Here is a 111303-nt window from a genome sequence, read left to right on the forward strand (position 1 = left end):
AAACCAGGAGGCTGAGAGTTCTAGTTGAGCCTTAGACATGAAAGCCGGCTGGGTGACTTTGGGCAAGTCACTCTCTTTTAGCCCTAGGAAGAAGGCAATGGCAACTCCACTTCTGAAAAATCTTTCCAAGAAAACTGCAGGGACTTGGCCAGGCAGTCGCCAAGAATCGGACATGATTGAACGGATTTAAAAAAAAAAAATTGGCCGCTAGGAGGCGGGCACTACACGACCAGTTTCATTCTGTTTGGGACTCATCAGATATGGGTAGCCAGATGGTAGATGTAGGTAGAATAACAGAATAAGGTCTGGCTACCTACACATGATGAGTACCAAATAGGATGAAACCAGTCACGTAGTGCCTGCCTTCTGGTGATCAATGTAATTAATCCCAAACATCCACTAAATTTCAACTTATGTCAGTTTTGTCAATAATACTTCGTACTGATCATATTACAGTACAGTATTACATTTATTAGTAAACAGTGACTATTGGTGTATAATATATAAGGTAGATTTTTCCCCTTTTTTCTCATTTTTTGTTTAGGTTTTTTTTTTCTATTCCGTTTTGTTTTGGTTTCTATTTTTTTTTCCTTAAGTTCAAAAATTGTTTTGCTAATTGTGTATTTTAGTGTATTTAGTGTATTTAAATAATTTTTCTAAATATAATTTGTATTAAGAATTTTAAGTACAATAGTAAAAACTTATACAAACTAAACTTTGAGAAAGAGGACAATGGAAAAAAGAATAAAAAGTGCAAAAAAGAAGAAAAAGAAAAGAAAGAATAATAAATAAAAAGAAAAGAAATATATAAAGAAGTGACTTCCAAAATTCATCACAACCAGCATAAACAAATTTAATAACTCTTCACCCCATAAGGTTAAACAGATATTTCTTTATCCCATATCCCATCCCTTATCTATAAGCAAATCCATAAAACATCAACTTTTCTGGTGTCACTAAAAAGTCCATAAAGAGTTGCTATAACATTGCAAAAAATGTCCTATTTTTAACCTTGATCAGATAAACCAACTTTATATTCCTTCCTTTTACTTCTAACAGTCTTACTTTAATTCAATCGAATACTGTCATAGGATGTGATTTCTCTTAAATTCTTTATCCCATCACACAGATTTCTTCAAGGCTTTAACAAGCCTCTTTTTGTAGATGCAATAAGAAAACATTTTCCAGGTCATTCTCTTAGTTTATCATTTGTATTTCCCGTTTAATTTTTAAAACTTCAGCCAGTTTCTTTTGTGTATCCAGGAAAGTGTCTTTTCTCATTCTCTTGGCCTGTCATTTGTAGTTCATTTTCTATACTTTCTCTCTTGTCAGATAAAATTTGTTCCACATCTGTCATTCCTTCATTAACATCTTTAGACACAATCTATCCATAGAAGCAGACATCATTACTGACAGAGTTGATATTGTAGTTACTAATTTCTGGCTCCCTTCTTCAAAAATATCCTTTAATATTTCCGATGTTACAACATTTTGTGTCATTTTGGCCCAGTATTAACTGACATCAAGAACAGGTTGTATTTTTTTATTTTGCTCTGCTTAAAATCTTTAGTCCCCTCTAGTGTCCAGTTTCTAAAATCATCACTTATCTTTTTTTTTATGACCTGGCAATAGCTAGGATAGCCAAAATAAGTCTGTTTCCCATGAGAAGCTGTTTATTTTTTATAGCTAATTCCAAAGTCTTGTAGTAACAGTCAATATTCCAAATCTATCTGGACCCTTAATCTGTTTCTAACTTTCTTAGATCAAAATCTTACTTAGCTTTTTGCTGTTCATTTCAAATTAAGTTCTTAAGCTTATAATTAATTTTTCTTTTGTTCAGAGTTGAAGATAAACTCACCCGATGAAGACTTTTCAAACTTCTTGTTCCAAAGGTCTCTAATAGCTTTCAGATGGTTAATAGGCAATTTCTAAAAGTGACTAGAAACTGTGGTTTGCGTACTTAATGTCCTTTAGAAGACTCACAGTGGTTGCAAGCAAGATGGCTGATCCTGTCATCTCCCAGCACTCAAACTTGCAGAAAACCGCTGTCCTCTGGTCTCCTCACGAGGAGCATCTGTCCAGAGCACATGTGGGTGATCTCCCATCCTCTCCTCATCCAGAGAGTTTGCAAGAAACCAGTCTACTGACCAATTCCTTGGTTTTTGCCATGGTCGTCGGCTCCGTTTTTGCAGAGCCATCTTCAGTTTGCCAAAGCTCCCTCAGAAGTCCTCTTAAATAATTTTTTTAAAAGAAATAAAAAAGAAATAGTACCATGCAAGAGAAGTTTAGTTGTTATTTTGCATATCAAGAGATAGATAAATACCCTGTCTGAAAATGTCTTGGGCATAAAAAGTGATATACAAAAAAATGAATTAAATAAAATAATAAAATGATGCAGGCAAAAAGCAGTCTTTCTTAATGAAACTGAAGTAAATGGCTCTAGCAACTTTCATAATTGTGTAAAATGAGACATATAATAAAATGTAATGCTGATATTAAACATCCATGCTTTATTTAGCAATCATGTTGTAAATTGGAAACCTCTGTACATGTACCTGGGATTCTGCATCAACTGTAGGCATATGAAGGGGTTTCAATAATCTTTGCACTCTAGTTTTCTTTAAAAAAAACCTTGATTGGCAATCCTACGTATTACAATTCCAAGCTAGTCACCAAATGTAACATAGATAATTATAGGATAACTTTACTAAATCCAAAAATGAAGACTACTTTATATGTAAATGTGGCATGTATAGTCATACAATTAGACATTTATTAGTGCATTTTTCTTTAAATAGACAGCTAGATCAAAAGACATTGTAAGTAGTCATTATAAGCAGTGGCTGTTCTTGAATTTTAATGAGGAAACAGCACCTTTATTTTGAAGAGAGGATGAAAAAGAAAGCTCAGAAACTGTCCTCTGGTCTGAGAACAATTAGCGATCATGGTGTGGGGAGTCCAGCTTCATATCTACCCTCAGCCATGGAAGCTTACTGGATATCTTTGGGTAATCATGTTTCCCAGCCCAGCAATCTCACATGATTGTTCTGAGGAAAAGTTAGAGAAGATAATGTTATGCGCACTAACTATTGAGACCATTGTCATATGGCAATCGTGTGCTACCTACTAAAAGACCCTGATTGGGAAGTCTCTAGAATTGTACCTAAATTTTGTACCATCACTATGACAATTAGAAGGTTTTGGACCTGATTGTTTCCCCAGGTGTATCTAGTGCAGGCATGAATGGATTTCTATTAGATACTGGTTGACGACCGACAGGAAGCTCTGGCGTGGGCTGGTCCATGAAGTCATGAAGAGTCGGAAGCGACTAAACGAATAAACAACAAACTGGGTAATGTATTTTTCAACTAGGCAGCCTGCCTCTTTAAATGTTTTGGTGGATGGCTCCCACAATCTCTTGCCACTGGTTATGCTGAGTGGGATTGATGAGCGCTGAAGACTCAAACATCAGAGGACACCCAGTTCAAGGAAACTGAAGTGTTAGGAAGCACTTAACTCTGAAGCCTTTCACTCATCAAAAGAGGGGTGTATGCATGCAACATGTATAAATAAAGTGTCCAAGTCAAGCTGGATTGCTGGTGATTTCATGAATGTGTTTACAGCAGTGTTTCTCCATGTTGGCCATTTTAAGATGTGTGGACTTCAACTCCCAGAATTCCCCAGCCAGCATGGCTGGCTGGGGAATTCTGGGAGTTGAAGTCCACTCATCTTAAAATAGCCAATGCTGAGAAACACTGTATGTAGGTTTTTGGCAGCAGTATGTTCTGCTCCCACTATCTTTAATAAGAGAACACTTCCAACCCTCATTTCTTAAATAGTTTTTTAAATACCTTTCAAGAGAAAGCTTCTAAACCCTTTCCAATGAGTATTTTAATGAATGTAGTAAAGAGATTTTAACATTTTTGTATTGAGTAACTATGACTACAATGGGAAGGGATGGGAGTAGAAGGGGAAGTGTACGCACTAAGAAATTTTCCACTCTTGGTGTGTGGAATTTTCACTCAAAGAATTAAAGCTAATATACCTTTTTGTTTCATCCTCGTGTTGCTGAAAGGCCTACAAAAATTGCACACACACACACACGTATATGTGCAGACTGACATTTATTCCAAAGAACAGTTGCCTGAGAAATAATGGGAGCAAATGTCACCAGTTCTTCAGGACCTAGCTCAAAGACCTTAAAGAAGGATTATAAATCCATTTGTATTCTACCTCTCACTTAGATAACCGCCTTGTGTCTTCTTATAATTATTTCCTAGGTAGTAAAGTGTGCTGGAGAAGGATTCCAGTCTATTGTCCTGCAGGGAGGAAAGGCCTTCATGAAAATCAAACAAAGGTCTTGTCAGCTTATTCAGTGTGCAAAATTTTAACAAGACAAAACTGTGGCATAAGGAATTGTGCTAATGCTGCCAAGCCATATTTTAAGAGAAAAAAAAAACTGGAAAAGTCAAATCTTACTACCCTAATAGGCCATTGTAATATCTCTAGATTAATTTCGGCATTAAAGTGAGGTAATTGCAGCACTTAGAAATTTATCAAAACCCTGAGGCAGATCAATGGGGAGGCTTTGAAAATGCTAATTGTACCTGCATGGGAAAGATTATAGTTGTAATAGTATTAACAACCCTATTAAGAAACAGGGAATTGAGAAGCAATTTATAATATTGTAATCATTCTCTGAACAAGTGGTTAAATAAAAATGTAATATATATTTTGTTTTTATTGCTGTTATAGCATGATTATTTATTGATGTAATCTGCCCTGACTTGAAATATACCTGATTTGTAAAACATACTTGTAATTATACATTTTTTAAAATCCTATAAAATAGTAGACAATACAAAGAAATCTCTTTATAGTATTTCAATGCCATTTTTTAACAGTTGTCACCAATGTATTGTGTGATGAAAATTAAAAAGGGAAAATATCCACAATAATAAAACTGTGTTTAAAAACTGATTGCTAACTATTTGCAAGAGGAAATTAAAGTTGCATGTCTTAGCTCCTTGGGGAAATCCTGGAACTGATGCGGAAGCCCTCAACAGATGTTTCAGAATTGGAATAATACAGTCATGATACTGTGTACCACGCTAAGTGAAGCTGCCATATGCTTTTAAAAAATAGCCCTATGTGGACAGGTTAATATAATAGCCTAAATGTGATATAGCCAATAGATGGTTAACTGTACATTTGTACAAGCATGCACTTCTTGTCATCGTTGTCACCTGAAGATCCAGACACAGCATAGTATCCGGGACTATTCCAGAGTGTTCTTTCAAATGTGCTTAACATCTACTTCCAACATCAGCTTGGAAAAGTACTTTTTAGTCTGTTACCTCCAACAACTTTTGAAGCCTGTAATACTTTTCTTTTTTGAGCACTTTACTTCCAAAAATTCTCCTACTCCTTTGGGTCTATGGTAGTCATTTTCTGGAGGAGCTAAATTGCCTTTTTGAGGTAGTTGGCATCCTCTGACGTAGGATTGCACCACTTCCTAGACCTGTTCATTCCTTCCCTTTCAGCTAGGGAATGAGCCAACACATGATGAAACACTGATTCAAATTTCTCATTCACTTCTTAAGGTTACAGTAACTAAAAACAACTCCTCAATACCACCTTTTGCTGGGACCCAAAAGCCACAGGTTCCTCAACCCTGGCATAGAATTTGTTAAAGTATTGTTATTGCTGTGCCTTTTCTTTGGATTGAGAATGACATATGGCCAGAGATATTCTATGCGTTCCTTGCTGCAATTAATCTTTCTGTTCCTTTGATTAATTACTGACATATAAAGTACTGTATCCCTCCCCATTTATGACCTCAGAGCTTTCTCTGTCCCTTAGCAACAAACACCATTGCTTCTTGATGGTACACATAGAAATACCAGAGCCTATCCATTTTCAGATGAGGTTAACTAATTACAGAAAATTCGATATAACTTGTAAAATGCACAGCTTGTCCTACTTTCATTGTCTCCTAGCCTTTCCTGTCCCACACTTCTTCCTTACGCTTTATCAGTATTTTTCTGTTTTTCTTTTGTATTACAGTTGTAATTAATCACATTTATCTTCCTCATTATCTGTTGAATCTTTCAATTTTCTTCTGTCATTATACATTGCATTCATCAAAACGCAAGCAACCTAGAACATTCCAGTTTTGTTTCATTGAAACACAGTCTGCTCAAAACATTGATGGAATTGTCCAAATGATTTGAGTTACGTTTGAACAAAATGTATTTTTGTTTACACTTTACCTGAGAATAATTCCCACTGAGCTCAGGAGAACTCATTTGAAAAAGTGGTTAAGAATATAAGAACCTGAGAAGAGTACATCTGGATGAGATGAAAAGCTTATTTTTATTTAATAACAAAATCTTGCCAAGTGTCCTGTTTCTCACAGCAGCCAGATATATCTGTAGACCCCAGAAACAAACAGTCCTGACCTATTGTTCCATATCAGTGGTTTTAAGAGCATGTTCCTCTGACCCCAGAGGTAGTATAAAACCATAATTACTAGTAACCTTGGTAGCATAATTTTCTGTGAGTTGCTAATTATTTCAGCATCCCCATCTTTATTTGCATTTAATGAGTTAGTCCAATATATGGAAAACCGTATGTTTTGTGTTGCGTGTTTTATTTAAAATAAGGAAAGGAAATTTCCACTAAGGAAAATTTTGACATTAGTCATGTCTCACTTGATGTATGTGTCTTGCAAATCACAATGCATAGCTTAGTGTATGGAGATGTTTAACTAATAAACAGCATATTGTGATATGTTTGATTCTGGCTTAGCTCATTGCATGGATGAGGGCAGGGAGGCACGTGACATAGCTTAATGTTTGGAGATGTTTAAACAGATTGCGCACTGGTTTGGCCAGAACTAAAGATTATATGGAAAAATGGGGGTTTCTCCCTGAGGGCAAGGATATTTGCTGCAAATGAGGCAATATTCAAACAACTACCCATCTTTTACAGTGCCCTTTGGGACCAACATGCACACAGAGCGACTTACTGATTGGAAACACCTCTGCCATCAGTGTGGCCCGGCATTGGGCTAGAGTTATATAAATTTTATATTTTTATTCAATCTTTTTAACTTTTTAACTTTTAATTAATACTTTCCCCCTTTCTATTTCCTGGACTTCTGACATGAAACAAGACAAGATGTATTGTGCAAACACAATTGCTAAGCTGGTATAAATCACGATGGCTAGTGCCATAATAATCTCAATAAACCATGGTTTACAACTACAGTAACTGCATGAATACAACATGTTAAGTGATAAACTATCATTTATAATCTACATTTGCTAGGTTGATACAACATACCATAAGCATCTGATATAAACAATAATGATGTCACTTGCATCATATGACACAAATGAGATCAGTAATGTAATGTGCATCATTTGTATAATGATGTCATGGCATGTACGATGTCACATGCCTCCCTGCCCTCACCCATGCAATGAGCTAAGCCAGAGTCAAACATATCACAATATGGCTTAATGTGACAGATTGTCCAGCCAGGAGAAGATGACTATTTTACACTAAGGCAGGAGTAGCACTTTGGTTTTTTTTACTGAAGATTTTATTCTGCCTATATTGTGTTATATTGGTTGTTAACTAAAGGGCTGGCCTTAAAGATTGGATATTGCATATTGAGCACTAAGCCTAGCATTGAACTACAGGGAGCACCAGATAAAACAGTGGATCAGTATTTGTAGACAGGATCTGTCTGCAGTGAAACAAATATGAGTTCAGAAATGGTAAACATCCTTCCCTTTTTTCAATGTTATATAGGTTGTTTTCAGTGGTGCTCAGGTTATTTATAGATTGCTAATTATAGAAATGAATTTCCATTAACAAGTATGTTTCTTTTTCAATACATAGTTTTATGTTGTTTGAAATAAAAATAAATGGACAGCATTGCTAGTTCTTACGTCTTGGCAGCGTTACAAAACTAAGAGGGAGTGCATTATTTATTTAAAGGATTGCCTTGGTTAACTAGAAACAGCAAACCACATGTCATGTCCTAAATGCTCAGCTGAATCATTTTTGGCTGTTAAACAGCAGAAATGGGGGAGGGAGTGGGGTTTTCCACAACTAAGTTACATGGAAACTGCTACTTACAAGCATTCATTGCATAATGCTGAGTTTCCCTTAGAGCTGCACTAGCTTACTATGAAATGGTGTTACCACCAGATGGAAACTGATGATGCCATAGTAGTGACTGGCAGTGGCAGAATTAGATCATCCACTTTAGAGTAGTCTAAACAATTTACATACCACCATCCGACAGAGTACTAGAGAATGCAACCTTACAGCAGAAATTCAGCAAGCACTCCAAAGCTTATCCATACAATAAAACCTAGAGGAGCAACAGTCAGTTTATGAGGAACCTGTCTCCTTCCACTATTGCTGAACTGCAACTTCCAGCAGCCTCAGCTAGCATGGCCAATGGTGAGGGACACTGGGGATTGTAGTTCAGCAAGATCTGTAGGGCCCATATTCTCCACCACTGATCTATGCTAAGGTAAGTTCATCATCACAGCATTAACAGCAATTTAAAGTTAAGAAAATTTATTTCAAGGAACCATCATGTTACATGCAGATCTATTCCATTAGAAAGCTATGCTGGCATTACTTTACAAAAGTAGAATTCTTTCAGTTTTAGGTCTGGTACAGAAGCAAACATTTTCAGCCAATTAAACTCATAAAATAAAAGTGCAACACATTCAACAACAGAAAGCCAATCTTGGATGTACAGATAAGTCCTGTATATATGTGTTTAAGAGACACAGAAAAAAAATATTTTAATATACACTTAAAAACAGGTATAGAAACAGAGTTCAGATAAATTAAGCTAACTGTGTAGCTATGAAACAACATTGTGTTTTTTAAAAAACACTATGAAACTGGAACAATTCTGGAATAGGTTATAACATAGGATTTTTTTTTCTCTGAAACATCAGATATATATTATAATCAAGCTGTATCAGTTTTCCATTCTGCGATTGGGGAAGATTCCACAAAGCTGCTGTTTTTATTTTTTTAAGAAGGAAAAATTAATACCTCCTTCCCTTCAAACAACATGGGATAATCTTGTTATCTGTCTTTCATTTCCTCAGTGTCAAAATCTTAATTCTGCCTTCAAATTACAACATCTATGAAATCTGATTTATTTGCATTTCTCCCATCTCCTTAATCTCAACCTTCTCATATTTTCCCGTCCTCCATCTCCTAATAATCACAAGCACAGTAATCCCAGTTATAATGGCCAAGAGAACCACCACTACCACTGCAATAACACCAACTGTCAGGTGTTGCATAGAGAATTCTGGGGGGATTTCATCAACATAGTAAATTAGGATTTCTTCAATATCTAATGGTTCTCCATTGACAGTGATATTAAATATATTATCAGAGGTAAAATGGGAGTCACGTTTGATGTCTTTTTCAAAGTAATAGGCTACATCTGCAATATCCACATCTCTGTCAGATTTCTGTGAAATGTTCTGTTTCAAGTTAATATGGATGAATGGGTTATCATACTTAATAGATGGGACGAATCTTGGATGGAGCATGTACCGGTTCTGAATGAGTCGCAGGAGGCTGCTTGCCACTTCAGACTTGGAGAAGGCAGATTCACGCTCTTTGTGCTTCAGCTCAATGAAAATCCAGTTTGTTCTAACACGCTCGATGCACGGTATGTTTTTATCACTCTTATCCGTTCTCCTGACCCCAGCGCTGTTCACACACCAACAGGTATCTGTATGGTTGCATTGCCTGGCTTTGAAGATGCCACTGTTGTCACAGTCTGGGTCATACAGTCCATCATTGTCCAAAAAACCAGTTTCAGGCTTTGAAAACCGCCTGCCTTTTGGGGCACCCACCTCTGCCTTCATAAGCAGACATTTAGACGTCAGCGTTGAACAGTCCACTTTCTGATTTGAAGCCAGAGCCTTGCAGATGCAGCTATCACGCTCCATGACACAATTTGTCCGTCTGTTGGTTGGACACGTGCAATAATCCTGTGCTGCTGATGCAGCCATGGCCATCAAAACCAGTATGATTCTGAAAGGAGACTCCATAAGTTGGGGAGGATGAGCAGAAGATGGCTTTAGAAAAGGGCAGGTGAATACAGCAGCCTGAAGACAAGACCCATCCACAGCGAGAGCCTCCCAGTTTCTGTGTGACTGGGTGCACCTCCTGCTTCCTCTCTTTGAAAATGAATGTCAGACCCACCCAATCAATTAAGTTGGTGACTCACAAACAAAACAGGTCAAAACAGAGGTCCAAGAACACTGCACCTTCTTCCATTAGGGTGTGGTAGCAACTCTCATTTCTTTCCTCCTACTGAATGAGGAAGCACAAGATGCCAAAAACACTGAAACCAATATAACACTACTGTAACTCTTTTGTGAATAGAAACACTCCTCCCTCGTGGGCTGAGATTTAAGTGCCAGGCTACATATTAATGGAAGACCATACTGCATACTCATTCTGTTGGTTATAGGGTGTGCACCTTAGACTAATGTTGGCTTCAGGGGTCAGTAAGCACAATGGACAGAACTGAGGGATGCAGAGAAAATTGAGTAGCTCTCTTCAAAGTTTTTGAGGATTCAGTGGTTCTTGACGGTCAACTCTTCAGTGATTTAAGATGAACTGCTGAGACATCTCTTTAGTTCTTCCACAGAACTGTGATGAGCATGCAAATAAGTGATAGTTTGGACCAATTCTAAGAGGAATACTTGATATCTCTTGAGATGACCCAAATGTTCAAGCCTGTCTCAATTATAGTCACATCTTCCTCTAATATGGAATGGACTTTTGAGGCCCCTGACAGGGGAATTTCACACAATCTATCCTTATTCACTTAAACAGTGTACCTCTGGCAAACACTGACATCTGCAAGTATGAACCATGATTGACCAGTGCTCTACGGCAAATTGGGTTTTGCTTCGGTGGGATGTGAGAAATGGCCTTTATAGCTAAATGGTATTTGGGGAAAGTTGCTCCCAGTCACACTGACCTTTAGCACCTTGCTCTTCTCTGAATCACAGACGTGCAGCCAGTGGGAACAAGGACTTTTAAAAAAATCTATCGTTATCAGGGGAAGGATATTTCACACAGTGAGGAAACATCCATTTCAATTTCCTATACAGAATCACACTTCAAAGGTCTGTTCCTCCATTTTATAGCCTTTGTACTGTGAGACGGTTCTTCTCTGGTGCATGTTGCCCGAATTAGTTATTTTGGATAGGTTTTTAAACATTGCGTCCCTATGCTTTTTCAAAACAGTTGCTATTGCAAGTCATAGGAACACCTACATATTCTTAAAAGCTGCAGTACTACGCCCTGGGTCCAAGCCACATGGGCTTTGGTGGGAATTACTTTTTTTGGTGCACATGTCTAGAGTTGCAGTACAAGAAACCAGTCTTCTTTTTTTTTTGTCTCATATCCAAGACTTTACTTTGCTCAGTCTCTGCTGCACTTGAGATGTGTGCTAAAATTTTGCTCTGCTAGCCTGTGAGATACTTGCTCTTACATATCGAGAATTATCTAATAAATGAACCTTGTCCCTGCACTTTTAACACACAGTGAATGGTTAACTAAAGCACTTGAATGACTCAGTTTCAGGTGTGTGTGCCCATGTTACTCATTTTCAGTATCAATAATGAAGACACTTGTAGTACAAGACGCTTTATTTTAATTATCCAGCTAGTCCCTAGTATTATCTCTGCCAACTGATTTGGGATAACTCTGAAACCAGTGTTCTTCCTTTCTGTTCAATTCTTCTCCTGTGCTACTCATCAACTACTCTTTTTTGAGCCCTTTCTTCCGCAGGTGTTAACTTCCTTCCACTTTTTTATTACTGCCCAAACATTCCTCAGTGCATCACTAGTAGTACTGGCTAGAAAAGTGTGTGTCAATCTGAAAGCATCAGGGAAATAACAGGCAAAATTTGAAAGCATGTTTCCCAAGCTCTTGATGCATTGGGACTGGATGGCAAGCTGGACGTCCTCTGTCTTAAAAATTCCATGCAAACAGAATCCTAATATAGAAAGGAGGAAAAATTCTGCCTAACCATTTTAATTGCCATGTTATATTGTGGGGTAATTGTTTTTCCTGTGTACATTGCTGTATACATGGGAGAGCTCTGGAAGTCATGTCTCCCACCCAGGGTCACATGAATGACTTTTGTAGGGCCATCCACTTGTGCCTTTGTGGGCCCCTCCCACCATAAAAATAATAGTATGGAAAATTTTATTTTTATATGATTTTCGTTATTTTCCTCATATTTTTATAGAGAAATAGGGGACAGCATATAATAGATGCATTATTTTGTAATAATAATCAGTTGTTGCCAATTAATTATGATGTCTGTCATGTCTCATTAAAGTTACTAAATTTTAGTATGCACACTATGCTTATAAGTTATAAATAAGATCGTTGGTTGGGTGTTCACACTTCTGTGCACAAAATGTGAACGTTTCTTGCCTGTCTTTTATTAAAAGGCATGAAAATAAGTAAATAAAAGGCATGAAAATACGTAACTTCATTTTTATCCTTTCTGGTTTAAAAAAAAGTAGTAAAACATTTTTGTGGGCCCTAGGCGTGGTGCCTATTGTGCCTAATAGAGACGTCAGTCCTATTCCCACCTGCAGTCTGGAAATGTGCTGACTTGTCTGTCACTTCAGCTATAGTGCTGTAGAAGCTAAGTTTTTAAACAAGGGGCTGGTTTGAATCTGACCTCTTCCATCTACTACAGATGACTGTAACCTTTTCTTTTCCTCAGTCTCAGCTCCTCAACACCATCTGAATATAAAGAACATTACCTTTCATTCCATAATTAATGCAAGGATTTAAAATATACAATTTTATTACATTGGTTACCTCCCTATTCCCATAGTTTTCCAGGCCACCTACAACTGAAATCAATAAGACTAAAACACAAACCAAATCATACAATTAAACTACCAAGTTAAATCCAACATTGGCCCAGAAAAACAAAATGCTTAGAAAGAATTACTGTATATTAATCTAAGGAATAAGAACAGAATGATCCATCACTGTCAGAAGAAGCTAACATAATAGTCCTGATCAGCCTTGAGATAGTGAGTCACTTTATGTTTTTTAAAAAATGCATGCACTTCAAAGCACAATACAAAAGTGTTATAATTAGTATTATTCATTCTCCCACCTATGCAGAGCTAGGGACACTACTCAAGCAGTATGTCATCAATAGAGAAGATACTGTTCTACAAATGTTGAGGGAGACAAGGGGATCACAGAAGCTTGTTGCCCGTTCACTTAATTTCCCTTATAAAATATCAATTACTTTGTATTTTTAAGACAATATGTGGACTGTACAGTCTGTAAAGCTTTCCAGGGTGCATCTGCAGCTGAATCAGGTCGTCACATTTTTCTGTAAATGGTATCCACATTGTTTTAATGTGATACCATGCTGATTTCCCACAGCTGTTCAATTTGCATGAGCCTATCCAAGAAAGTCCCTCTATCAAGTTCTCATTGCCTGTTTTTCAGGGCAATGGGTAGGGTCTAGAGCTGAGACTGATGGCTTGGCATCTATTCATCTTGTTTTTCACAAGTTATCCAGTAATGAGTGAGAATCAATAATGAGTGTGAACCATCCTTCATTAGAAAAGACAACTGGTTAAGTAAGTCCTTATTTCCATTCATTTACATGGATCAAGGATTGCACCATTTATTTAATTATGTGATTTATCCCTGCCTCAATCCAGAGGGACTCTAGGACTTGACAGATAATTTTAAAAAAAACTAATTAAAAACAATAATAGCAAATCATATTAAAGTACAACTACAGCAGTCATAATACATTACAGCAGTGTTTCTCAACCTTAGCGACTTTAGACTATATGGACTTCAACTCCCAGAATCCCCCAACCAGCCTACTGGCTGGGGAATTCTGGGAGTTGAAGTCCACATAGTTTAAAGTTGCTAAATTTGAGAAACACTGCATTACAGTATTACCTTACCTAATCTAGCACTGATTGCTAATCCCAAAAGACCCTCCAGAAAAGCCAAATATTTACTAGCCTCTGGAAGTGGGGGCCAGCGTCACCTCAGGGGGCTGGTCCATGGAATGGGAATTCCCACAAAAAATGCTTGCTGCTTCATCCATATTCATAACATATCAAGTCATTTCAGTTTTTAGGAACTGTTTTTATTAAATAATGTTGCAGGAGAGGCACACGTGAGAGGAACACAAACTGGAATCCAGTGCCTCAGATCTCAGCTTGGATGCATAAATATAAGTATTGAAAAATTTGGAATATATGTGTTTCATGGTGTCTCCTAGAAACAATTTATAGGACTAATGCAGTAAATTTATTCTGCAAAACAGCTTCCTAGTGTTTTCATTCTTCTCTCCAGAACTTCTTAATCAAAATGAAGATCCATTTTCAAACGAAGACTTTGCTCCATTATTTCTCCCATGGTAGAACACAAAGCTAGATGACAAGCTGTTCAATAGTCGAGCCCCTCCCCTCAGAAGAAGGCGTAACTGAAGTTGCTTGCTTTCGCATTGGTGGATCTAAGTTTACAGCCCAAACAACTTGAAAACATCAATCACAACCATAGTTGTTCTAGACCACTAATTCCTATCATGCAGGTTGGAAATGAATACCAGTTTCAAATTCAAATTCAGAATTTTTGCACAGCTCTGACCAATATTTGCCTAGAATTCAGTCTCTTTGCTTTTTCTCTCCTGCTTTAGTGTTATCTTGCAATGCTAAACTTAAAACTATTTAAAGTTTAAAGCTGCTCCTCTTCTGTACTGCTGGGCTAACAAGGTCTAGACCATGTGGGCAGTTCCCATTGGCCTTAGTGTATACTCACATCAGGTTTCTGGAAATTAACAACACCGACACTTAGAAGAACTTTTTGCATGGGGTGTTCCTATGCACTACCAGTTTAATTATTTACCCAGTAATTCCAGGATGAATCAGCAGAACTTTGCCTTCCCCTTTGGCCAAAAGTAACTTTCAAATCTGCAATCAACATCTGTATTTGATTCGTTCTTTTATAAAGCCAAATGTCATTTCCCGGATCTTCTTTAGCAAATGGCACCATATCATGTTCTACTAATATATCCCTGTCCTACTGTGCCCTTCTCCTCCGTTTTCTAGTTTCTCATCTACCTTAGGTCAGAGCCTTTTCGGTGCGTCACAACAGTTTGCTTAATACTCACATTTACATCCTACGTTTCATCCAAACTTAACTTTTACTCATGGTAACTGAAGTATCTGAACTGAATCTTTATCCTATCCCTTGAGTTAAAAGACAAAACTGGGTCATTATCTGGATAGAAATTTTTTAATGTTTTCTACTACAGATTAAGGTTACTATGGTAACTAATCATTTTGGCCGGGTGAAGAGGTTGAATTTAATTGTCTCCTTTTCGGATGTTAATTTTTGCATCTGGGGGGAAGAACTTGCCTGGACTTGTTTTAGTGTCAGTTTCCCTTCTGTGTAGGCATGTAGAGAGTTAAGCAGCTCTCACTGAGAGCCTGTAAGAATGCAGAAGCTTTTAAATATGTTTTGCTTTCTGAAATTTACTTTTATAGAAATGCCTGGTGTGTGACTTTTCTGATCTCTCCTGGGCCAAAGGCTTTCCTAGCAATCTGCCAACAAAATTGTGGTGATTGTGTGAAAGAACTGGATAAAAAGCTGGCCACTTTAAGAATTATGAACTGCAGGGACAGAAACCTGCGTCCTTCAGACATTATAGATGACAGCTCCAACAATCTGTTGCTGGTAGTCCAACTGGTCAGGAGGAGGCCAGTTTGTCTCTCCCTGATAGTGTTCCCTTTCTGTGCAAGCAAATTGTCTTGGAGAGACAAAAAGAAGGCTTTGCCCAGCTTTTCAGTGGTGGCACCATGCATTTAATGCATGTATGGACAATTTCCCTCATCCAACTTCTCTTGCTTCTTCGATTCATTAAAAGCAGTCATGGGAAATCTCTTGACAACGGTTTCCTATTCAGTCCACTATGCTTTTCCATAGACTCCAGCCTCTGTTCCAAAATCCAAGAGATGGATAAGGACTTCAATTTCCAGCAGATTGCAGATAAACCCTTCATTTTATCTCTTCCCTTCCACCCCACAAAAGTATTTTTATGTAAGAAAAGGGCTATCTCCATGCTGCTACAGTCTCTGCATGAAAATGTGAGAAAAGGCACATACTGAGGCCCTTTGATACCACACCAGCGTTTACCTCTGTCAGACAAGCTGCTGGGCTACTGAGTGGGGAGCGTACCAACAGCATTCCCAGTTTGACCAACTCCAGCAGGGGGGCACTTTCTAGCGATCAGGGTGCTATTCCTATGGATGATAGCAAACCCCCAACCTCAACCCTGGGGCTGCTGCTAAACTGACAAGCCAGAGGGGAGAACTAGCAATATGATCATGTTCATCAATGTTCCATCACTGAAGCACTTCTCAGTGCAGTGTGTGAACAAAGCATTTGATTAGAAATCACTTGTGGAGCTTTAGACTCTATGTACAAGTGGGAATGTTGAGAACATTATAGACATATTCACAAAACAGCTGCCACAGAAGGGCTTTCCAAGTCACTAAGTCATAGTATGGGATGTGCAAAATATTTCCCATTCAAAAAATTCAATTTCCAGTGCAAAAAGCTCCATCTCAAAGTGTAAAGCAATAGCTTCACGTATGAAACAAGGTATTTCAGTCATTTTTAATACTTGTTTCAAGCTGAAAACACCCCAAGAATAATTGAATCGAGCCATTTTGTTTTCTATGTGGATGAAAAAAAACCAGCTGGTTAAACTAGAAAAAAACCAAACAAAAACCAGCTTTTGCAGGAAGCTAAGTACAAGGCAGAAAGGTGAAGTCTAAGTTCCAGACAAACAATTTAAGACTTTTTCTGACCCAACATCCATTTCACAAAAAGTAAGATGATGAGGTTCAGTTACAATTGTCAAGTCAGCTACTTCTCACAAGGAAAAAAAAACCACTTACAAGAAAATGCCAATTTCACTAGAGCAAACTGAAGACATTTGGAGAAATATAGCACACCGTTTTTTAAATCAGTGTTGCATCCAGGTTTATGCTTTCATTACTGTAAAAAGTTTTTCTGCTGACAATATAGATTGTTCCCTGACATATCCTCGAACTATTGTGATGCATCCTCCAAACATCCAGAGCAGATTTTGACAGCTATGGGAAAGGGGAAAAAAATAAATTTCACTAGAAGTCTGCTACAGCAAGATGACTTCCACACCACATAAAACACACACCAAACATGTACACACAGCCTATAGTAATCTCTTTCCAGAAAACTCTTTGCCCACCTCCATTTAGCCCATCAACATGCTCTTAGCTTCTCTCTCTTTTGTAGGGCATGCTTTAAAACGAAATGCTGGCTGCAGCCATTCACCTTAAAAAAAAACCCAACAACTTCTACAGGCCTGAAGACATTTTTTCAAACATAGATTGCAATGAAGACCAGCTGACACTTCACCTGTATGTCCTAACTCTCCTGTTCTTGATTTTGCTTTAAATAAGAGGCAGCAGCAGCCCAATGATTCAAGCTTTAAGCTTTTTCTCAGAATGAATTGTGGGAATAGTGAAATCCCAAACCCATTATTCAAATTTCTGTGATGTGAAAAAGTGAGTTTTCTGAAGCTGGTTCCTCCCAGCTATATGATTTTATAAAATAGTGTTTTTGTTTAGTTAAATTCCTGGTAATTAGAAAGAGTGCAATACTATTTTCTAGGACCCAAGGGAGTTTATTAAGGATCAGTTATTGCATAGCTCCCTCTAGTGGCTCTATCGAAGTTTGAACCAAAGCTAATTACTGCCTTTATGAGCAATAACTATTCTGCAGCAAGTTGCAGGTTCTCCATGGAGTCATTATAAACAAGTTGTTTCCAGTTACAGCACAAGTTTACTCAGGCACCCATTTTTTTAATGTCCAGAGTGGTAAATTCTTTATGCAATATTTGCACATGATGAATAGCCAACAAATTTTTTTTAATCCCAACTTCGTAGCATGTGCAGCTAGAGATCTACAATGTGCCTTAACAGTAAGTTTGGAATTGACAGAGTTACCCTGTGCTTATGGCACAGGTCTGCCCCATAGCTCTGAAATGCAATCCTACGAGTCAAACACAAAGAAACCTACCATGTATTACGTTTCTTTTATATGAAAAGTTCCTTCTGGGTGTATGGAAAGACTAATTCGAAACAAGAGAACATTTTAAACATCTTCACATAGTTATGGAGATACAACATTGCCAGGAAAAGCTCTTTCCATTATTTTAGTGGTTAATTCCTTTCACTTCCTCATAAAAATGCATATGTAGCGAGCAAATATATTTGTACTGTGCTTTCACATGAAGGTCAAGTCATTCAGTCATTCTTTCTGTACAAAGGCAAACTATTTACAACATTTGTTACACACAATATAAATGTAAACATTTTTCAATAAATGTATGTTGCAATGACTGCAAATTCAATACACATTTTGGGATTTTTTTTTCCTAGAAAGCAGTGGCTTCAGTGCCATGCTAGGACCTCAAAAGGACATACAAACCATTGCATCACATGCAATTTGATTGACATAATAGCCTGGAGACTGAACAAATGTATAGATTAGACTTCATATCAATGCAACTATATATGGCACAGTATGATCTAAGGGCCCTTACATGCAAATAACTGAATGAAATATATGCTGACTTTCAGTGAGAAAGCATTATAAATTCACTATTCAGCAGTACTTGCACACCTTGCACACCAGCATTATCACAATTGAAGGAACTTGGTTTTACAATGGAACAAGAAAGGCTAGAGTGGAAGATATAGCACATTAGCCTGCAGATGAAGCTCAGGTTAAAAAAAAAGATAAATCTGCAGCTTTCTATGCTTTTAGATATAGTCTTTCTCCCTTGTATTGTATTTTATAGTCAGGTATATATTCCGGCTTGTGGACCCAAAAGATTAGAAGAACTTGGACAAGAATTCTTTCTATCTTTCCTCAGATCTATACCACTGAGTAAGAACATCCTGTCCTACAGGCATACTAAATTCCACAAATCTGTCCTGTTCAATTCAGTTCAGATAACATAATGTGGTATGGTCAGCTCAATCTTAATTTCCCCTTCAAATACTGTTAGCATACATCAACAACCGAGAAGCTAAAGGCTGAAATTATCCATAATTCTGGTATCTCTCTTTTTAAACTGATGGCTCCCTTTTCAGAAGTATACAGTATAGCTTATTTTATAAAATAGGAGAAGTGCATGTGACAGTATCTAGACAGCATACATTAAACATAACATGGTGGTGTTTCCTAAACAGAATGGCAATATAATTATTTCAACATCAAGCTAATAGCGCTTGTTCCAAGTAGAACATTATCACTTCAATTTTTTAGAGTGATGAACAGCTTCTACCTAAGTGGTGGGCAGGCAAATACTGTAGTCCATTTTCCTGCAGTATGACTATAATTTTAGAAGATCAGAAGTTATGCCAGAGGTCAGATAGTTCACCATGATTGTTTCATACTGTCTTTCATTAACAGTAATTTTCTTCAGCCACACTGGATACTGTTACTCTCAACGATGGCCACTTCATTACAGTATAAAGTGAGCAATTATTCTTTCCAATACTATCACGTTGGCAGGTCATTTGGACACAGGCTATTTTCCTCAGTAGTATCATTCCATTCCTCATTCTGGTAGGTTGAAAGGAACAAATTTTCTAACTGTGCCAGGAATTCTTCAGCAATGAAACTATTGGCCACATTGTCCAGAGTCTTCCTCATGCACTCCAAAAGCTAATTTAAAATTGAAGAATAAAAACAAGACCAAAAATCAGAATTGCCATAATGACATTTGGGAGCGGGAGAGCAACTACACATTTGTTATGACTCTTTAACCGAAACCTATTCAGAACTTATGTGCATGTTTATCTGCACGCACGCACAAATGAATATCACACACACTACCTACTAATAGCTATCACACATTCAATAAATTGCTTCTCTACACCGAACAGTCTTTATGACAAATGCCCAGTTTGTTAACGTAGTTGTACTTCAAATTCTGCTACAGATGGGTTGTAATGTGGTTATATCTGTAATATGTCAAACATTACATGATACAAATGTTCCATATGTAGGAAGCCATATCAAATGTCAATGGCTTTGCAAACACCTCTGCCTTCAGTCCAGGAATGTGTCCCATGGTGCTCTGCCCTTTTTTCCACTGAACAGAGGCAATTGTTGCAAGGCCTCCTGAAATGAGAGCTGCCGCAATGGTGCTTATTATTCCGTCGTTTGTCCATCAAAACCACACAAGGATTTCTTGGGATAACGATTGCCCAAGTTCATTGGATTCAGCATTTTATAGCCTGTGTGGAATCTGAATCTGGGGGAGGGGGTTAGTGATTGGAAGCTTCTTGGGAAGTGCTGCTCGATTGATGGTTGGAAACAGCGCCAACCCTCCTTTGATCGGTCCACCTTGTCTATCTACTGTGTATGGCCTGAATCAGTCACCTGACTCAGTGGTAGAGAGTATCTAGTTCCGTCGATCCAAATAAAGGAGCCACCAACAGATACACTCTACCACCGTCCCCTCTTTTCAACTGTTGCACAGAGGAAGCCTTGCTGGAACGCAAGGTGAAATATCTGCAAAAAACACAACCTCCCCAAGCCCGTAGAACCTCAACTAAAGGTACGTAAAGTTCGTATAATGATCAACAGATCGTTGTAAATAAACTCATGAAGACTACAACTGATGAGAAAAGACAAAAGGGAGAAGGCTCGGTGTGGGGCCATTAGTTTCTGAAGGGTCATCTGTGGGGGCAGAATTCTGGCCACTTTAAGCTATGTAAGGCTTCCACACCTTGATGAAAAGCAAGAAAGCCAGGCCATAGATTTCTGAAGACAACTTCAATCGGCCGAAGAGAATTCTGCTTAATTTTGTTGAACATTCATTTATTTCAGCATTTGTCTTGGGAGCCTCAGCAAAGAAATGGTAAATACATGCAATAAGCACTACATGAGTAGACTTCACTGGGATTTTTTAGCACAATGTTTAATAGGCTGGATCCAGAGTTAGATACACTTAGCACAGCTTACCGAAACCAGTGACATGAGTTGTCATACTTAGAATAGACCTATTGAAATCATAATTAAAACTGGATCGAGCTCAATATTTTCATCGTAATTAGGCATAATTAAGCTTCAGGTGAGAAACAAAGAATTTTATAATGATTACCTTTTGCAAACACGTTAGATCTGAATCTCTGTGGAAGATTTTATCCATGGGCACACAGCTATTGAATGAAATATGGCAAGACAATGTCAGAGGATGGATAAAAATACTCTTTATTGAAATACACACTAATTTGGACTGTTTTGAAAGATTCCAAAATGCAAGCAGCTACACACCTATGAGACATTCTGTATTTTTCAATTATCCACTGTGTTTTTTCCAATACTAGCTCCCACTGAGGTTCTTCCAACATTTGTTGCACTTCAAACTTGTATGGCAGGCCTGTAAGCCATTAAAACATATAATACTTTATACAGAATCATTATATACAAAAAATGCTGCCTCTCTTAGATGTAAAATGTATTATTCACCTCCCTATATTTGTATTGACAAAAATGCACAACACTGGCTTATACCACCAAGACCTTGATCTAATTATCTTAATTACAGCCCAAATTAGCTTAAGTTCTAAAATCAGGTTCAAATCTGTGTCGAATTGCTCATTTAATTGCTTGTCCATAGTATAATTGAGCAGAAAATGCATGCCTTGTTAATTTCAAAAATGAGATGTATTATACAAACTATAAAGCCATTTGATTATAATTGGAAACATTCAACATCTTGGATATTCAAATAATTATTGAAATTGATATTGGTTTTCTTTTCCTCCCTTCTTTCTATCCCAGATAATCCTATACTCCAATTTATACAAACTTCAATTGTCTTCATGCCTGGATATCAATTTACAAAGGATGATTGATCATATCAAGAGATTAAAGGCTAGATAGATTTTACAAATCCACGGAATAAGTTTTCTAATGCTTAGCTTTTCCAATTTAACCAGGCTGCTCTGTTGTTAATATTTTCTAAGATCTGGATTTAACTAAATTATTCAAACTCAGAAAAAAAAAATCTACTTCCTATAATTTTCCTGTACATAGGCATTTCATACACTTAGACAACCATATGTTCATTTACCCAGACCATTAAAGACTAAAAGGTAATTTATATACTAGTTACTGAAAGTAGTCAAGCAGATGCTAGCAACCATCTGACAGGGATACTTTAAACTGAATTTGAGTTCCAACATTCTAATACAAACAAGAAACAAAAACTGTTCAGGTGTCAGGCACAACTGTAATAATGCAGATGCCCCCCCCAAAAATAAATACACTTAAAAAAAAATACCCAAATCAAACAAGATAATATAATCTTGCACACTTCTGCCTCCCATAAATATTATGGGGAAATGTTCAATTCTAGTTAAGTGCTGGATCATTTTTTAAATATGTAATTTAAGTTTGGGGTCTGTGAGTGGCTCCTAGGAATGTTATGACCTATAAGCTGTGGTGCCTATAAGCATTGCATTGCTAATCACAAGGCTAAACAACTGGGACCTCGTATAACTGTAACATGATCCAGGTTTTCGTAAGTACCCTAAATTTTGTATCCACCTCCACCTTCACTGTCTGTATATGAATTTTCTCTACTACCTGATCTCTCTAGCCATGTTTGCAATAACTTTGTTCACCCCCTTTGAGAACCTAGACAGAGGCGAAAAGAAAAGACAGAAGTTGGAAATTCATACACTCCCATAATTTATTCCAATCTCTCCAACATTTATCAGAATTCAATATTTTCCCATAAGATTTATGGGAGGCCAAAATGTGCAAGGTTCCAGTATTCCTGAGCCAGCATGGCCATCTCTGAGAATTTGGGGAGCTGGCCCACAATACTGGATGGTATCCAGGTAGAGGAAGGCTTACCTATTCCAACCCACAAATGCTTGCTCTGTTGTAAAAGCAAAAGCAGGTCACCGATTCCTATGACACTAGCAGTTATTACCTTGGTGCTTTCATTCAAATTAATTAATTCAATTAATATTTAGCTTCTAAAAACTAGCTTGTATTTTCCTTCCCCACCCCCCAAGTTTCTAATTAAGCTTTGCTTAATTATACTGACTCTCTTATCTTTCCAGAGCCTGCTTTTAAAACAAATTTAAATATAACCTGTAACAGACAGAATTAGGCTTAAAAACACTTACGGTAGGATCCATCTGAACTAGTCTCATCACTTATCACAAGACAAGTGATCTGAGAATATGGAAGAGGATTATTTCGATTATAAGGACTTATGATCATTCCAACAAACATTGAGCCACCTCTGGAGAAATAGCTCTGTTTGGGGAAAAATAAGAATGTAATAAACAAAATATATACTTTTCTTTCTGCGTATATAATCAAGAATGCAATGCAAAGATATCAATCAATAACAGTGGTATGTTGTGCTTTTTATTATTCAAAGTTGTACATGGCCAATAAACAATGGCATTAGGTTTTCAACAGTTATGAGTTATATCCTTTTTATTCAACACAGGGAGATGTTACCTGGTATTTTGCCTGGGTATCAATATCACGAATGGAAGGATTAGGATCAAAAGCAGGATGAGAGTGATACCATCCAATGATACTGTAACCTCTAGCAGCAAGTGTCTCTGATGCTTGAGTTTGAGACACTGGATCCATTTCACACTGCAATCCTGTACTAAGGCTATTGCATGGTTCTGCTGCACAGACCTGTAGTTGACCAATATGGAGGGTTTAACGGGGACAGTACAATTGAATATTTTTTTAGATTCTGAAGAACATGCTCGATTTCAAAATACATGTCTGAATTCCATAAGTACAGTGCTCAAGCTCTTAAACAGATGCTTATAAACGGATATTGTAAGATACTCTGGTTCAATCCAGTCCACGATAGCTCAGCTCCTGTGCTCAAAGTTGTGCTGCAAATTATTCCTTGAAGTAGTAACAGAACTGCTTCCCTTTTTCTCTACTTCCCTAGAGGGGAACAAGTAGGGAAGTAGAGGAAACATAGGTAGGCATCCCCATAGTGATTTAGCATGATGTCTATAATTCACAACAAACTGGTAAAAGCCCTTTTAAAATTAAAAATAAATACGGTACTTACTTCAACTATTCCATCAGTTTCAGAATATCTTCCACCTAGCAAGCCAATTACTTCTGCCATTGAAACATGGGCATGCTAAACATACAGGAAAATATAATTCAAGTATCATTTGTAAAATGTTGTTAATCTTTGCCCACTTCCATTCTCTCCCCAAAATTCAGATAGAAAAATTCAGATAGAATTATGAAGTTGGGATACCTTATCTCAAGTATTTACATAAATGTTGTGTTTAGATACAATACAATCCTACGTGAAAAAGCTCTATGAACTAAGTACTATCTCTTGAATTGTTACAGATAGGAAAATTAGTAGATGAGAAGTTACTGTCTTAACTAAGCACATCAAAAAGGGAAAGGTGTACTGAGATGGAGTTTTATTTATTGTCCCCCAAATGATAAACAAGTAAAACAAGCAGGAAAATGTGTTAGAAGATGAAGTTTACATTTACTGAATACAACTTATGAGATGTAATATTATGTCATATAATGCACATGTTTGAGACAACTTATTTGCAGCAATAATTCAGATATTCTCTCAGAGGCATCATGATGTTAATATTTTTTTAGATAACTGCCAATAAAAACAAAAAAATTAGTTGATTTCCACTACAAACCTGTACTAATACTCTTAGATCATTCATGTATTATTTACCCATGATAACAGAATCAGTTTCAGTAACACCAATCATTGGTTAATTAATGTATATTTATAATGCACCAATAAGATTACAATTTTATTTAATGACTTAAATCTTTCTTTCAATTAATTTGAACCAATTTTATAAGGTACTTCAATAGAACAGATAGGCCTTACCAAATCCATAATCAGAAGTGCTTCTGCAGCTACTGTTACTTTGAATGGCTCCTAAAAAGATAAAAATTATAAGGAAAGCTTGCTTAAGTAAACGAAAACATGTTCTTCTTTCTTAAATCATACTTACTGGTTTTTCCTCTGTGTAGGAACAGCAAGGGATCAGCTGAAAGGGATCAAATGAACTATAGAATGAAAAAAAAATCTCTGAAATTGCAGAATTAATGGAGGAAACATTTAAATGTTGCATAATTTCTTCACAATTTTAGTTTTAATATACTGAGTGTTCATGATTAGTTCAAATAAGTACTTTTATGTGACAAGGTAAAAAAGTCTCATAGACATGTTTCAATGTTTCAACTGCAGCTTGGACTTCATACTATGAATTTAACTCAGTTAATACTAAGCTTAAATTCTTCTGACTGGCAACTTTCAAATCTGAAATCTCACAAGACATTTTTTTTTACAAAGAGATTTTACAGATAAATAAAAAAAATAAACCTTTTGGTGTGCCTTTGTCCTTTAAATGCTTTTGGTAGTTTATACTTCTCATCTTCTCTCCTCTTTGCTAGCTCCTCAGCAGAGAGATGCTAAAAACAAAACACGTACATTAGGTAAACCACGTAATACTGAGGGTCAAACATGCTTAGGCACAAGGAAATCAGAGAACTAAAGAATGCTTAATTCAGTTGTCCTGCTTGCAAGGCACTGGCCAATCTAACAGCTGCCATCACAGTTAAACTAGCATTATGCCAAATGCACTTAAACGTCAGGAGTGCACAAATCCCCTATACAGAAGATCAGAACAATTTCTCTTTTCACACAGTGAACAGGATGAACATCCTGCACTTTCCCATTGATATATTGCATAAGCACATTTTTAAATATAAAATTATACCACTCTGCCAAGAATGTCTAGCTTATTTGAGTTTTATCCTGCTTTTATTTTTGGTCAGCTCAAGAGAGCATACATAGCTAAGACTCCCACTTCCTATTTTCTCCACAACAACAAACCTGTGACGTGAGTTGGGCTAAAAGTGACTGACCAGTCCAAAGTCATCCAGATGGCTTTCATGCCTGAGGGAGGTGTAGAATTCAAAAGGTTCTGGTTTGTAGCTCAGCACCATAGCCACACTGGCACCTTGATCTGTTTCTCCATATGCTATCTAATCCTTGGCTAAGAAAACTGGATAGTCATAATGCAATAAGATCAAAGCATTCAACTAGCTCAGTAACAACAGGATGCTTAAAGGAAGCTTACAAATATGATAAGAACCCTCTCTAATTTCTTATGAGGTATATGATCTCAAAACACAGAAATCTGAACTTCCAGTTGAGAGCCATGGCGAGCTGAACGTCCCTTTTTGCAGCGGGATGGCGTTACAACGAAGATCAGCACGGGATGCAGGATCCTGGTCGCCAAACACTCTCCGGATTAAGGAGAGTTCTTTGCCCATGTGACTCTGCACAGCCGCTCCTTGTGAATGAACCGCAGGAATTGTTGTTTTGCAGTTTGCCTATGGGTTGAGTGGCTGGGAATCGAGGGAGGAACCATCTTTGCTCACAGTCATTAACACAGCCTTTTTAAGGACAATAAACTCGACTGAGCCTCACTTCTTAATCACTTTGGGTATTTTTTTTTCTGCTGCCTTATAAGATTAAGACCCTTTGGAATGGCAAGTTATCCTTTTCACTTTATCCTTTTCACTTATAATCCTTAATAAAATTATTTGGGGAAAAAATTAAAACACAGAAGTCCCATACCTGATTTTAATAGTTAAATGTCATATTCAATATTTTAATGGTTAAATGAAAATATTTCTTTTCTGAATTCTAACTTTTAAGGTCTACAAGTATATGGCACCTAAGCATTATTCTAAACCATGCTTGCCCAATCCCCAAAGTAGGAGTGATATTCCAACTATCAAGAGGGAAATCCAACATCCCTTCCATCAACCTCTGGACAATAGAAAGACCCACCTGGAGGCATGGCTGCAACTGGGCAAAGTGTGTTCCAGGAAGGGGTACCTGAGATATACTGAACTAAGTTCAGGGGTTTAAAATATTACCTCAAACGTCTGTCCTTCCAAATCTCTTGCATCACACCAGTTTCCCCATGGGTCTCTCACTCGTCGCCTCCTTGTACGCTGTACCAAATAGAGATGCACTCACATGTCTATTCAAGTGTAAAAGACCAGCAAGCTCTCTTAAACTGAGAAGGGCAGTCACAAAAATATTGCAAAGTACAGTGATCTGGACTGCCACTCTCCTTACAAACTGATGAATATAGATCACACATGAACTTTAGTTGACCCATTTGATATTCTTTCCAGCCTCCCTCTGCTTCCCATATGCACACACTGATGCATCACAGAAGAAGATACAGACATCTCCTACACCCACTGCAGGTAAAAGGGCTGGAAATAATTCCAGAAGCCATGCTTGGTACGTACATGGGCTTAAATCGGTTTGCCTCTCTGCTAGTTAATTTTTAAGATCTGTACCAAATGTGATGACAAGAGAGAAGCCAGCAAAAGAAAGAACAGCTTTGAAAATGGGCTGGATTCTGCAGGAGACTGCAGAGAAAACAATTCCGGAAAAGCAAATTGGCGACAACTCAGAAGGTTGCTAACTGTTTCATTCTAAGCTCTCCCTCCAGTCATCTGATTAAAAATTGAGCTGCTCTTAAAGGGTGGGAAAAAATTCCAGAAGCCATGCTTGGCAGGCTTCCCCTAACTTGTTTTAACTTGTATCTTTATAACTCACAATTCACCATTTTGCATACTAAAGCATCACTTCCTGGCTTGGCAAGCTCCATAAACATCAGACTACAAATTCCAACATCCTTAGCCAGCATGGTGAATAGCACTTTGTTTGTGATTATGGGAACTCCACTCCAACACATTTAGCAGGTTCATCTCAAGGAATGCTGCGCTAAAAAAATTGTGGAATTATTTGAAATGGATAATAGAGCCCATTGGAACTGGGAGGCCAATACATTTAAATTAATAATAAGAGTAACCTCCTGCCATATTAATGACCTAGTATTGCAAATTGGGCAGTCCACAATCTGCATTTTCATTTTTATTACTTCACATTTTAAAGTTTTAATTACAGGTAGACCTCGGTTAATGACCATTTGTTCAGTGACTGTACAAAGTTACGACAGTGCTGAATGAGTGGTACTTATGACCAGCCCTGGAAGTTGCAGCCATCCCAGCACCCCTGCAGTCACATGATCGTGATTTGGGCACTTGACAACCGGCTCACATTTATGACAGCTGCAGCATCCCACAGTCATGTGACTGCCATTTGCAACCTTCTCTTTATGACGGCATCACTTAGCGATGGAAATTCCAGTCCCAATTACCATCATTAAGCGAGGACTACCTGTATAGTGTATTGCCTTGTGGCTTCAGTTTTTGAGAAAGATAGTCAATTCTTTTTCCTCAGCCTCCAAACTTAAATACATTGATTTGAAAATGAGATCTCCCTAATATTCTTGCTCAGAGCAATATATAATTTAACAAGACCACTGCAAAAATAATATCATGTACAGAACTCCAATATATAATTTATTAAGCCAAAGAAATCTAAGCAGTGTGCGAGATAATGTATTCAAGCTCGTTTTCCTAGAGATATTATTCATAAACTAACACAATGTAAGAAAATGAGAAAAAACAAACCCACAGAATCATGAAGGAGAGACAAGACATGTTTTCCACCTCACCATAGATTGTAGACGTTGCACAAGCTGATATGCATCTACAGCATCCTTGCCTTCCCTGGGCCGTATTTTGTCAACTGTCTGTGGTCTGTTATACACAGCTTGCTCTGTAAAAGTGAAGAGATGTTGCAATTCAGTCCACACTTTAGACCAGGGTTTCTCAACCTTAGCAACTTTAAGATGTGTGGACTTCAACATACCTGGCTGGGGAATTCTGGAAGCTGAAGTCCACACGTCTTAAAGTTGCTAAGGTTGAGAAACCCTGCTTTAGACAGATACTCAAAAAACAACTAACACCGATGCCCAAACTTCCATCCAATGACAATGTTACCTTTGCATGTATTTAAATTCTATCATTCGAGTTAAAGATAAATATTAAAAACTTTCCATACAATAAAGAGGTTATGTGACTAAAGTACCACTTAACAACAAAAAAAAATCAATTGCCTGTTCAAATGGTCCTTCGAATCAGCAAAGCCTTGTAAAGAATGAATGGCTATGAATTGTTAGAATTACATAAACAATGCTACCTACTTAACAACATTCAAAAGAGGGGGAAGGAATCATGACAAACAGGATATAGAGATATTACAATGCGGCTAGGTATACACAATATTAAGCAAAATACTAAAATACTTTTGGAGCTGTCTCTAACCTCCTATACAGTAATAATAAGGTCTAATTATAATTATTAATAATTATATTATAAAATAATAAAATATAATAATTATTATCCAGTTATAATCGTAAGATCCAATTGGGTCCCCAAACCTAATTGAAGGAAAGAAAAACAGCAACCAATTGTGTTCTTTTGAGTGTAAAGAAATCAGACTGCAAATTCCAGCCAGACACATTAAAAAAAAAATCTGCAAGACTTATCATAAGATCTTTTGCACAGCTTAAAGAATTAAATCAAGCATTCTATAGATTAAGCACCCAATACCAATTAAGCGAGGAAAAAACAACTATTTAAAAGAGCCAGAGTGGTACGCTATCTTCTACTACGGAACAGACCAAGAACAGAAAAGAACACCACTTCCAAATATATATATAAAAAACTTATCATAATCTAGTGTCCGCTATCACACACTGTGGATGATCATCTGGTACTTGTTTAGATACATAGCCACCTAACCTAAAACAATGATAAACCAGCAATAAGACTAATTACCCCACAACAGCCCAAAACAGGTACCAACCAAAGCTGCTGTGTAATAGATATAGGGACCAAGTTCTGCAATGACCAAGATACTGACTCTACTCTTACTTTTTCTGGTGACACTATTACAAGATGTAATAATATAACCCAGAACATTTAGGATTCATATATTTCTTATGAAGCAATCATTTCTTAACAATTAACTCATTTGTAGGACAAAAAGACCTACATCTTGCATCTGAAGTGGCAGTCTTTAAAAAAAGCACTGAAAAGCCTTGACTGCCTTTGTTGCTTGACCACAAAGAAAATTCAGTGATTAATGAGAAACAAGAGAGCTATAATTTATCAAGAGATACTAGTCTGTTTCCAATATCTTACACACAAAGGTGTTTTGTTTCATTTTCTAGTACACTCTTCACAGATGCAAAGAATATTTGTTACCAGCCAGCCCACCTGACCTCCTCATTTAGAATCCAAGTCAATCGTCCATATCCTCAGAACTCCTGATGAAACTTCACTCATTTTGTTAAGTAGCCTTCAACCCACAAAAGCTTCTGCCATAATTAAACAGGATAGGCTATCAAAAGCCTTGATGTTGCTTTACCACCAAACTAACATAGTGCCTCTACTGGATAGTGCAGGCAGCCAAAGGAAGCTAGCTGGCCATGTTACCTGGACACAACCTACCATTTCCAATCATTCAGCACCACTCTCTATCAATATAACTTACTGGAGAGGCAAAATAACACCCTGTAAAATTTGAAAGGGATTTTTGACATGCATGTAGTTTTATTTCTGGTTTATACTAATTGAAGTATATTGGCCACAGTGTAACAGAAAAATACAAATTTGAGGTAATAAAAGGTGTGAGAAAAAGAAAGATCATATATGAGGTCTTGATTCTCTAGGACTTACATCTGACCCCCAACCACAATAATCACATTTAAAAAATTCTGTTTCTAAGCCTAATCCTCCTTCCACCTGTATTGGTGCTTTCTGAAAATAAGCTTTCAGCGGAATTTTCTATATTTGTGGCAGTTGTAGGCTGCTTTGGAGACTCTTGTAAAGAAAACAGAGGATACAAATGTAAAGCTAATGAAACAGTGTTCTTTATACCACAGCCGAAGTTAATTGCTCCTATTAATTCCAGGTATGTATGTATTCGTCCAATGCAGTTGACATCACCGCAATTCTTCAGCCCTGGACGCACTGATGTCTTGTTCAGGTATTTTGGTTTGATTCTTTCCCTAAAATCAAGTGGAATCACAATTTAAAAATAAAATATTGATTTTATTTTGACATACCTAAATGTATCTCATAATTTGGGGTTTGTCAATCATGGAGGGCCTATGGGACGCATTGCAGCTTGCCATTCTTCCACAGAATTTCTACTAAAGCAATAACACCCACCCCTAGAACAGATGGGGACAATTTTTTGGACCACTTTTTTCCCTTAAGTTTCTAAATTGTGGGAATATAGGAGCAAGATGCTACTAGGAAGAAAGCTACCCTCATTTGTATCCTTTCAAAAGATTACAGAAACTTTTCAAGCACGCTAAAATTCTGCTGCCAAAATTTGATAAAAAAGGCCAAATTTTAGCAGCACAATTTCAGGCCGGTTCTGGAGAGTTTAAAGCTGGAAATGGGAATGGTTTGCCTCCCAGAAGCCTCTCACTCTAATTTGCACCTTATTTAAACGTGCCACTGAAAATTGGCTGTTTCGCTGCCACATTTTGGATGAAAGACCTGGGGTGCTGGAAATGAGTCAACTGTAATTAATACAGGCAGCTCGAGCCTATTTATGTATTTGAATCATTGTATTCATAATGTTATAACCCAGAAGCAATAAATTATTGTATCAACTAATTATACAATCTTGGGCCGGCCACTCTCTCTCAGCCCTAGGAAGGACGCAATGGGAAACCACTTCCAAAATCTTGCCATGAAAACTGCAGGGACTTGTCCAGGTAGTTGCACATAGACTCGAAGATGTGCACACATACATACACATATGCACACAATTACATAATCTTAATAATTTCTATTAATATTTATATTAAAATACTTGACATATCTTACTAATATGAAAGTAATCATTGTCAAGAGGATGTTATTCTATTTGAAAATCGATTGTTCAGTGAATTAACTTTATATAATTCTTCTGAATTTTTTGTTGCTTTATGTAATACTTCTAAATTATTTTTTACTAAAGAGTCATTATTTAGAATTGTATGTTCTGACAGGAGGTGGAGAAGCTCAGTTATAACATCAAAGACATGGCCAGGTGCTGACTGCAGAACAGATGACAAGCTGCTCGTGTGCAAGGTCCACGTTAAACTAAAGAAGGCCAACCAGTTACCACAATATGGTCATGAATATATACCCACCATTTTCAAGGAGAACAGCAGGAACTGCTTTAAATCCCGAATCTCATTGATAGAGAATGAGAGGAATTGTGGAATGAACTTAAATTAGTCATTAAGAAGGAATATGACGAAAGACTGCCAAAGACAAAGAAACAGAAGAAAGCAAACTGGATAGCAGAACAAACTGCGGAAACTACCAAGAAGAGAAGCCAAAGCCAAGACAGACAAAAATCTCAGGAAGGAACTTGATGAAGAGTTTCAGGGAGCTGCTAGAAGAGACAAAAAGCAGTATTACAACATCTGTAAAGACACTGAAGATGGAAACAGGCATGGAAAAATGAGTCTTCCAAAAGATCTCTGAACTCAGAAGCTGGTTCCAACCTCTAATTAGTATGCTAAAGGATGCCAATGGACCAACAATAACTGATTCAAAGAAAATCAAACAAAAATGAAAGAAGTATACTGAAATACTGTACAGTAGAAATATCAACATCCAAAATACCTTAGAAGATATTCCCTACTTAAAAGAACCTCTGGTACTAGGAAATGAAATTAGATCAGCACTCTGGTCATAAGAAGTTGGAAGGCTACAGGAACTGATAGAATACACACAGAAATATGGCAGGCAACAGAAGAACAATCAATAAAAGTTCTAAGTAAAAGTTCTAACCAAGCTAAGGCAGCAAATCTATAAAACAACACAGTGGCCAATAGATTGGAATATGCCAATCTACATTCCAATCCCAAAATGGAGATTTAACAGAATGTGCAAACTATTTTACAATATCCTTAATTGCACATGCTAGCAAAATAATGCTTAGAATCATCCAATGCATATTAGAGCCCTACATGGAAAAGAAGATGCCAGGGGTTTAAGCTGACTTTAGAAGAGGCCAGGGAAAAACGAGACATTATTGCTGATGCACGCTGAAAGCCAAAGAGTACCAAAAAGGTCAGTATGTGTTTCATGCTTATCAAAAGGCCTTTGATGGTATCAATCATGTCACGCTGTGGAATGTGCTTATAAAAATGGAAATCCCAGAACATCTCACTGTCCTCATGTAAAATCTATATACTGGTCAGGAAGCCACAGTATGGACAGAACATGAAGAAGTAGACTGACTCCAGCTTGGCAAAGGAGTGAGACAAGGCTGTACTCTCCCCTTATTTATTCAGCCTATATGACTAATATATATTAAGGGAAGCTGGAATAGAAGAGTCTAGTTTTAAAACTGGAGGAACGACATCAATAACCTGTGATACGCTGATGACAGTACTCTGATAGCCAAAAACAAAGGATCTGAAAGCTGTAGAAACAAAAGCCAAGAAGCACAGTGGGGAAAAAATGGACTAAAACTGAACAAAAAGGAGACCAAACTAATACAAAAACCAGTCTTAGAACTGACAATGAAGATATCAGAGTGGTAGATAGCTTCTGCCTTTTAGGATCAGCCATCAACAGTAAAGGAACAAGCAGTCAGTCAAGAGATATGTCACAACACTTGGCAGAGCAGCCATGAACACCTTGGAAAAGATATTCGAATGCTGTGATTTGATCTACAAAAATCAAAATAGTGCAAGCCATGTCATTTCCTATGACACTCTATGGAAACTAAAACTGGACTTTGAAGAAGCAAGATAGAAAAAGTATTGGAGCTTTTGAACTGTGGTTTTGGAGAAGACTCCTAAGAATGCCATGGATAGCCAAGAAAACAAACAAATGGATCATTGAAAAATCAATTCAAAGTTCTCACTTGAGGCACAAATGACCAGCCTCAAATTATCCTACTTCAGACACATTAGGCAAAGACCTAGCTCTCTGGAGAAGGCTCTAATGCTGGGAAAGTCGAAGGAAAAAGAGGACCACAAGCAGCAAGGTGGGTGGACTCATTTACAGTGGTAGTGGGTGCACTGTTAGAAGACTTGAAGTACCAAGTTAGGGAAAGATTGTCATGAAGAAAATCTATGTGGTTGCTAAGAATCGACACCGACTTGATGGCATATAATCAATCAATCCAATGTTGCAAGGGTGGCAATAACTAATACACAAGCTCCATCAATTTATATATTGCAATTCTAGATAAATGTTTACTTGAAGAGAAGTCTCAGCCCAAATTTATTCTTCAGTAAGTGTTTATATTATTTCCTTTTGTTCTTTTTCGTAGATGTTTACCTATCCTGGGATGGAGGGGTGCCTCCTTTTCCCACACTGAGAACCAGTTTGCTGTAGTGGTTAAGGTGCTGGCCTAGAAAACAGGAGACTGAGTTTTAGGTCTCCCTTAGGCATGGAAGCCTGCTGGTGACTTTGGGATGGTCGTTCTCTCAGCCCAACCCACCTCACAGGGTTGTTGATGTCGGGAAAATAGGAGAAAGGAATATTTTTTAAAAAAAAATTATTTTTATTTATCAAATTTTGTCACCGCCCATCTCCCTCAAAAGTATTAGGTATGTTCACTGCCTTGAGTTACAAATAAAAAGGCAGGATAAAATATAGTAATACTAATACTACTATTAATAATAATCTCCATAGCAACCAATATGAGATAGGTTGGGCAACAAGAGAATGATCGGCCTAAAGTCTGCCAGTAACCTCCCCGTTAAAATTCTATGACTGCTCTAAAGTTTTGTAAATAACTGGAAGTTATCAAGGTGCATAAAAAGGGGGCATAGCTGGCTACCAAGGCATGTATTTTAAAAGGACACTATATAACTCTGCAAGGTTATCAGAAATACATTAACTTTTAGAATTACATGAAACGTATTTGTTGTATATCCTATCGCTGATGGCGTTCTTTTCACCAGCATTATGCATGCATTGACTATATCCCCTTAAAAATAGAAGTCTTTTGACCACATTTATTGTCAAAAGGAGTCAGATGAACCTGAAGTGAGCTCTCAGTCTATCAATAATGCTTACCATTGATCCAAAATGTAATTTCTAATTTTCAAATAGCGCTCAGGTGTTTTGGCTTGACGTCCGACAAAAAATTCTGGAATTGCTTGCTTTTCTTCCTCTAATATAGTACCTCTATCCATTGCTATTTCTTGATCAGGTGGCTTAAGCTCCTCTGCATCTACCCGATTTTCCTCTCCAAGCTGTTCAGAAGAAAGGAAATGAATGCTGCCATCGAAGTCTTTTTGTTCTCCGCAAAGCTCTGGACTGGAAAACCAGTCATGACTTTCAGAAGTTCCTGTTCTGTCACACTTCTGATTCTCTATTTTCATAGACCGATGGTCCTTATTCTCAGAGCATGACACTGCAATTTCATCTGTGTTTTGCTCTGGCTTTGTAATGTACTGTGCTGTTAAGAGAACAGGAGACATTTGTCGAGCAGAATCCAAAACCGGTTCTGTCCAACTGCTTTGCTCAGATGGGCTTTTTGGAATATTGAGTATCTCAGACTTTCCAGGTTCTCGCTGATGTGCACATGATAAAAGTTCATCCATTTCATCTGTAATGTCTACTTCCTCATCATCTGATAATTTTTCGATTTTCACTGCATTTAAGTTAGGGTCTGCTCGACCTCTTAAGTGCTCTGGTGCCCATGTCCTCTGCTTCCCCTCATCATCCTCATTGCTTTGTGGAAGAGAAACACTGATGTGCTGTTGCTGCTGTTTCACTTTTTCCAGTCCATCACTTTTTGCCTGATTACATTAAGAAGAGTTAAGCATGGCACAAAATAAAAAAATCTAAATGAAAAAGAAAACTAGTTAAGACAAATAAATAGAACTAGTTACTTCTAAATTTTGTCCCATTCTCCAGTTAAAAAACAGTTCCAGTTAAGAGTAGTAATAGAGATGAAAGTGTTTTCATATGAATGTAATTAATTATGTGTAAGATTATAGAATGCTCTTATATGCAGTAGGGGGAAAAATGGGATGCACGCACACACAAACTCAACCATATGCTCTCAAAATTTCAACAGAGAATTATGGGCATTTGGAAGAATTTCAAACTGCATGAGTGGTAGTCCACTTGTGTAATGATAGATTTCCCTCAGTAGCTCAATTAATATTCATTAAAAGGGAAGCTGGATAGAGAAGCTGGAAGCTGGATAAATTTGATGAATTTATTTCTTATAGCTAAAAGTTTTCTATTTGTCATCCTGTCAAGTAAAACTCATTTCGAATTTACCTTGTTCTTGAAGTACTGTCTAGCATAGCTCTTTACTTGAAGAACATTGCGACTTTCAATCATCATGGCAATTTTTGTCCATCTTCTGCCAAATTTAGCCTAATAGAAAAATAAATATAAATTCAGTTGTAGGAATATAGAAAAGATAGTAATTTAGCTAAAACATGGATACTGTAAGGCAGCCTAATGGTATATGGCAATGACCTTGGGAGACAGGAGGAAGAGCCACAGCCTAGACAACAGTCTAATAAACAAAATTTGAGTTCAGAGGAGGGGGGATGAATAAAGCATCTCAGAAGGGACCCTCCCTAGTTTTTGGGAGGGTCCCTTCTGAGATGCAAGATTCTGTTAATGCAACCTTACAATAAAGGTAGAGCTAGTACTCCTGGTTGTGCTTCTTGTCTGGACTACCTTGCAAGGCTAACAGGTGAAGGTAGTCCTCCTTTAGGGACTGTCTCATGTAGTGACCATTCACAATTACAACAGTGATGAAAAGTCACTTTTGGCTAGTCCTCACATTTACGACCTTTGCAGGTCTGCAAAGCAAAGGAAAGCTGAAGTAAGATCATAGGCACAGTCAGTTTCACTTAATAACTGAGTTGCCAGTCCCAATTGTGGTCGCTAAACAAGGACTACCTGTACTGCCAACAAGTACTACGCTTACACTCTGAAAAACTAGAGATCCAAAGTGAACCACTACACTTCCTTGTCAATTAACTTATTAGAATTTAATTTTTGAATACACCCCCTTTGCCAATCCCCAGAATGGCAGCTTTTTACCATGATAAGTTTGCTAAGACAGCAGACTAAGTGTCTTAGAAGAATTATTTTTAAAAAAAGTAGTTTTCAAGCCCAGATGCATAAAAACATATTAGGAAGATAAACACAGATTATATCTTATTCTCAGAAGATACTTAGATCCATAAGATGCTTCCATCCTTCCTCACAAATCTGCTGTAAACGATTGGGGATCTTTTGTAATAGTGTGAGAATTAGTGCAAGGAACTGCATTTCCCTGGCAATACATCTTAGAATTCCTACTGGCTTGCACAAGTATCTCATTCAACACAGAATATTTTAATACTAAGATTGAGGGGTGGCTGACCGTCACCAAAACTGCACTACATGGGTTTTTAAAAATTATTTTCTTGTTCCTTTTTAAACAATTATGTGATAAGGCTGTATTTTAACACTTTTTATGTTAAATTTAAGTGTTAGTAATATTTACTAGTCCTTCTTCAAACTTTTCCTTTTCTTCTGTTGTCCACTTCAGTGAACCAGTGGCTGATTTTGTAGGTGAACGAAGCCTATCAGAAAGCAAAATACTTTAGTAAATGCAAAGATTCAAAGAGAGGTTTAAAGAAACACCTCTAATTGCCAATGAACTCAATTTCACACATATGCCCATAAATAATAGGACATAAAAGAAAACTGCTGTAATCACCTGCCTTTTAAAAAAAAGATCTGAGAGCATGTTACTTATGTTTAAAAGATACTTTTTTTTTTAACAAGGGTTTGGGTTCAAGATAAAGGATGCTGCCACTTGCACATAAGATTGCCTATCACTCCCCATGCACTCCATTCTATTTTGGGGAGTTGTCAATGAGTGGATGATATTAAAAATCTTTTCCCTTGGCAGAAGGGTCTCACCAGCAAGATATAATCTTGGATCCAACCCAATACCAATGCAACAAATTCAATTACTTCAGAGGGTTCATAAATGTCACTACCAGTTCTACATGCATAAAACAACAATCTTAAACTTAGATTTAGCATCAGAAATACATACATGACTTTTGTTTCTTTCTTGTGTGGGCTATGAAGTAAAAACAAGAAAAATAAATGTTACTTAATACATTTAACAGACATTTCTAAAATTATTTTTATAATATATACATTTTTAAAAATATTTGCATTATTCTGATCACTTCTGGCTACCATTTCAGGTTTTAATTCTTATACCTTGTAGCGTGAAAGTATGTTTTAAAGTATTAAATTATTGCTTTAAAAAATTAACAGCATGGTCAGAAAGAGCATTAAAGAACCACAGTTCTTTATAGCAGATCTATATCAGCCCACCACAGTTCTACATAGCAGATTTTACCTTTTTGTACATTTTTTATCATTTTCCTTCAGCTCATGCCAATTTTTTTCTGGAAGTGACTTGCTGGACAAATAGTATCTGAAATATGTTAAGGACTTCAGGAAGTACAGTATTGTTAGTGGAAAATTTTCTACCGGAAGGTTTGGGCAGTTAATTATTTATTAAAAATAGTGTCACTGAAACCCAATGAATGTGCGTAAGTTATACACACATGGACTATTGTAATGCCACCACATATGCTTGCAAAACACTTGGTTAATGAAGAAAAATAATTTCACATGTGTTTAATCAGACTTAACTGAAAGGTTAATGTGCTTATGATTATAATTTAAATCCAAGAAAATATAGATAAAAGATATAAGACTTCTCTATACCACCACCCACATTCAAAGAACTTAGGATAATTTTCTTTTCAGACATATTTCCTGCAGAGCAAGTAGCCAAATTCATTTGCTGTAAAATAAGCTGCAGTAAATAAATTTTCAAGCCTTCAAATATCTAGTGTTCACCCCTATACTTATTTTTATAATTTAGTTTCAGGACATGGAAAAAACAAAGAGATACTCAGGAAGCACAAAAGCTGGTAGCAGACAAAACTATCATAGTACATAACTCAATTCCTCCCCCTCCACACAGGACCACTGGGCTTACTCACGTATGTATGTCATATTAATCTATGAAAAGCATTAGGGTTTTATGTCCTTGTGGGTCTAATCAACAAGGACATAAACAATAATGCTTTTTTCACAGAGAATTAGGACACTGTTGACAAAAGAATGTATCTTGGCAAATAAGTATTATCAACAAATTGCCAGAAAACCAGTCATAATCCTTAATATCTGCCTGTTGACTACAAATCTGCATTATAGCTCTTTTTTTCACTTTTTACTAAGAAAAGGATACTCTTCTTCCAAGAGCATCTTCTCAATGGCAGCTTTGTTTTCTTCACTAATTGTACTATCAAGACTCCATGGCTAGGAGAAAGACATAGCAGTTATACAACATTCCTATGTATTAATTCTCACACTAACAGTGAAGAGGAAGGTGAATTCTCTGAGATGCAGAGTTAAAAAATAGACATATTTTTAGGATAACTCAGAAAATGTGAGGTAAAACTTGGATTTGAAAAGTAAAATTTCATCCTTTCCTTAGAAACCCAAATAAAAAATAAGGGTAACAATGATAATAAGCATGCTTCAAAAAGAAACAAACAGAGATGTATACATAAACATACTGCACACAATTAACTATGTCACAGCTTGTTCTAAGGCTTGAATATTTTTCATGAACAGTGTATGTAACATTTTCTTTCTGCCTATGGTAGTCTATATCCCAATATACTTGAAAATTGAAACATATCATAAAATATTTGCCAAAAAAATACAAAGAATGAGAACTTATCCTTCCATTATATTCTGTAGCTTACTTACAAGAACCATATCTGTTCTCCAAGTTGAATCAAGGTAGTGATCTTGGAGTAAGCTGGATGATGGATATTCATAACTTCTGAAACAAAAAGCCGTAGAATAAATATTATCACATACTTTAGGAATAGGTGTGGTATTTTAATACTTTTTAAATGTCATATAATATTGCACAGGCCCAGAGCCCTGTACCTGATGCTATCCATTTATTGCCTTTACAAGAAAATATGGATTAACAAATACATAAATACTGAGAAAATTATTACATTATTTTATAGTAAATATCTATAATTCCTTATCCTGTGAGATAAACAGTAAAACATTCAGTTACTATTGTAGTGCTATGCCACATCTAAAGTCATCTGATCTGAAGAACCAGTGGTGGGAAAAGGTCATCTATAAAAATATCGCAGTCCTTTGCAAAATTGTGTATCAAAATGAAATGTTAATTGTACTACTGAATAGTTTAAAAGAATTTTAAAGAGTAGAAAAGATTCAAATGATTGTTGGGAAAGAACAGAGGAAGAACAGAGTACGGAAAGGTAAATTATTTCACAGAGATGAAAAGTAGTCTATGATCCATGAAATTCTGATGAACAACTGAAAAAGAAGCGAGATGAGATTTCGTCAATTATTCCTGAATTTATCAGCCCTTCTGCTACTGTGTTCCCTCTCCTAAACAATTTTTGAATTTGTACAAGTAAAGCATTTTTATCCTACACTCCTTCCAAAGAAATCTATGGATACTCAGCTTCCATCATCATGGTTATCTCTGTCACACTGAAAGATTACTGCGGAGAACATAAGCAGCAGGCACAGGAACCAGATGCTGTCTCCCAAAAGTTTTGGCTTATAATCTTACGGAGCCCATCAAACACAGCTAATAGTGTAATGGTATGTGGGAATGATCTTGGGAGACAGGAGGAAGAGCTGCAGCCTAGACAACTGTCCAATAAACAAAATTTGAGTCTGAAGGAGGAGGGGTGGTGAAAGCATCTCTGAAAAGACCCACCCTAGTTTTTGGGAGAGTAAAAGTGAAGGAAGAGAGGGGTACTTTCAGAATGGCAAGATAGTGTTTCTGTAACTTCACAATAAAGACAAAGCAAATACTCCTGGTTGTGCTTCTTGTCTGGACTACCTTGCAAGGCCGACAAATAGTTAAAGATATCAAGAGCTGTAACTGAAACATCTGAAGGCACTAGGCTACCATGATGCTAATATGCTAATCACTGCTTGTGCAAATAAACGCCCCCTCAAGAAAAGCTTTATTTTGTAAATATAACAGTGTCGCTCAGGAGTGCAAGGGAGGGATGGTCTCCCCTCCCCCCATTAATTTTAATCCTCTGTAAGGAAGGATTAAGAAATCCTTCCTTACAGAAAGAAAACAGAAGAATAGATAAATTACCTCGTGCGGGCACGAGTATAATGACTCTGGGAGATAGACTGAGGAAACATCCACCCCGCAGACGAGCCAGAAGCCCATGACCAGTGTTTCTCAACCTTGGCCATTTTACGATGTGTGGATTTGGATTTAAACTGCCAGAATTCCCCGGCCAGTTGAAATCCACACATCTTAAAATGGCCAAGGTTGAGAAACACCGCCCTAGACCTTGGGCAGTGGCACGACCGACCTCAACCAGCCACCGCGATGGAAAAGGGTCTGGACGAACGGTACTGCACGAGGCCTCTCCTCGGAAAACAGAACCATCAACCCGAGCCCCAGGTGGCAGCCCGAAGCTCGCCCCCACTCACCCCGGCTGCGCTTCCGCAGCAGCTCCCGCCGTCGCGTCTCCCTCGACATCGACATCTAACTCCTCCACAGCCTCCATTCTGGCACCTCCGCCGGATCTCGCAGTAACGACACAGGAAGGGAGTCAAAAGTCCCGCCCCTAGGCCGGCGCGTCTTCCTCCCTGGACCTCGGGCGTCAATGACGCTACAGGAGCCGCCCTCGAGACCTGTGCATGCGCAAAGGGAGATGGGCTGCCCTTGTTTCCGCCTTTAGTTGGTTGTGGTGGGGAGAGCTTGACGGGGCTGGAGGGATGGTGAGGAAGTACCACTGTAGTGGGAGAAGTAAGAGGGGGAAACAGAATGCATACATACTCACCCTAAAAGTGATTTAAAATTTTCCCCATCGTCGTAGCTCCCCAAACAGCATGTAGTCAAAACAGAAGACACACTGGCATTTCTGAAAGGTCAAGTTTATAGGAGTCTGAGGTTTGCCAGTCACTTATTTGTGTGTTTGTGGACGCTTTTATGGCACTCAGTTGGGCTGGGGCGGCAAGATGGCTCTGTAGAAGACAACGTTGCTTTAAGGTAGGGTTGCCAGACCCGCGTTGAGAAGAGCTGTACATTTTCTGCATTTCCGCTTCCACCTAGAGGTCGTTCCGATTTTTGTACTCTTCCTTTAATAAACAGCATTCCTGGCTCACCAGTTGAGAATGTTTAAAGGCGTATCTTCCAAACTGGGAAGTCAGCCGGGTCATGACGCCCGTGAGAGGTTCATCCGCAGCGGATGAAGAGGAGATGAGGGAGTCCAGAGACAAAGGCCAGCAGTATCGTTGGGGAAGAGCTGCAGCAAAGATCCTGTCAGAGTTCGTCCAAGCAATCTCCAAGTTCATGAGAACAGCAGGGGGTGGAAAACCAGACAGCTGAAAGCTGCAGGAGAGAGGGACTACCGGAAAAGTGTCCGGGATAAATAAACGGGAATCAGTTGTTCCTGAATAGACAGGCAGTCTGAATTGGATCAGTGCCACCAATTAATTTATAAAGCTTGGCAGTTTGAAAAGATCTAGCGTGCTATTAACAATGTCCATGCCTTCTCTGTTCCAGTGATCAGTTGTTAGAATCCTTGTGTCATTTCCAGGACTGATTACTTGGACCTAGACCTGATTTGTACCCTGATTTTGCTCTCGTCTTAAACTCTGTTTTGGTAACTCTTATTACTGAAACCCTTTCCCAGTGCTGAGTTGAGGTGCTACCCACCTATTCTTAAATTTTCAGAAAAAAATATATTAATGGGAAAGTGTTGTCCTTGTGAATCCTTCTCTTACCTCTGTTTAAATCACAGCAGACACCTGAATTTCCTCCAAGGTTATGGGTGACAAAACCTAGAAGATTTTAAACACCATGAGGCTGCCCTTGGATGCTGCAAGAATAAGGCGGAGGCAGCAGGGGAAGGGGGGAAATACTCTGTACACTGTTACAGCAAAGGACAATTTAAGTCTTTCTCACAGGTAGAGGACGAACTGTAGGCAACATCATGGGGACACAGCAGGAAAAAAAAATGTTGCCAAGCCATGTAGCTCCCCTCACTCCAATGTCATTTGTATTACAGTCTGGCATTTTAAACCAGGGCCTCTGACTGTGCCTCCCAGCTGATCTTCAGAACTGGCTTTGAAAGAAGATCAGCTCAGCTGAAAACTGACTGGTGTGGTGTGGCCAGATCCCTCTTGCTGTTTTACCACACACGCACTTCCTCCACTTCTGGACTCCTTTTGAACACATTCAGCATTTTTTCAGAAGAGTGCTGAGCCTGTGTTCAAAAGGAGGCCAATTAATATTGCACAACCCCACCCCACCCCCCACCACTTAAGCATGCAAAAGCCCAGGTCTGCTGGGTGAAATGGCTCTTTCAAAGGCTGCAGGTTGCCCACTGTAATAGGTCAGTGGATTTATGGATTTGGAGACCTGGCAGATAAAAAGATGGATTTCTCCTTTCACCTGTTGCCTCTCCCAATCCATGGGATTAGAGGCCTCAGTGAGAGAGCTACCTTATTCCTCTGGCCTCACAAGCAAAGGGGAAGTAAGTTCTGACATGGTTAAACTCATGTTCACCCAAGCAGAGGGCAGTGTGACATAGCCCATGCAATTTCCACCCACCTTTGCCTGGGCAGTGCTGTGATTGGCAGACATCTGAGAAGCGGTGGAGGCAGCAGATCAAAAGGACTCTCCAATCTCTTTACTTAGCAGGGCCAACAGATTATGAGGATTGGTTGGAAGGTAGTTTCGTTAGCTTCAGTGAAAGTACTTACAAGCATGATTGTAGTAATAAACATGCTCTCTTGTTACTGAGAAAGCTTTTAAAAATGTTGGTAGGCCTGCAATAGTCAATCATATGCATAAAATTGTTCTGTTAAACTAAAGTTCTCACATTTTGACATAGCTCAAGTAATGACTACTGAATCCTGAACTAAGAATTTGTGCTTTAACTGAGTAACAGTTTAGGCTGATAGTATGTTTCATTAAAGGCTCAGAGACTACAATAATAGAGAGCAATGGCATCTTCTTTGAAGATTTTTACCAGCAGTCTTCTGACAATTACTTAGAAGAGTATACAAGGTTTTATTTCCAAGTAAAACATGCACAAAAGTCAGGCTGTAACATAAGAGGCATACTTATTCTAAAGAGAAGAAAAATTAAATAATATTTGCTCAGTTTCATTAATGGCATGATGTAATTAGGGTATGTCTCAAAATCCATCCTTCTAGTGATCAGTACTTGTATTTCCTTATATTTTTATTTTATAATCATAATGATCATGTGCTATCAAGTTGGAATTGACTCTTAGTGACCACATGGATAGGTTTTCTCCAGGATGATCTGTCTGCAACCTGATCCCTCAGGTCTTCAGGGGTGAAGCCATGGCTGCTATAATTACATTTATCAAATATAGGAGTATTGTATTGTTTATCGTTAGTATATCATATGCATGTTCTAGGTGCACAAATGATTCTTAATATTTAAACAACTGAAGGATGAAAATATTAACTTCTTTTGGGGAAATGTTTTTGTAGATCACTTCTTATAAAGTTGTTAAGAAAATGTTGATTTAAACCCTGAGAAGAATGTGAGAGTGCCCAGAGCTATTAACTACCTTTTATAGGATATGTACAAGCTATTTAGTCATGTTCAGTCCTGCATGAGAGATTGCCTGAGAACCTGATGTAAGGCTCCTTGTGTTTGTCAATGATAAAGCTGGAGAAATGTGTAATAAATTATAATACAGAGGGAGTAGGAGGCACAATCAGTACAATTTGGCTTTATTAAGAACAAGTTTCAAAACACCCACTATAATAATGTTTCCATTATATAAAATGTATGGCAATACTCTGTGTTCAAACTATCAAATGCATTCCGTTACAGTTTCTGGACTCTAAACCAAAGCGTATTGATCTAATACAATAATATGGTAACTAGCTTTGCTCCTAAGTTCACTTTGGGTCATATCCATTTATGTGTTAATATGTTTGGTACAAACCCCCTACCTTATGCTGTATTTTGTGCTAACATCAGCACATTTTATAGGAATACAGCCAGGTAATAACTATATTTCATTGCTGAATATAGTGTAGTTACAAGCTCTATAGTGTAAGCAGTCTTATTTATTTATACTAAAGCCAATAACCCCCTTTCACCTCTCTGAAAATTGGATGCCTGAAGCAGCTATTGTCCATTTAAAAACAACAACGTATTAACAGAAATAAAATGTGCATTCATGTCAGTGGGTATAAATGAAGAGAAATGAAACTAATAATTATAATAATTCTGGAGCTAGACCAAAACTACATGCAAGTAGTAAGCCAAATCAAGCCTTGCTGAAGAAGAACACTGGCTAGGACAAGGAAGAAAATGTCTTAAACTTATATAGTGAAGCATTTTGCAGGTTTGGTGCTACTATCAAAAATAAGTTGCCTTTAACTGCCCCACGGAAGGCAACACAGTCTATAGTATGATGCATATATACACTATAGAGAGTAGCCTCAGTATTTGAAAGTAATCTGCTTAGAACACAGTTGCTTTTATAGAAATATGTGGTATCTTTAACATAATTTTAACTGTGTCTGGAGTTGTGAGTCAGATTGTACAAATAGATGGTTCAGAAGGTAGGGCTTTCTATAGGGTTGCTCCTGAGATCAAATTTACAGCCCTCTTTCCACTGCAATCTTGGCTTATTTGTTTTTTCTCAAAAGATCCAGTTAAAGATAAATCAGGTGTGCTTCATCCCTGCAGTGAAAAGCCAAATGCAGATTCACTGAGAAGATGTGGTATTCTGATTTTGTGAGCCCAAACATCTGGAGGATACCAGGTTGGGGCAAACTATATGCATTAGTTAGATCTTTAACTGGATCTCTTAAGTTAGATATACAAGATGTATTATATAGTTCCCTCTTTGCAAATCTACCTTATCAGTAACATTGTCTTCTTCAAAAGATTAACAATTCGAGCTTGGTGTTCGGTGGCACTGGATTCTGCTACTTGCAGTGGTGTCTTCTTCAAGCTATTAGTAGCCTGTAGATTTGCTTTATCTCGTGCAGACCAGTTGAGCAGTGCGCTTACAGAATCAAAATGACCAGCTTTGCAAGCACAATGCAATGGGGTATCTTTATTGTTGTCTAAGGCATTAATAGCTGAGCCATTGCTCAACAAAAAATCTATTAAATTACTGTGTCCATGTTCTGCTGCAAGATGCAATAGTGTCTTTCTCCAAATATTTTTGTCATTGATATTTTTATTATCTCCAGCAATCAAAAGTTCTTTTAGTATCTCCATATTTCCACTGATGGCTGCATAATGCATTGGTGTACAGCCATCCATGTCTTTGCTTCCGACTCTAGACTTCTTAACTAACAGTGATTTCACTGCATAAAAATGGCCTCCCATAGATGCAAAATGAAGTGGAGTCTTTTTCTCTTTATCTGTTGCATTTGGATCTGCCTTGGAATTCAGAAGCAGCTCCACCATAGCAGGATTCCCCATTTCAGCTGCAAGATGAAGAGGTGTCTTTGATCGCTTATTCTTGAGGTTGACATTGGCTCTATGTTGCAACAGCTTTAGAGCTACATCAATGTGACCTTTATCACTTGCCATGTGCAATGGAGTGAATAGTTCTGTGGTGGCTGCATCAATCTTAGCTCCTCCTTCAATCAGCAGGTCAACTAATGCTCCTCGGTTGTATATTGCAGCAACATGGAGGGGAGTTTGAGCTCCTTGAGCTGTGATGTTAGGATCTATTCCCTTGTGCAGAAGCATCTTTGCAATGGAAAAGGACCCAGCTTGAACTGCTAGGTGTAAGGGGCTACTTGAGTTAGGGGCCTTGTCCTTCAAGTTGGCTCCCTTCTCAATGAGAACTTCTGCTGACTTAATCTTCCCCATTTCACATGCCACAAGCAATGGTGTGTACTGCTCTTCATTACGGACATTAACATCCATACCTCTTTCAATTAAAGCAGCTACAATGCCATGCAGATCTTTTTCTATGGCTTTAAACAAAGTTGATACCATAGTTTCAGATGACAGTCCTCTGGCATATTCCAGCAATAATTTGAAGAGAGATTGGTTGTTGCTATTAAAGGCTGCATCAATTATGTTGGAATCGACTTTGGCACCACCTTCCAACAGTACCTTGACAGTCTTCTTATGTCCCTGAGATACAGCATAGCTCAAGGCAGTCTGGCCTCTCTCATCCTTGGCATCTATCAAAGCGCCATTTTTTAAAAGCATTTGAACCAGGTCACTATCATCCTTGAGAGCAGCCATGTGCAGGAAGTTGTGCTGATTCCTGTGTCGTCTTGTCTCTTCTTTCAAGATGTTCTTTAGAACATGAATATGCTGGTTCTGATTAGCCAAGTGAAGTGGAGTTTTGCCTTCTTGATCAAAACTGTACATGTTGGCACCAGCTTGGAGCAGCATTTTCACTGCTTTATCATGACCTCTCCCAGCAGCTCTGTGTAGTGGGGTTCTTCCTTTGTTATCCTTGACCTCCAGTTTGGCACCTTTGCTGATTAAATAATCAATTATTTCAGTGTGTCCATGGGCTGCTGCAATGTGTAAGAGAGTTTCATCTGCAGAGTTTGTTGCATTCACATTACTCCCATTTAAAGCTTTTTCCAAATCAGAAAGAATTCCTTTCCTTACCAAATCAAAGACAGTAGGAACATTAAAGTTACTGTCTACAGATTGTCCTGCTGCCAGAGTGGTTTTTATTTTAGGTTTATCACAAATCAGCTTTTTTGGCTTAATAGGTCTAGGGCTATCTTTTTCCTCTTGATATGGAGCCTTATCCTTTTGAAACCATCCTTTATCTTTTTCAAGGAGATACCCTATCAGTTGTCTTCTGGCATCTCCAATTTTCCCATTCACATCACTCACATAATTCCTCATATTGCTATATAAGTGTGGCTCAATCTGTTTCAAGCATGGATAAAAAAAAAGTCTGCAAGCTCGCTCACCTTGAGAAGCCAAGATATCCAAAATGCGAGAATTCTTTGCCATTCGTGTTCTATAGTAGGATAAAATAATTTTTTTCTCAGATGTAAGGACACCATTTTCTATCAGCCAGTCCAGAAGGTGATCGGGATTTTTTATTCCCTCCACAAGTTCATTCTTTTTAGTTTTCAGTACTTCTGTGGCATATGGATTTGTGAATATGCTAGAATACATTCTGTTTTTAGATGACTTGAGTACAACACACTGTATCCTTTGAAGTTCAGCATTTACTGTAATTGTAGCTCCCTGAGGTTTCTGCCAACAAATATTGTGGTGGCTCAACTGGAAAAATCAGGAACAAACTTTCCCTCCTGCAAAAAGCATAAACTCCTCACCTTTTATTGTTCAATTCCACTGATGTCTGATCCTTTTCTGTTGCTTAATAACAGAGTTGACAAAGGTTTAAAAAAATACAGTGAAATTAAAAAGTATTCCAATATACTGGTAGCCCAAAACGTTGTAACAAGAATCCGTGTCTCAGAATTGGTATCTAAGTTCTTGATGAAATAAAAACTTTTTTCATTATTTGCTGTGGAAGCCATCTGTCAAATATGTCAACAACCAACCAGTGGGCTGTTTACTGTTGCTATGTAACTGGCCTTTGTGTAATGTTAAGATAAAATAGTAAGCCTTGAGTTAATTAAACAAAGGTGTTTCATACAGTATTCAAGAACTGCACTGCTGTATTATTAACAAAAGTAAGCCAAGTAAGATTTTTAGCAAGAAGTGTTCTTGTTGTGAAAGTCATAATGATAAATAGCAACTTACCACGTGTGTGTGTGTATGTGTATGTGTCTATGTGTATATATATATACATATAAAGACTTTTTGCACATTTTAATAAAGATCATATAGTTTTGGTAAAGTTAAGTTTCAAGTTTAGAAGATAAAATATTTTAACAATGTAGGCATTTTCATTAAAATGATTTGGGAATAATGTAATGATGGCATCTAATAAATAGCAAATTATAAAACAATCCTATCAATAACTACAGCAGGAGAGAAGATAGATTGAACATGATACTACAATAGTTGAACAGCTGCTATATCCTATATATGCTCGGCTTCTTGGGGTGGGGGGACACAAAATGATGTAGAAATTCAGAAATACCTAATGCTGCATTGTATACATCTAGAGCTGTCTTGGTGAGGATTGATGCCTACCTATCATTTGCACCCACAGAGAACTGATAAACTTGTAGTTAGTACATTCCACTAACAATATTCCCTGTACATCAATCATACAAAAAGATGCTATAGCATCCCCAGTCCATCACCCCCATTGACTGTGGGAGCAATGATTCCGTCACTGACAGGTCACTGTTATTTGTCTAGGCAGCAAATTTTCACAAACACCATTTTGGAGCCCAAGACACACACACACACACACACACACACACATACAAATACGAAGGAAGAATTTCCATAATGCCAGGAACAGCAAGTAATTTACAACTGGGTTGGCTAAGGGAATCACTTAGACTGATCAAACATTTTCAGGGGCAGCTCACTAGTCAATATACCATGTGCACGTGGTTGAAAAAAGTAGCTGTGTGTCCATAAGGAAGCAGAATATTTGTTGGGTTTTGTTTTTTGTTTTTTGAAGTATTACACAGTCGTGGTGAATCGGGTGGTTGAAACGATGCTAGAATTGAAGCATTTTCCATTATTGGTCTGTATGAGGCTAATGGGAGGAAAATGGGTGTGAATATGAATATTTTGAAAATGTTTTGAAAAGCCATATACTGAGTTATTTGGCTCTGTTTCTGAGTGAAATGTACCCATTAAACACATCAAGACATTTTGTTTGTTTAAACTAGTAATGCTGGGACAGCAAGTTAATCACTGCAGTACTTGAAAGAAGAAGATGAGTGTTTTAAGTTAATTGTTTAGTCTTCCTATCTGGCTTTGAAGGTCTGTGTGCTTTGAAGCTTTAAGGGCTTTGGATTCTCCAAGATGACTATATTTCTTAATATAACAGTCTGCTTTCAAAAACAGCGTACTTAGGCAATGTAACATTTGTTTAACATGATTTTTTTCTACATCTGGGAGAACAAAAAATGAATTATCTTTTTTAGGCAAATATTACATCAGCTTCTTGCCATTTATGGCTTGATATTTTTCCTAAACCCAGAAGAGGTCACTGTTTCTCTTTTGAGCATATTCAACAGCCACGCTTGGAAGTAGCTTTAAAGTATTTAGAGACCTGGAACCTGTTAAAATGGCATGCCATGCAACTGAATGATTTCCAATATCTTCATTATATTCTCTAGGGAATGTGGCTTGACATAACAGCTGGAATGGATGAACATAAATATATCAGTAGTGAGTGAAGTTGTGTTATTAATGTTTCCCAGCATGCATTTTAATTTGAGATTTAGCCATTGAAGCACAACATGTATCTAGATTGTTGCCTGGTCTTTATTGAAAACATTCAGCATCTTTGTTACAAGCTAAGCAGCGACCTAGACTGGAATTGAGATGTTAAATGTTTTCATTTTACTTTGGACATTTTGGAGAATGTCTTGCTTCAGTGACTCTGGACCTCTCCTGTTATTAAAATGCTATAAATAGGCTTACTGCACATCCCAGTTTGACTGGGCTTGTCCCAGTATTGAACTTCAATTGAGGTGTCCCAGCTGGATTACAAAAAAAGTTCCAGAAATTAGGGCTGCACAAGCAAACTGAGTGAGATTTGAAAAAATGCTGAAGTTCAGCTTTGTCTGTGCAAATCTGCTAATCATGAGCATTGTGCCCCATTAACTGACTGAAAATATGATATGCCTAGCTGTAAGCACCTGAGTTATGAACACATATTTATTTTGTCAAACTGAGAAGCATGATTTTTCTTGGCATAATGGAGACCATTCTCCTGGTCTGAGAGATTGCCTACTACCTCTGTTCAATCTGCCTCTTTATTATTTAGAGATAATTTTGGTTATTAAAATGCATTTTGCACATAGAGGGAGCAACATGATGTTCAGTGACTGAAAGGAGACTTCTGGCATTGACCTCCTTCCGGCATCCATGTGTCACTTGCTGGCCAGAGGTTAGGCCTGCCTCAGGGCATAGGTACTTTTATCATTGTTAAGGTCATTAAAAATCTAGACCAGTGTTTCTCAACCTTGGCAACTTTAAGATGTGTGGACTTCAACTCCCAGCATGGCTGGCTGGGGAATTCTGGGAGTTGAAGTCCACGTATCTTAAAGTAGTCAATGTTGAGAAACACTGGTCTAGACAAAAGTGAGTTCCCTGATGATCAAACAATGTCATGACTGGGGTTTGCCATTACATAAACTATAAAATATCCCAGTTGTTTCTATGGATGGGGAACTTCCATTTCAAGGCAGTTGCTGGGTTCAAAACTGATAGGCCACAAAAAAGAAACCAAGGAGCTAGAACTTTGCATGGCTGCTTATACCCTGCTGAACAGAAAACAGAACTCTCTCCAGCCTGATCAAAAGAAAACTCAGTTCCCCATGATCTGTTGCTAATTAACAGCTTTTCTTGTCTCGCACAGACTATTGTACAGATAGTCCTTGTTTAGTGACTGCCTCATTTAGCAACATTTGCAGTTACAATGGTGATGAAAATGTAACTTTATGACCAATCCTCACATTTACTACCTTCGCAGGACTGTAAAGCAAAGGAAATCTGAAGTAAGATCATAAGCAAAGTTGCAGTTTTACTTAGCAGCTACTTCGCTTAATGACCAAATTGCCAGTCCCAATTGTGGTCGCTAAATGAGGAGTTGCAAAGAAGATCCCTGTCTGGGTTCTGGATCATAGTCTGTTCAGGGCCTCTCCTCCAGGAATTTGTCTACTCCCTTTTTGAAGCCATCTGAATTAGTGGCTAACATCACATCTTGTGGCAGTACATTCCACTGGCTGATTACAGGCTGCATGAAGAAATATTGCTTGTCATCAATTTAAAACTTCTATAGTCAATTACATTGGGTGGCCTCTCATTCTAGTATCATGGGAGATGGAGAAAAACTCCCTCTTCAGCTTTCCTTTACCACACATAATTTTATAAACCCCAGTCTTCATTAGCGTCTTTTCTCTAAATTAAGCATCCGAATCATTGCATCCAGTCCACACAGAGCAGATATTCAGTTCCTCTGGCCATCTTGGTTTTACAGAGTTCTCAGTAACATTCAACTGGATGCTACTCAGAACTACACATGTAAGGGCTGGTGAGTAGGAAACAATGATTTTCAGCCCAGATGTGGTTATGTAGGAGGTGCATGTGGTTGACAAATTCATTCAAGAAGGCCTAAGGTCATATAAGAGTTCCTTATCTGGCCACTGACAATTCAGTCCTCATCATTTTATAAACTTAGAAGAATGGATTCTTACCTCCAATGTGTGTCAACTGAATGTCACTGAGAACTCTATACAAAGTACTGTAAACTTTCTCAAAGACAACCAGGATATAAACATAAATTATAATAAACATGAATACCATTTACATCAGGGAGTGATATATGCTTGTGTATTCGCTGCGGGTTAAACCGCTGAGCTGTCGATCGGAAGGTCGGCGGTTCGAAACCGCGCGGCGGGCTTAGCTCCCGTTGCTCGTCCCAGCTTCTGCACACCAAGCAGTTCGAAAACATGCAAATGTGAGTAGATTAATTGGTACCGCTTCGGCGGGAAGGTAACGGCGTTCCGTGAGTCATACTGGCCACATGACCCGGAAGTGTCCTATGGACAACGCCGGCTCCAAGGCTTTGAAACGGAGATGAGCACCGCCCCCTAGAGTCGGACACGACTGGACTTTACGTCAAGGGAAACCTTTACCTTTTTATTCATATACTGGAGCTTGGATAATCTAATCTAGAAGTAAACTTTAAGAGATCCTAAAGGACATTACTTCCAATGAATACTACAAACCCACACAAGTATGAATCTTCAAGCCTATACTATTAACAGTTTCAAATAAGTGTAAATTCTCCTTCAAGGAGAACTCTGTTCCTGGTGATTTTATGAACCCATGAAATGTTAAGAAAACGTTTCCCATTGCCTTTATCAAATTCTAGTTTACAGCCATGATATTGTCTGATTGTTTCTTTCCAAATACTAGGTTTCCCCCTGCTTAGTTTTTTGAAATCAGCAAAGTGTGGCTAGAAGGTGCCATGTGGTCAGGGCCAAGTAAACAGTCTCCCATGCCATTTTTAATAATCAGAAAGCAGTTCTAGGTAGAAATTGCAGTAAGTGTTTGTATCTTTGACTGTATAATGCAGTGTTTTTCAACCTTGACAACTTTAAGACATGTGGACTTCAATTCCCAGAATCCCTCAGACAGCATGCTGGCTGAGGAATTCTGGGAGTTGAAGTCCACACATCTTAAATCTGCCAAGGTTGAGAAACACTGGTATAATGGTTCAACAAAACAAATTACAGTAGAGTACTGGAATCTAAAACTGTTGCTGCATTTTAAATAATTAGAATGTCACTACATGTATAGACATTGTTCTTAAATTATTTATTTGAAAATAAAGCCCACTAGATTATGATTAACCAAGACTAGTAAGAGGTTCAAGCAGATACCTTTTATTTACTGCTTTGTTTTCTTCACCACCAATGCTGTGTCAAAGTATCCCTGTGTAATTATCTCTCTCCTAATTTCATACATCCTTCACAATGTTATACTTAGCTTCATTTCACATTTAATGTTTACTGATTTGGAAGAAAACTCCTTAATCGTAGCATTCATTTGCACAAACATTTTTAAGACTGCATGTTAGAATTTAAAACAAATTTGGGGAGGAATTTTAGAGCTTTCTTCCAAATAAATGTATTAAAATTGCTACTTAAAATTGTATTATGCTGACATCAGTATATTACTTAAGGAACACAGTAACCTTTTGCAGGTACAGTATATCCAGAAATAATTCACTCAGTGTCTTCAGATGACATACTAGGCCAAGTCTGGCACTAACTATAGGTAAGCAGATCAATCATTTGGTGACTGACAGTATGGTAAATCAAGGCCAGTCATGGTTTACATGTCATCTTCCATACAGGACACTATCACAATAATTTTTATGATGCCTGTTTGGGTGATACCTCGTATTGCTTAAAAATCCATTTTTGGAATTTTTTTTAAACTAGGTCACTTGATTTTAGATAGTTCCACTGTGGACAAAAGTAGGGGAAAGCTAAATCTCCTTCATTGATATCCTCATTCTATCCCCCACATACCTGGATGGATGAAAAAAGAGATGAGCCAATGCTATATCTACAAAGGTCCCACTCTGAAGCTACTTCTCCCTTCCATGTCTCTATCTAGGTCGAAAGGGGAAGTTCACTCCTCTCTCCCATCTAGGTTCAAACAACATGTTGGATCATTTAGATGAGTGTACCCAAAACAAGCCACAGTTACAAACTTTAATTAAGGCACTCTTCCTTAACCACAGTTTAACTCATGGTCTTAGTCTGGAAATTACATCCACTGTAACTCCACATTATAACTTACTATGTCATGCAAACCATGATTCCATAAGATCAGATGGCTCCCACCCTGTTGGCATTTCAAAGGGCCATCAAGCCATGGCTATTCTCCCAGGCCTTGGGCTAGCATGACTTGAGCCCGCTCTACTGAATGTTAGATGTTGGTGAGATGTTTTGAGCTCTGCCAGGTTCATCACCTTGCTCTTCTTCCTTTTTCTTTTGTTCTAGTTTGGTTTTGTCATCTGTTGTTTCTATTACATGGTTTCATACTGTCTGGTGTATTGTGAGCTACCCAGAATAATTTGGAGTCAGGCAGCATCAAATTGAATTAAAAATAATAAAACAGGGCATTGAGTCCAATGAGGCCAATTTCCTGATAAATATGGAATTGCAGTTCAAGACATGAGGTGGCAACTTCTTCTACCCCCTCTTCTATCCATCAATCAGAGGTTGCACACATGTGCATGTTGATGTGTTCATGTCTGCCCCCATTCACAATATCTCACATGCTTACTCTCATAGATGCCCATGCTCTTCCCAAACAAGGACAGACTTAAGAGATGGGTCTAGCATTGGGAAAAATGCTGTCTCATAGTTCTCTATTAGGCAGTTAGCTGGTCATAAATAATTTAAACCATTTTTCTATCATTGCCGCCAGCACTCTAATTATATTATTAGTTTGAAGTTATTTTTATTTGTAAGAAAATGTATAAATGTCAGTATCCATCGCACCAACCATCTCCATATAGGTGAGTGCAATCAGATCTGTGCATGAATATGTATTGCCTTATATTAAAAAGATAACATCAGCTTCAAGTCAGCCTTCACTGCTGGTGACTTCATGGATACATCTAGTAGCTTTCCTGACAACAGTATGAAAGCATTTGTCATGGCTTCTTCTGGGAAGATCTTTCAACTTGCCAGTCATATTATTCATCAAAATAAGGAGATGGACTACAAATGGAATTTTAAAAAGATTCAAGATATTCAAGACTTAACAAATGGAAGAGTACTGTGGAAAGACCCTTCACATGGGTCATTCTTTGGCCTAGGGGCCCTCCCCTTAATTAACAATCTTCCGAACAAAAGATAAACTATGTGTACAGTCACTTACTGAAGTCTACAATAACAGACTTTCTAATTCTGATATTATGTATGTGACATATTTGTATTAAATTTATCTCCAGTTACAGAACAATAAATACAAAGACACAACGTTCTGCTCAGAACTTAAAAGCATAAACTGAAATGTTATTCTTCTGATTATACACAGTGATTTCAAAATGGTTTAGAAGTGAATTAAACAACTCAAATTGAAAGCCATTTACTATAGGCCAAAATACAGGTGGCAATCTCTTCACGGCTAGGATCACTCAAAAGGTTGATTGTCTCTTATATCCTGTCTGTCTAATAACAATTTGCTAATGATTTGCAAGTTGAACTATGAATAGTTTCAAAAGCAAAGATTCAGTAGCAATCAGATTTTAAAATATTGATAGTGGCCCCCTGTATTATAAGCTTGAAATTACAGAATAGAGAATTATGGGAATTATAAGTGTACTCTAAGTTTATTATTGAATTTTATCAGTTAAAATGTTATTTGTTTATTTATTTAACCCATTTTTAATAAGGTCTGTCTTTCTACATTAAAAAGTACTCAGAATCAGGTTTAAAGAAATCGCAAATAATACAGTAAAATTGAAAGGAAAAAGAAAGTCAGAGACAACTTATAAAACTTTAAATGCAGCTTTAGAACAATCCTGACATGGGTGGATAAAGAGAACCAAATCTGTGAGTGGGGGATCAACAATATCCAAGAGTCTACCAAACTTATATCAGTAGGAAAGATGGAAGTGATGTGTTTGAAAGTCTTCCTTCCTCGCCTTCTCACACCCCCACCCCTGTAGCTCTTCTTTTCCCCTATCAAATTCCCTTCTGTGGATTGTACTTGGATAGAATAAAGAAACAAGAATCTCAAAAAGATGTACATTAGTTGCTTGGTAAAGAGCCAGTGTGGTGAAGTGGTTAAGGCATCAGGCTAGAAAACAGGAGACCGGGAATTCTAGTCTTGCCTTAGGCATGGAGCCAGCTGGGTGACTTTGGGCCGGTCATTTTCTCTCAGCCCTAGGAAGAGGCAATGGCAAACCACTTTGGAAAAACCTTGCCAAGATAACTGCAGGGACCAGTCCAGGAGTGAAAAACTAACTCAAAGTCACACACATACATACACACACAAGTTGCTTGGCAAAGGCCTTGCCCAGGAGAAGGAGCGCTTTGGCTGTGCAGATCCAAGCTTTCCCATGATTTCCCTCATACTCATGAATCGCTGCTTCCATTTTGCCTCTATCAAGACAGATCATTGATGCTGAGAAAGAAAGGACAGCAGAGTTGTGGGATGATTATGAAAAAAAATTGATATCAGAAGGCAGACTTCTCTTTCTATTGTTGGAAAAGGAGGTACAGAACATCTCATGTCTCCTAGGATGCCTCCTATCGGCCACAGAACTCCAGCCAAATTCATCGTACATATCCTTGCTGAAATAGCCTCATTTACAATATTTCTCAAAAATGAATTATACAAAATGTATTTCTCCTTTGGAAACCATTGCATAATTTGGCTGCTGCAACCTAAAAGGCCTTCATTTGTCCCCAGCCACCAAACTTTCAGTAAGAAGAAGAAAGTTTCCAGAAGGTACAGCCAGGTTGCTAGGCAAATTCATGTGAAATGAGGTTATTTACGTGATGTCCTAGGCCAAGACCATTTAGGTTTTAAAGATTAATATCTGTATTTTGGATTGAAGCAAACAAACTTAAGTCAGTTGATTCAGATGTGGCAGATATGATCTGAACTGCTGGTCCTAGACAGAATTCTAGCAGCAGAATTTGGGACCAAATGAAGTGTTTAGACTGCCTTCAAGGACAGTACCACCAGTCCCTTAAAATAATGTAGCCTGAAAATGTTTTCAAAATAAATGATTGCGGCCAGATATGAATTCTCCAAGAAAAGGCACAACTGTGTTATATTCTCTGGATCCCATTACCATTTGAGCAGAAGAGTAAGGCTGGATCATTGTACTTCCCAAACTGCAAATCTGCTGTTGAAGAAAAAGCAAGAAGATGAATGCAGCTTAAAAAAAATAAACAATAAAAATCCTGGGTTAAACAGTTGTGTCAATACCAAAATGATGCTTTGCCAGTGTCTTTGATCTGTTGGCAAATCTGGAGCAGGTGCTGTATAAGCTACAGGGAAGAAGAATAAGAGGGAATATTGCAGAAGGAATTATACATGTCCTTCTGAACTCTAATATTGACAGAGAAGAGCATCTACAGAATGGAGACAGAGCAGACTGGGCTGCTGGATAAGTAGGAGAGAAATTGAAGTTCTCGGGATTTGAAATAACCATCTGGAAATCAAATAGCCAGATCAACCAATGAGGGCCATGCTCCATTCAGGCTCCCCAGACTCAGCTGTAAATCTCCAACCCCCTACTTTACACAGCTTGATTAAGCTGCTAGGTTTGACCATGTTCAACACAGGGCTAGATAAAAACAGACAGAAGCCATCTAAAATGACTGATTGCCATCTGTCTGAATAAGAGTGTAGTTGAGCACTTGCTGCTGCTTCCTACTTTCCTGTATTTCAGCAGGCACTGTGCCCTGTGCTTCTTGGTTTTGAAGCCAAGCAGTTGTTGGTTGTTGACATTACTAACATCTCTACCATAAGTACTGCTGGTTCTTGGTTTATCTTTCATAGTACTGAACACAAAGAATAGAAAATAGAAAGGGGATTCTGGAAAGCTGATGGACAAGCATCAACCTCTTGAGATTATTCTGTCATCCCCTGGATATTCAGAAGTGAGAAGCTCCACAGTGATGAGGATAGAATTGCAATCACTCAGTCACCCTCATATTCTTAGACCAAAGGAAGGAACAGCCATTCTCTTAATGATTGGAAAACACTGTGGCAGTTTTCAAGCAGCCATGCAGATCCACTGTGTGAACCCTCCACTGGCAGCCTTTGTCAATCTGACCCCCAGCCCGCCTGGCCAAGAACAGTCACGCGCAGCTAGCAAACACATTGGCATTTTCCTTTTGGCTGCTGTCTCCATCTTTTCTCCCTGCAAGGGAGAAGTTTGAGTTTGAGGAAAACTGAGGTGACTTACGCACAAATAACCCCTACCATCCACTTAAAAAAAGAAAAATGCCAGTGATAATCTCCACCTTTATGTTGGGTGATTTCAAGAGTTGCACAAAAAGCTTTTCACTGGCAGAAAGTAAAGCCGGAGGATTCAAGTACTAAAGGCTGAATCAGCTTCAAGAATCCGAAAATGGAGAGAGATCATAACACTCCTTGGCAAAAGGGTCAGAATCTCTCCTCTCCAGTTTCAGCTGAAGAGCTTTCTGTGTTTTCAGTCACAATTAAACTTTCCATGAATACATCTTTTTCTTTCCCAGAGGGGTGGGTAAAAAGAAAAAAAAATGACTCCTTTAATCCCTTTAGAATCAAATTCTTCTTGGGATTTTTGCAGGGGGGATATCAGAGAGATATTAACTGCTCACATTTGGTCACAGAAGGCACATCAGAACTTATCTTGACACAACTACAACTTTCCTCTGTACTACTTCTAAACTCCATTAAGCACCAGAAAGAAGGTGTATAGAGCAACCAAGAATGGGGAGGGCAGGAGGACATCCTGTTTAAGTCCTCCTCAACTCTGGAATTACTCCAGCTGGAATGTATGCAGCAGGTGTCTTTTTAGATATTCCATCTGTATCCCACACTGGCTGTGAGTACTAGGATTTGCAGACTCAGCACATTTGGATGGGGCCAGGTTGGGATAAACAAGAGTTGAATGATGCCATAGTACACATCTATTTGGTGTTGGTTATGTAGGCAGGTCAAATAGGAGTGAGTATTAGGGCTATGAAACATTCTGAATGCAAATCAAATGCATCTTTTCCCAGAATGGGAAAAATAATAGGAGCTGTTTCTGAGTACATATGCATAAGATTGCACTGTAAAATAGTGACCAGAATAGGATGGATGGATGGATGGACAGATGGATTTCAGTTATAAAAATAATGTGTTGTGTTCCTTCAGGATTTGTATTAAGCATGATCTGTCTTTGCACTATCTGTCCTTTATCTCTTGAGTTCTACCATGTTCTGTTCTCAGATACTTAATACAATATTATTTAAAAATAATTCCTTAATGATAAAGATAATACAATATATGCTTTCCCTTCCTATTGATCTGTGATCTTGAATTGTGGCGGTGTATAGCGTTAGTTATTCAGATCATGTACTACTTCTGGTGTTAATTCTATCTGTATATCTTCATGAGTACCAAGTATATAAGAGAAAATGGGTTTGCAAAATGTTCTAGTTTAAAGACCTCCTGAACTTGTACTACCATTCTATTGCTCATAGCGGACTTAGGTAATTCTTTTACTAATAAGTGTCCTAGTCACACAGGATACAAGGCAAATATACATTATTCAGAAAGAGGCTCTGAGGCCAGGCCTGGTATAAGGAATAAGAAGCACAGCTGTTTCTGCTAATGAACTCCAAGAATTTGAATCCAGTTAATGGTACTGCTGGCCAAACCTATTTGATTAATTCATACCTTCAGGATTAGGACCAGACACAGAAGATAGTAATTGTTGAGAGCGGTCCAATTTTACTTTCTATATTGGCATTAGGATGTGTGTTGTCCTCATAAAAACAATGAAGTCCTGTTGGTAAACCTCTGAACATGACACCTGAGGATCCATCTTCCCATCCACAGAGCGATGTGAGACTCTTAATAAAAGAGACTCATCTTAATAGATAATACTTCTGGTTTGTATGTGTTGGGGCATGCAAATGAGGAAAGATGACACCATGTTGAGAACTGGAGTGAAAAGTAAAATGGAGAGAAATTCCCCAGAGAAGCCATATTTACAGGGTTGCTTTAGGAACTGGGCTATGAACCAGCAGGAGGAAGAGAGGATTAACCCTCTCTTCTGTATTTGGAAAACAGCTGTGCTGGAGAAGATTAGTTTAACTAAAAAAAAAAAAACCACCCACCCTCGGGCTGTTTCAAGCTTAAACTGACCTCCCATAACCCAGTATTGTCTGGATTATGGTGAGTGATAGAACATGCATCCAGGATGTAATAGTCCACATTTCCATCCCTAGAATCAATAAATAAGAGTCAAAAGACCTCTGACTGAAACCCTACTTTTCTCCAATCAAAATTAATAATACTGAATTAGGTGGACAAATTGTCTAACTTGGTATAAAGCAGCTTTTTAGAAGGAAGGATGGGGCAGAAGAATATTGTGAACATGAAAACATCAGGATTCCATACATCCAAAGGGCATAATAATGTGTGTGTACATCTTTCATAACGTGACTTCTGTGCAATACAACATAGGAAGTGAGGCACAAACACTATAATTGAATAATGAAAGCAACAGAGAGTCTTGTGGCATCTTAAAGATGAAGCGATTTATTATAGCATAAACTTTGATGGACTGGAGCCCATTCATCAACTGTAGTCAACAAAAGCTATAGTCAAGATTTCCTGTTACTTTAGCTGCCACAGACAGCTATTCCCCTGGAAAGGATATAATGATTACAAGATGGAACTGCATAAATTTCTTCTGCCATTTTTAATTTTTTAATTTTAATTTTATTTATATATATATATATATATATATATATATTTCAGCCATTAAAGACTGCATTTTAACTCCAGAAATATTCAGCTTTACCTCAGAGTTTCCCATGCCTTCCTCTTATGCAGTTCACTCAGTAACTAATTGCAATCTTTCTTCTTCATATTTTAAGTCATAAGTGCCTCTGAGTTTCCCTCATGTACTGAAAGCAATCCAGAAAGGAAAAAAAACCTTTGTCCTAATCTCTTTGTAACATCCCTCCTGGAACATTTTCTTCTTCTGTAGGATCATTATTGCAACCAAACCAATCTTTCAAAGAAAACTTCTTAATGCAGAATCATCCTATATTTCTCAGTCTTCTCAGTATTACTACTGTATCTTTTATGGCTATCAGATCTGGGCTGCAGAAATCCAAATGGCCACTAGATGGTGGCAAATAAACACAAACCCCCTCCATTTTCAACATTATGGAAGCTCTCACAAAATGGATACAATAATAGATGTGTCCAGTTACCAACAACCATTTACTAGAAGGAAATTGATGAGGTTGCTCCCTGACATCTTCTCTTGCCCTTCACATGTATTACTATCACAATTTGCTTCATTCTACCCCTTACCCCCAAGTTTGATAGTCATGCTTTCAGATGAAGGCTGGGTTGAAGGAGCTACCCACTATTCTTTATTTCTTGTGGGACTTATATAAGGCTCAGAGGCATTTTTGTAAGAAAGGATGGTGCTAGAAACTAGAGTTTTGCTCTGAAGCACGCCAGTTTCCAAAGTCCTTTTTTTAAATAGGATCTTTTAAAAAAATTTAAAGATCATATTAAAAAAAATTTCTAATAGGATCTTTAAAAAAAAATCAGATGGGACAAGAGACTTAGTGGTCATTCCCAACCTATCCAAAGAGGTCAGGGAATGAACATCTTCCAGAACTTTTTGCATGCAGTACATATATTCCACCTAGGAAGTACTGCCTTTTCATTCAAGCTACATTATCGCACTTTTTCATTACATCACTTTTTGGTTGCCCAGTCCCCAGAGTGAGCTCCACTAAAATTTAAGATAATACAAATCATAGTTTGAAAGGACCTCAGAGATCATTTATCCCATCAACTTTCTCAGTTCAGGATCTCCTAAAGTATTTTGGTCATATGGCTATCCAACCTCTGTTTGAAGACCTCCAGTGAAGAGGAACATGCCACTTCATGGGGCAATGTATTCTACTGCTTGACAGCTCTTACTGTCAGGAAATTCCTTCTAATGTGTAACCTGAATCTACTTCCTTTTAATTGCTATTCACTAGTTCTGGAATTGGTCTCCAGGGCAAGATCTTTTTGAATCTTCTCTTGGTTGTCGTCTTCTTTTTTTTTAATAATAATTTTATTAAATTTTAAAACAAAGAAAATCTAACAGAAACTAACAAAGAAGGAGAAAGAGAACAGAAGTGCAGGAAAAAGAAAAGAAAAAGAAGAGAACAGAAATAGAAAAAGGAATAACTCCCAACTTCTTTTACAACAGCGATAAGTAAAACTTACATTAAACTATTATTCTAAGGTTATAACATAACATTTATTTTTTCTATTGTCAACTAATATTATTAATCATCAAATCTGTATACCATAATTTCATTATTTTCTATTTTGCGCAAAAAGTCCAAAAGGGGCTTCCAATTCACCATAAAATTAGTGGATGTTCTCTTGGTCTTCTAAAGTGTTAGCCACTCTTCCTAGCTTCATGTCATCTACAGATGTGACAATCATTTCTCAACCCCTCCATCACAGTCTTTAATAAAAATGTTATATAGTACAGAGCCCAGGACACAATCCCGTGACACTCCAGTTGAACCTACTCTCCAAGCAGATATGGAACTCTCTGAGTGCAGTCATCCAGTCAATTATGAATTCACCTAACATTTGTATCATTTAGCCTGTATTTCATCATTTTATTAAAAAATATATCATGAGAGACTTCCTTGAATGCTTAACTGAGGTCAGGATACAGAACTTCAATGGCATTCCCCCAGTGCATTAATCTAGTAACTCTGTCAAAAAAGGAGATAAGGTTAGCACAACTTGTTTGTGACAAACCCATGCTGGCTCTTGTTAATTGTTGCATTCCAATCCAAGGACTTAAAACATACTGTTTAATAATCCACTGTAGGACCTTGCCCAGTACAGACATGAACCTGACAGGTCTGTAATTTCCTGGATCTTCTGTCTTCCCTTTTTTGAATATAGGGACATTTGCTTTCCATCCGCTCTTCTGGGACCTCAACAGTCTTCCTTCAGGAGTTTTCAGAGATTAGAGTTAGTAGTTCTTCAATCACTTCCTCTGGTTCTTTCAATACTCAGGAAGTGATTTATCTGGCCTTGGAGACTTGAATTCATTTAAATTCACTCAGCATTCTTTTACCTCCTTCTTGTCTATCCCAAGATGCAAATCTCTCCTTCCCATAGAACCATAATGATGACCAACTACTGTAGAGCTTCATTTCCCTTCTGAGAGAAGATAGACATAAAGTAAGTCATTCTGCCTTCTTGCTGTCATCTGTTACCAATTAACCCCTTTCTCCTCATAATACCTATGGCCTCTTTGGGTTTTGTTTGTTTGTTTGTTTCTGGTATACCTGAAAAAGATTCTTTTTGTTGTTTTGGGCATTTATCACAAGACTTGACTGTTTCTGAGGTTTAGTCTTTGATACACAAGCCCTACAATTTCTGGAGACTGTCTTCTATCTTTCTTGATTATACAATTCCTTCCATGTTCTATATATGTCCTTTTTTCTTTTTGGCATTTTGTAAAGCTGCTATTTAGAAGCCTCCCATTTTTCCTTCTAGTAGGAAGTGTCTGTGATTGCACTTTCAGTATCTCATTTCAGAGGATTTCTCATCCTTTTCAGACACTTATTTTCTTCCCAATTACAAGCCATTAGATCAGCACTTAGTGCAGCAACTAATTTTGTTGCAGCACTAATTCCTCGAAGTTCCCACACAGTGGAGCACAGTCTCCTGAAAGCAGAACTTGCCTTTGCTATTCTGCGCTTGACTTCTGTATCAGTGGTCACTATTCCGGAGAGGGTGCTGCCAAGGTAATTGAACTGGTCCACTGCCTGTAGTTTCTGCCTTTTGATCTTTGCCTTTTGACTGAACTGTTAAAAAGCTTGTGGAGGGATGGAGTTTTGAAAGAGTGCTAAACCCATGCTTTCCTGAAAATGCAATAAGACAGGAAAGCGCAGTCAAACCACAAGTCAAAATTTGCTACTCCCAAACCCCATCTTTGCTGCTCCCTAGCCACATCCTTGCACCACTGCTTTCGTCTGGTCCCTTTTGTACATCTTCCCAAGTGTTTATACTTCATCAAACACTTTCAGGACTTGAGTACACACTCACCCATTCTGAGTGCAGCAAACCAGCAAACAATAAACAACTCACCATCTTTTATTGGAGTGACTGTGATGCCATGAGCTCTTCCTCATGGCTATATTAATGCGCATTTCTGAGTTGGCAGAAAATTATGCCAGCCTAATTTGCACTGCCCCAGCAGGTGAGTTCTGATCTTTCTCATTAACAAAGCTTGTGAGTGGTCCAGTCCTTACAGCTTTATTGTGAGACAACTTACGGACAGCAATTAATAGATTCCTCTAGTTTCCTCTCCTTCCCAGTGCCATCACCAGGCAAAGAAAACACCATCAATGAACCTTCTTAAAGGGTGGCAAGGTAGATTTGGGAGAGCATGGGCAAGTGCCTGGAATGGAGGCTTTAGCCATTTTTCAAGTTGCCGATTAATAGGCTGCTGGTGCAGAGATGCTACACGCTGGTAGTCTGTCAAGCTATTTCTGAACATGGATCTACAAGTCTGCTGAAAGATCAGTAGACCGGTCTTCAAAATTAGTCCAACTCTTCATGGGCCAGGGGAGGGCTGCAGAGTAAGGCAGGAGGCAGCTTGTTTAATGCACTGAGGGTGCTCCCTGCTGTTTCATCTTGGCCATCCTCCACCCTACCAATTTGCCAGCAGAACTATTTTTGGACAGGTATATACTAGTCTTCTAGAAGACTGCTATATCTGTGTCCAAAAATACCTTGACGGCAAGTCATTGGGGAGGGGGAAGAGCACGAGGTGAAGTGGAAAGGAGCTCCCTCCTACTTCATCCCAGCTCATCTTCAGCCCCACTGATCTGCCAGCTGGGTAGCTTTTGGACATAGGTTTACCCATCTTCCTTTCTCTTGAGCCAGAAGGGGAAATAGTTTGAACTCTTGTCAATTCCACCCAGCTCCTAAACATCCCAAATCAGTTAAGTGCTGCAAGGGAATTGGAGTATTGGCAATGAGTGGCTGCAGCTGGCAACCCCTGGAAGTGTCCCATGGAACATGGCATTGGACTTGACAGAATGGCACTGTCTTCTTCCCAAAATAATAATAATAAAAAAAGTAGAAAGCATGACCATGAAAAACCCCTTTACAACAGAAACAGCACAAATCATATGATGCACTTATTTGGAACAGAACCAACAATGCCTTTTTTTCCCCATTTAAGTTGACAGACAGCCTTTCTTTTTTTTAGACAGAGCTACCCATTTTTGAAATGCCATCGAACACTTGTTTGATAACAGGCTTAGCTGTCTTCTAGAAGACCAATATTTAAGAAGTCCACGAAATACCTGAGCACTACTTTGTAAATCATGGGTCAGGTATTACATGGGTAGTTGCCTCCTCCAGCCCAAACTGGAAGATCCATGGAGGATAGTACCCAGTGACTGGAGGGGAAGGGACATAGCTGCAGCTGCTTCAACCAACCAATAGAAGCTTCATAAGTACCAGCCCCTGGCTACATCATCACCAAGCTCATGCATAAGGTATGATGTCAAGGCTTGTGTTGGGAGAGGACAGAAAACACTACTTTAACACTGGAACAGCTAAGGACAAATTTAATCTGCCTTCATGGTGGATTGGGGATGAGACAAAAGCTAAATCAGAGGATGTCTTTTCTAAAACCCTTAGTGGGACATCTTCATGCTGAGAAGAGCAAGATGTGAAGATGTGCTGTATCATGTGCTACATCATGGAAATAGAAAGAAGGGTCTGTCTTGAGAACTGTCCAGACAGGAAAATTCTATGGCACAATGTCACCTATGGTACAAAAATATTTCCTAGCCTTTTCCAAGTGTTGCTTGTTGTTTAACCCAACAGGATCTAAGGAATCTCAGCTGCCTTGAGGTTGTTGTACAAAAAAAATTAAAGGTGGGCTTTATATTCAGTCTAAAGAACTGTGTTATTTCCATAACTATAAATAGACATGATCTTTGAAAAATGAAAGGAAGACTTAAAGTGGGAGGAAATGTCCACAATTTTTTTTTTCCAAGAAAACTGCAGATTCATTCTCATAATTTCTTGCCTCTCTGGCATGCTATACTTCTCACCTCTTGCCACAGCAGATTCATCCCATGTTGAAACCTGTAAGATTCAAAAGCATGATGCATCAGATTCTCCTGACTGAAATCTTTGGTGGCGACCCAACCATCTGTTCCCATTCTGCCTACATATCTAGGAAACTGAAGTCGGACGCTTTCCACCAAAATAGTAAGTAGCTTAGCATAATTCTTATGCCAGGCTTGGATGATATTCGTATTGGTGCCTGTGACATATTTTGCTCAACAGGATTTTCTCCAGCTTGTCCTAATTGGGTTTTTTTCCCCCCTATAGAACTAAAGAAGACAGTTCTCCTGCCTCTCTAATAGTTGTGTGGAAAAGGCATTTTCAGTATGGCTACAGATGCTGAAATTCTCTTCTCTACATTTGACCAAAGATGCTTCAGCAGTTACTGTTATGGCCACCTTTATCTTACTCAATAGTACCTGTTATGGCCAACTTCATCATCAAGTGGAAGTATTTATATTCTCTTACTGAGCTGGGCTGCTGTTTTAGCCAATCTGAAACAGCAGCAAGTTTTAACTTGTTTTCTTCCTCTAATGTTTCCACAACAGAACTAAACTCTACTTTCTTTAGGACTCCTACATTAGATTACGAAAGATTCAGAAATGGATGCCCTTCTCCAAACAGTGCTGTGGAATTTTTAATCTGCACCTGGGCAGCCACCAGAAGAGAGGTCAATCTAATAACTCATGTGAAGGTCATCACCTTAACAGTTGATGCTATCCAGCATACATTCCTTCACTGCTGCACTATGTGTAGCATGTGGGAAGTGGAAGATTGGTTGTACAGCTGGAATGTCAGTCAGTTTCTTCGAGGGCCACAGGTGCTGTGTACATTCATTTAGCCCAGGGGTGCAGTGCAATACTGGGGGGAGAAGGGCTGCACTTGGCCTTTGAGTAAGGACACTTTGCAAAACAGGCAGGGCTAGGACAAGATGGACAGAGCCAGGACAAAAAAAAACTTGAACAAAACTAGTTATACTTGGAATTGAATATGGTTCATCTGATAACTCTCCATGTATTTAATAATTGTCATATTCAGTCATATTAAAAATGACCAGGAACAATTTTTGGAGAGACTCAGGCCCTGCTATGGTTATGAAGATGTATGAGGTTCTTTATATCAGACTAAGCATCTCAGATTTTGTCTCATGTGCTTCTTTCTTCACATGGAGATCTTTCTGATATATTTTGAACATTCAAAGTGATCCTGGCACCACATACAGTATTCTCCTTATTTCATTTTCATATAGTCACTAAGATTGGAAATATTGGAAGCTGCTTTATATCAGGTAAAACTAGTTGTCCTTCTACCTCAATATTATCTGCTGTGATTGGCAACACTTCAGAATTTCAAGCAAATATTTTTCTCATCACTTGTTACCTGACCCTTCTAAATGCAGAGGCTAGAGAACGATCCTGGGAATTTATGTGTGCAAAGTATGTGCTCTACCATTGAGCTACAATAGCTTTTATTATGAACAGTTATTGAATGCTTCCCTTCTCCTGGAGCTGATTTGAACAGCATCATCATTGTTTGATAGTGGCATGATCTACATGTAGGGATCAATCATCTCAGGTTTAAAATCACTGTACAATATTCACTCAACCCCATTGATTTTCAGTGGGATCAGTGCACATATTGAGTACAGGAAGAATAAATCAAAGCTATAAAAACGTTCAGATCATACATCTGCAAATAAAAACCAGTTTGGAAGTATCACTTGATCAGTCAAAATTCCTCAGTACTTGTGAGATGTTGCAGATGATATGCAATATGCATATCCTCAAAATACATTGTTATTCAGCCTGCACCAATTCTTTGACTTTCTGGAGCCAGTACAATAGGGGAGAGCTTCATGCTGAAAGTATGATTCAGATATAGAAATATTCTGTGGAATTATTTTTCAAACATCTGTTTTAAAAACAAGATTATAAGAGATTTCCTAGTAATCTCACTAAGTATATCCCTACTTGGAACTTCTGTTTATTACCTGAAATTTCTTGCTGAGTTAATAAGTATAGCATATTGTAGATTATTATAAGCTTGACCATTACTCATTTAAAAAGTAGAACAACTGACCAGGGCAAGGTAACGGCTTTAGACATTACAGTTTCAAAGCAGAGCAAAGTATAGATTTTTCTGTTGGAGCAGAGGCAAAGTTTGCTACGGCTGATTTCATAACTTCCAAAAACATCAATGGGGAAGGATTCATTTGCTAGGACATGCAGCATCTATATAACCACTTGGGACAGGAAGCAAGTGACACTCTTCTTTCATATAGCCAAGTTTGATTCCAAGATTTTGAGATGAAAGGAACTCCAAAGCAGTTTTGTTATGAGACATCCTCAAGCAATGTATCTGGGACACCATTAAAGGACGGCAGATAGATGGTTGTTTGATTTTATTTTGGATTTCAGTTTTATTTATTTACTTTTTAGATAAGATTGTTTTGATTTTCCTACTTAGCCAACAAAGCTCTTTGTAAAAGGTCCTATGATGTTTTTCAAATGGGAGGATATGATCCTTGAACTAAATAGCTAATTCTATGCAGCTTCCTCCTTATTTAGGTGACATGTTCCCCTGTAATTCCAAATGTTTTAGAAAGAACATCTAATTTCTGTAAAAACTCAAAAACTGGAAGACTGGGGAAACATGAGACAAGTTGGTATCTTCTTGTTGCTTTTTATAAACTTATAAACATTCTGGTTTCCTGAGTGTGACTTCTTCATGGCAACAAAGGGTTACAATGAGGAGTAGACAATAGCTCAATCAAGAGGGGAACAGCCTCTTACATTTTAATTCTAAAAGTGTCAAATTGTTGCTGATGAAAACACACTGGAGTAATGTAAAGATGTGGAGAAAGAGGCAGAGGAAGACAATGTCATGACTGAAACACCCTGGGACAATAAAGAATAAGAGGCACACAAAATCCAGTCCATAGGTTGTAAGTATGTAAACACTGGGTTGGAATGTGGATTTATTCTACACTCTTTTTACAGAAATCCTTATTTATTTGCAGTTATGCCCACTTCTATTTCTTTTCAGCCAAAGCAAAGACTTTCTGTTGCACAATGACACCATGTCACCTGCACCCTGATGTCACGTACAGCCATTGTTCTTTGAATGAACTAAAGGAGTGGTTTGACTTAGAGATCTGCATTTCTGCACTCTGGAATGACAAGGCCGGAGATAAAAAGTACCAAAAAGAGCTCTTGAGAGCAATTAAGGGTGTGCTAGGCATACCTTGAAAATATATTTAACAGGCCTTCATGCCAACGATCAGTGCTATTTTTATAGGTGGAAGCCTCTGCTTCAGTTCTTTTCTTCTCTTTTTTTTAATAGGGCAGGCAACTCAGAAATGTAGGTGTGCCTCAAGTCAGCCACAACTTAAATGAGGCCTTTTTACAAGAGCTGAGCTGTCTTCAAAACAATGCCACCTTTTAAGGTGCTGAATCTGGAGCTCAGCACATTCTTCTTGTGGAACTAAATTTCCCCAAAGGCGGAGGGGGGGGATCCAAGTCAGCTCACCCAATTTGGCACTCTCCAGATGGACTTTGAAAGAAAGTGAACACTAAGTTCAGGAAGACTTTCCAGCCAACAAGGAAGTTAGATGGCACCCAAGTAGCAAAGGAGTTCAGTTGGGTTTTGTCATGAGTGCCGTTGAGCTAAAGTAATCAGCGCAATGGCACTCATGACAATGACAAGGAAATAGGTGAAGGGGTACAAGTTAAGTAGCCATCAACCCACAACGACTAACGGCTAACAAACAATAGATAAACGGATCACGGAGCCACCCAAGCCATCAGCAGCAATACCACGGGGATCGCCCAGCTGAAAGCAATCAGCAGAAGAATGAAAACCTGAGGATGGGCGATCCTAGAAACCCTCAACCAATGGCAGGGCAACGCATGGGACAAAGGGGGGTGACGTGACCGAGAGCGAGGGGGCGCTGACCGGCGCGGGGTATTTAAACCCCGCACCGGCGCGCTCCTGTCACTCTCAGCTTTTTCTAACAACGTTGTACCTATCCTGAAATAAACCAGAGCCTGCTTTGCAACCCAGTGTCTGAACGTTATTCAGAGGTAGGCAGCGCATGACATAAAGCTGAGAGTCATAAACTCAGCCTCGCCGAGCCCCACCGGACGACAACGAGCCGCGGGAGGAGTAGACGGCGAGAAGACCAGCAAGATGAGGCCGGAACGGCGCGGGCAAGGAGGGCGAGCCGCGCGGCAAGAGACAGAGGAGGACCGACCGAGGCCAGAGGCACCGCGGACTCCCGGAGCCATGGACGCCCGCCCCACCCGACCCGAGCCTCAGCTCCAACCCCAAGGGGAGATGGCGACGGAGGCAACCCGACCGCGGGAGGGAGCAGCACGACTTCCGAAACCAGCGGAGGACCCCGCGCCCCACATCGCACCCCAGCAACGGGCGTGGAGCGACAGCCCCACGGTGCTCGACACGGAGGAGGACGACGGAGACACCCATCAGACGGAGGAGGAAGCGGACCCGCGGCGGAGGGACGATGAACCCCCCCCCCCCGAGGACGCGCCAACGGAACCGGCCCCAGCGGCGGTGCGGGCTGTGGACGAGGAGGCACGAGCTGAACTCGCGGCCATGCGGGCTCAGCTGACGGAACTCCGGACCATGCTCCAGGCGCTTATGCCCCCCGCGCCACCCAATGACGTCCCCGCACAAGCCCACACCCCGAGCGAAGCACCGAACCCACACGAGCCAGCGGAAAGCCAGCAGACGGCACAGGCGGCCGACACCACATCCCGGGAAGCGAGAGGCGGGGCCGCGCAAAACGCCCGGGCCCCAAAGGACTTCCCCATCTTCTTCGATGGGACCCCCTCAAAACTCTCGTTTTTCGTCACCAACGCTAGGGAGTTCATGGGGAAGCACGGACACTCCTATGACTCCGAGGCCGACAAGATCGGCGCCGTGGCAATCAAACTCCAAGACAGGGCGGCGGACTGGTACGTCCAACTGTACGAGTCCAGCTCCCCCGCCCTCGCCACCTTCCCTGCTTTCATCAACGAGATGAAAAACTATTTCGAAGACCCCCTAGCCAAAGTACGGGCGAAAAGCGCACTCCAGAGACTTAAACAGGGCGCACGCACGGTCCCTGACTACGCCCTGGAGTTCAAAGCCCTCGCGGGAAAGGTCTGCGACTGGTCTGAGACCACCCTGCTGGAAATCTTCAAAAAGGGGCTCAACCGCGACGTTCTCCAATGGGCCCTCTACCGCGACGACCCAGAAACGTTACACGGGTGGATCCACCTCGCGGGGAAAGCCGAACACGCGCACCGCACCTTCCTTATGACAACCACGGAAGACACAAACTACGTCGGGAAAAAGGTACCCGCACCACACGGGGGGATGGCCGGCCCCATATACCCTAAAAAGAAGTTCAACCGGGAGCCCTGCGGGAGGTGTGGCAAATTAGGGCACAAGACGGCGGACTGCTTCGCCAACCGACCGCCGACCAGCACGCCCAAGCCCGCCCCGAAAATTAGCCCCAAACCACCCAACCCGGGGCCGCCCCCTCACCGCCGAATGACCGTGGCCACAGCGACACCGGAAGAGGGCTGGGACGCTTACTGGGGAGAAGAGGACAATACCGACCCCGACCAGCCGGCGGGAAATGCTCCCCGCTTGCCCTGAAACGCGTGGCGAGGCAGGCGGCGGGACAGCAACGCGAACCACCTCAACGAAACGACAAAAGCTCCGTAATATTGGCAGCAATTCAACTCTCTGCCGGCAACGGAGCCACCACGGCCGCGGCACTAGTGGACTCGGGGTGCTCAAAAAACCTTATCCACCCCGACCTAGTCGCCAAACTCGAACTCCGCTGCTTCCCCCTCCCCACGCCGCTGGCATTCCACCAGCTGGACGGCTCCACAGCGGGGGGGAAACCAGCCACGCTACAAACCGAGCCGGTCACCCTGCAAATGGGCACTCACACCGAGCGCACATCGTTCGTAGTCACGCCCATCGGACGGCCCATTGCAGTCCTGGGGATGCCATGGCTCGCGAAAAACAACCCGCGGATCAACTGGGCGACCCGCACCTTCACATTCGGCGACGGCGAGTATCGAGCACCAGTACCAGCTGGCAAAAGCAACCCCACGGTAGGACGAGCGGAGGCGACCACACAAGACAACGCCGCTACCACTGCAGACCTACCGGAACAATACGCCGACTTCTCCGAGGTCTTCGGAGAAGCAGAGGCAGACCAACTACCCCCCCACCGCAAGACGGATTGCCGAATCGACCTACTGCCCGACGTCCCCCTACCTAGACCAAAGATCTATTCGATGACCCCGAAGGAGATGGCAACCCTCCGGGAGTTCATCGATAAAAACCTAGACAGGGGATTTATAGAGCCAGCATGCTCACCGGTCGGAGCCCCCGTCCTATTCCGGGAGAAGAAAGACGGGACCCTACGGCTCTGTACCGACTACCGGGGCCTAAACGCGGCTTCCCTGTCCAACAAATACCCCTTACCCCTGGTGAAGGACATGCTCGCCCACCTGTCCACGGGCAAAGTCTTTTCCAAATTGGACCTGCGCGAGGCGTACTATCGCATCCGAATCAGGGAGGGGGACGAATGGAAGACGGCGTTCAACTGCCCCCTAGGCGCTTTCCAGTACAAGGTACTGCCCTTCGGACTCGCGGGGGCCCCTGGGGTGTTCATGCAGCTCATCAATGAGGTACTGCATGAACATCTGTTTAAAGGGGTCCTGGTCTACATCGACGACGTCCTTATTTACACAAAAACATACGAGGAACACGTAACCTTAGTCAGGCAAGTCCTCGACAAGCTCAGAAGGGCGCAGCTCTATGCAAAGCCCACAAAGTGCGAGTTTCACAAAGACCGCCTAGACTATTTGGGGTATCGAATCTCCGGGGACGGCATCGAGATGGACCCCGCAAAAGTCGAAGCGGTACTAAACTGGGAGCGGCCCCGCAACAGACGGCAACTACAGAGCTTCCTGGGATTCGCGAATTTCTACAGGTCCTTCGCCCGGGGGTTCGCTGAGATAGCCCTACCCTTAACGGACCTCCTCAAAACCAAAGGGGTGGGGGACACCAGACGCGCCAAGAACCCAGGCACAGTGCTGAATTGGACTCCCGCGTGCCAGACCGCATTCGACAAGCTGAAAGCGCTGTTCACGACGGAGCCAATCCTCGCGCACCCGGACCCAGAACGGCCGTTCGTGGTCCAAGCCGACGCCTCAGACTTCTCCCTGGGAGCCATCCTCCTACAAAAAGACTCCACGGGGCTCCTGAAACCATGCGCCTACCTGTCAAGGAAGTTCTCCGAGACAGAGAGGCGATGGCACGTCTGGGAGAAAGAAGCCTTTGCGGTGAAATCGGCACTAGAAACATGGCGTCACCTACTCGAGGGAGCCACCCAACCATTCGAGGTCTGGACGGACCACCGGAACCTCGAGGCCCTACGAACGCCTAGACGCCTTAGCCCAAAACAGGTCCGATGGGCACAATTCTTCAGCCGCTTTGATTTCCAGTTGAAGTTCATGCCGGGCAAGAAGAACTTCCTGGCCGACGCCCTCTCCCGGCTGCCCCAAGACGAAGAGCCTGCCCCAGACACCATTGGGACGGTCCTATCCGCCTCGCAACTGGGGATGGCCGTGACCACCCGAAGCGGCGCACGGAGGCAGCTCGACGCTACGGCGCAGCCGACGGCGGGACAACCGGCGACGGAAAGAAGGCAACCGCAACTACCAGGGGGAATGCGCACGGACCTCGCCGCCGCCCTCAAAACCGACCCCTGGTTCCTGGCAAACCCCGACAAGGTAACGATGGCGCAAGACCTAGCATGGGGGGAAGGCAGAATCTACGTCCCGGACTCGCAACGCCAGGCGATCTTGCATAGGTCACACGACGCCAAGCAAGCGGGACACTTTGGGTTCCTCAAGACCCTACACCTAACACGGCGGCAATTCTGGTGGCCCGCGCTCAGGCGAGACGTAAAAACCTACGTGGCGTCCTGCCCAACGTGCGCTCGGGCCAAACGGGCACCAGGCAAACCCGCGGGGCTATTGCAACGGGTGGCAGAACCCTCCCGCCCATGGGAGGAAATCTCTATGGATTTTATAGTGGACCTCCCACCCAGCCAGAAGAAAACGGCCATTTGGGTGGTGAAGGACTACTTCTCAAAGCAGGCCCACTTCATCCCCTGCACGTCAGTCCCATCCTCACAACAACTAGCCAAACTCTTCCTCATCCACGTGTACAGGCTACACGGATGTCCCGCACGTGTGGTGACCGACAGGGGCACACAGTTCACCTCCAAATTCTGGCGGGCCTTCTTGAAGCTGACGGGGACCCAACAGGCCCTGTCTACGGCTTGGCATCCGCAGACGGACGGAGCCACTGAGGTTCTTAATGCCACCTTAGAGCAATTTATACGATCCTATACGAACTACCACCAGGACGACTGGGCTGAACTGCTCCCGTTCGCCGAAGTCGCATACAACAACGCCGTCCACACGAGCACGGGAAAAACCCCGTTCGAAGTAGTCTCGGGGCGCGACTTCGTCCCCATACCGGAGCTACCTCAACCCCCGGAACCCCAGGTGGACGCCAGCGACTGGGGACGGAAGATCGCGGAAGCATGGCCAGTAATCACGGCGGCGCTGAAGGAGGCACAGGCTGCTTACAAAGAGCAGGCCGACAAGCACCGGCGCCAACAACCGACGTTCCAGGCGGGGGACATGGCCTATCTCTCCACCAAGTTCCTAAAGTCAACCCAACCCTCGAAAAAACTGGGGCCTAAGTACATCGGGCCGTTCCGAGTCACGCAAATAGTGAACCCGGTAGCAATACGCCTGGACCTGCCACACAACCTCCGGAGGCTCCACCCGGTGTTCCACACCAGCCTCCTAAAACCGGCAACCACCTCCCGATGGCACCCAAGCACGCCTCAGCCCGCACCGCTTATGATCGACGGGCAACACCACTTCGAGATAAGGGACATCCTCGACTCACGCAAGCAACGAGGAACCCTACACTATCTGGTCAGGTGGAAACACTTCCCCCACCCGGAATGGGTGGCGGCGCACAACGTTAAAGCGCCTGACCTGACCAGAGCATTCCACCGGGCATACCCCGACAAACCGCAATCAAGGTCAGCAAAACCAACCCCCCCCCCCGCAGGCCTCCCCCCGCCTCCCGTGCCCCAAGGGAAGGGGCCCCCCCCCAAGCCCGCGACTTGGGTGGACCTTCCCCCCCCCGGGACTCACTCCCCCCGCCCCGGGCCCACGGGGTGGTGACAAACGATCGCCAGCACCCTCCCCCCGCCCCCTGGCCGCGGGGGAGTGGCAAGCAAGTCAACAGGGCAACCTGGGGGCAACGCCCAGGAGACACAACAAAGGCGACGCACTCCAAATAAGCAAAAAAGGGCCCTACCTGGAGCTGAGCAGCACCCGACCAGCCACGCCTCTCGCCTCGCCGAACTGAGCCAAACAAACAGGGTGTGGTTGGAGCATGCGCACGCCAGGTCAGAACCCGAGCATGCGCACCATGGACACACCCTGGGAAGGCACGTGGTAGAGGGAGGAGCAAAGGGAGGGGCGACAACTACTCCGGCGGGAACTTTGAAAAAAAAAAAAAAAAAAAAAAAAAAATGGCGTTTTGACAGCTCCATGGGGGAAACCCAGAAACCCGGGGGAGAACACTATTCGGAAAGGGGGCAGTATGTCATGAGTGCCGTTGAGCTAAAGTAATCAGCGCAATGGCACTCATGACAATGACAAGGAAATAGGTGAAGGGGTACAAGTTAAGTAGCCATCAACCCACAACGACTAACGGCTAACAAACAATAGATAAACGGATCACGGAGCCACCCAAGCCATCAGCAGCAATACCACGGGGATCGCCCAGCTGAAAGCAATCAGCAGAAGAATGAAAACCTGAGGATGGGCGATCCTAGAAACCCTCAACCAATGGCAGGGCAACGCATGGGACAAAGGGGGGTGACGTGACCGAGAGCGAGGGGGCGCTGACCGGCGCGGGGTATTTAAACCCCGCACCGGCGCGCTCCTGTCACTCTCAGCTTTTTCTAACAACGTTGTACCTATCCTGAAATAAACCAGAGCCTGCTTTGCAACCCAGTGTCTGAACGTTATTCAGAGGTAGGCAGCGCATGACAGGTTTATAGGTTTAGATAAAGCTGTCACTTATTGCCAAAAAATGGGTTCCAAATAAGTAATTGTACAATCATATGTTTTTCTCAGGAAAAGAAGCAGATAACATTTATACAGTAATGGGATTTTGTATTCAGTGTTTTGTTTTATAGTATGAAGAGTAGTGGCCTGTTCTTTAAAACATCTGGGAAAGCTCTTGAGACTTATAAATACAGAGGTGCCAATACTACAGAGCATAATCTAGGGTTAAGTCCCAATGATTTCAGGAGATATGTTGTTGTTCAATAAATCCTTTGCATGTTCTTGTCCCATGAGATCACTATCACCTTTGATGCAGTGAGCTCAAGGCAAAATTAATAAGGTTCTCACATTTCATCTACACAGCAACCCCAAGAAATAGACTTCTATTCTCCACCCTCCCCCCCCCCCAAAAAAAAGATTGAACTATACTGGTACTGCTCTGGGGAAGCAGGCAAATTTTGTCCCAGTCATAAACTTAAGGTGGCCAAGTTTCTCTCTGCCCTGCTCTGCCCCTGGAGTGTGGCCATAGTAATATTGACCAGAACTTATAGAGTATATAAAGTTGTTGCTTTTATGAATATACAGTAAACTGTTGGCCCATCAGTCTAGTCTTATCTTAACTCTGACAGCAAGGGGGCTCTCCATAGTTTGAGGTGGTGGATTTTCCCAGCTTTTTTAAAAGTCTTTGAAGAAGAAATGCCACTAATAGATTTCCTGGGATCTCCTGCCTACAGAGCATGTGCTTGATCAGTGAACTATGCATTGTTCCTTCAGGCAAAGATACAGCATTTATGATAGGTCAAGCTTCTAGATTTAACCACTGAGTTTTACTAAATTTTATGGACAAATTATAATTGAATACCCTTATATTAATGACAAATGCAGTATTTTATATCTGTCTACCATCAAAGGTACCCCGCATGGGGTTTTGGTACAATCTCTCAGGTATACTCTTGCTGGTAGGGCTGGATGGGAGAATGTGACAGAAGGCTTTTTTCTGTTGCTGAAGAGCAGTTAGTTTGGCATAAGCAGCTGTTTCACAGCAAATCTCTGAAGCAGCTAAACAGCTGATCAAGAGTAACAGCCAGAGTACTACCCTCCTTCATTCCTCTGCTTAAAAGAGAGCAGAGACGTAAGGTTGAAGGCCAACCACTTGTTCTGAAGCCCAGGGTTCTCCTGCTTATATATGGCCACAAATCCAGAGTCTCACCACTACTGCGTATGAGTGCAATGCTTTCTGCCTGGGTGATTCTGTGTGTCCTGTCCCATTCAAATGCTTTCTTTCTTTTGATATCTCTTCTGACTGCAATGATAACCAACAAAGTATATATTCACAATGTTCTATTTCCCTCATATCAACAAGGATGGAGCAACAGCTCCTAGACATAGGTCTGTTAAATTTCTTCCCAAACCTTTAAAGGGTGGGGGGAGATGTCATGTGCCAGATGTGCTTGAAGTATACCTTTCAGAATTCTAAGAGCTATAATCCCAGAACATCTGGAGGGTATCAGGTTGGAGAAGGCTGGCATCGAAGCCTTCAGAAATATTGCTTGGGACATTCTATGGCAGCCTTTCTCAACCTTTTGACCCTGAAGGAACCCTTGAAATATTTTTCAGGCCTGGGGGAACTCCTGTACATTCAGGCTCAAATATAAGCCAGAAGTTATAAAATTATTATATTTGTTTCATAGGTAGGCCTGCATATATGCATTAACAGTGTTCTTAAACTAAAAATAAAGAATGAAACTTACCTCTTTAATGTGAAGTTGCCCAAACTTGAAATAATTTTTTAAATAAATCATGATCTCCCAGGGAACCCTTAGTGACCTCTCGCAGAACCCTAGGGTTCCACGCAACCCTGGTTGAGAAACCCTGTTCTACAGGGATAAAATGCCTGTATTTTACTTTAAAAAATAAGTTATGACTCCTGTTGGTTATCCTTCTGTTACTGACTGCTGACTGCCGTTGTAGACATCTGATTACTTAATATAATTACAGTTAGTTAATCAATGTAAAGATAAGCAAAAAGCATTGGTTTCTGAAGAACAAAACAACAAGGACGGGGAGAACAGTTCTGTCTAGACAGCCCTGCCCTTATTGTGGAGATTTTCAGAGTCACATTAAGTACATGCCAGACACGTCACTGTTCTACAAAGTTGGGGGAGGCAGAGATTAAACGCTGCCAATATATCCAAGGATTTCACTCTCTCTCAAATGCACTTCTTCCCCTCCCCCTTCCCCCCACACCCATTTAGTTCAAAACTAGTTCAACTCTTTTCATTTTTATCTCCACTGTATCACGATTGGATTGCCATGACTGCTGCTGAAACTACTATCACAATGGGAAGTGGATAGAAGCTGATAGAGCAGGAGTCTAAGCATAACACTCCAAGTATCCTTTATACTTTAGGGCTGGCCTTCACAGAATGCCCAGATGGTAGCTGCCTATGTCCCAGTTTGAAATGAAAGCTAAAAACAAAGTAAGTTTTTATATTATAACAATCCATTTTTTTTCCTCTTCTACAGCTGACAATGCTGGAGCTGATTAAAAGTCTGCAGTTCCCAGTTCTTTACTGATGCGAAAGTTTGAAAAAGAGCTCAGTGGTACAAGATTTGATGTGTCCTAAAAGTAACTCTGCAGTGCAGAGCATTTATTTGTAATTGCTATCCAGGGCTCTCTTGCATTAATGTGTTTTGTGAAAAATAATTATTAGATCTATTATTCAGTCAGAAGAGATGTTTCCATCATAGAGCTGGTTTCAGTCTTTAACCAAAGGATCTTGTGGCGTTTTAAAGACCGACACAGAGTATTTAGTATAGAACAAGCTTTTATGTCTCATAGTCTACTTTAGCAGACATGGAATTGTTCACTTAAGATTGGGAATAAGAGTCATAGTCTTCAAGTCTTGCTGAACTGCAACTCCCAGCATGCCATTGCACTGTGCTGCATTGCACACTGCACTGTGTTAGCAAGGTTTTCTGGGTGTTGTATTTGAAGAGTCTTATCTGTGTTAGATCTGTCTACTCAGTTCATTAGCTGAGCTTTGTTTCGATCTTTCACCCAAATAAGGAACTGGGAGCTAATACTAACTCTGCATTGTCTGCACTTGTCTGTTCTGATGGACAATAATTCTCCCAGTGCAGAGATCCATGTACAGAGTCAATGCCAGACTCAGCCCTGAAGCAGATTGGACTTGTTTTATATCCTATCATAGAGTTGATAACAGAATAAAACAGAATAACCCTTTAAGTTCTTGGATGAATGGATGGGATACCTTTTACATCCCTCCCATCTAACATGCACTTCCTGAGAATTGTCACAAACTGAACATGGGAGATTTTGAAAAGCATGATTCCCAATTAAGTTTTGGAGAATTATCAATTCTTTTCCCCTTAAAACTGACCACTTTTACCAGAAAGCCAGTTTGGTCTAGTGGTTAAGGCACCAGGCTAGAAACCAGGAGTCTGTGAGTTCTAGTCCTGCCTTAGGCATGAAAGCTGGCTGGGTGACCTTGGGCCAGTCCCTCTCTCTCAGCCCAACTCCCCTCGCAGGGTCGTTGTTGTTGTGGGGAAAATAGGAGGAGGAAGGAGTATTAAGTATGTTCCCCAGCTTGAGTTATTTATAAAAATAATAAAGGTGGGATGGTAAGTAAGTAAGTAAGTAAGTAAATAGTGTGAACTTCACCGTGACTTCCCTCGTTGGAATTTATTTGGCTTTGCGGCTCAAAGAGAAGCCATTTTCCAGGTATGTAGGGTTAATGAGAGGATTTGTTTCTGTTTGGTAGAAACTCCCTTCAGGGCACGAATACTCTCCCTAGAAAGCTTCTCTTGTTGTGGGGGATGATTAAAGAAACTCCCTTTAGCCAGAATGTTCTCAAAAGATAAATCAGATCTCCCTGAGGACCTAATCTGTTACTGGAGAAGACAGAAACCCATATCTGATCTTTCCAAGCCAGTTTTTGTGCATTGATTGGTTTGGAAGCAGAAAATATACTTGCTGGATCCCAGCCTGTTGATGGTATTCATCAGGAAAATGTTGATTACAAAAATATATTTGTTTACCACATGTTTCATTCTCAGGAAATAGCCACCTTTTTAGACATTTTTAATTCAGGCTTGCCTCGTGGTAAGTCCACGCAGGCAACTTGAATATATGTATTTATCAGCTGTTTTTGTGTGGCTGGGTGGGGGAAATTCTTCATTTGCTGTTTATCAGACAGCTTCAGTTGTCGGGACTATCAAGACAATGAAAATGTCTAAATATTGATAACTTATGGTATATCAATATTCCCAGTCTGGGAAGTTGCATATCTGCTTCAATCTCATCCGAAAACAGTCTGGTAAAGGGGCTAAGCCAATTTATAATCAGAAAGATTATTAATGGCTAATACTCATGATTGCTTCATATTACCCCCTGTATCTGAGGGAGGCGGCCTCTCAAGGAACATGAAGAAGAGATGCTTTCCTGGTCTAACATATAGAGGGTGCCGGACTGGGGAAGGCTGAACTAGATCTTCAGTCTGATCCACCAAGGTTCTTTTTACTTTTCACCATTTTATTTGGTTGTCTTCTATCCTCCTACTCCTTAGTTTATCTTCCTTCCTGGGGAACTGGAATGTATTTATGAAGCCATTATTTGTTTAATAGACCATAATGGCTGAATAAACCATAATGCCTGGATTCAATATCATGCTAAACCATAAACCATGGTTTATAACCACTTGTCTGGGTTCACACTATCCCCCAAACTAACTGCATTATAACTTAGCTTGATCTAGCCATGAATTAGTCTCTTCATTAAGCTTACAACTTTTTTATAGTCAGAGAAATAATTATATTTAAAATACCAAGTTAGCTTGCAAAGATTTGTGATTTCATACAACAAATGCTGATTTAATGGCAGAGTCTTGGGATTTTGAAAAACTATTTCAGGCTTACTGAGCTCTGGTGGGAGCAGCCAGAAGAACCTTAACTTGTTTAATGAAGAATTCATAGTGCTAGAGGACCAGGCAGTAGAAATAAATGTTACACTATGAGCATATTGTATCAACAGGGCTCAGGGCCTGGTTATCTTCAAGATCTCACGCTCCAAAATGAATCTGCTCATCCCATGACATCTGAGAGAGAGGCCTTGCTGAGGGTCCTGTCCCCAAAGAGTTCCATCTGCATGGATCCCATGGTAGGGCCTTCTCAGTGGTGGCACCTCTCCTTAGAACAGCCTGCCCTCATATATAAGAACTATAAGAACTCCCTAATGAAGTTCTGTAAAGTGGTGGAAACTTGGCTCTGGGGGTGAGGGTTTGTGGGAAGGTAGGATTTAGCATCTTCCCCTTTTGACTAGTGCCATTTTACTGCTGTTTTTAACATTTGGCCCTTGCTTAGAACTGGTTGGAGCACAGCAGCAAAGAATGCCAGGAATAAAAATAATAAACAAAGAACCCCTGCTCCAGAGGGCTGCCTTTTTCAAAAGTGAAATGTAACAATACATAGGACAATATGTCCTGCACGTGGTAAAGTGAACCTTAGTCCATAAAAACAAGCGCTAAAGTAAATGTGTTAGTCTTTCAAGTGCTACTCACTTCTGCAGTTGATTTCTGTTTTGCATCTTTACAATCTAAAGAGATTCTCTCCATTAAAAATAAACACAACTCTCCTACTTTTACTTTTACATTTCTTCTGAAGTTGTCAATAGCCATGAGGGTTTCTGTAACATTAGCAGTTCTGTGATTAACTGAAATCAGCCTGTTAACATTTTTCAGTTGCTGTAATTCAAGTATCGGGATTTTTTTTTTATTGATTTCATTGCCATCCTTCATAGTAAGGTGCATTCACACAAGCTAAACCATAGATAATTGACCTGACACAGATTTGTTCCACTCACTCAATCACAAACTAAGCACATCAACTTCATTTGCACAATTCATGGGCTGTGTTCACACAATACAATTGCCCATGGTTAACTGAGTCATAGATTACTTAATCCAATTTCCTGGGTAAGCACAACACATGGAACCATAAAGTAACCACATGGGCTGGATTTGAACAGAGCAAACATGTGATTGGCTAATTGCTGGTTCACTGTCTCACACCCAGCCACTGGGATGCAATTAGCCAACTCTATTTTAACTTACTGTGTTTTGTGAATATAGGCTCACATGGTTAGTTTATGATTCGTTATGCAAATCTAGTCATAAAGATACAAGAGTAATGCCAAAAAACAAAATCCAGGACCAAGCATCCTCCAAAATGGTCCAAATGTCCTGGGACCCCAAGCGCATTGGCAAACGGTTGGCATCTGCTGTATTTGGAAAAATTCAAGCAGTCTTTTTCTTGGCTTAAAAATGCTCTCTGGAATCCTTAAGAATCCCTCCTTTTAATTTGCACTGAACTTCTCCAGTATTTTATTTTTTTATGGGTACTGCTCTTTGGAAACCAACTAAAAAAAGGTGAATCAGTGGACAGCCTTAAAAAGGGGGTAGAATGAGAAGACATTCCTGGAAATGTCAAGGGAGTTTAGAAACACTGAGATTAAATCAGGGCAGTCTGCTCCCATTCAGAATGACATGGGATTTTTAGAACTATAAAATCTCTTGCACAACACAAGTATGCTTGAAAGTTAGAACTTTACCTTTCCAGGTAGGCTGTTTGTTTTGCTAGTTGGCACTTGTTGAGGAGCAGCAAAGCCACACCCAGCTGAGCTTTATGCTTGTTCTGCCCTTTGATTGCCTGTTCCTACAGATGGTCAGAATCAACTTGCTTTCCAGCTTGCTGTGTCAGCACTAGGGACACCCAACAAAGTACACAGTGATCCTGGTTAACCCCTTTTTTGACAACTTTTCATATAATTAACTACAATTAAATACAGGGTACAGCCAATTGCCACTATTATTTCAGCCTATTTTACAGAAAGATGCAATTGTAAAGACTGAACAAAACCACTCCTTTGGAGAAAAGTAAAAATAGCTGCATTGTGCTACTTAGGTACACTGCATTTCAAATGGTCTGAAAATATTTCTTAGCTGCACCTGCTTATTTTTAACAGCTGCACAACAAGCAGAAGTTTAGCAGGGAAAACCTGCATGAAATAAGAGTCACCTGTGTTTTTGAACATACAATAAATCTGAAGACTGGTTTCCAAAACCACAAAGGATAGAGGCAGAATCTATTTCTAAATTCATGCTAACTTATTGCTCAGTGAGGAAATTTTTTCAGAGAAGTAACACCACCACTGCCAAAACATCTTCTGCAGCTTGGCAGCAGGAATCAAACTGCTGAAATGTTTCCTTTCTGCAGCCATAGAAAAGATGAACTTGTCATGAGGTAAAGGAACAAATACTGCAAATCTCATTCCACTCTAAAATATAGTGACCAGGGAAGCCCACTTATTTCTCTTTCATCTTCAAATTTACAATTGAATGCTTTAAACAATTTTCCAGAGACAAATGGAAGTAACTGATTGAACTCAGTAGCCAACTAAACTTTCTTATAAAAGTAAAATCACTCTGTAGTGGAGGTCAGCTCCTGGTGACATGGCCACGTCTATATTTTCTTGGCATTAATGCAGGATTGGTTGACTTTTTAAAAAAATTCCTGATGTAGTCTACAACCCAGAGATTTTCTGGCGGCCTGCCATCCAAATACTGAGTAGGTCCAGCTCAAGGTCATATGCTTTTAGGTCCTGCTGAACTCAAGGAGGCTTGTATCTCAAAATGTGCAGTTTTATCCCACTGTTAAGGACGTATGCCCTATTGCAACTGATGAGGCCTGATTCTAAGGAAATCTGGCAAGAATGACTGTAATCCTAGGTGTAATTGAGACTCTCCCATTGAATATACTGCATTTAAATATAATGCATTTAGAAACAAGGATTATAGCATTTACTCTCTAACAAATGCACTTAGGGTTACATCTTTGACAAGACTAATTTTCTCATAAACATAGATATCATCAGTCTTTCCAATGAAATTTATAAGGCAATTGATCAAGCACTGTTAGTCAATTTGGCACATTTTATTTTAGGATTAGCCCTGGACATACATGTTGGTATGTTCTGCTGTGAGTAAGGTTTGTTTCAGGGGAATTAAGATCATGGCATTTTATTATTACTTCATACTATAAAACCTGCTACTATAAAAGCAATCTCTCCTTTACTATTTGTGAATTTTTCTTCCCAAATTCCAAGGCACATAATCCAGTTTAAATTACATTTTTCCCTCTCATCTGTTGTGAAATAATTTATTGTTTTAAAGAACCACCACCAAAAGAGGGAAAAGGAATTCAAATTTGTTGAAAGATTAATAGAATGATTTTATTGGACAACAGGCATAGTCCTAAATACTCATGAACAGAGACCATTTTTATAAAAGAGATAACAAAACAGAAAGGTGACAAATGCCCAATTGAAGGCTCTGTTTTTAAAAAGTCATTTCTTCCAAATGCCATCAATAATATTCCCTTAACAAAAGAACATGTAATTGGGAAATGGCCAGTTATACTTAATAAAGCTTATTCTACAAGTTTGTAGATACAGAATAACTTTACCAACTCTTCTTCACTTCTGTTAAAATGGTATCAATAGCTCTTTGTGGAGCAGACCATACAAGTTTAAAGTCAGATTAGATAGCAGCTCTTTTTTCCTACCACAGGGGGTCACTGAGATGTCCTCTTGTATTCCAGTTAAAAGCAGGGGTAGGCAAAAAGTAGATCAGAATCTACCAGTAGATCTCTGAATTATTTGCAATAGATTGTCAAGCATTTCTGGTGCCCAGTTTTTTTTTAGTAATACAACAACTTCCCTAAATTATGCCCTTAAGATGAAGACAGTTCTCTTACTTGAAACAAATCTCTGAATATGGAAGTCTGTGTGTCTTTTCCACCTAACATTTGTTAGTAAACTAGGAATGTAAATTTGATTCTTAAAAATATGCCCACCTGGGAATTAGAACACAAGGAATCTTATGGCACCCCAAAGACCAATAGCTTTATTTTAACAGGAGTACCACAAGACTTTTAAAATGGTTGTTACAGTATGTGAAAATCAAAGAAGAGTTTGTTTCTCACCCCTCTCTTCAGTAGAGTTTTAACATTTAACCAAAACTTCATCCTGTATATGCCTGACTTACAAGTATCCTTTTATGCATGTTTACTCAGCAGTAAGCCCCACTGAATTTAATAAGACTTGCTCCTAGGTAAGTGTGTGCAGAATTGAAATCTAAACAATACTAATCAAAGAAAGTGGATAAAGTATACCTGGTGCTTTCTTAAATAAGATCAACCCTTTCTTCTGTTTCAGAAATAAACATTAAAAAAATTATATACTTTATTACAAATGGAAAAAACTCAAAAGTTGCTAAAAAATCTCTTATTTACAAACAATACTGGGTGGAACCCAAATGAACATAAAAAATAACTTACAAAGTCATGAAGTAGTTTTACTTGACATTAATCAGTTTCATAAAATAAAAATATATATGTACATACACAACTCAGACAGGCAGTATAGCTCAGTTTCTGTTGTTAGCCTCCCAAAAACTCCCTCCCCATTTTTGTTTTTTAAAAAAAGGAGTACTAAGAGAAAGCCATCTACAGTATCTACTGCAGTTTAACCTTTAATACTGAATGATCATTTAATGTTAGGTCCATGCAAGTCTTGGTCAATGTTAAAAAAAAAAAAAAGAGAGAGAGAAAAAGAAAAACACAAGGCATCCATGCCTTATCTGAGCTGGAGCAGCTCAGCTATTTTGCTGAGCTGTTCTGTCAACTGATATGCCACCACCTCATCCAGAAGGCACACCAGTCTCTCCACACATGCATTTGACTCGGGGGAGGCAGTCTTCAGGATCAATGCCTTTCAGCCTCTTCTTTCCACCCACAAGTGAGTGTTCTGCCTCCCAAACTCTTTCCTCTCCTTAATTTCTCCCCATCATAAAGTTATGTTTCAGTCTTTTCAAAAAGTTTGCAACTGCTGTGTGAGCATTAGCTGGCATCCACTATTGACGTGATTCATGACCTTCTGCTTCAGCTGTGCAACCTGCTCTCGCAGCATGTTGGCAGTAGACGCTAGTTCTGAGTTCTGGGCTTTCAAAGTTTTTACCTTTTCTTCCAACCTGGCAATTCGCTCCAACTTCCTTTTCCGGCACTTGGAGGCTGCAATTCGGTTTCTCATGCGCTTCCTCTCTGCCTTGATCCTTTCCTGGGATTCCATGTCAATAGGGGACAGGGGAGGAGTCTCTCCAGGCATTTCTGGGACAGTCTGAGGCTCTTCCTTCAGAGCTTGGAGGCGTGGATGCTGCACTGGCATCTGGGGGTTCAGATGATGTTGCGAAGGAAAGCCCAGGTTATTTGCATTGTAGGAAGGCACTGTATTGAGTGCACCAGGATTGAAATTACTGAGGTTAGCATAGACGGGTGGCTCACTGTGCAAGCTGGCACTGAAGCCACTGTTTCCAGCCATGGAAGAGACAGGGGCCATGCCTGAGTTCGTAGGTTGAGCAGCAGAGGTAACACTTGGCATGGTGTTTTGATTGTGTAGCTCTGCTAGTGCCCTGACAAAGCCTTCAGCAAAGCCTTCTTGCTCATCGGTAACATTTTTGGGACAGAGGAACTGGGTTGGGGTTGGAGTGGTGGTGATCAGTCCATTGCCTGACTGAATGATCAGCCTTTCTAGTTCAGGAGAAGCCAGCTTGAGGAGGCCTACATCTGGAGAGGTCAGGATATCAGCATTCTTGTTCCTCAAGTGGGGCTTGAGGTTACTGGAAGGGTCAGCCAGATTGAGCGTCATGTTCTGCTTCAGAACCTTGGGGTTATTATATCCATAAGTACCACTTTCTGGCTGCACAAAGGTAGCATTTATGGCATCATCATAGAATGTAGGTTCCATCTTTGCAGTCATAGAATACAGTCCACAAGTTTGTTCACCTATAGCCCAAAAAACAGACCTAGGAAAGGAAGCTGGCTTGTTATGTCTTAAAGAAGTTCACAGCTGTAACAGTTATTAAATAGGAACAATTCTTATAACACTAATACTCTTTCAACAATGAAAACACAGTTCAAAAGTGATCAATTAAAGTCTTACTTTTTTGCAACAAGGCATTGGCTTGGGTCCCCAGTTTTCTCCCCCAGCTTGGCTAGAAAAAAATCAGGTTCAACACGGTTTCACCTCAAAGACCCAGCATGCACACCAGTTCCCAACTGTGAGTCTTGGGAGGGGATGGGGGAAGACCCAAATAAAACTTGTTTTTCAAATGCAGAATCCCTTCTCAGCCCAAGGAATCCACGAGGTTATGCTGTTGACACCTTCAGGGGCCTCTTTATCGCTCCGAGCAAGGATGGAGTCCAGAAACTTTCTGAGTCCTTTTTCTGTTCTCCCTCCTTCGCGCTCCCCGTGGGAGTGTCCTGGGTCGGTCTGGAGCGTTTCCGAGTTTCAAACCCACTTGTCTGAGTCCTCTCCTTTCCGCAGCGGCTGTCAAAAGCGGGTCACCTCAGTCCCAGCCAGAAAAGCAAAGAAAAAAAAGTTGCCACAAGTAGATCACCCCGCTTCTTGCTTCAGTGTGGCTGGGGGGTGGGGTGGAGGAGGAGGAGATTCCCACGCTCGGCAACTTCAGGATACAGAAGAGAAGAGCTGAAGCGGTCCAGGAGGCAGGCGCTCGGCGCTCCAAGGGAGGGGACGCCCGGGCAAGTTCAGCCTTCGCGCTCCGGCAGCGGGACCGCAGCAGCAACCCCGACCCGACTTTGTAACAAGGGAGAGCCGGCTCTGCCTCTGAGCGTCAGTTCTCAGCAACAGCCCCCCGGGCCCTGCTTGCGTCTGGAGCTGAAACTGGCCCTGCTGTTGCCACTGGGGTTCTTCTCTTGCCGGACGGGAGCGCTGCCGCCGTCGCTTCTCCTGCCGCCACTCAATCCCACTCTGAGCTCTTTCCCAGCGTGGAGCCCAACACTTATCAGCGAGCAGTAACCCACTAAAAATAGCCCATGATGTCACCCCGGGGCCTTCCCATTGGCTGCCGCCGCCTCTCAGGGGGAGGAGGGCGGTTGGGCCAGCCTGTTGCAACGGCGCCCATCTCCATGGCCACCCCACCCCAAGAAGTTTCTCAGCCTCTTTTCGCAAGGCATTGTGGGATGAGGTAATGCCTGGGCTCCGTGCAGGGCATTGTGGGCTGACGTATTGTTTTTGAATATCTGGTTACCCGCTTAAGCGCTCTGGCGGGGTTGGAGGAACCGGGCAAAGAGGAGGGGAAGGTGTCCTGCATCGGGAGATACCAAGACTGAATAGGAAAGGGGGGGGTCGCGGTACTCCGAAGGGCCAACTTTAAGACAAGGCGCGTTGAGGGAGAGGCGACCTTTCCCTCCCGCGAAGAAAGGGGGTGATGTTTTGTTCTTGCTTTTCCCGGAAGAATGTCGCCTGATTCCAGGGGACGCGGCCAATCAGGAGTCGAAGACTCGAAGTAGCGTTCTAACCTCCCCCCCTCCATCTCACCTCTTTCATGCGCGGGAATAGAGTCCTCAGTGTGGACTCTTGGGTGGCTGCTGCCTCCTGGCACCTGGCTCTAGAGGAGGCGGGGGAGGGGTGTGATGGGCTGACGCTCACGTGGCCCTCCTTCCTCCGCCTCTCGCGCCTCCGCCCTCGAGAATCCTGTTGCTCAGCAAAGAGTTTCCCGGGAGGGGGAAACGCGGGGGCGGGAGGAAACGCGGGGGCGGGAGGGAGAGGCTGCCGCAGCCTGCTGGTGTTCCTGTTACTGGGAAGCAAGTCCTGCTGACATCAAAGGAGGACTCTTCCGAGTCCAGCGCTGCAGGATCGAGCGGCGGTGCCCGGGCTTTGCGAGTCGGAGGGACTCCCCTTGGAATCCGCGGCTTGGGGAGCTTGGGACCCTAGCGAGGGCTGAGCGGAAAGCCTTTCATCTCCGCGCGCGCCCTCCCGCCCACGCCGCCTCCTTCGCGGTTTTTCTGTGGCAAACTTGCTGCAGCCCCCGGCTGAGGGACGCCGAACTTGAAAACAAGAGGCACTTCTTTGGGCTCGTGGGTCTTGTCTTGCTGCTTTCTGATCTGTCCGCGGGGAGAGGGGCGGGCGGTGGTCTGCATTTCTTTAAAAACGCTTCCTCAGGCGCGGCGCGGAGGCCGCTTTGGTGTCCGCTGCAACCACAGCGCACCTTTCCAAGAGAGAACTATTAAAAAAAAACCCATAAAAACTCCTGCTCTTCCGCTCCAGCCTTCAAAAAGAGTCACGCTGCGGCCAGTTCCCGCCAAGGAACTCCTAAAGTTTACCCTGCCTGCTCTTCCTGGTCGATGGGGGTTTTCCATCTCGTTTTTGGTCATCTGGGATGGGGAGTCAAACTCTCAAATGGACTCTTAGGATCCGAGGCGGGGGTGGGAGAAGGGGCAGGTTTCCTGAATTATCGGCGGTATCTCTAGGGGCAAACGGCGACTTCTACCAAACGGACTCTGAGCGCCAAGAGTCACACTCTTGACAGCCGTCCAGCTATTTTAACTCTTTCGCTTCCAGTTTAAGGGGCTGATTTAATCCGAGACTCGCTGGGGCCGAAAGCTCTCAACAGGCGACCCTAAAGCACACTTCTTGAAAAACAACTTCCAACTGCTTTAGGAGGTCACACTTTTGTTTAAGTAACTCAAAGGTTAGCGCGGGAAAAACGCTAAGAAGAAGAAGAAAGGTTACAAAAAAGTGAGAGCTGCTGTGACCTCTCCAGGAGTGGAGGTTGGGGAAAGAACAGCGCGGAAGTCCTAAAATCTTTGCTCCCAGAATTCCAGAATGGAATGTGGGAGGGCTGTAGGCATTCAAGTAAGGCTCTACCTGGTGCTGAGATGGTTTCAAGTTGCGCTTACAGCTGCAGGGATAAACCAACAAGCAATAGTTGCTTCCCCACTTTTGAAAATAGGGAATTCTGATGTTAAAACCCACCTCTGAACATACGGTTGAGGATTAAGTGGAAAATAGATAACTGAATATACTACAAAAACAGTATAGTTAGTGTACCAAATTGGGTGGCTTTGATTGAGTTGATTTAATAAAGGGATATTTTTAGTGATACATTTTGGATTTTTTTTTAAGGGCTAACAGTTAATTTTGCTTCCACCCCCAAACAGAGGGTAACCGTTTTGAACATCATGAGACTTACTGAAGTATACTTAGAATTGCTCTGCTTCTCTGGGGTCAGCAGTCTTTTCAGGTATCAGGTGCCATTAAAAACACATACACATTTAAAAAGGGTGAAATGTGAGATTAGGGTGAAATATCATGAGGTTACCAATTAAGGCATGCTTGCAGCATTGTTGCTTTAACTTTCACTAGCCTCCAGTGCCAGATCAGGAAAGTTCAGCAGTGGTTCAGAAATGAACAATGGGATATCACTGTGTCTCTTCTCCTGGAGAACACACTCATTCAGGACAATGATGTGTGATAAACTGCATGCTACCAGGTAACCACTGCCAAAACTAGCCAAATCTAAGAAAAACAGAAGCAGGCCTGTCTTGTCTGTGGTAGCACATAACTATTAGAACCATCAAATTGCCTGTTTTCTTTTGATACGCCTGCTGTTGCGAAGGAGAGTGCACCAGAGCCCTTAATTGCTATTTCTGCTGTTATTGGTGGAGATGTTTGGGTTCAACAATCTGTTCCTCTCCTTGCTTAGACGTACAATCCCTAAGCTACCACTCCATCTTAGGAAATCACCATTGCTTTCAATAGTCCCTTCACCCTTGAACTCAATGGGCTAGCCAACACATACATGATATCCTCAACTCATCCTGAAGATTACCCAGGGACTTACCAGAAAAGGGACCAAGTTGTTCCCAGATTGGCTTCAAGAGTTTTGTGGCTAAGATCATGAATACAGATGCATTATACTTTGAACTGTTGATGAATCTCTGTTCTCAGTGGTCACCTGTTCCTCAGGCAGCCATTAAGCAATAGGTAAGTGGATTCCCCATGTCATTGTCAGGGATCAAGACAGGCTGAGCTTGATGTGCCTCTGCTCAGATGCTTGTATTTCCTTCATACTAAGGTGAAGTATCCTGCATTCTTATGACAAGACTGCAGGTGGCCATGTCAGTTCCTGGCAAGATATCTGATGCTGGACTTTTCAATATCAAGAGCATCCCATACAATGAAATGTCAATTTGTCAGAGCTAGAGTAGATTATCACTAACTGCACCTGATTGGCTGCCTTTTGCAGGTTAGCTCAACTCTCAGTAACTGTGAGCCCATGACTGAGATTTTGTAGCCAGCTGTCAATGAAAATCACAACCCTCTGTATTACATCTGCTGTATAGGCAATGTCCGTGAACTCTGCATGAAGCAAACAACCTACTCCTGGGTCCTAAAGCCTAGAAGAAGCTGGCAATAACAGAAAACGTCCTCTTTTCTCCTTCACCAGTGTGTGGAAGGGGTTAATAGGCTATGTGCCCAAATGTGTTAAGAGACCTGAATGTTACTATCAGGTCCTGTTACTGGCAGCAATCCCAGCATTTCTTCCCTGTATACCTATTACAGGGTGGGCACCACCTAGCTTCTGAATGTGGTACATGTAGGGATTCTATAGTTCAGGGCAAGCAGTGGGAGAATGCTGAAATCTAATATCTTCACAATGCTGAATAGCTTGTCCAGAGCTGCCCTCTGCGTAATAACAGGTGTGACCTCTAATGGCTTTTGGCCACCCTACCTTCTGAATTCTGACTACTGCTTGACTCAGCCATGGGGCACTATGTTCTGCATTGAAGCAAATGTCTTGCTGTTGTTGACAGCACAGATTTTCTACCACTACTAGCAGTCGCAAAAATGCTTGGATGTTACTTATATTAAGCATCCCCAATGTCACAAGACTTTTGGAGTCCTTGTTCTTGCTAATCTGTATTTTGAAGTGGATGTAGGCAGTGGGCCACCGAAAGCAAGCTTGAAATATTCCTATATGACAATGTCTCAGACCCACAACATCCCACTTCAGTGGTGGCCCAGTGCCTGTTGATGCTTCACCCAGAACTTCACCATCACAGAGCCAGTGTGTTCCAAACTCAAAATATTTGAAATGAAGGCTTTGAGGCTGGAGTATTTTGCACATCCCTATTTACAAATAGCCCAGCTGGATAGCACCATGTTTCCAGCAAGAGGTATCTACAGGTATAGGGAAAAAAAAAAATTAATATGACAGCCATTACAGTATGATTGATGCACATAAAAACAGCTGGAACTTTGCACCATTGTGGCTACTCTGTTGACCTTTTTTTACCACACCTTGCAGACACCTCTGTTGTCAACCTTGGCTGATCTCAAAAAATCCTAAGCAGATTTAGACCTGGTTAATACTTAGATGAGAGACAGGAACTCACCTTCATAGGATGTGCCTGCCCCCATGGCTCCTAGTAAAAATTCCATGGTGTGACTCAGCACTGAACTTCAAGTGGGGAATTTCCGGAATAGCTTGAAGTAAGTTTTGCATTTTCTGGATCTAAAAATACATCATTCCCCAGCCCCACTCTAAAAGAGCCCAAAACGCAACCTATACAATTCTGGAGTCGTTAGGGTTAATTTCTTCCCCATTGAAACCAGTGGGAGAAAGTAGCAGGGAGAAGAATCTCTGGAGACTTATCCAAGAAAAACTGGTGCCATCCTGTGCTCTGGCCAGGATGAGCCAACAATGCTGGGAAAATGATGGATTATTTGCCATATCACTAGAAATCCATCTTTATTTCCAAACATACTGAAGTGGCTTCAAAAACTTGATTTGTTTTTATATAAGAATTTCATTCATGCATGATAAAGGACCTTTCCCCGCTTGTATCTAACCATGGCATGAAGAAGCTCTGGCAACCTCTTTTTTTTTTTGCCATGTCTTAATGACACAGTCTTCAGCCCACACTAAGGCAGCTTAAACCTATTGTTGGCTGTTCTGGTGTTAAAGCAGTATTTCCCTTCTAAGCAGGCAACATGCCACAGCAATTTTTTCCAGAGTTCAGTATGATATCCATACTGACCATTGCTTGGTGTCACAGTCAGGGGACTACTTTAAGATGGTGCAGGTATGCCCCCTCCACTCCCGACCTTGGGCACTATCTTCTAGGGCCATTCTGCCTTGGGTAGTGGGAGAGTCCAGTACTTTGAAACTGCTATCTCCCCCTATACCTGGCAGATCTCTGAACTGCTCCCCACATAGAGCCCTGGATTAGCCAGAACAATAGTTCACCGATACTGACAGCAGAAAAACTTAGCAAAGAGAGAGAGGGATCCATTTCTCTGCTGCTTGATGATGCAGCTCTCTCTGAATCTGCTTTGGTGGTGTTTGGGCTGCTTTGGAACACAGATTTGGTGTTCTTCTGGAATAGTGCTAAAGCAATATCCAAAAGAAGCCCTACAATCAGCTCTGGTTTGGTAAAAGTGTTTTGCAGGATTGAGTTCATGCCTGGGGTGGAGCTCTGATAGTTGGAGTGTCACCAGACTAGGGTGACCCAGGTTCAAATCTGCATTTGACACAAAACTCACTAAGTAACCTTTGGTCAATCACTGTCACCTTTCTCAAAGAGTCATTATAAAACTAAAATAGCAAAAGGTCTATGTAAAGTATCTTGAGCCGCTTGGAGGAAAAAATGTGTTATCAGTGCAGTAAACACTAATCCAGCTGTTGAATAAGTAGCACTAGAGACCCAAAGTGCACAGTATTGGGAGGTGGTATAGAAGATGGATGTGTTAGCGATTTGGGTTTGATGTTTCTTGGCTACTTGTATTTCAACTTTTGTAATGTTTGTAATTGTTTTTATTTTATTTTAATTCTGTTCACTACCCAGTCACTTGTTGAGATGGGTGGCCATATAAATTGGATGGATGGATGGATGGATGAACATTTGACTCTACAAGCTTTAAAAAAAAATGGTAGGGTAGCTTAACTCTGGTACTGCTCTCAGGAACAAATACAATATTCTTACAAGTGCTTTCCCCAGTTGATAAACATACAGTATAGCATCAGGCTTTCAAGGGTGAGATGTTCTTTTTCAGTATGGTGGATTGGTGGATGGGAAACAGATTTGGACAAAGTAGGGGTACTGGCTGGAATGCTGCTGCTTAGTCTTTTCATGTTATTTCTAAAAGGGTGGGAAAGCTTATTAGTTAATTCCTCTATTAGTTTAGCAATAGGAAATTGTTGAGCACGTATTCTTTTAACATCTATGTGTTTTATTCTATGTATGATGACAATAGTCTTAAGAAACATTTATGTTATGAATTGCAATCTTTAACTTGCCCCCTGCCACCAGCTTCCCAATGATTATTACAGAGGGTCAAGCACAAAGTATCAGAATGCTGAACTACTTAATCTGCACACAGTTGAGATGCTCACTAGTTTTTCAGTCAAACCAAACCTCTTTCTTGTTGATGACAACGTATCTTTGGGGTTTGTTATATTTAGAGCGTGTCATTCATCATTCACCTTTCCTCTTTTTTCTTCTTTCATAAGCATTTCTGTAATAAGAGGACCTAGACTTCCTCTCTTTCACAAATGTACTGTTGCAGGATAGCTGTGGTCATAGCAGGTAATTCGTTTTTCTTGGGACAAGAGATAGGCCTTTAGCTAAGGCACATATCTTTCAGACTATTAATCATACTCCTGACTGGTACCTGTTTGGAAGGTCTGCTAAAACCCCTTGCTTTCTGATCCCAACTTTCACATGGCTGCCAGTGTTGCCAAAAAGCTCCAATCTTGGTATGACTGTATTTCATATAGTCAGTGTTATGTCAACATAAAAGTCTTTCCAATGGCTCCACAGTAACTTTATAGATTTAAAAACATAAACTTGGAATGAATGCCTCAGAAATCAACCTTTTAGAGAGCTCATAAAAACTTAAATTCTTAATCAAGTATTCATTAGTGATTCCTGGCTTTTGCTGATGCCTTCAAGTAAATATTGCATGTACATATGGATATATAAAATATAACAGCACAATCATCAAATTCAATGTTATGTCACGCTTTTGCTATATTCTTTTACTGTCTGCTACATATTAGCTGAAAACTGTAATTGGGAAATGCCATAGAGGAGAATGGGTAAATCATAGAAAGTCAGCAAAAAGTACAATTACTCTGGGTGAAAAAGGAGCATTTGAAGCAGTAGAAAAAAATAGCCGCTATATGTCATTAGTTGAAAGAGAACCCAAGAGGCACCCAATCAAGGTACAGAACGATATTGTGAGGAGGTAACTATGTATGTGATCAAAGAGAAAGAAAAAGAAGTGATTCAAATAACAAACCTATGTAGATCTTGGAACCTGAGAGCTATTTAGGACCCTCCCAAAGTTTAAGGCCTCCTAAATGATACAGATTTTCCCAGATCTCCCTTCTGATCATGTGCTGGGGATAGATACTCCCCCTGGAATTGGTTTTATTGTAAGGTTGGTCATGGTAGGATAATTGTTCGCCACATTCAAACCTTGATTCCAGAGCAGAGAGGAGTAAAGAAAGATTATACTCAAGGGACATCAATGGGGGGAGGAAGGGAGGAGCAAATGATGGCTCATGTATGATGACATCATCATGCAAATACCAATACTTATGTACTTGTGTTTATCAGCCTTACCAGGTAGACCAGACAGGAAACATGACCAGATAAGCTAATTCTACTTTATTTTAAAGCTACATTAACAGAATCTTACAAGTCTGAAAGTACAATTCTCCCACCCAAGAAACTAGGGAGGGTCCCTTCTGAGCCTCTTGCCCTGCCCACTATCCAGCTGTGGGCTATGCTGTCTCTGATCTGACTGTTCCCTTGGCAGCACCTCTTTGCCCCTTCTCCCAAGGTCTTTCCCACATACCATTACACGTTGGACATCGTGATATAAGCATTTAACCACGGCATTTACATGATTATGTCACTGACATCATCTTGGTGTCATTGTGGTTTGTTATGAACACTGCTGAGCATATTGTAATTATTGAGAAAATAATGTATCTTTCTTTTATAGCAAAAAATGATATCATCAGTTGATGCTCTGTGGTTGTTTTTTAACTGTTCAAGGTTAGGCTTGCTGAACTACAAATAAATATTTTTGTGAAACGTCCTTTCAGTCTCAAAACAGGGAGGGAGGGAGGGGAAGAAAAAGAGAGAGAGGGAGAGAGAGAGATGCTGTTCAAGTTGACATTTCATACTGTGGCAGCAGCTGTCAGAGCAATAGGATTTTTGACAATCGGGAAGGAAGAAGAGTGTGAAGCCAAAAAAAGAGACGGAAGTAAAGCTCTGCCAATTCAGGGAATGCATTGTAATTTGCAACCAGAGGAAATCCTAATAGCACTGTGAACCTCCTGACTCCGGTGAACACAGGAAGCTGCTTTATGCAGTGTGAGAGCATTGGGCCATCTCATTTCATACTGTTTACACTGACTGGTAGTGGCTTAGTTTTGCAGGGGACTTCCCCTTCTCGATCTGGAAATGCTAGGGCTTGAACCTCAAGCCTCCTGCATCCTATTGCTTGTTTATATCATTTTCCTGTTTGTAGTGTGCACCACCATCTACTTAGTGAGGAAAAGCAGGGCATAAATTATTTAGAATACATTTTTGTTCAGCAGCAGCAGCTGAAGCACTACAGTTTCCTTGTAGGTCCTGGGTTTTTCAGTGTACTAGTTTGGTTTTCATAAAAAATCTGGTCATATACAATAACGGTCATAATAGAAAAGAGCTTTTGGTTATACCTCCCCTCTATGCTTTGAATTTATACAAGGGTACAGTGGTATAGATTCTCAGGATCTACGTTCAAGATTATGGGCAATTGATTAGTAACTTCTTAAAACTATTAAGCATCCTGTGTTTACCCATAATGGAAAGAATGATGGGGTGTTCTCTCATTTTGAACGCTTTAGATAAAGTGCATTTTAATTAGTCACGTTTGTAATTAAAATCCAGGAAACTTCAATTATTCTAGATCAACCAACCAACAACTATGTCCTCCCAGACTAATTAATGGTTGTCTTTTCTGGGTTATGTAGCACTTTCTAAGTGAGGATTGCTAGCCACCATATTGGCTTTTTTTTGTTTTGTCTTGAAGATTTGTTAAATACAATCACTTCCCTTCCCTCCTGACCTCTGCGTGTGATGCAGAAATGCATGTACATGTATTAAAAATAGTTATCTTCTAACAAATGCTGAATAATGATGCACATCTCCAAATAATACAAACCAAAACTACTTATTCCATGACTAAATTTAATGACTTTGGTTAACAAGAAGCGCCTGGCACTCCAAATGAGAACTGTATTCCACTTTTTATTTATTTTATATATCAAATTTATTCCCTGACCATCTCTCTCAGAGAGCGAGTCTGGGCAGGTTTTTCCAAATGATGTGGCAACAAGTTACCTCCTTATTGCATAGTGGCTCTACTTCATTGGCTTGTAGAAGCAATGCAGACTTCCCTAACCTGGCTTCTTGCAGTTGTATTAGGATTGTAATTCCCAAATGCATCACAAGACAGTAAATTAGAAAAGATTTGCATGTGCTGTTCATTTCCCTCCTTTCATCATCCAATGCAGCTGTACTTGGCTGAAGATGCTTAAGGTGGAGCTACTGATTTTGCTTTTGTCCCAAAATTATATCAACAATTGTTCATTCACTTTTCTGATACATTAAACATTTTGGAAAATATAGTAACTTTAACTAAGCAAAAGATTCTAAATTCCTAGTGAATGCCCAGTTTTATCTTATACATTCAAAGGTGTGTGAGACTAGGAAAAAATAGCCTGGAAAATTAATGATGTACAGAATTCAGAGTTCTGGGTATCTGCAAGGTTCCACTTTTTTCTTAATTCTTTAATTCAGCTTTTTTTTTTCTGAAAGTTTTAAAAACAAGAGTAAAAATTAATACGAACTAAAATAGAATAAGAAAGAAAAAAGGAAGAAATAAAAGAGAAAGCTAAAGTGGAAAAAGGAAAAAAAAAAGGAAGAAGAAAAATAGAAAAGAAAAAAGATGTAAAGAAGTGGCTTTCAAACTTCTTTACAGCAGTTGTAAGTACAATTGTAAATTTACCTCTTTCTTTAAAGTTACATCATGACTCTCTTCTTTCTATAATGTATCCTATCTAATTGTCAAAACCATAGATCTTAAGTCCATTTTCTTCTGTTTTATGTTAAAAAGTCCATAAGGGGTTTCCAGCAGTACACATAGTCTTTTCTCTAATCAAACAGGTCAATTTGGCCATCTCAGCAAGTTCTGTCATCTTTACCAACCATTCCTCCATTGTAGATAGGTAGGTATTTATTTATTTATCAAATTTCTATCACCACCCATCTCTCCCAAAAAGGGGACTCTGGGCGGTTTACAATAAAATCACAATTAAAACATATAAATTACAATACAAATAGATCAGTAAAACATAAAATAGATATAAAATATAAAATCCAAGCAGCGCAGATCTTGTTTGTTGGGGAGAGATCTATGATACTAGCCACCCCCAAGATGAAGTGGTGCCCCTCCCACCCGAAGTGAGGCGGCAGAACCAGGTTTTTAGGTTCTTCCGGAAGTCCAGGAGTGAATTGGCCTGTCTCACCTCCGGGGGCAGAATATTCCAGAGGGCGGGTGCCACTGCAGAGAATTGCCAAATCTTTCCATCTTTGTGCGTACAGTAATCTCGCTGTGGTCATCATATATAAAAACAAAGTTCAGTTACTTTTTTCCAACTGTTTATCCATAAGTTCAAAGAGGAAAAGTTCTGATTTCAGTTGTATATTAATTTTTAAAATCCTCTGAATCAGTATATGCATTTGAACCCAAAATCTTCTAGCTTTTTTGCATGTCCACCAAGCATGATAAAATGACCCTTCTTGTTCACATTTCCAACATAAATTTCAAGTACCTTTATACATTCTAGATAATTTTTCTGGTGTTATCTACCAACGGTACATCACTTTATAAAAGTGCTCTTTAAGATTATAACAGTATAAATTTCAATCCTTTCAACCACATATTTTCCCATTGTTCCATCTGTATAAATTTTTAGCCCACTTTATCATACATTCTTTCACTTCTTCTGTTTCAAATTTCAGTAAAAGTTTATATATTTTAGCAATCACATGTTCAACATTTGTACACAATTCTGTTTCAAAGTCAGTCTTAGAATATTCAATACCATAATTTTTTTTGTCTACTCTGAATCTTTCTGATAACTGTAAATAGGAAAACCATTGACAACTATGTCCCTCGGCCATCTTGATTTTGTTTTACATTCCCCTTGACAGAATTCTAGTATCTCATGGTATGATAACCATTTGTAATTGCCTATTATTTCTTGTCTATAAAATGCTTCTTGTGCTGAGAGTCACAGAGATGTTTTTGGGCACAGAATGGATTTGTATCTATCCCATATTCTCAATACGGCATGTCTAACATAATGATTTTTAAAATCTACGTTAACCTTGACTTTATTGTACCACAAATAGCCATGCCACCCAAATCTCAGGTCATGTTCTTCTAACTCTAAAGGTCTTCTATTACTCAGCAACACCCACTCTTTCATCCAAACCAAACAGCACGCTGCAAAATACAATTTCAAATCAGGTAAACCCAATCCTCCTCTTTCCTTTGCATCTTGTAACACCTTATACTTAACTTGTGGGGTTTTTTCCCCCTTGCCATACTTAGATATATCCTTTTGCCACTGTTTAAATGGTGCTTCAGTTGTCAAAGCCAGTATTGTCTGAAACAAGAACCTCATTCTAGGCAAAACATTCATTTTTATCACAGAAATTCTCTCCAACAATGACAGCTGTAATTTATTCCATCTTACCATATCTTTTTAAACTTCATTCCATGTCTTAACATAATTTATTCTGCAATAATATACAATTCATATTTGGTCAAGGTGATACCCAGATACTTTACTTTTTTCTCAATCTTAAAACATGTTTTCTTCAATTCTGTTTCATCTTCTATTTTCATGTTTTTTGTTAACATCTTCATCTGATTAATTTAAAAACCTGCTAGTGTACCAAATTCTTTCAATTTTTCCATTAATATTTCTATTCCCTTTAGTAGATCCTCCAAACCCAACACCAAGTCATCAGCAAATGCCCTTAACTTGTATGTTTTTTAATCTTTACTCCCACAATTCTCTCATCTTGTCTTATATCTCTATTCAATATTTCAAGAGCTAAAATAAACAGGAGAGGAGACAATGGGCATCCCTGTCTTGTCCCTTTTTGTATCTCACAGGGTTTTGTTAGACCTCTATTGACAATTATTTGAGCTTTTTCTGAAGTGTAAATCAATCTTACCCATTTAATAAAATTCTCTCCAAAATTCATATCTTCCAAAACTTTAAATAGGAAGGCCCAGTTCAAATTGTCAATTCTTTAATTCAGCTTTTGACTAGCTTAAACTAGCTAAGCTGTTGAGAAGGTTAAATATCTGTGGGAAAACATAATAACAGGGCTTATCCTGGTTTCATTTTGAGATGGTGGATATTTTTGTTTTCCCTTTTCTGGATCTCTTGCATAAAGTGCAAGAAAGAAAGTGTTCAGTCAGCAAATCAAGCATAAATGTTCAGGATGTGTATGTATATATGTTTGCAAGTTATTGCCAGGTGTTTCAACTAAACATCTAGATCAAAGAAAATCATAAAATCAGTTTAATGATTAGTCAATAACATAAATGCTGCATTCAAACATAAATTTTAGACAAGATTTATTTGATTAAAACATAATTCTATGCCAAAATCATACTTCATGTGAAGGAAAAACAAAACAACCACATTATGGTTTTGCATGTGGGAACTTAATCCCTGGCTAGATAGTAAACATAGAAGTTCCTTTTTATCTATTCATTCATCTACTCCTTTATTGACTACTCTGATAGACAGCGGATCTCAGATATTGCTTTTCCTTTTTTTTTTTTGTTAAATAGTAGACACCAGGACTATCTTGCAATGTTCGGCATTAAAGATACATTGTACACTGGGCTAGATAAACTAATAACCCTTCTCCAGGTGTTTTAAATTGTGCAAGCTCTACATACGAGGCAAAGAAACAGATAATTTTGCTCTATCCCACTGCATTGACCTCCACCTCTATTGATGTAGACTTTCCATGTGGTTTTGAATGCTAGTATAGAGTTGCAGTACTGACCCAGGAGTAAAGACATGAAGATGCAAATGCTCACTTCACCCTTAATTTCACTGACAGAGTTTGGTCAAGCATTATCTTTCAGATAAAGCTACCTTGTGAAGATAAAATTTGGAGTTGAGAGAAGCTTCTGGAGGAGAAGGGGAATGTAAATGTAATAAATGAGGTATTAAATGCTAGAAATTCAAGATTATAAGTTGTGTGGAGATTCTGCATGAGTACTATTTTTCCACTGCAGACAAATGCAGAAGACAATTTAGTAGGCAGAACTAGCACATTAATCCCTGTTCCCACTTCTCACATGTAGATCTGACATGCTTTAAAAATGTCTGAAATGGGCTATATTCTAACTTAGCATAAGGCAGCAACTTTAAGATGTGTGGACTTCAACTCCCAGAATTCCCCAGCCAGCCATGAAGTCCACACATCTTAAAGTTGATAAGGTTGAGAAACACTGGCATAAGGTTATAATGACTGGGTTCACACATCACATTAAGTCTATTTCTTTTTAAAAAATTGTTAAGGTTATTTTAACTTTGCATCCTGGTTTAGATAACTAGCAACCAAACCTCAGGACTGGAAAAGTTGATTAACTGAGTGAGGTGTGATTAATCACTAAGGAGCCCATTCTCCAATTTTCTTGAACCCTTACAGAGCTCTGCATAGCTTCTCTCTCCCCTGCCTAATCCCCCACTCCAGCAAAACCTCTGCCTCTCTTGAGAATCAGAGATTGCCGGAGGCTGTTGTGATTGAGAGCATTAGCATTAATGCTGGTATTGAAAATTGACTATTCCTGGCCTGGAGGCTGTTGTGGCCATAAAATTAGCCACAAGACTGGGTGCTGCTCAGACCAGTTATTCTGGTTTAAGTAGCGCTTCTAGGAACATTTGAAATTGGTCCCCAGAAGTATGACCCATGCTGAAATTTGGAGTGATAGTTGCAAATGTCAGCGATCAGTAATATACTGCAACCTTCCCTAGACAAAGTATCTCTGTGGATGGTGTCTGTATATATCAGAAATAGTAAGCAGTGCAGAAATATATTATTTACAGATGTCATAATCACTTTAAAACAGAGGTGTACCTCCTGAAGCCTTGGATGCTTGGTTTTTAATTTAACAGGATAAAATGGTTAAATATGTCTAGAATATTATTAGCTGATTATAATTAATGTAATCTTGATCTTATATTTAAATTGTGTTATCTGTTTTTTATGGTTTTCCAGTTCTGTATGCCACGCAGAGTCCATTGGAGTTGGGTGGCTAATAAATTCAAATAAGTATTTTTTTAAAAAAAATTAAAATTAGTTTTTGCCTTGGGTCTACCTGACTTTTTGTCCTGCTCCAATCCCCTTTTCAAAATGTGGCCCCCTGAAAAAGCTGAGCACTCCTGCCTTAAAAGAAAACAATGAAAATTAAAAGTAGACTTCCCCATATGAAATTGTTAGCTATCTGACTCAAGTTAGCCAAGTTGACTAGTGCCAGCAAAGTGGCAGGCAATTGTGTTCAGTTCCACGCTCCATCATGGCTACTCATTGGCTAATCTGGGCCCATTACTCTGCCTCAGCCCAACCTTATTACACAGAATTGCTGAACACTGAGATCCAATGGATGGATGGAGCACAATATACATTGCCTTAGGCCCCTAAGAACAAGTTATAAATCTAACAAGGCACAGAATCAGAGAGTTGGAAGTAGCCATTTAGACCACTGAGTCCAACCCTCTTTTGTTTAAATTAAACTTTCCTCAACAGATGACTGTCTAGTCTCTCTTGAATACATCCAGCAAAGACGAACCACCTTTCTTGGGGACCTCCCCTCTCAACTGCTCTTACTATTAGAATTTTCTCAACCTTTTCAACTACCATATTCAACTATTTTCTCAACCTTTAACTGAAAAATGCTTTCCTGTAACTTAAGGCCCTTATTCTGTGTCCCCCCCTCTGAGGTGATGGAGAAGGTCATGGCTTTCTTTGGTGTTACTCCCCTCTGGGGTCTTGAAGAGTGCTATCAATTCTTCCCTCTTTTCAACCTTTCTCATCCCCAAACATACAATGCCCAGTTCCCTCATCTTTCCTCCTAAGATTTGGAAGCTTTCCACAACCCAGGGCTCTCCGCCCTCAGTAATGCTGCTCTGGCCTTCCCATGATCTCACTGGACATTTGTCTGCTCACGATGGGAATCGCAGTGGGAGACATCCTGGAGGGCACCAGCTTTAAGAAGGCAGTCGCCCAGCCGATTCTCCCTTTTCCCCACCATGGAACAAGCTGCTTTGTCCTGAGGTTGCCGGAGAAAGAGGGAAAGCCTTTCCCCGGAAGAACCCTCAGAACCCGCAACCGGAGACTCCTCCGGCTCTCTCCTCCCAACCTCCCGCCGCCACCTCCCCCAACTGCTGTGTCATCCGGCTGTGTCGCCAGCAGCAACAGCCTTTATCCCTGCCCGCCCCCGCTCTGCCCTCCTATTGTTTCTTCGGCACCTTCGCTAACCGCAGCGGCGTTTCATAAATCTGTCAGTGGGTCAGCCAAACAAAAACTTTTCTCGGGGCTGCGACGCTCGCCTCGAGAAAGCCGGAGCCTTTCACCTTGCGCCCTAGATCATCGCAAGCTCACAAACGAGCAATGGGTGGCCGGCGGGGGAAGGGGACCCACCCTTCCTGTGCGAGCGAGCGCGCCAGGATTAGCTGCCTTCGGTTCCCCTCCGCGGCGATTGCAACAGGATTGCGACAGCGCAGCTTAGCTGAGCCGCCGCACGTAGCCGGGAGAATCTGTCTGCGCCGCGCTCGCGAAGAGAACGCGCTGCTTCTCACGCGGCCTCCCTGGGAGCCCGCGGGAGGGGGGAGAGAGGGACAGTCGAGCGTCTGCGGGGGAGGGGGAGGTGCCATGGAGCCGCGCGCGCAGCGCCTTTTGCTGGTTCGGCTTCGACCGTGTATGGTAACGTTCGCTCTCGACTGGCACGCGTGTTTTAAAATAAATAAAGGAACAAACGACCAAGGGAGGGCCTTCGTTTACTTTTCTCTTTGATAACCCACGCCCAAAGATGCCTCAAACCTTCAGGCCTCTCTCTATACCCGCTGGCTAATGTGCACTGTGCACAGAAGCAGGCCAGTGAAATACTGAGGGATTTCAATTTGCACAACATCTGAAGTTGAAGGAACTCCAATCTTGATTAGTTTTGGGTGTGCGCTTTTCACACCCTGGGTGAACGCGGTGTTCCCAGGTCAATATGCAGAGAAACCCAGAAAATGGTCTAATCCATAACCAAATTAAATGGTTTGTTGCCAACACCACAACCAGAACGCTAGGCCCACTTAGCTAAATAAATGAGATTCCTTCCCATGCTAATGCATATAGGACACAATGGTGTGAATGGTTGGGTAGGTTCTTTTTTGCCCTAATGTGTGTGAGCCAGAGGTGTATGCATGAACCTTGCCTCCTGGCTTATTTAACAAACCATGGCTTAGAGTGATCCATGAAGCTTACCATTATGTGTGAAAATGCACCATAGAATATGGACACTGTATTTTACAGATGGTATTTCAAATAGGACTCAGCTGACTCAACTCCTTTCCCTATTCCATGTTACTGAAATATATAGCTACTGCATATTGTGCTATACATTTTGGTCACTGGATGGAACTCAAAGGTACGCTATTTCTCCCCCACCCCTGTTGCCCCCAAAACAAGCCACATCCACCTCCCTTGTCTCTGTTTCACACTCTCAGGATATCCTTTCCTGGCTTGTTGTTAGATTTGGGCAAAAGGGGCAAGCCCCTTTCTTATGGGCCTCCAGAAAATTCTTTTTCCAACAGAGAAAAAAAATTGAAAAGTGAGGAGGAACAGAACATTTTTGTTGATGATGAAAATCTCAGTTCCTCCTCAGATCCTACCGAAAGGAGATCCCAAGAATACAGCTGGAGTTGGAGTAATTGGCTTTGACTCGGTATTTTAGACATTGCGTTCTGGGTTGGAGACTCTACAGAGAAACTCAGGATTTCTAAAGGTCTGAATATAAAGGCCCCTCTTGCCAAGTAATTGTTCTAATGGTTCTGCTATCAAAATGGAAAGGTGTGGTTTTGGATATCATTGGTTTCTCCCACCCTTTCATAGTAGGTTTAAATGTCACTCTTCGTTGGTACCTTTTCTTTGTTTCAGGACTGCTGCCTCTTTTTTCCAATCTAGAGCAAATCTTTACGGGTGCCTACTGGCCAAAGTTCATATGACAAGTCACACGGGCAGTTCTACTTTTCTTAGGAAACTCGCTGCACCTAAAATAGCTGTGGCAAGGAGAAGCTTGAAGGTCACAAATAGGGCAGGTGAAAAGGGTTGTTTTTAATCTCTTTTCCCACATTGGAATTCCCATGGAAATCTCCCTTCTCCACTGCTGTAGAGCTTGAGGGAGAGAAAAAATTACATTTCTCTCCCCTGTGTGAAGCACTAGGCCTTATTTGGGATATGGAAAACCTGGAGAGAAAAAAAGAGAGAAAGTGAGAAATCCAACTTGTAGTGATAGATTTGGTCTCCCTTGGAAGAGCTAATTTTTTTTTAATGTTTACCCAACTGGGATAATAAGACATCAAACACCCAAGCCCAGTTTTACCAAAATGGGTTTATTCCCAACCGGGATTCCTTTAACAGAGGCAAAGAATAAGACAATTTCTATTAGGTTCCTAAGCACCCCCTCCCCCAAAAGTACACTGCAGTTTGGGAACTTCACTTGGGACATACAATATGCACCTTTCTCCATGACTGACAAGCTGTTAAAAAATGGTTCTCTCTTAGAGTTGGTCCTTTTGTTTTAACTATATGAATTCCCGGGCTTGCCTTTAAATTCTGTTCTGGGAGAATTTTATGAGTGTTATTTTGGAATGGAGGACTCCATGTTGCACATATACTTGAAAGCAAATCCCAGGCAAAGAAAGTAAAACCAGGCAGAGTTTCAATTGCATCATTGCAACCACCATCTTGACTTTCTTGACCATACAGTACTAACATACTGTACATGCATACATACTGTACAATACTAATACCCTTGGATTACATGTAGTCATGGTGGTAAACTCTGAGATGTCAGCACTTCCATACTGTGTACATACAATTTCAAAACAATCATTATTTCACAATCATTTTAATCAGAATATAATTTGCAACTATAAAGGTTAGCACGAAGGCTGCTTAAACGGCATATCCACATTCACTGATTTGGTTTGGGCAAGAATCTGGCGGCCTGCAGCTGAGTTCTTTGGAAAGTAGAGGTTGTGGCTGTCATGATCGCCGTTGCGATGTTTGCGACATTGCAACGGCTCGCATGACAAAGCGCAGAGGCTTGTCAATGACTGGAGCGGGACGGGCGATAAACAAGACAAAGAAGATAATGGGTTAGGGTTTGGGAGATCTACAAGCTCTCATCGCCCGGTAATCGACCATTAACACCAGTATCAAGGAAATGATCAGGGTGAGGTTCAGAAGGGCGCGTCTGGGCGCTTTCGAGGAATACCGAAGCCTAATCGCCCGGTAATGGACCATTACTCCGCAAAAGGATAAACGGGGCAATGCCCGAGGCGAATGGGGCTGGACGACCTCTCACCTATGGATGGCCTGTCACTCCGTAGAACTCGCGGGGCACACCTGGGGAGTGTGGGGGTGGAGCGCTGTTTGGCGCGAGACTATTTAATTCAACTTTTGGTGCACTTCCCTCACAGCTTTCTACTGGTGTGCATTCTATTCTAAATAAAAGCCAGAACTTAAACTTGCTTTAGAGTCTGAGTCTTTTATTTAGTCTTAGGCATTCCTCACATAAAACTGAGAGTCATTCAAGAACGAACCTCGCCAGCCTCTACCAGAAATTTTTTTTTTGCGAGAGAAGCAGCTGGCGATGACTGAACCGGGGACAATCCTGGAGTCGGTGCTTCAGAGTGGAGACGTGAAGGACTGAACGCGAGGGGGGGAGGCGACCAGACACGGGACTTCTGGAATCGGCACTCCCGAGATGGGACACAAGCCCCACCCCTACCCACACCGCACCCCAGTTGGGAGCCTGGAGCCCCAGCACGGAGTGGAGGGCCCCGATGGAAGAGGGAGGCGTGAGTCAACAACACTTCAGGTGGGACATCGTCGCGGACCCCCGGCCGAGGACATCCCACACCACCTGGAGACTTCAATACCCCCAGACACCCGAGAGGGAATTCGCAGGACCGCCGATCAGGCCACAACCGGCAGCACCGAGGATGGACGATCCCGTCACACCAGACAGGATCAGGGCTCTGGAATCCAGGGTGCAATCATTAGAGCACCTGCTGCAATCCCTGTCAACTGCGGTGAGTGAACTCACGAAGAATATGGCCACACAGGGCACAGGGAGGGGTCTTGGCATCCCACCCACCCTATCGCCGACCCCGAGAGGAAGGGGCCAGACACGGGACTTACTCCCAGGGCCCCGTAGTTTTATTCCAGTGGGGGTCACCCCTACTCACACGCACGTTGGGGTTTCTCCAGTTGGTGGGATCGCTAAAGACTTTCCAGTCAAATTTGATGGTGACCCCACGAACCTGTCATTCTTCTTAACAAACGCAACAAACTACATCCAACTATACAGACATTGTTTCGCGTCGGAAGGGGCTAAAATCTCGGCTATTGCCACTAAACTGAAGGGCAGAGCCGCGGACTGGTACGTTCAAATGTCAGAGTCCAGAGCCCCAGCCCTAGCTACCTTCCACACCTTCCTGGCCACCTTGAAGTGGTACTTTGAAGACCCCTTGGCGAAGGAGAGGGCTAAAAGCGCACTGAAAGAACTTAATCAGGGACAGAAATCGGTCGTGGATTACGCCCTAGAATTTAAGGGCTTAGTAGGGAAGATCCCTGAATGGTCGGAGGCCACCCTGATTGACATGTTTAAAGATGGCCTCAATCGAGAGGTGTTACAATGGGCGCTGTACAGAGACGATCCAGACTCACTACATGACTGGATCTGTCTTGCCAGGAAGGCTGAACACGCCCAGCGCACCTTCATGCTGGCGGCTAAGAGGGACAGGCTTCCTCCCAGCGGGAAAGGACCAGTGCCACAGTCGGGCCCAACATGGGACGCCGAAAGACAACGTCGCTTTGCCCGTGGGCAATGCATCAAGTGCGGGAAGGCGGGTCACCATGCGGCGGAATGCCACAAGGCTAGGATAGCGGATCACCCATCTAGACCGACGCAGAAGGCTCCACAGAAACCGCCTAACCCCCCCGGCGGCTGACAGCGGCACTAGCAACCCAGGACGAAGAAGAGGACGTCTACCTCGCGGAGGACGGGTTGGCCGCCCTGAAGCAGCCGGTGGAAAACACCTTCCACCTGTCCTAAACAGCGCCACTGGACAGGTGGTGGAGAATGGGCGCGATGACACCAGGGTGAGTGTGGACTGTCACATCCTGGCCGTAACAATTGAACTGAGCTACTGCTCCAAGATCATCGAAGTCGGGGCTTGGGCGGACTCCAGATGCCTGATCCACCCCAACCTAGTCGCTGCACTAAAGTTACCCTGTTTCCCGCTCCCGAAGCCGCTGCTCTTCCAGCAACTTGATGGTTCCATGGCAGGGGGTGGGCTGGCCACCCAGGGTACAGGGAACATTACCCTACAAATGGGCATGCACAGGGAAACCATAGAATTCATGGTCACCCCGGTGGGCAAGCCTATAGTGGTTCTGGGAATCCCCTGGCTAATTCGCCACAATCCCTACATTAACTGGAGGACCTGTACGATAACATTTGAGGATGGGTTCTACCAAGCACCTGACAAGGGGAAACCCCTCACTTTGACGGTAGGGAGGGCAGAGATTGTCGACCCTCAGGTTCACGCTTCCCCCATGGAGGGGTTGCCGGAACAATATGCGGACTTCGAGGACATCTTCGGGGAGGAGGAGGCGGACCAGTTACCCCTCCATCGCAGGACGGACTGTGCCATTGAACTACTCCCTCATGTCCCGTTGCCTAAGCCAAAGATTTACCCAATGACACCGAAGGAGTTGGCGGCATTGCGGGACTTCCTCGATAAAAACCTCGCATGGGGCTTCATCGAACCGGCAAACTCGCCGGTTGGAGCGCCCGTTCTGTTCCACGAAAAGAAGGACGGTTCCCTAAGACTGTGTACAGACTATCATGGGTTAAATTCAGCTTCCTTGTCAAACAAGTACCCCCTCCCCCTCGTGAAAGACATGTTGGCACACTTGTCAACTGGAAAGGTCTTTTCCAAACTTGACCTCCGCGAGGCGTATTATTGCATTCGCATCAGGGAGGGGGACGAATGGAAAACAGCTTTTAACTGTCCCTTGGGCTCCTTCCAGTATAAGGTACTGCCGTTTGGTCTTGCGGGGGCCCCCGGGGTCTTCATGCAACTAATTAATGAGGTTCTGCATGACCATTTGTTTAAAGGGGTACTGGTTTATCTGGATGATGTCCTGATATACTCCAAAACTGAGAAAGAACACAAAAGATTGGTAAGACAGGTTCTCACCAAGCTCCAGCACGCTAAACTTTATGCTAAGCTCTCCAAGTGCGAATTCCACAAGTCGCGCCTGGATTATTTAGGCTACAGGATTTCAGATAAGGGCATCGAAATGGATCCCGCTAAGGTTCAGGCTGTTTTGAGCTGGGAGCGCCCACGCACCCAGCGCCAACTCCAAAGTTTCCTGGGATTCACAAATTTCTACATATCCTTTGCAAAAGGGTTCACAGAAATTGCCCTGCCCTTGACTGACTTGTTGCAGACCAGAGGCGTCGGGGAGACGCGCAAGGTAAAAAACCCAGGGGCCGTGCTCAATTGGACTCCCACCTGTCAGGCTGCTTTCGACCGGTTGAAAGCTCTCTTTACAGCGGAGCCAATTCTATCCCATCCCGACCCAGAACGGCCTTTTGTCGTGCAGGCTGATGCCTCTGATTTTTCCATTGGGGCTATCCTATTGCAAAAGGATCCTGCCGGACTCTTGAAGCCCTGTGCCTATCTCTCCCAGAAATTTTCTGAGACAGAAAGGCACTGGCATGTCTGGGAAAAAGAGACATTTGCAGTAAAAGTGGCACTGGAGGCTTGGCGTCACCTGTTAGAAGGGGCGACTTGCCCTTTTGAGGTCTGGACAGACCACCGCAACCTCGAGGCGCTTCGCACGCCCAGGCGCCTCAGCCCTAAGCAGATTCGCTGGGCTCAATTTTTCAGCCGTTTTAACTTTCAG

The 111303-nt window shown here is 40.8% G+C and overlaps 4 protein-coding genes and 1 long non-coding RNA gene across 6 annotated transcripts; 1 reads left to right on the plus strand and 4 right to left on the minus strand.

Moving 5' to 3' along the window:
• Window positions 1–7892: 7892 nt before the first annotated feature.
• On the minus strand, window positions 7893–10404 carry TACSTD2 (tumor associated calcium signal transducer 2). The gene has a single exon (XM_063298023.1). The coding sequence runs from the start codon at window positions 10110–10112 to the stop codon at window positions 9186–9188; it is 927 nt and encodes a 308-aa protein (XP_063154093.1). The 5' UTR covers window positions 10113–10404; the 3' UTR covers window positions 7893–9185.
• A 7549-nt stretch (window positions 10405–17953) lies between these two features.
• On the minus strand, window positions 17954–41884 carry MYSM1 (Myb like, SWIRM and MPN domains 1). 2 transcript variants are annotated; one of them, XM_063298025.1, is made up of 20 exons: window positions 41758–41884; window positions 40012–40087; window positions 39485–39555; window positions 38582–38659; window positions 38267–38293; window positions 37706–37784; window positions 36478–36576; window positions 35260–35987; window positions 31093–31223; window positions 28821–28924; window positions 27160–27237; window positions 25592–25680; window positions 25221–25275; window positions 25094–25144; window positions 24281–24355; window positions 23698–23886; window positions 23355–23487; window positions 21487–21592; window positions 21314–21371; window positions 17954–19869 (listed from the first exon to the last, which is right to left on the minus strand). In XM_063298025.1, the coding sequence occupies exons 1-20, from the start codon at window positions 41832–41834 to the stop codon at window positions 19705–19707; spliced, it is 2469 nt and encodes an 822-aa protein (XP_063154095.1). In that variant the 5' UTR covers window positions 41835–41884; the 3' UTR covers window positions 17954–19704. The 2 variants fall into 2 exon arrangements, with proteins under 2 accessions (XP_063154095.1, XP_063154096.1); XM_063298026.1 differs by having other exon boundaries at window positions 40012–40084; window positions 41758–41878.
• Window positions 41885–45561: 3677 nt separating this feature from the next.
• LOC134494885 (CARD- and ANK-domain containing inflammasome adapter protein-like) lies at window positions 45562–48483 on the minus strand. The gene has a single exon (XM_063300141.1). It carries the CDS (start codon window positions 48443–48445, stop codon window positions 46184–46186), a length of 2262 nt encoding a protein of 753 aa, XP_063156211.1. The 5' UTR covers window positions 48446–48483; the 3' UTR covers window positions 45562–46183.
• Window positions 48484–70327: 21844 nt separating this feature from the next.
• LOC134494886 (uncharacterized) lies at window positions 70328–77300 on the plus strand. Its single transcript, XR_010067716.1, has 2 exons — window positions 70328–70459; window positions 76996–77300. It is a non-coding gene; the product is annotated as an uncharacterized LOC134494886 (long non-coding RNA).
• Window positions 77301–86315: 9015 nt separating this feature from the next.
• On the minus strand, window positions 86316–89486 carry JUN (Jun proto-oncogene, AP-1 transcription factor subunit). The gene has a single exon (XM_063298027.1). It carries the CDS (start codon window positions 87899–87901, stop codon window positions 86957–86959), a length of 945 nt encoding a protein of 314 aa, XP_063154097.1. The 5' UTR covers window positions 87902–89486; the 3' UTR covers window positions 86316–86956.
• Between the last annotated feature and the right edge of the window lie 21817 nt (window positions 89487–111303).

The sequence above is a fragment of the Candoia aspera genome, chromosome 3, assembly GCF_035149785.1.
Source record: "Candoia aspera isolate rCanAsp1 chromosome 3, rCanAsp1.hap2, whole genome shotgun sequence".
Taxonomy (NCBI): Eukaryota; Metazoa; Chordata; class Lepidosauria; order Squamata; family Boidae; genus Candoia; species Candoia aspera.

Bases quoted from the DNA above. Each gene is read 5' to 3' on its own strand.
- TACSTD2 (XM_063298023.1), bottom strand. From the start codon at position 10,112: ATGGAGTCTCCTTTCAGAATCATACTGGTTTTGATGGCCATGGCTGCA.
- MYSM1 (XM_063298025.1), bottom strand. From the start codon at position 41,834: ATGGAGGCTGTGGAGGAGTTAGATGTCGATGTCGAGGGAGACGCGACG. The intron at 38,660-39,484 runs GTATCCTTTTCT...AACATATTTCAG, and splicing joins AAGATGCTCTTGGAAGAAGA to ATACTATTTGTCCAGCAAGT. The intron at 25,276-25,591 runs GTTTATTTTTTT...TTCATTCTATAG, and splicing joins GGACAAAGGCACACCAAAAG to TTCATTTGATCCCTTTCAGC.
- LOC134494885 (XM_063300141.1), bottom strand. From the start codon at position 48,445: ATGTATTCTAGCATATTCACAAATCCATATGCCACAGAAGTACTGAAA.
- JUN (XM_063298027.1), bottom strand. From the start codon at position 87,901: ATGACTGCAAAGATGGAACCTACATTCTATGATGATGCCATAAATGCT.